The sequence below is a fragment of the Neofelis nebulosa genome, chromosome 2 (genome assembly GCF_028018385.1).
Source record: "Neofelis nebulosa isolate mNeoNeb1 chromosome 2, mNeoNeb1.pri, whole genome shotgun sequence".
NCBI lineage: Eukaryota > Metazoa > Chordata > Mammalia > Carnivora > Felidae > Neofelis > Neofelis nebulosa.
Window position 1 is genome coordinate 197219305 of NC_080783.1, and position 141536 is coordinate 197360840.

At 49.1% G+C, this 141536-nt stretch overlaps 3 protein-coding genes and 2 long non-coding RNA genes across 10 annotated transcripts; 4 read left to right on the forward strand and 1 right to left on the reverse strand.

Moving 5' to 3' along the window:
• The first annotated feature begins 3714 nt into the window (after positions 1-3714).
• On the forward strand, positions 3715-34670 carry TRIM62 (tripartite motif containing 62). Of its 3 annotated transcripts, none has more exons than XM_058718173.1 (6): positions 3715-3823; positions 4353-4786; positions 16537-16632; positions 21494-21750; positions 22575-22690; positions 32366-34670. In XM_058718173.1, the coding sequence occupies exons 2-6, from the start codon at positions 4379-4381 to the stop codon at positions 32914-32916; spliced, it is 1428 nt and encodes a 475-aa protein (XP_058574156.1). In that variant the 5' UTR covers positions 3715-3823; positions 4353-4378; the 3' UTR covers positions 32917-34670. The 3 variants fall into 3 exon arrangements, with proteins under 3 accessions (XP_058574156.1, XP_058574157.1, XP_058574158.1); XM_058718174.1 differs by having other exon boundaries at positions 3759-3823; positions 4337-4786; XM_058718175.1 differs by lacking the exons at positions 3715-3823; positions 4353-4786 and adding an exon at positions 9304-9546.
• A 12341-nt stretch (positions 34671-47011) lies between these two features.
• LOC131505073 (uncharacterized) lies at positions 47012-51106 on the forward strand. Its single transcript, XR_009258266.1, has 2 exons — positions 47012-47287; positions 50473-51106. It is a non-coding gene; the product is annotated as an uncharacterized LOC131505073 (long non-coding RNA).
• Positions 51107-52896: 1790 nt separating this feature from the next.
• On the reverse strand, positions 52897-86993 carry AZIN2 (antizyme inhibitor 2). The gene is given in 12 exon segments (XM_058718176.1): positions 52897-53256; positions 55892-56106; positions 70138-70250; positions 71449-71611; positions 73434-73599; positions 74417-74545; positions 75553-75725; positions 79618-79758; positions 79760-79849; positions 84106-84279; positions 86043-86215; positions 86874-86993. Coding segments are annotated over 11 exon segments (1608 nt in total). The 5' UTR covers positions 86148-86215; positions 86874-86993; the 3' UTR covers positions 52897-53117.
• Positions 53223-56235, forward strand: LOC131505072 (uncharacterized). Its single transcript, XR_009258265.1, has 2 exons — positions 53223-55083; positions 55694-56235. It is a non-coding gene; the product is annotated as an uncharacterized LOC131505072 (long non-coding RNA).
• Positions 86994-118931: 31938 nt separating the features above from the next.
• Positions 118932-139397, forward strand: AK2 (adenylate kinase 2). Of its 4 annotated transcripts, none has more exons than XM_058718186.1 (7): positions 118935-119098; positions 126985-127110; positions 129330-129440; positions 129571-129665; positions 135029-135101; positions 136264-136459; positions 137236-138482. In XM_058718186.1, the coding sequence occupies exons 1-7, from the start codon at positions 119000-119002 to the stop codon at positions 137304-137306; spliced, it is 771 nt and encodes a 256-aa protein (XP_058574169.1). In that variant the 5' UTR covers positions 118935-118999; the 3' UTR covers positions 137307-138482. The 4 variants fall into 4 exon arrangements, with proteins under 4 accessions (XP_058574168.1, XP_058574169.1, XP_058574166.1 ...); XM_058718184.1 differs by lacking the exon at positions 137236-138482 and adding an exon at positions 138504-139397 and having other exon boundaries at positions 118938-119098; XM_058718183.1 differs by lacking the exon at positions 137236-138482 and having other exon boundaries at positions 118937-119098; positions 136264-136630.
• The last annotated feature ends 2139 nt before the right edge of the window (positions 139398-141536 follow it).

A 141536-nucleotide genomic window follows, 5' to 3' on the forward strand; every position in this document is an offset into this window, starting at 1 on the left:
CCGGCCACATTTTCATCAGCCAATCAGTGCGTAACCTTGTTTTATGTATGTTTCTGTTTAAAGACACCATATCTAATATGCACTGTTGATTCATTAATATTGAACTCGTGGCCAACAGCACCGTGACTGAGGCCGGAAGGAAGCTCATCTACCACATGCACGTGTTTTCTCCCTAAGGCTCAAAGCGGCCCTCCTGGGTTTAGGAACTGGCCAGCATTTCAGTGCGACCCTCAGGGGCCAGTTTAAACAGCAACATCACCAACAAAGCGCACAAAAATGATGAAAACACGGCACTGAATACACCATGACAAAGACACTTGTTTACGGTAGGAGGGCTGAAACAAGAAGGCAGAATATCCCCTGGTCACCTTGTTGGACCTCAGCTGAGAACACGAGTGTCAGACAACTCGCAAGGGTCAGTACTCTGAGCGTGCGTAGATCCTTAAATGACTGCAGAAGTTCCTCAAGTATTGATTTGGGGTTACGGATAAATTTACAAGCAGGTACATTTGCAAATAAGGAAATCATGAATAATGACATTGACATCTGACTGTGTACTTATTTTTTCTGATCACAAAATTAAATAGTAAATAGAGCTACGCATACTATGTAAAAGTTCAAGTCCCCTCCATTATCCTGTCCCATAGATAAACACCGCTGGAACTCCTGCAGAGTTTTACAGATTTCTCCTAGGCAGATAATGCCTGTGTGCATGCATGTGACTGTGTGTCTGTGTCTGAGTGTGTGTGTGTGTGTGTGTGTGTGTGTGTCTCTTGGATAGTTTTCAAAACAACTTTTTTTCCTGAAATTATTTTTCAGAGTATGGATGGAAACAGTTGGCATATGCCCTGCGGTCAGGACCTCCTAGTCTTAGTTCAGACCCCTTGACTGCATCAAGTTGGGGAAACAACTGTCCAGAAAGAGCAATGGCTTGCCAAACTTAACCATAACCAGCAGTCTGAGTGTGGTGTTCTGCATCTTAGTGGAGATGGTGTAAGGTCAGCAGAAGAACCACTGGAAGGGTAAAAAGACGAAGCAGGAAAGCACTGGGAAAGGCCAAGAAACTGACTTATAGCCAGAGAAGACCACATTCCCCACACTTGGGAAGGGGTCGCAGCTACAGAGCAAGAGGAACTTAGCTACTTGAAAAGATTCAGGCAGTAGCTAACATAGTATCAGAGCTTCTGAAAACAGCTAGGGGATAGCATGGGCTAGGCCAAGCTGCTGCAAGAAATAGACCCGAAATACAATGGCTTCTCCAAAGTGGACGTTTATTTGTCTTTCTCTAGTCCACGTTGGTGAGTGGTTCCACTCCGTGTCGTCATTCAGAACCCAGCCTCCTTCCTTATTTTTGCTTTGTCAACCCCTTTGAAGCATTATGGAAGCTGGGTCCCTGGCACATCTGTGTTCCACCTCGAGGGAAGAGGAAATGGAGCGTGGCAGAGCCAAAGCCCCAGTGCCTTAAGCACTGTTTCTATTTACGTTCTATTAGAAAGGACTTAGTCACAAAGCCACGCTCGGCAGCGATAGCAACTAGGAAGTGCGGTCTCCAGCAGACCAGCTATGTGGCCAGCTACTATATTGCTATAGAAGAAGGGGATAGATTACATGTGGAATAACTGAAGCCCATCCACCTGTCATCAAGGCTTTTTTCATTTCGCATCAAATGCTTCAATAATCTATACCTCGCCCTCCTTACAAAAAAATATTGGGGGGGGGGGCGCCTGGGTGGCGCAGTCGGTTAAGCGGCCGACTTCAGCCAGGTCACGATCTCGCGGTCCGTGAGTTCGAGCCCCGCGTCAGGCTCTGGGCTGATGGCTCGGAGCCTGGAGCCTGTTTCCGATTCTGTGTCTCCCTCTCTCTCTGCCCCTCCCCCGTTCATGCTCTGTCTCTCTCTGTCACAAAAAAAAAAAAAAAATATTGGGGGTGCGTATCAGTATATTATTTGGGATTCTTTTGTTTGCCAAGTGACAGCACACAATTATTAAACTTGCTTAAGCAATAAGGTGGGCCACCTCATATATCCAAAGGTCTAGGCTCTACTTCAGACCACCAGCCCTTCTTCCCTTGGACTCCCCCCACCTCAGTCATGCGTTGGCTGCATCCTCAGAGTGGGAGCAAGTAAACTGTGGCAACTCCGAGCATCACCACCAAACACATCCACAATCAGCAAAGGGGGCAGAGTGCTTTTGAAAGGGAAGAGACCCTCAGCAGAAGTCACCTCCCCACCATAGGCTTGCCCTCTGGTTTTTCAGGCCAGATCTACATGTCCGAGCCCAAAGTATCACTGGCAAGAGGAATGCAACCACCACAATGGAGTTGGACCAAAAGGGACTTAACTGCCAGACTGGGCCGGGGTCATCCTTCCCTTGGTCACTTGGGGAAGAGACCCACCTGAGCAAAATCAGACTCCGACTGCAAGAAAAAGTCTTCGCATTAAGGTACCAACTTGCTTCTGGCAATGATGGAGACACCAGACCGGGTAGGTGGTCGTGTGAGGGAGGGAACGTAATGTAAACAGCAGAGAAGTAAATTCAAACTGTTTCTTAAATTGTACCTCAACGAAGTTTAACTCCAGTGAAGACTTTCCTGGAGAAGGCAGAAAGTGGGGAGCCATGCTCCATTACTAAATTCCATAGTGTCTATACTCTCAATACCCTATAGTCTTCTCTCCTTCCCCAATGTCATGGCCCCAGTTCAGGTCTCCTGCAGGCACTATGACAACAGTGACCTAACTGGGGCCAGTCTCTCTTCCTGCAGTCGACAATCTTGCTGCTGTCATTCAGCTACACACCTTTACCGTGTACCAAGCACTGCGCATGTGCAGACAGATCAGAAAGAGTCCCTGCCTTCTTCACCTTGCTGCCGGCATCTCCTTGACTCCTTGACACCTACATCAGACCAAGTCATGCCCCTACTTGAAAGCTCAATGCCTTCAGGAAACCCTTTACCGTGACCCTCAACACCCTCCACTCGTTGCCTTCCCCTCCCCAACCCCAACACTGCAGAACTACTTGGACTTGCCTCAAAGTGCCTCTCTTTTCACGCCTCTGTGCTTTTGCATAGGCTGTCTTCTCTGTCTAGAAATCCCTTATCCCCTCTCCATCTGGCATACAAGATAAGGTCTCCTATTACTCTCTCCTTCTCTCCAGCTCCACCCTCTCCCCCACCCGCGGCGCGCGCGCGCGCGCGCGCGCGCGCACACACACACACACACACACACACACACACAAATATAGCACTCCGGAAATGTTTGCTGAATGGAGGCAACTCATTGGGTCAGACAGTAGCCAGCTCCTCCAAGCTCTCCTTAAGAAAGTGAAGAGGAAATGTTGAACTTGCTCTAAGCAAGCAGGGCATTTCTCTCGAGTGTATCTTTACGTTTTATGCAAAAGTTGTGTTCTATAGAGATTACACGACATATCCTTGTTTGTTTTAATAAAACGTAATTATTTTTCCCAAATCTTCAAGTTGATGATCCAGAAAGATGCTCCTTGTTTACTCGTTATCCTCTTAAATTAGCTGTCCTTACCCGCCGCAGGGACCCTAATGAGACGTGCCTCTTGTTCCGTGAGCGGATCCTGAAGGAACAGCTGGGTTTCGGTCCCCGGGGGAGTAGGGGAACAGTGGGGGCGGGGAAGGGGTCCGCAGGCTGGAGGCCTGGCCCCGCCTCTCCTCTCCCCCGCCCGCCGCAGGGGCGGAGTCGCCCGGGCCCGGCCCGCGGGGGCGGGGAGGGAGTCACTGCCGCCGGCAGCTCGCGCACGGCTGGTTCCGGGTTGAGAGGCTGCGCTCGGACCGGAGCAGTGGCCGCTGAGCCGGCAGGGTAAGGGGCAACGCCGGGCAGGGTCTTGGGGCCGGGATCGGGCAGCTGAGCGTGCTCGCACCCCTCCTCTCCTCTGCCACGCACAGCCGCGGCGCAGCTGGCTTCCCCCTTCCCCAGAATTCCCCATCCCAGCTTCTCCCCCTCCCCCCACTGCACCCATCCCGGGATTTCAGCCCCCCTAAGGCCTCCGCCCCCTCCTGGATCCTCTTCTCCCAGCGCCCACCCTTTCAGACTGTCCTTTCCTCTAGAACCTCCTTGCCAGAGCCCCTTCCCTCATACACCTACGACCCCCACCCTCCAGCACCCATCGCTCCGAGTCACCCACTACCTCGAGACCACCTTTCTGGACTCGCATGCCGGCTAGTGTCTACCCTGCACCTCTTCTTCGCGTGCCCGCCTCCCTCCCGGACAGGCCCCCTTCCTTCTCTTGTGGCTGTTACTCCTGCCTCTCGCCACCTGCTCCCGCACCCATCTCTCGGTGCTGCCCCCGACAGCGCCGCGCTCTCTCAGCAGCCCCCCTGCATCTCAGGGCCCCTCTCCGCCGCCCCCAGCGCCATGGCGTGCAGCCTCAAGGACGAGCTGCTCTGCTCCATCTGTCTGAGCATCTACCAGGACCCGGTGAGCCTGGGCTGCGAGCACTACTTCTGCCGCCGCTGCATCACCGAGCACTGGGTGAGGCAGGAGGCGCAGGGCGCCCGCGACTGCCCCGAGTGCCGGCGCACGTTCGCCGAGCCCGCGCTCGCGCCCAGCCTCAAGCTGGCCAACATCGTGGAGCGCTACAGCGCCTTCCCGCTGGACGCCATCCTCAACGCGCGCCGCGCCGCGCGACCCTGCCAGGCGCACGACAAGGTCAAGCTCTTCTGCCTCACGGACCGCGCGCTGCTCTGCTTCTTCTGCGACGAGCCCGCGCTGCACGAGCAGCACCAGGTCACCGGCATCGATGATGCCTTCGAGGAGTTGCAGGTGAGCAGCCCGGCTGGCCGGGGGCGGGGCGGGGGCGGGGCCAGGGCCGGGCCGGGGGCGGGGTTAGGGCTGGGCCGCGGGCTGGGCCAAGTCGGAATTGTCACGGGGCGGGGCCGCCGGCAGGGTCAGGGCCCTATCAGAATTAGGACGGGACGGGAACGGGGCGGGGCCGCGGCGAGAGGGCGGCCTGTTGGAGGCGGGGCCTAGGGCCCTCTGCACCCGGAGGGGTCTGAGACAGACTCTAAGTGGGGGTGGGTCCGTGGTTGGGGAGAGGTCACCCACAGGGTGTTACGGCTGGGACAAATGAGATCAGAGCTGGCCCAGGTACGGGCTCAGGGCAAGGTTGGGGACGGGGAAGGATCAGAGCTGGGCAAGAGCAGGGCCACTGTCAGGGCCCATGCGGCCTGGACCTGGAAGCAGGGACCACAAATGAATGCTTCGGGACAAACGGATGAGAGTGGGCTAGACAGGGGGCGGGACTGCCATCCGGGAATGCGTCAGGACTATTTGGAGTAGCTGAGGGACCGACTTGGGGCACAATGGGGCAAGACTCAATCAGGTGTGCACCAAGACCTTAGGGGACAGTACCAGGACTAAATTGTGCTGGGCAAGTCAGAGTTAAATCTGAGAGAGAGCCTAAGTTATGGTCATCCCCAAACTTCTGAGAGGATGAGTTTGGGTACCAAGAGGATGAGTTTGGCTAGGCCAAGGTGTCTGAGGGGTTAAAGATGGGATCAAGTCCAGATACTGTAAGAACTATTTTGGGTTTAAACCGGGGGCCAGGTTGACAGTGGGAACAGGACTTAAGACTCAAGATTTGCAGAATAAGACCCTAAGGTGAGGTGATTCAAGAAAAGGGAGGGGGATGGACCTCTAGGAGTCTCCAAGAGCTTTTGATGACCTCCTTGGCCTCATCAAGACCTTTGAAGACTAAATGAAACAGTATATGCAGGGGTAACCTGAGTTCAGTCAGCCTAAGACTATAACTGATCTCCCTCAAACCTTCCCATCGAAACAGACCAACTCCTATTCAACTCTCAAAGCCCTGCTCAAATGTCCTTTCTGTGTAAGCCTTCCCAAGCTCCCCCAGCCAAAAGAGGGGGAAAAAAATTGCATTAGAGCTACATTTCTGTAAATATCTTCTGTTAATAAGTATGATGTTTTAAAAAGTAGTGTTCCAAGATCAGGTATATTGGGAAAATATAGTATATTATCTCTACCTCCCTTGGAGGATTCTTCATGTACATTTTGCATATTAAAGGTTTTGGAGAAATCTTGTAGCAAACATACCCATTTTACTGTGTTTAATAAAATGGCACCCAAGCTTATTTCAGCCTGGAAGCCTAGAATCTTCTCAACCTAAACTGTTTCAATCCTGCAGTCCCATTTCTTTGGCCTTGACTAGTCTAGCACACAGTTCCCAAAGAGCAGGGGAAGTCTCTTATTCATCATATCTATGGCCCCAAATCCCGGCACATCAATACGTATCAGTAAAGTTTGAATAATAAATGGCTAATTCTGGCCTGAGCTGGCCCAGACTGTGGAGCCTTTAGAAGCAGAAGATTTTTCACTCAAACATTTTTTGAATATGCAGTGGGCTAACTTGGCGGAGACTGAGCTCCCTGACCCTTGAGATGCTTAAGCAGGAATTAAATAACTACTTTCCCCTATGTTGTAGGAAGCCCCCTCCCCCTATGCTTATACATAAGTCTCTGTAAGTCAACCTGCACTTAGTAGATACCCATGGATGACCCTTGGCCTAGGAGAAATGGTCCCATGTTTACCACCCTCCCCGCCCTGTTCCTTTCATCCCCAAACCATTACTGACTCCCTCCCAGTCTGGCTCTGTGAGGATGGAGAGCAAGAGTTGGGGGCTCTGGGAGCTTGCACAGGCTGGCATGGGCCCTCCACCTCCAGAGTCTTTTGTGCCAGGCCCTTGTAGCCCCACCTCTCCATCTGCGAGGTCCCATAAACGGAGGAGAGAACCTTTGACATAGCTTGGTGCAGGTTGTGGGGTTTGAAGGGAGTCTGTTTGAAACTATCTGTCCAACCTCATCCTTATAATAGATATGGAGACTGAGGTCCGGAGAGGTTAATGTAACTTCCCCAAAGCCACACTATCAGACAATGAGAGCCAGACTAGAAAGCTCAGCCTGCCCCAGGCCAGATCCCTCCTCCATCACTCAGCCTCTCCTCTCTCTGTCTGACTTTCTCGCTGGAGAGCCCTCTGCCTTCTGAGCCTGGGTTCCTCTGTTTGCAAACCAAGAAGTCAGAACTATTGTGTTTTGTTTTTTTGCAGTCCATTCCATGTCCTGGGGAATGCAGGAGAAATTAAAGATGTCTTTTCTCCAAATGTTAGTGAAGCACTTTTACTCCTGGGTGAAAAGAACAGGAGGGCCACTCACCTACCTTCTAGTATGTACTGTCCTGCGGTCAGATAGTCTTGGGTTCCAAACCTTCCTTCAGCACTGCCAGTGTGTGACTCGACAAGTCCCTTCATGTAAGCCTTGATGCTCTGGCCGGTACAATGGGGTCACAGTGATTCTTTCCTACCAGGATTTTAGGAGGCTGACCTGAGGTGGGCCTGCTGTTTGCAATGCTTGGCACAGGGCAGGGGCTGGGTCAGCATGCATTCCCATCCCTTCTCCTTCTACCTGAGAGAACTCATGTACCCAGCTGGGCAAATGTCCAGACCTGCCTTCCTTGCGAGAGAAGGAGGCCTTGCTTTGGTGCCTCCTTTGGGCTTGGCAAGAAGGTGGCAGAGAAACATCCCTGTCCACTGGAGAGGTAAGCTCCTGGGGGAGGTTCGGGCCACTCCCCACCCCACCTGCCTCTCTCTCCTTGTGGGGAAGTGGGGCTCATTAGTTCTTTGTGCGCTGGGAATGAAGCTGAGCCTATCCAGCACACCCTCTCCTCTCCCAGCTGCTGGTGGTTCTGTCCCACGGTTCCTAGAACCAGGGCTTGGGCCCCTCTCCTGGAAACTAACTGACTCAGAGCTGCCAGGGCCTTGGAGATCTTTTGGTGCAGCCCTCACTTGACAGATGGAGAAACGGCTGGCCGAGGAGGAGGGAGGGGACTTTGCCCAAGGCCAGAGGCCAGAGGAGGCTGTGCCTGGGCTCAGCTGGACTCTCCTCACATCCCACCTAGCGGTTGGCCTGGAGCTTTTATATTTATTATAAATCCTGGAGGTAGCAGAGCAGAAAGGTTAAGAATTCTGGCTTTGTACTTGGGCAGCTTCAATCCTGGTGCCACCATTTTCTGGCAGTGGAAACTCAGAAAAGTTATTTACCATCCCTCATTGACAGCAGTGGGGATGGATTAAATAAGATGACATTTGCAAGAACTTAGTACTGCATTCAGCACATAGTAAGCACTCAATAAATGACAGCTCTAGCATGTTAGGTCATACTCTGCACTATTGACATTTGGGGCCAGATAAGTCTTTGTGTGCAAGGCAATCTTGTGCACTGCAGGATGTGTAGGAGTATCTCGGCCTCTAACCACTGGATGCCAGTAGCACTCCCTCCCCCCATCCTCCCACCCCCTACCATGCTGTGACAACCAAAAATGTCTCCAGACTTTATCAAATGTCCCCTGGGGTCAAAATCATCCCTGGTTGAGAACCCTGACCTAGAGAAGCCCTAATCGGCTTTCGAGGCTCAGCTCAGAGATCACGTCCTCTGTGAAGCTTTCCCTGACCTGCCAAGCAGAATTGCTTTGAACTTGATTCCAATACTGGGGTCAGATCCTGGCATCATCATTGATGAGCTATGTGTCCTTGGTCAGGTCACTTCACTTCTCTAAGCCTCCACCTGCTCATCTATAACATGGGGATAATATGGCCTTCCTGGGAAGGGTGTTTTAAGGGTGAGGGATCAAAAGTGCCTGATACTGTGCCTGGCACAGAGTAGTACACAACCATTTTTAGATATCTTTATTGTATCTGATTGTAAAATTAACACAATAAAGAGAGTTATATAATGTAAAAGTTAAAGTCCCCCCATAGTCTCACCCTATGGAAAAGCATGATTAGGTTTGCTTTGTAATTCTTCAGAATTTTTATTGTGTGAATAGCATGTGAGTGTGTGTATACATGTGTACATGCGTTCCCCCCTTTTTTTCTTTTCACTGCTAAGCACTGGACCGCAGAGCAAAAGGGAGGGAGGGATCCCCATCTCAGAAGGGTTTGGGGCTTCTCAGCCAATACTCATTGGGCCCTAGCCCACTGCCTGGGACTATGCTAAGCGCTTTTGTTATATTACCTCATTTAATCTTCAAAACACCCCGTCAAGTGGGTGCTGTAATTTGCTGCTTTTACAGATAAAGAAACAGGTTCAGAGGAATTCAGGGCCTCGTTCAGTCACCCCGCTGGGAAATGGCAGAGGCAAGATTAGAAGCCAGTCTGACTGGGCCACTCATGGCCTCCAAGCTGCCTCTGAGGGCCAGGTAGTTATCCTCCCTGCCCCCCCCTCCCCCGACACTGCCTGTCTTTGTATCTCAAGTAGTCAACACAGGGTCAGGCTAAGGACACTGTGCCAGCTGATGCACCGAGGGCAGGCGGCTGGATGTCATCTTGGTCAGACGTGCATCCGGCTCTCTGGCCTGAGACCTCAGCTCCCATGCCTCCAGAGAAGGGATCGCATTCAGTCCCAGCCACCCCCTCCAGGCCTCATGTGACCACTGGAGCCTTTCCCAAGGCCTCTGTCATGCCAAAGGAGACGGTGCTGGATCAGCCTTGGATGGGAGCCCTGATAAGCTGGGCGTGGTGACCCAGAGATGCAGCCACAGGGGGACAAAGAGCAGGGTCAGGGGACTGGGTTCAAATCCTGACTCCAGCTTCTTCTAGCTGAACGGAAGGTACTGCCTTGTCTCATCCTTTCCCAATGTGGGAGAGTAAGACCCAGACCGTCCACTTGACGTGCAAAGAGGGAGAGAGAGCTGCTGTCTACCCAAGCAGGTAACAGATGCAAAGTCACTTTATTTTGTGCCGCGGACAGGGTGTTTGTGTCCTGGGGAAGCAGCCTCTGCCATTACTTTTCCCAGGAGAGGACAAGATTTATGTACAGACAGCAGCCTCCACGGGGGCGAGGCTGGCAGTGAGTCAAACCCAAGGCTTGCTGTTGGCATCTCTGCTTCCCTCCTCACAGGTGTCTGTGGGCCTCCAGGAATGCCGTGTTCATCCAGGACACCTTGGCTAGGCACAGGCCACAGTGTAGAAACTTGAATGGGGGGGGGGGGGGAAGGGCAGGACATTTATTTTACAGAAAGCAGAGGTTCTGGTAGGGAGTGACAACAATGGAAATAAGAACAACTCTAAAAAAACACTAGCCAAAGTTCGTCAGGCACTTGTTGTGTGCCAGGTGCTATTATGGACAGCAAATCCTTTTTCCTTTCCCTACTCCTTGTGTGGGACTGGGGCCAAGCACCGTTTCACAGATGAAGACATGGAAGCTGAGAGGGGCAGTGACTTGCCCAAGATGGAGTGGGTGTGGGAGGACGCGAGACGGACGTAAGTGGGAGCCACGAGCCGGGACTCAGGCTCCGGTCTGTCTGGCTCAGAGCTCACCCTCCTCACCAACATCCTAACTGCCTCAGGGAGCACCCGAGTGGGGAAGGGCCTCAGAAACCACCCAGCTCCATCCCCTCCCTGCCTTACAGAAGGGGACACTGACTGCTCCCCAGACTCAGTCCAGTATTTACACGGCATCATTTACCCTCTGGACTTGAGCTCCACTTGGACACTTGGGATGGGTGTGGAGGGTTTGAAGAGGGGTTCCATCTTGAATTCAGGGATTCATTCAATAATTCCTCCCGTCATTCCTCCTGCTGGGGGCAACTGAGGGCCAGGCCCCATGCCGGGCCCAGGAGAGAGCTGTCCCCTCGGTGGTTCTGGGAGACAGGCCTATAAGCTTCGAGGTCACGTCCCAGGCTCCTCTGGCTGTCACGGAGAGTTGTCCAGGCCTCTGTGAAGCTGACAGTTGAGCGGAGTCCTGAGATCAGAGAAGACATTACAGACAGAAGGAATAAACACACCCACGGCCACCATCGCCTGGGTGCAGAGTGCCAGGGGCAGGTTCAGTGCTTTGGCTGGCACAGTCACTTAATCAGAGCAACCCTGTGAGGTGGGTCTTAGTGCCCTGTGTTAACAAGTGAGGAAACCAAGGCTCAGAAACTGGGTCTACTGCCACATAACCAATAAGTGTGGCTGCAACTGGAACTCGGACTCAGGGTCTCAGACCAGGGACAGGCACGGAGGCGAGCAGGTGGTTAGCTGTGGTTGGAGGGAAGGGTGTATGGGGCGAGGCCAGAATGGGAAAGTGAGGTTTGCCCGGCTCAGAAAGGAGCGGGCCACCATCCCCCACTCCAAGGAGCTTGGATTTGTTCTCGAGATGCTAGGGAGCCAGGAACAGGTTTGAGCTGGCCGCTGGGGCCTGGTGAGGTCTGCATTATGGGCAGTGTGCAGTTGGAGGACTAGGAGAGCCTGGGGGCAGGAGGAGCAGGCCAGGAGGCCTTGAGAGAGACTGCGGTCGGTTGGGTTGGTTGGTTGGACCGGGAGGGCCGGGGCTCAAAGAGAGAGGACATACAAGAGTTCAGAGCTGTCAGGAGAACAAGAGCATCAGGAGTTCTAGGCATAGGGGAGGGATGGGGGAGAGGAAAAAGGAGAGGCAAGCTCAGTTTGCCATGTTAAGATTTCTGGCGTCCTTGGGTCACAGCAGGAGCTCAGAGGAGGGGAGGGGCCTGGGCACCTGCTTGTGCTGACACCACCCTGGCCCAGTGGCTCTGATCCCCATTTTACATATTAGGCTCTGAGAAGTGGGCCCTGAGAGCGGAAGAGGTGATCTGCCTAAGGTCACACAGCCGGGATTCAAACTTCAGGTTTTTCTGATGCCAGAGCTCATGCTGTCTCCACTGGGCAGCTCGGCTGGGTGACAGGGGTGAGAAGGTCCCTGAAGCCGACAGGAGACGGCTTCCGGCAGCAGCTTTGTTTTCTAGGCTGGGGTGACCCCACGGGAGGGGAGATCTGGCTTTGGGAGCATATGAGCCCTGGCTCTCTGTCCTCCCCACAGTTGCTGCCCCAGTCCTGGCCTCTCCAAACCTATGGGAGCCCAGAGCCTCTCAGCTGACATTTGCATAATTGTCCACCAGCCCTGACTCTGCTCCCTGTCCAGTGGAAGGGGTACAGAGATGTGGCTCTGCCCTCTGACGTTTGTCCCTCCTGACTCCCCCCTGCTCTGATGGGGCCTTCAGAGTCCACCTCCGCCAAGCTGACCTTCAAGGGCTCCTCCACCTCCTACTTGGGCCCCAGCGAGCCCCACTGGCCTTTCCAGCTCGTGACTCCACCCACCTGTCCATACCTAGCTCCCATCATCCCCAACTGCCCCCCCCCCCCCGACTTCCTGCACACCACCAGGTGTGCCCCTACCGGACTAGTCTCTCCACCTGGGATGCTCAGGCCCCACCCAGGAGATCTGAAGGAACCCTGCCCATCTGTCCATCTTCCCTGGGCTTTCCATCACAAATAAACCCTCTCCTGGCCGCTCTGCCAGTTCTGACTCCCTATTTCACATGTAATTGGGATGATTATGATGAGAGTGACAACAATGAAGAGTGACTGAGTACATCCTGTGCGTCCTGTCAGGTTATGAATTAAGTGACCTAATCCTCCCGACCATGGAGCCGGCACTGGTATTAAGCTGCACTTTACAGATTTGGAAATGGGGCCATGTGACCTTAGGCAGGCTGTCTGACCTCTGTGAGCCTCTATTTCCCCCTCCGGGAGACAGAGATGATAAAGGCACGAACCTCATGAGGTTTGTTGTGAGAATTAGGTGACCTGTGCCCCATGAGCCCAAACCTTGCCTCTGCCCTTCTCCAGAGCTATAGTCCTACCACTCAAGAGTTTATCAACAGCTTCCTGTTTTCTGTCTCACTTCTGCTGGCAGTCAGTTTTCTGGTTGGTTCTCCTCTGTCAAGCTGTGTGGCCGTGGGTCAGTCAGTCCTTTTCCTCGGACCTCAGTTTCCTGTTAAAGAAATCCGGAGGGTTTGGCCAGATGGTTCCTGGTGCTCCGCATCTGTGCTGAGACAGTAGCCACTGGTGACGTGTGGCTATTGAGCACTTGAAAATGGGCAACCCAATACCTCCGTGCAACTGAGGAACTGAGTTTCAGGTTTATGTAATTTCAAATCATTTTCATTTTAATAGCTACACGTGGCAAGTGGCTGCTGTATTGGACAGTGCAGGACAAGACTGAGAGATAAGGCTGGAGAAGAAGTTGGAGCCAGTGGTGAAGGCCTTGAGTGCCATGCTCGGGCTTTGTGCCCGTCTTCCCAGACAACATGGAAATCCTGCAGTGGGGTAGGAGGGAGAAGCATGGACAGATCTGTCCCGTATAGCAGTCACTCCAGGGGCACTTGGAGAATGCAGGGGCGGAGAAGAGCCTAGGGTCACAGTCCAGAAAAGCAGGGGTGAAAACCAAACCAGACGCAGTGGGTGTAGAGAGGAGAGAACAGATTGCAAGCCAAACCTGATGACTGATCGCATCGGTTGGTGGACAGTGGCAAGGATGACTCCTTGATTTCTTGCTTGGATGGCAGTGGGGGTGGGGGTGGCCCTCACTGAGATGGGCCCATGGGAAGAGCAGCAAGTTCGGTCTATTCCAGCATTCTCTGCCATGGTAACGTGTGTGTCCCTGTCTTCCCCCAACTCATGTGCACCCTCCTGAGGCATCATGGGTTGGGACTTGTCCCTCATCCCTCTGCCTGTTGCTGACACAGCACCATGTGGGCCCAAGGAGGCCTCCGCACGGGTTTGGAATGGGCAAAGGAGCGTTCCGTTGTCCTGGGGTCCAGGAGGAAGGGGCAGGCCTGTTCCCCTTGTTCCTCAGCCCTGGAAGCAGGGGTGATTTGTCCAAGTTCCTGGGGTGCCCTCAGCAATGTGAGCAACTCTGCCTCCAGAGCAGTTTTCTGAGACTCTGAGAAGCCACTTGGGGAGCTGAGTCTCATGTGGACCCGAGTCTTAAGTGAACCCATGAGGACACCAAGGCAGGGGATCAGCGTACCCGGCTCATCCCTCCGATTATCTGCGTGTTAGCCACATCCCAAGCCGGCCAGACCCGGGGCTGTCAGGAAGGGCCCAAGGAGCGATCATTCTTCGCACTTAGGTGAATGAGATTTGTCTGCTCCAATGACTCAGATGCGCATGGACCTGTTAGGAATGACTCTTGGCCATTCGTAACAGACACCTGACTAAGCAGCTGCAATTAGATGGTATGCTGCTTCTCTCTTGTGCTTCTCTCTCCCATAAAATTGTGCCTGGAGGAAAGGCCCCTGGGGCAGCGGTGTGCTGGAGCCAGCTTGCTCTAGTGCCTGTGAGTTGACTGTGCCTGGTGACCTCACATTGATCCCTTGAAATCGGCTTTGGTGGGAGTATTTACACCACAGAAATTGGCCAACACTGTAAATCAGGGCTTTTTTGGGGGGGGGGGGCAGCTTCCTAGCTCATCCCTGAGCAGTGCACCCCACAGTCATCAGGGACCCAGGCTCCTTCCTCCTCCTACCCCTCTGGTTTCAGCTTGCGACTTCCGTCTTTACCCGAGTGCCAGCCATTCTGTTCTATGTGAGCTTTCTGCCATCACAGCCCAGGCCGCTCCTGGCTTCCTGTCCAACTCCTGTTTCCGAGGCTGGCTCTTCCTCACCCTGTGGCTGTGTGTCATCTCAGGTGGCAGCTCAGAGGAGAAAAGCCTTCCCTGACCACCCTACCCCAACTCCCCCCTGCCCCCCACCGCCCCACCGTCCCACACTGCTTTATTTTCTCTAGAGCACAGACCATAATCCTTAATTACCTGGTGGTTTTGTTATTTCCCTTGCTAATTATCTCTCTCCCCCACTACACTGGAGGAGCCCTGTGGGCATGGACTGTCTGTCTTGTTCTCTGCTGTATCCCCCGTGCCTCAACAGTGCCTGGATATAGTAGTTGATCAAATATTTGTCACGTGAATAAGGGATAGGAAGCAAAGGTAATTTTGTTTTCTGCATTCTTCCTTTAGGGAGGCATCATGATCATCTTCCCATGTTGCTACCTAGTCTGTAAAGTTAGTCGGACTAGATGTTTTCTGAGGGCAATGAGCTGAGTGAGTGGGAGGGAGGTGAGGGTGAACAGGTAAGTCAGCTCCCTGGTATCGGTCACAGTGCAAGGTGACTGGGAAAACTGGGCCCTGCTCAGAGGCTTTCATCCACAAAGCAAACTTCCTTGACCCCATCTTAGTGTCGGGCTGTTGATGCACGCAGCGGGTAATAGAGCGGGGAATAGTAAAGGCCCCCTGTTGGACTTGGGCTAATATGGGGATGCACTAGGGACAGACAGGAGGACTAGTTACGATACAATGGGCTAAATGCCCAATAAATGCAGACAGCTGGACCTGTACTGGGGATGCGCACCTCAAACCACATTCATTCATTTGACAAATATGTATTGAGGCCCTACTGTGTGCTGAAAACTCTTCTAAACACCGGGGATACAACAAGCTGGACAAGACTCCTGCCCTCATGACAGTCACATTCTGTGGAGGAGACGAGCAGTAACACACTGTCGAATAAGTGAGCAAAAGCATCTTGGGCAGCAGAAAGTGCTAGGAAGACCACACAACAGGATGTGGGTGTAGGGGATGATGCTGTACGTGAGGTGACCAGGCAAGACCTCTCTGAGGAGGCGGCCTCTGAGCTGTTACGTTAATGACACAAAGGGACGGGCACCAGAAAATCTGAGTAGAGTGCACTGGCCAGAGGAGGCAGCAAGGGTGAAGTCAGGAGGTTGAGACCAGCCTACGATGGAGCAGCAGGAAGAAGGCCGCTTTGGCCGGATGGGAGTGAGGGGAGAAGGGCGGTGGAGACAGCCGTGGGACTAGCGTGAGGCGCGACATTGAAGCAGTCACCCCCAAACTCAGTGATCGAGATGGAGAAGACTTAATGCAATTTTTAAAAAAATCAACATGAAAGCAAAAAGCCCCATGATGAACAAAATATCAGCATTTTAAACAAAAAACCAGATCACTAGCAGTGTCGTGCTGAGCTATCCTGGAACCTGAGGCAAAGGAAAAGTCAGTACTGCTGATCCTGTCCTTATCTGAAGTTTCAAGATGTTGTGTTTTATGGATTTTTTATCGCTGTTTGTCACGGGCATCATCACTATGGAAGACGTGTCACCTCATCTCAAGATGATGGTCTCCAGAACCAGACTGCTTGAGTTCCAATTATGGCTTTACCCTTACCTGCTTAGCTGCATGCTTTCAGGCCAGTTTCTTGACTTCTCTGTACCGATTTTAACGTCAAAAAATGGGGCTAATAGTGCCTACCTCTGTGTCATTCCGAGGATTAAATGACCCAACGCAAGCAAAGGACTGAGGACAGCGCCTAGCCGGCGCTGGACGCGTTAGCCGTAACAGCGGGCAGTGGTACAGCCTTGGTACCCACGGAAGGATTCTAAGCGGGGAGTGTCTGCCGGCAAATCAGGCTGGGGCAGAATATATGTGGAGGCGGGTTGGAGACAGGAAGACCACAAGCTCCTAGGATGGCTAGGGAGGCGGCTGTTGCAAAACTCCAGATGAGCGATGGGAAGATGAAAGCAGCCTGGATATTGGGAGACTTGGGGGTTACTGAGCTGTGCGGGGAGGAGGATGTTGGGCCAGATCTGGGGAGCGCGACGGCGGTCGCCCCGGCTCTGGGTCACCCATCCCCGCCTCGTGTTGTTCCAGAGGGAGCTGAAGGAGCAGCTTCAGGCCCTTCAGGACAGCGAGCGGGAGCACACGGAGGCGCTGCAGCTGCTCAAGCGACAGTTGGCAGAAACGAAGGTGAGCCAGGCCTGGGCGCAGGGGCGGGTCCTGCGGGGTGGGCGGGGCGTGGGGGCGGGGCCGTCTAGGAAGAGGGGGCGGGGCGTAAAGGTGCCAAACGTATTCTGAGAGGGGCTGGGGTGGGGGTGTGGAACGGAGGCTGGGGCTCACCTGAATGTAAACGGGACAGGACCCATTCCCAGGACTGAGGGCAATGATTTGGGCTGGTGCCTGGCTTTAAGGGTGGGGCTCTTTCTCCCTTCCTGCCCTGGGTGGAAGGTGAGGTGGGACCAGGGACCCTCAGGAAAACTCCCAGTCCTGCAGGGCTGGGAGAATGTACCTGGTCTCTTTTTCCTCTCGCCTTATTAAACACGCCCACCCAGGGGCACCTGGGTGGCTCAGTCGGTTAAGCCTCCCGCTTGGGTTGAGGTCGTGATCTCATGGTGAGTGGGCTTGAGCCCCAAATGGGGCTTCGGATTCTGTGTCTCCATCTGTCTCTACCCCTCCCTCGCTTGTGATCAGTCTCTGTCTCTCTCTCTCTCTCTCTCTCTCTCTCTCTCAAGTAAATAAATAAACATTAAAAAAACAAAACCACTCTGGCCCATTGCCAGAGGAGCCAATCCTGAGTATGTGCCCTCGAAGCCCTCCTGATGATTTGTGACCCAGCCTTTGTATCAACCCCCTCTTAAACTCGGACAGTGGGCCAAACCCTCTAGTCTCTGGCTGCAGTGGTTTGAAAAGAAAGGCTTCTTCTTGACCTGAGAAGGAGGCCCTGGATTCTGATCCAGCCACTAACTCACTGTGTGACTTTGGCTAAACTGCATACTCTTCTGGGCCCCCAGTCTTCCCATCTGTAATGGAGACTCTGCCAAGGTCTTTGCAGCCCTGAAGTTCTAGATCCCGTGGGCTCCCTCTGAGTTCCCCCCACAGATGTCTCACCAACGGGACAAGGCTTGCTTTGATTTCTGCCCTTTCTGGGACCAAAAACTGGCGGCCAGGCCCAGCTGCTAACCTCTACAGTGATTTCAGCCTGGCCCCACTCACTAGCAGGGGTACAGCTGCCGGCAGCAGCTGGAGCAGAGCCTTAGGAATTTTCTGGGCCTCTGAGGGGTCAGCCTGGGGCCCGGAGAGGCCATTGGAGATCCAGATCTGTGCCTCGGCTTGGCCACCAACCCGTGTGGGGTCTTGGGAAGGTCATGACAAACATTTCTTCAGAGAACATTCTGGACTGCCTGCAGGCAGGACCCTCAGCAGGCAACAGATGAGAACAGTTAGAGGACTCTAGCCTATTTGCCTCCCACAGCCTCAGTTTCCCCATCTGTCCGGTGGTTCAGCACCTCTCAGGTGAAGAGAAGCTAATGGAAGCCTCTGTGTGAATGAGAGCGGAATATTATGGTCTGGTTTTCCCCCCAGCAATCTCTTCTCTCCACTCCCCATTGTTTTTCTCCACTGACCTTTTCCTCCCCTGCTTTCCTGTCCATCTGTCTACCTCTGGGGGGTCCTGTGGGGCCAGCTCCCCCTCCAGTTCCCCCAGCCCTGCTTCCTGTCTGGACTGGGGTGTTTATACAAGAAATGCCTATGGATGCTTTGGAGGTCATATTTCACCTGGTGCCTGACTCGGCTTTCCTGCAGAGCTTGCCCCTCCAGTGGCCCAGCCTGAGGGCCTGTCTGATCTCCCTCCCCAGGCCCAGTGTTTTCTTTGGTCGGTCCTGACCAAGTGACGCATTCTTGGCAGGGTATTTTTCTGAAGCAGCCCCAATTCCTCCAAGCCCCAGTGTATTCCCAGGGATGTGGTGGGCTGGGGTACGGGCTACTTTCCCAGCCACAGCACCAGAGGGACTGGGGGTGGGGTGGGGGTGGCTCTGCCCTAGAAAGAAACTAGAATAAACGGGGCACACCGGTTGAGTGGAACCTTTCTCTGTGCGGGTAATTGTGTTTCCCATTCATTGTTTCACTGAACCCCGCGGAATGTCATCTCTATGACAGCGGGACTCCCCAGAACCTAGCACAGTGCCTCCCACACACAATCAGTAGTTGTAGAACAAGTGAGTGTGTGCGGGGGGTTGGGGGGGAGGCAACTTTTGATGGAGGAATGTTATCTCCATTTTATTGGCAAGGAAACTGAGGCACAGAGAGGTTGAGGAACAAGCCTAAGGCATCACAGCTAGTAAGTGGCTAGTTGGCAGCTTACTGTCCAGTTTTGTCAGAACCTAGTTCTGGCGTATTCCAGGCATGTGCTGGGGTGTCCTCAGCAAGATCTATGGCTTTGTGGTCAATAGGACAGGTAGGCTGGGAGGGGGGAGGACCTCTCAGGGACAGCCTTGAATCACGTGTGGTGGCTGGCTGTCACTCCGATGTTGTTCTTTTGAGCTGACCTCTCCCTGCCTGTCTCCCTTTTCCTACCCATCTTCTTTCGTCCTGGAGACACTAGCCCGTACCCTAAAAAGAAGACAGAGTCTGCACTCACCTCTGCAGAGCAACTTTTGGCAAGACTCTTTCCCCCTTCACCTCTCAAGCAGGTTCTGACTGCCAGCCTGTGCCAGGCCCTGGGATGGGCACAGGAAGCGCAAGGCTGAAAAAGACGTCATTCCTACCCCCGGGGGGCTCATCCACTAGCTGGAGCCACATAAAATGTGAGACTGTGTATTAGGAATATTTACAAAATGCTCTGGAGACATTTAACTATTTAACTGCCTGAAAAAGTTAGGGAGGATGTCACCGAGGAGGTAGCTTTCAAGCTGGGTCTTGCAGGATGAGTAGGAGTTTGCCTGTTGAATAAAGAGTTTGTTGGGGGTGGGGCCCATTCTAGGCAGGTGTAATTACAATGCAGTGGCACTAGAGAGGTGAGCTGGGGTCAGATTGAGGACTCTGAATGCCAGGCTAAGGAATCGAGTGTTTTACTAGTTATCAAGGAGCCAAGAAATGTTCCTAAACACAACATTGGCTTCGACCCACTTTGCACATCAGAAGGGTCACTCTGGCAGTGAATTTGTTGCCAAAGACCCAGAGTTGACTTGCGGACTGAGAGAGTTGGATGGGCTGTGGGATCCCAGGAGTATGTGTAGTTGAGGCAGGTGGAAGGATGAATGTGGTGCTCAGGAGACACTCAAGACCATGGCTAAGGACACGGAGCCATCCTCAAAGCCATGGGGTCAAACAGGAAGGAGGCCATGTAGGTGAGAATGGAAGGAGCTGGCCCAGAGAGAGCAGCCATAGAGGTGGGAGGCAAACCAGAACCTGCCGCCGGTAGAGGGTGGCCAGTGCACCAAACACTGTCATAGAGGGGTTGAGAAGGAGCCGGAAGGGGTGGCCGTGGGATTTGGGGTCCTTGGAGGGCAGCAGCAGATGATGCAGGAAGGGCAGGCCCCGTCACCCCCGCCGTGACCCGCACAGAAGCCTCAGGGTGCAGGAAGGGGCGCAGGGAGGCCACAAGCAGCCTGGCTGTTCATCCCCAGCTTCTCCCCCGCCCCCTTTGTCTGCCTGGCGCTCTGGGTGGGCATGCGCGGGGAGGCTGGCCCACTGCCAGCACTTCTTCCTGCTGCCGCGACAGGAGGGAACTGGCCCTAATTGAGCCTTTGTTGAACCTCCCACAGAGCCCTGGGCACTGAACACAGCGGGGTCTCTGACTCTGTGAACTCCCAGCCAGAATCCCACAAAGTAAAATTGCAGAGGCAGGTCCCACACGCTGCTGCTGCCTGGCCACACTTCTGTACTCCGTGTTGTCCTGACTCCGGCTGCTCCCCACACCCCCGGTTGACATCCTGCCCCTCCTTCGGGCCCCAGCTCAGAAGCCATCTCTCAGTGAAGACTTTTAGGGTGTGCCTGTTAGAATGGATCCCCTTTAATAACCAGGCTCTTTTTCTGCACTTCAGACAATGGCGTGCATTTTGTGAACATGCCCTCGCTTAGTCTTCACCAGAACCCTGCGACGTGCTTGCGTTACCCCTTTCACAGAGAAGAAAACAGGCTCAGAGACATTAGGCAACCGAGGTTTCCACAGCTAGAGACCCAGAGCTGGGATTCTCACCCAGGCTGGTGGGTACCAAAGCCTGTGCCCTGCACCGCCCAGGCCCCTCCTGGGCCTGCCAGTGCCCGCGGGAACAGAGAAATGTGCAAGTCCAGTCTTGCCTCCTGTGATCGTGGCTTTTGCCTCCAGCTCTTGTTTTTCAGCCAGGGGGTCTCAAGGATGAGCGACCGCCAAGGTTTGCCCGGCACATTGCAGTTCATAAAGTTCTCTGCCATCCATGATCTCCTTGTCGTCTTTGCTTGAACCCCATGCGTGATTTTTTAAATTTTAATTTTATCGTTTGTTTGTTTTTAAGACTCCATGCCCAACACGGGGCTTGAACTCACAACCCTGAGATCAAGAGTCTTATGCTGTACTGACTAAGCCAACCAGGCACCCCTGAGTGATTTTTTTTTTTTTTTAAAGAAAGACCTCACTGTATCCTGGACTGAACTCAGCGTCTCTTCCTGCCCCCCTGTTCTCCCCCAGCTTCTCTGTCCCTCCTACCCCCAAGCCAGAAATCTGGGCATCATCCTCACACCTTTCTTTCCTGTACCCCTACAGCCAGCCTGCCAGTCACCAGGGCTAAAGAGACTGCCCCCAAATGTCTTTCAAGCCCACAGCCCCTCTAGTGCAAGCCTCAGTGTCTCACCCAAAGCACTTCATGAGTGTCCTGATGGGCACGTGGAAGTGTGTGCCATCCCGGCCATGCCAGCCTGACATGCCATTGCACTTTAACAGGTGCCGTTCCCACCACGGAGTGTGCCCTTCCCCACCCTTTCCTCTCGCCGCGCCAAGGCTCTCGGTTTCCTCCTCTCTCCCAGGGGTCACCCCATCTGCTCCCCCTGGCATAACCCCTGATGACTGTCCCCACAGTCTTCCACCAAAAGCTTGCGGACCACCATCGGTGAGGCCTTCGAGCGGCTGCACCGGCTACTGCGCGAGCGGCAGAAGGCCATGCTGGAGGAGCTGGAGGCGGACACGGCCCGCACGCTAACAGACATTGAGCAGAAAGTCCAGCGTTACAGCCAGCAGCTGCGCAAGGTGCAGGAGGGGGCCCAGATCCTGCAGGAGCGGCTGGCCGAAACCGACCGACACACCTTCCTGGCTGGGGTGGCCTCCCTGTCCGAGCGGTACGTGCCTGCCACCGGCTGCCTTCCCCAGACGGGCATCCCGTCCCCAGCCTGTGTGGGGAGATGGCCCTGGAGGCAGATGGGGTGGTTAGCAGAGAATTCATTCACTCACATCTTCATCAGACAGTTATGGGGCATTGGCTGTGTGCCAGAGCCTGGTCTAAGGCTTTATGTGTTTCTATCGTTCTATATGTAATAAGTAGAATCATAGAATATTACTTACAGTACAATGTTATTTATGTTATAGTACAAGTACATATTATAGTCTTTATAATAACATTGATATTATTGATAATAAATAATATTTATATTATTATAATCCTGTTAGCTCCCTTGCTGTCATCTCCATTTCACACGTGTAGAAACAGGCACAGAGAAGCCACATCAATTGGCCGAGGCCCCTCATCTAGTATATGACAGAGCCAGGATTCAACTCCAGGTCTCTCTTGTCCCATCGCCACCGTTAGAAATAATAACACTTAATTATCGGTCTGTTGATGATCAATACTGACAGCTAACATCACGTATTTGGTGTTGACCGTGAGCCAAGCACAGTGATAAGCATTGTACATACATGACGCCATGTAATCCTCACCACAAGCCTAGGAGGCAGGTGCTATCATAGCACCCATTTTAAAGATAAGGAAACTGAGGCTAGGAGAGGTAGGAAGTGGCGCAAGCAGGCACTTGAACCTGGGGCTGGCAGACTTTAAATACACGGCCTTGCTCCCTGTCAGCTGCCCTGAAGGTGGCTGTGGGTTCCCCCGTGTGTTGGGACAGAAATCCGGCCCCCAATGCAGCCTGCTCTCCTGCTTTCCTTCCAGGCTTAAAGGGAAAATCCATGAGACCAATCTGACTTACGAAGACTTCCCGACCTCCAAGTACACAGGCCCCCTGCAGTACACCATCTGGAAGTCCCTGTTCCAGGACATCCACCCAGGTAAGGCCCTTCCTGCCAGTTACCAACAGGGCCAACGAAGAGGCAAGGGTTATCCTGGGCAGGAGCTAAGGGTGGGGGGGGGGGGGGGTACATCCCAGCCCAGCTGCCTGCTCTAATCACAGCCTGGGGGCAGGGCAGAGGGATGAGAAGAGTTTCTTGCTGAGCACCTACTGTGTTCCAGGGCTCGTGCTGGGCACCTGCGTAATCACTCAGCTCAGTGAGTCCTCATACAACCATGAGGTCGGTTCCATTAGTGTATCCATTCTCCAGATGAAGAGACTGAGGCGTTGGACAGTTCATTCATCCATCCTGTACATTCAGCACATATCAAACCCCCTGCTTCACACCACGTGCTAGTCTAAGTGTTGGAGATGTAGCCGTGAGCAACACAGGCAAAAGGTCCCTGCCTTTGTGGATCTTACATCATAAGGAGAGAGAAAATAAAAAGTAAATAAGTAAATTCCATAGTTCATTAGATAAGGATAAAAGATAAGGAAGGGAGCGAGGGGATGTTGAGGTAGGATAGAGATTTTAGGTGGAGGACCCAGTTAGAAGACCTCACCGAGAAGGAAGCAAAGAAGTAAAGGCCTGGGGGCAGCTGGGAGGCTCACTCAGTTGGGCGTCTGACTCTTGATTTCAGCTCAGGTCGTGATCTCACAGTTTGTGGAGCTGAGTCCCACATTGAGCTCTGCACTGACAGTGCGGAGCCTGCTTGGGTTTCTCTCTCTCTCCCTCTCTCTCTCTGCTCATTCTTTCTCTCTCTCACTTCCCCGACTTTCTCTCAAAAATAAATAAATACTGAAGAAGAAAAAAAAAAGGAGTAAAGGCCTGAAGGAAGAAGGAGAGTGATCCATGCAGGTTTCTGAGGGAAGAGTGTTCCTGGCGGTGGGGATAGCAAGTACAAAGGCCCTGAGGCAGAGCAAGCCTGACATGTACAAGGAACAGTGAGGAGACTCATGTGGCTAGAGTAGAAGAGAGTAGAGGTGAGGAGGTCAGGGAGGCAGCAGTGGCCAGCCCGTGAGGGCCTACAGGCCAGCGTGAGAACTTCAGATTTCACGCTGAGTGAGATGGGAGCCGTTGGAGGGTTTGGGGACAGGCAGTGACGTAAGCTTAATTTCCTAGCGGCTCCCTCTTGCTGCTGGGTTGGGACCGGACTGAAGGGGATGGAGGGTGGAGGCTGGGAAACTGTGGTGGAGGCTACCACAATACTGCAGGCGAGGTGATGGTGGCTTGGAGCAGGGTGATGGCAGTGGAGGTAGAAAGGAGTGATCAGATTTAAGATATATTCTGAAGGGAGAGCCGACAGGATTTGCTAACGAAAGGGAGAGAACTGGGGTGAGAGAGAAAGAAGACAAGGAAACTACAGCGATTTGGGCTGAGGTGCCTGGAAGGACAGAGCTGTAAGCGTGTGAGGTCTGCAGTACCGATGAGATGTCCAAGTGCAGGTGTAGAGAAGGCAGTTGGGATGACACGTGCAGTACAGGACAAGGGTCAGGGCAGTGTCGGCATCGCGTGGACAGTATTTGATGAGCCTAGGTGAGATCACCTAGAAAGTGAGAGTGGAGAGAAGAGAGATGAAGTCACTCTAAACTTTGGAGCCCTGGGGCACTCCTAGAGGTTAGGGACAGGAGGGAGACCCAGCCAAGAGGACCAGGAAGGAGCAGCCAGAGAAGTGGGAGGGGAACCTGGGTGAGTCCTGGAAGCCAAGTAGAGAGTGGCTAATGGCAACAAAGGCCGCTAAGCCAAGTGAGAGGACCCGGAACTGACTGTTCTCTGGCAATATGGAGGTCTTCAGTGACAAGAGCTTTGGTGGAGCCACAGGGGCCTAAGCCGGATAGGAAGCTGTCCGAGAGAGAGAAAGGGACATGAGGCATCTGGGTGGCTCAGTCAGTTGATTTGATTTGGCTGAGCATCCAACTTGATTTCAGCTCAGATCATGATCCCAGGGCCGTGGGATCGAGCCCTGCATTGGGCTCCAGGCTGAGCGTGGAGCCTGCTTGGAATTCTCCCTCTCTCTCTCTCTCTCTTCACCACCCCCCCCCCCGCCTTCACTCATGCTTGCTTGCACACGCACTCCTCTCTAAAAATTAAAAAAAGAGAGAATGGGAGGGGAGCGAGTGGAGACAGTGCTTTCAAGGAGTTTTATTTAAGGGAAGGAGCGAGAAGGCAGCAGAGGCTGTTGAAGGTGGGAGAAGTAACAGCCTATCTGTGGGTGATGAGAAAGACCCAGTGGCAAAACCGAGGATGCAGGGCAGAGAGAGGTGCTGCAGCGACAGCCAGGAGTGGGGTCTGCTGCTGCCTCTTCTGACAGCTCATCTTCAGGAGCCCAGAGGAGACAGAATAAATGGGCAGCGGTGGGAGCTGGAGGGAACTCTCTGCCCATAGCCTCCCCTTTCCCAGCGAGGTAGGAAGCAAGGTCATCCGCTGAGATGATGATGGGCAAGAGGAGGTAATGGGAGGTTTGCTGGGAGAGAAGGTCTGAACAGGTTTCTAGTAGAGTGAGTAGACCCTGGGACCCGAAATCATACAACCTACAAAGGCACCACGTCCTTTAGAGGTAAGACAAGGATATAAAGGGGAATCCTCCCTCAGAGGTCGGCACTATTATAATCCTCATTTTTTCAGATGAGAAAGCAGGCACAGAGCTGTTAGGAACAGATGTCTGAACCGGGCGCTGAAGGCTTATGGCTTTGCCACTCGGGGAAGGCTGGGGCCTGGTGGTGCCTCCAGACTGTCCCCAGTGTGGGGAGCTACATGGGCAAAGGCAGTGGGGGAGGAGCATGAATGAACCCAGGATGCTCATGATCGGGCCTTCCAGGTAGGGATGGAGAGAGGCTGAAGGCACCACTGAGCATGTGAATGCTGGACAGAGATGGGCGGTTGGTTCCCTGTAGGTGGCTGAGGACCACACTTGATGTATCAATACTGATTTCCCAGGAGTGAAGGGACAGCTCCTGGTACTTTTTTTTTTATTAATTTTTAAAAAAAATATTTATTTAAAAAAAATTTTTTTAATGTTTATTTGTTTTTTGAGAGAGAGAGGGGCAGACTGCAAGCAGGGGAGGTGCAAAGAGAGAGAGACAGAGACAGACACAGAATCTGAAGCAGGCTCCAGGCCCCAAGCTGTCAGCACACAGCCCGACGTGGGGCTCAAACTCACAAACTGTGAGATCATGACCTGAGCCGAAGTCAGACACTTAACCAACTGAGCCACCCAGGCACCCCATTCCTGGTACTCTTAAATCTGGATCTGTGCCTAGTCTGGGGAAGGGCGCATTTTCCAGCAGACTGGGGGGACTCTGGGTTATCCTCTTGGGGTCCTTCTGGCCTCTATGTGCTCCTAGACGTGGAGGGACCTCCACACTGAGACCCAGCAGGATGAGGGCCACACATGGATGAAACTGCTTAACTCAAGGAGGCAAGAAGCGCGTCCCCCACCATTGACCCAGGGCAGCCCCTCGGGCGGCTGGTCTCAGGAGCTCTATCTGTCTCGGCTACCACCTGCTGCGTCCTTGTGATAGCTTAGAGAGGCAATCCAGGCACCTCGGCCTGACGATCCAGGCCCTATAAGACCTGCGCCCCGCCATTCTCTCACTCTCCCTTCCACATCATACTCAGCCACACCGAACCATCTTCTGGTCTTAAATGAGCCATATTCTCCCTCCTCCACTTTCACACATGCTGCTCTCTTGTGCCCTCTACACAAACCTCAGGCTTTGATGACAAACTCCTACTCCCCTTCATGTCTTAGTTCATAAACACCTCCTCTGGGAAGCCTTCCTGGGTTTCTTCAGGTAGCCCTGCACTTTTCTGATCTCATTCTTTTGTCAATGTGTGTGTAGCTGTCTGTGTCGCTAGACTTTTAGCTCAGGGTCAGGCCTGGGTCTAATTCATCACCGTAGATCCCTAGAGCAGCCAGCACGGTAAATGTTTGTGGAAAAGTAAATAAAGAAATGAATGAATCCGAGTCTCAGTTCTGCTACTAGAATAAAGTAGGTACTCAGTAAGTATTTTTGAATGGAACTTGCCACACATCCTGAACAAGTCACTTCTCCTCTGAGCCTCAGTTTCCTCCTCTGTAAAATAGGGATGTTAGCCCCTTCCCAACTCCCTCACAAGTGAGTAAATGGATGTGGGAACTTGCTGGTTGCCCCAGAGCAGGGTTTCTCAACATCAGCACTATTGACATTTGGAGCTGGATAATTCCTTATTTAGGGGGCTGTCCTGTGCATGATAGGATGTTCAGCAGCATTCCTGGTATCTACCCAACTAGATGCTCCCCTCCCCAGTTTTGACAACCAAAAATGTCTCCAGACATTGTCCAATGACCCCTGTGAGGCAAATTGCCCCAGTTGAGAACCACTGACCCAGAGAAAACTGCGTGGAAGAGGGGCTGAAGGAGCAGTAGTCTGTGCCCTGAACATCCTGCCAAGGATAGCGGTCCCTGGGGAGTTCAGAGACCAGTGACCTGGTTAGCCAGGCCCCTTCCTTTGTCTGTAGGGCCTGTGAAGTCACTATGGCTCCCCTGCCAGCACCAAGGCCCTTTATGTCCAGATGGGAGGGGCAGGCGCCCCCAGGGAACTAGCCCATGGATTCTAGCAGCTTCCTGCCTGCCCTGCTTCCAGTTTGGGCTTCCTATTGGGTCATCTGAGAACTCCATTTAGCACCTGTCACTCCCCTTGCTTTGGAACCTCCACTCTCTACCCACCACCCACCCCCTGTCCCACCCTTCAGCCGACATTGGAAACCCTCCAACTGCCTGGCCTGATTGGTGCTGCCCCCAAGCACAAACTTTCTCCCCAGCCAGACCAGGTGGCCTCTGCTCCCAGGACACCAGACACTGCCTGCCTTCTTTGCTTTTACCATCTGCCTCTTCTGGGCGGCTCGCCCCTCCCCCTGCTCACCTGAATGCAGTCATTTGTGGGTTCCAGCGTGCTCACCACCTAGCTGTGTAGCCCAGGGCAAATTACTGCCCTCTCTGGGCCAGTTTTCTCCTCTGTAAAACAGGGATGGAGAAGATGTGATTTATCTCCCAGCCTAGGGATAAGAATTAAATAAAATTATCTATTTGTGATAATAATCCTGGAACTTAGTAAGAACTTGATACTTGTTTATCATTATTATAATGACAAATCAGTTGGTTCCTCAGTCTTGCTGAGCAGGCTTTCTGGAGCCACACAGAGGAAAGAACACGGTGTGACAAGGCTTTAACTCAAGTTCCAACTGTACTTCCACCCCAAGTGGCAACCTGAGCAGGCTACTTAACTCAGAGAAGTCTCCTTGGAGCCTCAGTTTCCTCTTCTGGAAAATGGGATGGTAACTTGCACTCCTGGGGCTGCTGTGGTATTCCCATGAACCAGTGGGTGTGAACGTGTTTCTCAAATGCCAGTATGGCGCAGAGGGGGCCAAAGAGGTGGGAGAACTGGGGCAGCAGATTATGTAAGGGCCTGGCCAGAGGAAAGAGCTGGCAGCGTCTCCTGTCCTATCAGGCTTCTGAAGGGTCAAGCCACTGTCCTTGAGAACAAAGAGGAACCAGCCATCTGCTGCCAAGTGACAGTACTTGACTAGGGGGTTTCTCTGCTGCTTGGGCCTGTGATGTGTGGTTGAAGATGGCCAGAACACATTTTCCTGGGGCCTCCACAGTCCATGCCCGCCCTAAATGCCTTTGACCTCGAGGTCTCAGGCTTAAATGGGCTGCTTTAATACCTGCTTTTTGTTTTTATAAAACAGTGTGTCAGGACCTAGAAAAGATCTCTGATCTGTAGTATAGTGAACCCCAGGGGACTGGTTTGTTTTGCTGAGGTCTGGCACTTCTCCCAAGGATAAAGGATGGGTGGAGGGATTGCCAGTCTCCACCCCGGACTGACGTCTCAGAGCGGAGAAAAGGTGTTGCTAGGCCCCCTTCTAGGTCTGTCTGTGGTCTGAAGGCTGTTACTCCTGCCAGCCGTCGCCTCAGGGAGGGTGGGAAGGAGGGCTGGAAGACAGAACCTCTGTTTATGAGGAGATGGGAGACCCTGGAGGTGGACCCCAGCCTGTCCTTTGGAGTGTAAAAAGCTTCTGAGAGTCAGGCCACGCCCTATGCTAATAAGAATACCAGGCCCCGCCCCTAGCCCTGCCCCTGAGATGTGGAACCCAGCACCCAGTTATCAGGCCCCTCCCCCACCTAGTCCCGCCTCTACTGCCAGCACTGCCCAATGAACAGCAGGCCCCGCCCCTAGGCCCACCCAATGAGTGGCGGGCCCTGCCCTCACCCAGTCCCCTGGGCTTCCAAGCTGAGGCTCCACGCCCAAGGAGCTGGCACTCTACGCAGTCAGGATTTCCTCTGCACTGCAGGCTCATCTTTGTGGGCCCAATCTCAGAACCACTGAGAGCCCACTTGGCTGCCTCCTGGAGCGCCCTCCCCACTCGTCGGTGGCACTGGAAGTGGCCCACGTTGCCCCACATTAGGCTTGAGAGTCTGGGGCTGAGCCCTCCATCTGGTGTGCTAGTGTCTCCGCCCCTCCCCCGCCCCGTCGCACGGTCCTTCTGCCCGGAGCTGCAGTTCCTGCCTGTTGCTGACCTCCTAGATCATCCTGAGCACCACAGGCTCCCGCGTGGCACTCAGAACTGCCGCTGCCCACACCTTGGCTTTGTGCGTGCTCTAACCCTTCCTCTGTACACGCCTGAGTGTGACCCGCATTCCACAGCCGGGAGGAGTGGCCCATCTGTGTCTAATTAGATTTTTCTTTCCCTTACCTCCCTTCACACATAACTTCCTACACCTCCCTCCACCTCTCACCTCCTGACCCCACTGTGGGAATTCCTACATTCCATGTGGCAGGAGCCTCTGGTTCTGACAGGCTGCCCTGTGACCGCTCGGACCACAGGGTAAAACATATGTCCACTGATCCAGTGTCTTCCTTCCCCTGACTCCCCCTCTTCCACATCCCTGGATAGAGAATTGTGATTCCATTGACTGACCCCTCTATTCACAGGGCTAATTGTTTCCATGCATCCCTCTGAGTTCAAAGAACAGGAAAGGAGAATGTAAAATGCAAAACTAAATTTACTCCTAACGGAGCTCGTGGAAAGAGCTTGATGTAAGTCAACGGTCAGCTTTGTTAGTGGCCTTGTGAACGGGAGCACCAGTTCAGAAACTGGCTGTTACTCCCTGTTGGTGACAGTTGCCACCACTGAGGCGTTTTATTTCTGTGTGTGCGTGCAGCCAACAGAGGTGATAGAAGGAGGGGGTAAGGCTCCAGCCAAGTGTAGTCATGCTCCTGCTTCACCAGATAACGAAACCGCCAGAGAGCAGGATGAAGAAATTGTTCGCTCCTGGGTACTGGCAGCAGGATTCCTTTTCCTCACCCTTCCTCGCCTCTGTCTTGCTCTGGCCTGGAAATGGTCATCCAGGCTCAGGAAGGCCACTTCCAGGTTCTCCATCTTCTGGTTGGGCATCAGCTCCGTCACGGAGGAGAGAGTAAATAGAACCCTTGGCATGAGAGTGCATGAGACTCTGAGAGCCAGACCTGCTAAGCCAGTGTGGCCAGCCCGGAACAGGATGACCCAGCCTGTGCCACCTGTCCACGAGAACACAAGCAAGGGCCAGTTTAATTTGGTGAGCCTTTCTGGAAACGCTCACCATGCCTGTCTCTGTGCTGGGCACCGGGCGCACAAGGGACAGCCTATCTGCATGGTACACAGCCCTTACCCTCCTGGTGCAAATGGTGCAAAAAGATGTGGGCACAGAAGACAATACCCCTTATACAACCAGAACACAAAATTAAGGAATTTCAGAAGAAAGAGCAACCAGGGAGCAACCACCTTCCTGTGGGCAACCAGGAAGCCTTCTCACAAGATGGGCCCTGGAGTTGAGCCTCATGCAGAGGTGATTACAACAAGCAGGGAGGAGGCAGTGGAGGGGCAGTCCGGGTGAAGGTGTTGGGGCTGCGTGTGGTGGAAGTGACGTGTGACAGGTAGAGCTGGGGCTGGATTGCACATGACCTTGCTTAGTCCTCGCCCTGCCTTGGAGTGCTGGGTGACCTGAGATTAGTCACCTCTCCTCCCTGGGTCTCATTTTCCCCATCTGTCAAGTGGAAGAGTCGGCCTAGAATCCATGGTTTTCCGCTTTTTCAGACCTGTCACCTACATTTCATAACAAATAGTTTGCAATGTCTCAAAGGTAATAATAACCTTTCCACAACTGCACTATGTATATAAACTTGAGAAACGTATATATACAGGTATGTATATACATACTCTGATGACAATGTAAAGGAAAAATAGAAGGAAATGATTCATAATAAAATATTGTGTATGCCAATCTGTACATGCTCACTCACAGCCCCAGTGGAAAACATAATGAAGCAGTCAGGTGCTCACACCGTAGATGAAACACGACTGTGCCTCACATATGGTCCACAACAGGTAGGTTATATGAGTCAGTGGCATTTTTCTCAGACATATACTTTCCCGAAAAGTGAACAATTCTCAGCAAAGTTCCAAACAAACCAAGTTCAGTCTCCCCTCAGTTTACATGGTAGTAATACTCAGTCTGTTAAAACTGTACAAAATGATTTCCTTCCCGGAGCACTTGGGTGGCTCAGTCGGTTAAGCATCCAACTTCAGTTCGGGTCATGATCTCCTGGCTTGTGGGTTCAAGTCCCCCGGTAAGGCTCTGTGCTGACAGCTCAGAGCCTGTAGCCTGCTTCGGATTCTGGGTCTCTGTCTCTCTCTGCCCCTCCCCTGCTCACGTTCTCTCTCTCTCTTTCTCTCTCTCTTTCTCTATCAAAAATAAACATAAAAACTTTAAAAAAAGATTTCCTGTTTATACATAAAAGGGAGTTAAGTTGTAATTTGAGGTCATTATAAAAGTGATTTTTCATCCACATGATTGGCTGCTTGAGCATTTGAAAATTTATGGGTGGCAAAGGGGTCGTGGGACTTCCCTGTGCATTTCATTCAGGGCATTTACAAATTTTTTTAAATTTTTTTAATGTTTATTATTTTAATGTTTTTTTTTATTTTTAATTTTAATTTTTTTAATGTTTATTTTTGAGAGAGAGACAGAATGCAAGCTGGGGAGGGGCAGAGAGAGAGGGAGACAGAATCCAAAGCAGGCTCCAGGCTCGGAGCTGTCAGCACAGAGCCCGACCCGGGGCTCAAACTCACGAGCTGTGAGATCCTGACCTGAGCCAGAGTCGGATGCTTAACCAACTTGAGTCACCCAGGCGCCCCTCATTCAGGGCATTTAGATGCATGGATCCCACCTACTGAGAAAACCCACACCCCACCCCACAGGTTTCCTTATCCCCCAGTCCCAGGGTGATTACCAGCACCTGGGATAATCTTTAAGCTCTCTCAGTTCTGAAGTTCCCTAATTCTGGATTTCATTATGGTTTACTCAGCAAACTTTTGTGGGGTGCCCACTATGTCCTTGTCCCAGGCATTGGCAACGAACAAGCAGCCACAGCTTCTGCTCCCCTGCAGCCAGGCTTAAATCTGGAAGGACTTCAGCTATCGCCCTTCCATTTTACAGAGGAGGAAGCTGAGGACCAGAGAGGGCAGGCATCACATGTGTTCAGCATCACACAGCCTCCTGGGCACCAACCAGAACCTGGCCCTCGGGGAGACACCACAGAGTGGATCCCCAACCTTCTCTCCACTTATCTTTCCTCCCTCCTCCGCCCCCTGCAGTGCCCGCCGCCCTGACCCTGGACCCGGGCACTGCCCACCAGCGCCTGATCCTGTCCGACGACTGCACCATCGTGGCCTATGGCAACCTGCACCCACAGCCGCTGCAGGACTCGCCAAAGCGCTTCGACGTGGAGGTGTCGGTGCTGGGCTCCGAGGCCTTCAGCAGCGGCGTCCACTACTGGGAGGTGGTGGTGGCGGAGAAGACCCAGTGGGTGATCGGGCTGGCCCACGAGGCGGCCAGCCGCAAGGGCAGCATCCAGATCCAGCCCAGCCGCGGCTTCTACTGCATCGTCATGCATGATGGCAACCAGTACAGCGCCTGCACCGAGCCCTGGACGCGGCTCAACGTCCGCGACAAGCTCGACAAGGTGGGCGTGTTCCTGGACTACGACCAAGGCCTGCTCATCTTCTACAACGCCGACGACATGTCCTGGCTCTACACATTCCGCGAGAAGTTCCCGGGCAAGCTCTGCTCCTACTTCAGCCCGGGGCAGAGCCACGCCAACGGCAAGAACGTGCAGCCATTGAGGATCAACACGGTCCGCATCTAGGACGGCGCAGGGAGCCCACAGGGGCCACCTGGGCCACGGCCACCAGCAAGAGCTCTGCCCAGGGGACAGAGGCCAGGACTCCGGTCCAGTGTAGCCCCCACACCCCGTGAGGCCTCGGGCTGGGTGTTTACCCTTCAGCCTCCATTTCCCTTCTATATTGGTGGTCATGCTCCATGATTCTTAAATGCCATCAGCATTGGTGTCCTGTAGTTCTGACCTTGATGGGGAGGCAGCTTTGGTCCCAGGATGTGACATGGCTTCTCCTCAGGGCGGCCCCTGCCCAGCCCTCATCCCCATCCTCTGGGCGGCGGGGAGGGGGAGCTTCTCCCTGTCTCCCTCCTGCCCACATGCCCTGACCTCAGGATGTGTCAAGAGTGTTGCCAGCAGTTGGCAGCCTGAAAGATACATGAAACCCACTTATGCTTCCAGGTCTAAGACTTGCCCGGCACCCCACCGTGGGCCATTTGACCCTTGATCCCAGCCCACAGTGGACACAGGCTGTAGCTGGTCCTAGGGTTCCCAAGAACCACCTCTCCTTCTACCTCTGGACCAAGAGCTTTATGGTTCCTGTTTCTCCTACTGACCTGCAGGTAGAGATGATGCTGTGGCCTGTGGGAGGCACCCGGTCACTGAACCCACGTATTACGGTCACTGTGCCACCAACTTCCAGCCTGCGGGTCTAAAATCAGGATGATGGCACGCAAGGCTGATGCAGAGCCCGGTAGCCTAAAAGCAGCTGCAGGACACGCATCACTGGGTGATGGAGGTCTCCAGAGGCTTAAATAAGGGTCCAAACCGGCCTCTGTGACCAGGCTTAGGGTGCGGGGAGGCTGAGGGGAACAGTTGTCTCAGGCGAGCACTGGGACAGGCTGTTGGCTGGGACTTCCCATCAGGCTTGGCGTCTGTCTCAGTTAGGATCCTGTTGCAGAAAACAAGAGCTGCTTTAGTTAGTTTAATTTGACAGCATTTATTATCACATCCCTGATTTGCAAAATCATTGGAAGGGCTGGAGGAGCAGACTCCTTGCTGAATTTCCAGGAACAACTTGCGGCTCCCACCTGCAGGAAGCCACTGCATCAGGAAGCTGCTGACCGCAGAACTGTGTTCCCTCCACTACTGGCCAGGCCGGCAAATTGGTGTCCTGAGGCTTGCCTCTGTCCCACTCAGTTTAGTTCTCAAATCCAAATCTCTGTGAGGGATACTGTTGGGGAAATATAAATCAGATCCAGAACTTTGGCGGCAAGGGTGCCTGGGAAACGTAGTTTTCTTTCTTCTCACTGCAGCCATGCAAAAAGGCCCGGAAGGATGTTTAGGTGTTGAACAAGCCCATCCACAGTTTTTGTCACTGGAGTTCACCTCCAGGCCTTGGCTTTGAAGCAGCAGAGCCTCCACGTGTCCTGCTCCGTGGCCCTGTCCTTGCCCGAGGGCAAGAGCCCAAAAGGTGGATCTATCCGCAGCACTGGCCGAATGTCTCAAGCCTTCACTTCGCTCTCTAGTCCTGGAGCCTAGATTCTGAGCTTGTGGGGTCCCTGACCACGCTCATCCCAAAAGAGCCAGAGTAGCTGAACTTGGGGGGCTCCCACCTCACAACTGCTGCCCATTGGGGTCCCCCATGGGCAGGAGGAATCCTCATTCTCACCTCACCCCTTCATCTACCAGAAGCTGGGCCACCCCCCAGCAGTATTTTTATTTTAAATGTTTCCCATTTTGTGAGTTATGATGAATTTGTATTAAATTAAAGTTACAGAATGTCAGTGGTCAGTTCTATTCATTTTGACAAAGGCCTGCCTTTTCTGTCCCAGGTGGTATTCATGTATTAACATGGCTAATCCACAAAGCAAACCTACTGGGTATGTAATATTATGCCCACTTTGCAGAGGTGGAAAATGAGGTTCAGAGAGAAGACATGACTTGTCCACAGTCCCAAGTCCATGCTGGGAAGCAGTGGAACTTGGATTAGAACGGAGTTCTAGGGGCGCCTGGGTGGCTCAGTCGGTTAAGCATCCAACTTCGGCTCAGGTCACGATCTCACTGTCCGTGAGTTCGAGCCCCGCGTCGGGCTCTGTGCTGACAGCTCGGAGCCTGGAGCCTGCTTTACAGTCTGTGTCTCCCTCTCTCTCTGACCCTCCCCCGTTCATGCTCTGTCTCTCTCTGTCTCAAAAATAAATAAAAACGTTAAAAAAAATTAAAAAAAAAACAAACGGAGTTCTAAAGCCAGCACTCACATCACAACTTACTTGTCAGGGAAGACTGGCAGTCTGCCTGGAGGAGGGGGTCATGGCAGCCTTGAGAGCAGAGGGGAGCTCATGAGACAGTGCCATGGTCTCTTGAATTCTATAAGAGTGCCTGGCCTTGAATCCGAGCTCCAATGCTGTGTGACTTTAGAGAAATGGCTTAACCTCTCTAGGCCTCAGTTTTTCCACAGAGAAAATGAGGGTAATAACACCCATCTCATATGATTTATTGGTAAGCTGCTAAATGCAGTGCACTTAGGGAGGTCCTGCCTCCCACTCTACCTGTCTCCAGGAGTCAGTGCCCTAAGACACCTGACCTTAAGGAGTCTGTCTTCCTCCTTATGCCTTGTGTGGAGTGTGGGACTACCTAAGCCAGAAATGTCCCCAGGTCTGCTGTGTACAGGGAGGTCCATCCTACCTCTGACTCATGGGGAAGGAGTCTGACCAGGAGTCAGGCAGGGCCCTGCATATGGACAGATGAGCTGTGTACACTCTAAGTGGCAAAGCCCTGGGCCCCCCACAGCTGAGAAACAGGAGTCCTGAGCCTAGTCTTAGTTCTGTGCTGACTCATTTTGTACCCTGAAGGCCCTTTCCTCAGTCTCCTCCCCTGCAGATGAAGGGGGTTACACTGGATGCTCCCTGAGGCTCCAGATGGATCTTCGCCTATACCTGGAGCTGGAGAGAGAGGAGAAGGAACCACCCCAGTTGTTGAATTGCTTGGAGTTCTAGAAAAAGGGGCATGAACAAGGATTGGGGGGATTGGCAGGAGCAGAAGGAAAGGTCTCTGATCGGCTGATGGAGAGCACCCAGTTTGGGGGGAGGTGATTTTGAGACTAAAGTATCCCCAACCCGCCTGCCCCACTGGCTGCCCCAAAGCCATGTCCCTCCATCTTTGCTCAGTGCATCTGTCTTCTGGGGAGGCAGTACCCCCTCCACGGTCCTTCTTACCCTTCCCCTACTCAGCCTTGGCACAAGGTCCAAGAAGTGGTGGCCACTTCCCGGTATTTACTCTCCATTTCCTAGTGCCTGGGAGTAACGGTAGGGAGCTAATTTGCACACCTAACTTGGGACTCTGGGAAATCAGTGCATCTCCCTGGCTCCATACCATTGTGCACTTGTGCAATTGTGAGTCAAGCCTCAACTGCAAGACAAGGCTCATGTGTCTCTCAGGGTCCCAAGAATTCATGAATGAAGGAATCTGGAGTTGTCAGGCTGAATGATACCAGGAATCCCCCATTTAACACAGGCAAGCAAAGAGGGGAGGCAAAGGCATCTCAGCATTGGGGAGGGAGGAGGGATCAACAAAGGTCTTATCCAGAGCAGGAGAGAACTGATAGGAGGACAGTATCCCTATCTGGATCCCAGGCAAAGTGCTGGTACTTATCTAATATCAAGACAAGCCCATGAGGTTGGTATCATTATCTGAGTGTTTGGTGGAGAAACATTACCTCCCAGGGGATCCACAGCCAGTACTCAACAGAGCTGGAAACAGACCCAGGCCCATCCAAAGCTAAAGCCAAACTCTTCTCTGGACCTCCTGGGAAATGCTTCTCAACTTTGAGGACCACTTCAGTGACAGGCAGGGGACACCAAAACTGTGATCTCCCTTGGGGTTCAAAGCGGGACTTTAACCCTGGCTCCATTCCATTGTGCATTTGTGCAATTGTGAGTCAAGCCTCAACTTCAAACCAAGCCTCATGTGTCTCTCAGGGTCAGGGGTAGACTCAAGAAGGCACTATGTGACCCTAAGCAGGTCCTTCTCTCTCTCCTTGGGCCTCAGTTTCCCCATCTCTATTGGGGAGGGACTAGGAATCTAGTTAATTGATTGCCAAGGTTCTGGCTCTGATTGGCCAGGGTTCTGTAAGCCTAATGCAGGGTTTGTCCTAGTCAGAACCTAACAAGGCCATTCGCTCTGGGTCTTTCTCTCTGGGGTGCCAGCAGGAACAGAAAACAACAGAGATGACGTCTCTTGGCAGCACAGAGCTCAGCCAGAGAGGTCGTCCCCGGAGGCTGACAGCTCACACCTGGGCAGCATTCCCGGCTTCCTCTCATCCTGCCTGGGTCCTGGGGATGTTCACCATCCCCAAACACTTCACCAGGAGGTCAGCTGCAAAGGGCCATGTCACAGGCTTAAACGAAGGGGGCTTGGAGAGGAGTGGGGTTGGTTGGGGGGTGGGAGGGAGGGGAGTAGTGGGTGCTGGCCAAGGTGCTGAATCATCATTATTGCCCACCCGGGAGTGGTTATTTCTCCTTCCTCTGGGACACCCACGATTCTACTCTGTCTCCCTGGGAATCCTGACCCACCCTTGAAGAAAGGGTGATGGGAAACAGAGTAGAAACAGAGATAGAAAGAAAGAGAGATGCAGTAAGGAAGCATAGCCTCCAAAAAAAAAAAAATAGCAGGAAAGGATACTTTTATTTTGAAATGTGTTCATTTTCCTTTGTTTTTCCTTTTATCTGGATGAAATGACAGTATGTTTCTTTTTGTTTTACACTGGGTACAGAATAAAAGTCTTTTATCTTCTTTCACAAATTTGACAGTTCTATTATATTTCTGACTATTTCAGAATGCCCCCCACTCACCCCGGGAATTAGATGAAGTATGGGAAGGATTGCCACCTTGGACCAGAGGCCTAGGGGCTTCCTACTTTGATGTCATGACAAGGGGGACCTTTCAAGAGGCTGGATCCAGGGGCACAAAGCCCAATTCCTGTTGAGTTCCCCAAAACTGTGGTCCTGAGTGTGATCAAGTCTGAATGCCAGTGGGGCCTGGGGGATCCTGAGGCCCAGAGAGGGTTGATTCCTAGCTCAAAGGCATATAGCAAATGGCAGAGCCAAGACCTGATGTCCTGGTTCCCAATCAGTACACAGGAGAGGAAGAGCAGCCAGCTGAGAAGGCCCCGCCTAGGCAAGGAAAAGGAGCACAGAGGACCAGCTGGAAGGGGGCTGGAGCAGGGCTGAAGAGGGAGGCGCTCAGAGAAGGATCTCATGTCTAAGGTCAGCAGGGGTGGAGGGGTACCCTCAGTCAGCACCTGCACCCCTCAGAGAGGAGGAGAACACAAAGGGGTCACAGGGTTGGGAAGTCCTCTCTGCGACGGAGACAACCCAACTGAACATGTCAGTAAGCATCACAGGATGGCTGCTGAGAGACCACTGACATCAACTTTACAAAGAAGAAAACTATGACCCAAATGAGAAGACACCAGCCTGTGGGCCATAGCCAGGCCTGGCTCAGGCCTCCTGCCTCCCCGCCATGCGCTCTTTCCACATAACCTTCAATCTCCCTTCAGTGGATTCTGGTGCTTCCTCCCACCCCTGGGGAACCTGGGGCCTGAGCAGAAGGAAAAAGGGAGTGGCCATGGCCCCCACAGCCCTGGGCACCAGGAGCGGAGTGCCTTTCTCTGTCCTTTACCCCAAGAACAAGGGACAGTTAGCCTGGACCCTAATCCTCTTCTCCAGGGCAAAGCCAGTTGGTGCCTGCCTACACCTGGGACCTCCTTTGCTGGCAACACAGTCTGGAGCCAGAATCAGCCACAGTAGGAACAAAGTCACCTGGGCAGCTGCTGGACCCACAGGGAGTTCCAAGTAAGTGAGGACATCAGGGGCGATAGCCCAAGGGGGTCCCCTGATTCCATGGCACGAGAGTTAGCCCTGAGACTTCGGTGATTTAAAGGTTTTGGAATTTTTTTTCCTAGGGAAGGGGCTTTTGCCCCCTCACACCCTGTAGGCTGAGCCGCTGGGCCTGCTTCCTCTGTCTACCACAAACCCCAGGCAGAAGCCCCTCCCTCACCAAACTGCCAGATCTACAAACCAGGAATGAGGTCCTGGGGCCCAGCAGCAATGTTCTTGCCACTGGGAGAAGGGAGATGCAGATAAGGGCTCCAGGAGGTCCCAGAAAAGGCAGAGCTGGCTGGACATGGTGTGCATCTCACAGGTGTGGAATGCAGGGTCGAGACCTGGGAGAGCCTTGCTAAACCAGGAGTGGACTCTGGCTCCATCCCTGACTCTCCAGTGACCCTGGACAGTCCCCTTCATCTCCACCTTAAGAGTGTTCATTCTTCATTGGTTCCACAAAAGGGATGGGTAGCCCTGGGTGATGGGGCAAACTCGAGTTCTAAGGTTCTAGCTTGAGGCTGTCTCGGGGAAATTGCCCCACATTGCCCACCCCTTCACCCTCCCTCTTCCTCTGTCACACTCCTTCCTCCATCAAAACACACCCTCCTGTGCTTCTCAGGATAACTGGCTTATGGTTCGAGATGCTGCCCCCTTCCCATCCTCTGTGCATTCATAATAGAGCCACTCCTGAAAGAGTAGCCAGAGGTGGGATTTCAGGGACCACACCAAGCAGGTAGGCAAAAGTTTATAGGGACGGTAGAAAGAAAGAGGGGGCTTTTTGAAAATGACTCTATTCGGGCCGCACGAGAGCAGCTGTTACTGGATGGGCACAGAGCTGGCTAGCAGTGACAGTGGCCCCCGTGTACCTGGCCAGGGCAAGCGCTGCTTTTGGCCCAGGCTTCAGGCATCACTCCCTGTCCCCAACACCCCTACACAGGGTGCTGGCCATGACATGGCTTTTCCATTTCCAGGGGCTGCCTGTGGAAGAGAGAAAGACTGCATATAATGGTGGAAGGAGGGCACTCAGAACATTAGGGTCCCAAATGGAGCGCGTTAAGCCTGCTTTGGTCCTTAACACCTCTGCTTCTGTCATACTCATTCCCCTGCCTGGAATGCCCTTTCCCTCCTTTTTTCCTCCTGTGGAAATCGTATTCGTCCTTCATCCACCCAAGGTGCAGCTATGCCAGGCTTTCAGACCTAGAAGAACTCAATCTCCCGCCATCACGGACATCTTGAGGCAGGGATCACATACCCCAGCTCTGCCCACTGGGTGCAGAGACAGGCTCAAGAAATGCTTGCTGGCTGGAACTGGCTAGTGCCAAAGCTGGATCTTGAAGCCACCCCAGCTCCAAGTTGGGGGGCGATCTTAGAGACCAGAGAAATCTCCTCCCTAAAGATGCTTGGATGGAAACTGAGCCCACAGGGTGAGCCCACTGTCCTGTCCCCCGTCCCAGCCAGATTCCACACTGGGAGAACCAGAGAGAGCCAGCAAAGACCAGGAATGTTGTTTGATTGTTTGCCTTTTTAAAAAATTACAAAATAACTTACCCTCATGGTTTAACAATTCAAATAAATGAAAGACTATAAAGCAGAAAACTCCCTCATCTGGCTCCCAGAAATCAACAGCTGTTAACAGTTTGATTCAGGTCCTTCCAGGCATTTTTGCTTATGCATAAACAAAACTAGAGCTTTCTTTTACGAAAATATGATCATTCTTCATGTTTCTGTGTGTTCTGTGGAGTAAATTCCTACAAATGGAATTGTTGGTCAAAGGCTTGCTCGTTTAAAGTATGTCGCTTTCCTGAGTAAATTGTTTATTTTATTATTATTTTTTTAATGTTTATTTATTTCTTGAGGGGGGAGGGGCAGAATGAGAGGGAGACAGAGAATTCGAAGCAGGCTCCAGGCTCCGGGCTGTCAGCACAGAGCCCAATGCAGGCCTCAAACCCACAAACCACGAGATCATGATCTGAACCAAAGTCAGACGCTCAACCAACTGAGCCACCCAGGCACCCTGAGTAAATCTTTTTCTTATTACGTGCTCATTATAGAAAATTTAGAAAATACAGTCAAGACACAAAAAAGGAAAAATCATCCATCAGCCACTGTTCAGAGATAACCACTGGTGGTGCTTGGGTGATAACATTTGCAGTCTTTTTTCCCATGTGAGTATGTTTATATACAAGAATCAGAACACACTTTCTTATTGCTCCATAGCCTGTTTTCCCCACTTTATAATAGATCGTATTCATTTTTCCAGGTTGTCAAAAGTCTTCTATGCATCAGTTTAACACCAAGAGGGATGTCTGATCTCAGAGCCCCTGGAGGCCTGCTTTTCCTGCCCTCCTTTCTGAGTAGGGAGCCTGTTGCCACAGCTGCTCCAGGATCTAACCTTGGTCTTCCCCTCCTTTTTAGAAAGGGGAATGCCCTGAGCCCCTGCCTACCTCCACCCCTCCTGAGCTGAGGCCCCAACACCCCACTGATGGGCACAGAGCCCCCCTGCAACTGCTCCATGGATACCCTCCTGTGCAGTAAGTAGAAGCCCACTCCTTTCCTCTACCACTTTCTTGAACATTGGGCTCCTCCCATCATGGGGTGGGGAGGGCTCGGGTGGACTTTGAGGCAGAGGAAGGCCTCTAGACTCAAGTGGTGGCATGTGGGATTCAAGAAAAATATTACTTACCCTTGTACTTCAGCCAGCTCTTTAGCCAGCTTTCCCCCCATACTCAAGGGACGGGGCAAGGAACAGGGTCAGCCCATGCTAGGGGTGGTGGGGAGGGAGCTCAGCCACTTGAACATTTTCTGGTTTCTAAAGCAAATACCTAGCTTCCCAGCCCAGGCTCACCCTCTGCCCCAGGAATTTTCCAGCCAAATACTGTGGACTTGAGCGTGATCTTGGGCAAGACCCTTCTCTGCTCCAGGCAGGGGGAGGGTGGTGAGGGTGGGGGTGGATCTCAGTGACCTCACCAACATACCATGTGGTTCCTAAGGCATTTTCCCAACTCTGGAATTCTATAACCCAATTAGAAGCCATGTTTCCAAATGCTCTCTTTTCTCTCCAAGTCCCTGCACACCTTATGATTTATTGAATCTAATTGTGCACCAAGCCTTGTTTGAAGCATTATTAGTATAATAATTATTATTAGCTGTCATCTCAGTTAATCCTTATGACAAGCCTGAGAGGAGGTACTACTTTTATCCCCATTTTACAGATAAGAACACTAAGTCCAGAGAGTTAAGATGATTTTCCAATTAAGCAGTAGAGTTCAGATTTGAACCCAGGGCTGGGTGACTCCCAAACCCATGCTCCTTGTCGGCTTCCCATTCCCATACCATCCTGCGATATGTGTAGGGATCTGTTTCCTTGCTACAGTTGGGGAAACTGAGGTCAGAGAAGGAAGGTGAATTCCTCAAGGTGACACAGCAAGTTCATGGCAGAGCTTGGTAAGTCCAGCTTACCCCCACCTACTGCCCAGCACTGGCTAATTTCCAAGGAGGGAAGTTGATGAATCAGAAAGAGCCCTTGAACTGGAGTCAAGACACCCAGAACTGAATGGGGGTGGAGTGGCCAGGTGAGGAAGGTCATATTTGGTCAGCCCACACTGGGTCCACCCTCCCTGAGTTCAGTCCAAAGAAGTATTGCTTTGGGCAAGTTCTGAAGAAAGAAAAGGTGGCATTACGTGTGGGGTGGGGATGGTCCGGCCAGAGGACTCCCCTCCTTCTCTACTTTCCTCCAAAACAGCCCCACTGTGCTCTCCACTCTCTCCCTCTCTCTTTCAGTCATTCACCCAATAAACCCCTAGAGGGTGCCTACTAGGTGCTGTCACTGAGATAAGCAATGACAGGTGCATCCCAGGTCTCTATCAAAGAGTCACAGCACATGGGCAGAGGCAAGGCTAGAGAAGAGGCTGCTGGAGAAGCAGAGGTCTGCAGGATGAGGAAGAACTGCAGGATGGGAAAAGTGTACCAGGAAGAGGAAACAGCATGTGCAAGGTAGCCAGAAATGAGGCTATGTAGCTGAGGGTTGAATGTGACGCAGGGAGGCAGAGCGATGCCGCTGGAAAGGAAAGCAGGGCTGCGCCATGCCACTCTGTGAGACATCTGAGGACAATGTGGAGCCAGGACAAGGTTTTGCTTCATTTTTTTAATGTTTATTTATTTTTGAGAGAGAGAGAGCGAGAGAGAGAGAGAGAGAGAGCGCACGCGCAAGCATGAGTGGGGGAGGAGCAGAGAGAGGGGGAGACACAGAATCCAAAGCAGGATCCAGGCTCTCGAGCTGTCAGCACAGATCCTGATGGGGTTCCAACCCATGAACCGTGAGATCATGACCTGAGCCGAAGTCACGCTTAACTGACTGAGCCACCCAGGAGCCCCAGCAAGGTTTGAAGCAGGGGAGAAGTGGGGTCATATTTGCATGTGGTAGGGCAAAGCTGGAGGCAGGGAGTCCAAAAAGAAGGCTGAAAGGCTGGTAAGGCTGAAGCACAGGATAGAGAGAAAGACAGGAGTGAGAATTCTCCTGGGAGCACTGGGAGCTGTTTCAGAGCTGTATTGCTCAGCCCCACTCCTTTACTACAAGAGCCCCAGTGAGGACAGGTACAGCAAGCTGGCAGTTCCATGGAACAGGACCCAGAGCCCCCATGCTGTTCCTGGCACCGGCAGAACCCTTAGAGTGTGATTCTTGCAGTCTCGCAAACCGTGGCATCCCTGGGTATGTTTGTTGGCAGGGAGCTCATTAGTTCTGTCACAGGCCATCCCACTACTGGACAATAATAATCAGGAGGACTGTGACCCACTGGTCCTAGCTCCGTCTTCTGTGTCCCCCAGACAAGAATGGCCTCCTTTTCATAGGATGGCCTTTTAAAGACCCAAGGACACCTTCCCATTCTTCAGCTGAATAAACTAAGGCAGTAGTACTGGATTCCTCTGCTGCCTAAGCACCTTAATGGACACGAGAAAAGAGGAGTCAGCCCGGGTTTGAATCCTGGCCTTGCCACTTTCCAGCTGGGTGATCTGAGGCAAGACATTTCACCTCCCTAGCCTCAGTTTTCCTGTCTGAGAAATGGGAATGATACTATCTATCCTTACTCTGGGGGCCAAATGGGTCAATCTAATATTAATACATAGTGAGAGCTAGAATTTGTTGAGGGACTGTCGCGCGCCAGGTGTTGTCTTACTGGGCTGGCCCATTCTTGTTGGGAAACACGTCAACAGCATGAAGACCTGGCAGCATGCAGACCTGGGTTCAAATCCTGCCTCTGCCCCTTACTAACTCAGACAAGCCAACCTCAGCATCTCAGCTTCTCCACCTGGTAGCGGGCGGGGGGGGGGGGGGGAATATCACGGGCAGCTTGTCAGGTTGGATAAGACAAGGCATGTAAAGCACGTAGTGTTATTAACATCGCTTCTCTCCCCTAATAGTCCACAACCGTGTACCAAGTATCATGTCCTTCTAAGTGTAAACCTCTGGGGGAAAGGAACTATTGGCTCCTTGCCCAAGGCTACTCAGTCTTTGCCTCCAAGTCTGTTCTTGCCTCCTCCAGACCTGGGACCCCGATATTCTGTGGGCACAGCTACCGAGGGCAGGGGCACTGCCTGCCCCTGGGAGCAGTCTGCTACCCCTGCCCTGACTTCTCATTCCCTTTGGCCACACGTGGGTGGCTTGCAGCCTGCAGTGATCATTGTCCCAGCCCTGTTCTCCTCATCCACTCTGCTGATCTTCAGCTGCATGTTATGGAAGACATGCTCCCAGTGGTCTTGGGCCGCCCACCCCAGCCCACCGTCCCCATCAGGGTCCCAGGTAAGCCACTGAAGGGCCAAAAGACTGAGGAGTTTCCATTTCTGTTTTATTCTCAGTCTCCTTGTGCATAACACTCGGGAAAAGCCCTATCAAATCTGCATTGCCCAAAGGTGTGATATATGTGACCCTCAAGTCAAGAGAAGAAATCCTCTCATGAGAAGAAACCATGTTGTATGGCCTCATAGTCTCCTGTGCCCTTGTCCAGGTTCTGTTGGACATTACTCACAAACCCTCAGGTCAGGAAGCCCATTCTGCAGCCCCTGTAACTGTGGCTCTGGGTGACTATGAGACCAAGGCTGCCCTTGGCCACATGCTGCCCACTATCTCTCTGGGAACCCCCCTTCCCTGGCCTGGTGGGGTCTCCACAGGGAACCTCACCAAGGGCAGGAAGTCCTTCTCCAGGGACTGGATGAGAGCATACCTGGTTTCATCCCAACTGGGCACTGGCTTATCAGATTATCCAAGGCTTAGTGTACTTGGAATTTTCCACTTGTCATATCTTAAAACACCCACATCATCTTTGCTTTCCTGAGGTCATGGAGTTTCTGCTTATTACATGGTTCTTCTGGGGAACATGGCCTAAGCCCCTGACAGGCAAAGCCTGGATGGCATGGAAATTGCCAGGGCCCCGAACCCCTGTCCAACCTGGAGCCTCTCCTCTATCTTACCCACTGCCTGAGCTCTGGGATTCAGAGGAGCAACAAAAAGAGGGAGTGGGTCTCACACACCTAATACAAAAGCCCAGCATTCTCACCACTGCCCTAAGATCTCAAACATTGACTGTCCGCCAGCCACAGATTCACGGCTCCTTCCACCCATCCAATGATACCCAGGTGTGCTGGGTGCTGGGTTCTTAATGATAAATGAGATCCAGACTAGTAATCTAGTGCTTGGAACAGAACAATGACAATGAGAAGGCTTGGATGGGGTACAGGAGTTTGTGGAAGCATAGAGAAGAGGCCATTAATCAGACAGGGAAGGAGAGTTAAGGAAATTTCCAAGAAGTGGCATCTGAACCAAGAACTGAAGAATGACTAGCAGCTTGCTGGAAGAAAGGTGGAAGAGGATAGTATACGAGGCAAAAACGGAAAGTACAGTGTAGGAGTTGGCAAAATATGACCCACTACCTGGTTTTACAAATAAAGTTTTATTGAAACATAGTCATATATCCATTCACTTATGTATTGTCTCTGACTGCTTTTGCTGTACACGGCAGAGTGGAACAGTTGTAACAGAGATAGTATGGCTTGTAACACATAAGATATTTACTATCTGGCCCTTAACAGAAAAAGTTTGCTGACTCCTAGAGGTTACAGAACTCAGACTTCCCTTTAGGAATATAAAGGCTGGAGGGTAGAGGGAGGAAATGTACAGCAAGCAGCTCACAAAGAGTCCTTAATGGATTGACCCAGGAATAGACATACCTGATTTAAACTATCTATTCAGATTCTCTCTTCCTAGGAATTTGAACTGTGGAATGTAAGACCCAGAAATAGAGCTGAGTCACAATAACGTCTGCGAACCTCTGCTGCTGAGGCCCCAACCTGACTTCACTAGTTACTATCTGTGCTAGCCAAGCTACTTCCTATCTAAGCCTTGGTCTCCTAGCTTGTAAATGGAAATAACTTAAATGGTTGCTATGGTTAGCAAGTCAGGTGCAGTTCTAAGCGCTTTAAATGCTCATTAATTTAATCCTTAGAACAACGGTATGAGGTAAGGACAATTATGCCATTTCACAGATGCAGAAACTGTGGCACAAAATGTGAACCTGCCCCAGGAAACAGGCAATAACAGACAGAACCAGGACTACAACACAGGCAGCGAGGGGTCGGAACCTGTCAAAGTAACTTCACAGGCTTGCGCGGATGAAATGAAATAAAGCGAGCGAGGGGCAAGGGCGGGGCATGGCACACAGTAAGCACTCTATTCTTTCAAAATGTAAAATCACCTTGGCCTCCGGCTCAAGATTTCGTTCAAAGCCCGTTTCTCTGCGTGAACTCATCACGTGACCCTCTCGGGTACGAAACGGACAGACATAGAGGAAATTTGAAGACAAGCCTCCCGGCACCCTACAGATCCCGGGTCCTTTTACTCTAGGACCCTCCCACTTTGTAAAGCGAGGCGGAAGTAGCTCGTGGGTAACATGCCCACTTCCGGTGTTACTTTGAGCCTTTCTAGCCCGGCCGAGACCAGGTCGCCGCCTTCCCACGCCGCTTTCGTCCCGGCCTGACCCCTTTCCTGTGGGAGCCCCGCCCGCGGCAAAGGTTTGGTTTTTCATTGGTGGAGGCTGGTAGCAGCGTCCGTCTTTCAACCAATGGACTCCGCTCTCTCTTCCCTTTGGTGAAGTCAGCTTCTCCTCCGGGCCGGCAGAGGGCGCGATAGCACGGGGCTCGAAGCCTAGGAGGCTCTCTGGCACGGAAGTGACATCACGCCACCGGAAATCCGCGGACGCCGCGGTTGGAAGCCGTGCGTTCGGTGTTCCTTGAAGCCTTGGCGGAATCGTTTCCGCCCTCGACTGGTGCTAAGTGAGAAAACCGAGCTCCTGCAGGCAGGGCCTTGCACGTATTCACTCAGCGAGAAACTCCCCTGAGACCAGCGCGCTCCCACACGGCTCAGCGGAGGGACAGCCCCTATGGAAGCATTCCTCCGCCTGGGGGGCCGCCCGAGGCTGGTCTCCCAGAAATACCCCCTTTCACAGATGGGGAAAACGAAACCCAGAGAGAGGGTAAGGTTACCAGTTTTAGCAAATACAATGCAAGACGCCCAGTTAGAGCTGAATTTCAGATAAACAAGTGACGTTTTTCTGTAAGAGTATCTCAAATACTGCACGGGATGATCGTTTACTAAAACGTCCGTCGTTTGTCTGAATTCAGATTTATCTGGCAGTCCTAGGCCAAGGCCACCTAGCTAAGTGGAGGAGCAGAAAGAGCTCTTGTGGCACCGTGTGTGCCTTCCTTCCTAAGGACCCTCCCTCCGCAGGGTCCTGGCTGCTCTGGAGCTGAGCCGAAGGGGCCAGATGCCCACCCGCCCCGCCCTCCATGACTAGTTTATTCAAAAGACACTAAACACCTAGCCTACAGGCACAAATCCAGGCTCCAAGTGACGCTGGCAATTAAGAGATACTCCATATCTTTGTGGGGTTAACCGATTGGCAAGAAGAAAAAGTAGACAAAAATTACCTTGTGATCAACCGCTCTTTAGTATGATTAGATAGAGGATACTATGAATGCTTACAAAGCAATACCTAACCAAGGCACAGAGGAGGAGAAAAGGGAGAGGTGCCTACGCTGAGATCTGAAAGATTCCTTCTTTCAGTTATTTATGGAACAGCTATGTATAGGGCACAGTTCTAGGCACTGGGGACAGGGCAGTGAACAAAATAAATCTGTGCCTTTAAGAGCCTAATTCCAAATAGACAGTATAGTATGTCAGAAGGTGAGCTATGGGGCGGGGTGGGGGAAGGGGAAGGGTACCAAGAGATAACAAAATGCTGGGGTGGGAGTGTTAGTTTTTAAAGAGTGGTGGTGGGCAAGGCTTCACTGAGAAGGTAACATTTGAGCGAAGACCTGAAGGAGGGGGAGAAAGAGATCACGGAGCTATTTGGGGCTGTAAAGAAATGGTGCCTGGCATGTCAGAGGAACAGAAATAAAGGAAATGGTGTATTATCTCCAATAGGATAGCTTCCTAAGGATATTCAGGGACAATCCTGATGTGGTGGTGTTTTGTTTTTTGTTTTGGTTTTGTTTTGTTTACCTAAAATAATGCCTTTAGGATCTAATTCTTATAAAATGTGACCTCACCTAACATGGACAGGGGGCCATTTTGTAGAGGGTATTCAAAAAGGCCTTTCCAAGGTGGTGACATTTAAGGTGACCCTTTAAAATGAGAATGAGTCAGCCCAGGAGAAGCAGAAGGAACAGCAAGGGCAAAGGCCTGGAGGCAGGAAAGAACCCTGTAATTGTGAGGAACTAAAAAGAGGCCAGTGGGCCGGAGCATGGTGAAAGCAGAGTGGCAGATGAGATTGGTGAGGTAGGCAGAGATCTCAGCCAATTTTGCTTTTATTGGCATCACAGTGGGGATTGACTGAGGGATTTCAACAGAGGACTGACAAGATCAGATTCAGATTTCAGAAAGATACCTCTGACTGCTAGGAAGCTGCATCGAATCATTTTGCTGGTTGAATTTATACAGGTTTAGCTGCTCGTTCCAGAGGTGGCAGGAAGGGAATTTAAAATGGAGCAGAGTGTTGAGTGGGAACTCCCATCCTGTTTCCTTCCCTGTGGTCCCTTTGTAGCTGGAATGAGCTGGCCTGGGCAGGTCTGTTTCCAAGGGGAGGGATGACACCCAGAGAGCCACAGTTTCCCTCTAGGACAAGGGTAGACAGAGGTGACAACTGTGTCCCTTGGACCTCTGTAAGGCTCCCTGGCTGGGCCCTTAACCAGGCTGTCGGGGGAAGGAAGTGCATGCTACCACCAGCCCACCAGGTCTCTTTCCTCTGATCTTTTTGAATATACTTTCACTTATCTTTTCCAAGGTCCTGTCATGCTTCTGTTCCAGAATCATGTGGGGCTGGCTCCCTACGGCCTACAGAATTAAGATCAGACTCCTTACTCTCATTCAGGCTTCTCTATGACCACACTGCCCTGTGAGTTCCGTGAGGACTCCTCTGCATCCCCAGCATCTACTGCAGGGCATGGCCACAGTAAATACTCAAGGAATTTCCTTTCAACATCATTTACTGAGCACCTAATGATGTGCCAGGCCCTGAGCTGGGTGCTTTATACCATTTTCTTACTTAATCCTCACAGTAACCCTTTGAGGGCAATTTGGCAGCCGCATTTTACAAATGAGGAAACGTATTCAGACAGGTCAAGTTGCTATGTTTATTCACTTGTCCATTTGACATACACTTTTTGAGCACCTAGGTTGTTCTAAGTAATGAAGACCTAGCAGTGAAAAAAATAAAAGTTCTTGCCAAGCTCCCATTCCGGAGGAGCTGACAGATGATGCACAGACCAACATGTAAGGGAGTGTGTCGAGTGCTGATAGGTACCGTGAAGAATAAAACCAGTTAAGGGAGAAGAGAGAGCCTGGAAAGGGCCTTTTCTAAAGAGTCATCAGAGAAGCCCTTGCCTGGGGAAAACATTTGAGTAGAACCTGAATGGAGTGAGCCCCACAGATAACCCGGAAAGGTCATTTCAGAGAGAGGGGGCAGTAAATGCAGGCCCAGCATGGGTGCCGTGCGTGGAGTGTTTGAGGAATAGAGGGGCCAGTATGTCTGGGGAGTAGTGGATAAGGGAGGAAAGGGAGCCAGAGAAGAAGTTGGACAAGGACTTTAAATGTTATTCTTGATGAAATGGGAATCAGGGGTGACTGGATCCAGTGCTGAGTAGAGTGGACAGTGGAGGGGAAGGAGGGGGCCAGTCCCTGGGTGAGAGGTGACAGCTTGTTCCAGGAGTGGCAGTAGCGGGTCTATTAACCTCCCGGAGTAAGTAAGTGAGCTAGTAAGCCCACGGGAGGAGGCACAGATGGATTATGGGGAGGTGTTGAGAGGAGGGTGTCCCTTAGGTGAGGTCCCAGGGCAGGATGGGGTTGGGAGAGGCCACCAGGAAAGTGACCTCTGGGGCAGCCAGCATGGCATGCAGTTTCACTGCCAGTGGCTTGCTTAGGGAGGCACTCAAAGGAGGCAAATGCCCGTGCAGCCCAGGCTCCAGGAGACCCCGGTCAGATTCCCTTGTACAGGCCTGAAAGGCCCTCAACATTCTCCACGTGTTTAATACTTTCCACACACAAAAAAAGATGGAAATGACAAAAACAACTGAAAAGAAATGACTGTTTATTACCAAGTAAGTCACATCAACTTCTCTGTATAGCTTTCTCAGAAAAGTAAGTTTCACACATTTCTTGCAGCAAATGGAACATGAAACCTTTTGAAAGGCTCCAGTGAGAAATCTGTTCAAACTCCCTGCCAGCTGCTGTCACTTTAAAAGCCACAGACGCATCTCCCCAGTGAACCTGCCTCAGACAAGGTAATGAGTTAGGCCTAGATCTCACTGCAGCCAGCGGTCTTAGCAGGGCATCTGCTGCCTTTGGAAGCAGACCCCCGCTTCCAGCAGAAGAACCTATGTTTGCCCTCTCCTTCCCTTTCCTCCAAAAAAGCAGGAGTGGGTCCAGGTCTGCTTGGGCATCAAAACGGAAGTCTCAGAAATGGCCTCATAGACGAGGGCTGAGCCCGGCATGGTAATATGTAAAACCTGGTTGTGGGTGAATAACTAAGGGGCAGTAGAGTGGCCCTTTCTGATTGGTCCCTGAATCTCTTGGTGTCCTGTCAGCCTATTTAGTGTCAAAGTATCAAAAAGTAGGCCAAGCCTGGAAAAGATATCTCTGCTTTTGACAAGCACCCAGTTCACTCAGAACACACTGCCTCATTAGATGACCTCAGAGCCACACGCAGGACCCAGGACTGGCTGAGATGCTGAGACAGGATGACGAGATATGATATTATGACTTACAATAATAAATGTATATTTTGTTTTCACCCCCATTCCTGGCACAGAGATCCTAAAAATCTTTGGAATGTCCTAAGTGATGAGAGTGACAAAGGTGTCTTTTGTTATATCCTACCCTCAAACTCTGGGGAGGGGAGGAGGCTGGAGATTGAGTTCAATCACTGGTGGTCAATGATTTCATCAGTCCCGTGTAGGTAATGAAGCCTCCATAAAAGCCCAAAGGACAGGGTTTGGAGAGCCTCCAGGCTGGTGCAACATGGAGGTGCTGGGAGGGAGGTGCACGCTTTCTCCACACCTTGCCCTGTGCAGCTCTTCCTCTGGCCATTCCTGAGTTACATCCTTTCACAATAAACCAGGAATATAGGAAGTAAAGTGTTTCCCTGAGTTCTGTGACCCATCCTAGAAAATTAATTGAACCCAAGGAAGAGAGTCATTGGGACCTCCAATCTACAGCCTGTTGGTCCAAACACAAGGCACAGCCTGGACTTGGTGATTGGTATCTGAAGGGGGGGCGGGGGCGGGCAGTGAGGAAGTCTTCTAGGACTGAGCCCTCAACCTATGGGATCTGAAGTGATCTCTAAGCAGATAGTGTCAGAATTGAATTGAACTGTGGGATACCCAGCTGGTGTCAGAGAATTGCTTGGCGGTGTGGGGGAGGAAAACAACAACAACAACAACAACCCACATACCAGGCTTACCCAGAAAGAAGCTCAAGTGAAGGTATAAAAACATTATTAATATGTCTGGAACAGACAAATCCATGGGGATGGAAAGTAGATGAGTGACTGCCAGGGGCTGGGGAAGGGGAAAAAGAGGAGTGAATGCTGATGAGCACAGGGTTCCTTTTACATGTTCTGGGATCGGACAGTAGTGATGGTTGTACAAACTCCGTGAATTATACTAAAAACCACTGAATTCCGTGCTTTGAAAGGGTGGATTTTAAGGCACGTGAATTACATTTTAATGGTTTTTAATTGCAGAAGAAAAATCTTTTGAATCCCCTGTAGCAGCGAGGGGAACTCTAAATCTGAACTCTTTTGCTAAGCAACTCACGTACCCCAGGTGCATAGCCTGGGACCCTAGCAGTGTGAAGGAGGCTTTATCCTGATGATAGACTTCCAGTCGAGAAGACATCACTCTCAGGGCCCCTGGCACTGGATGTGGCAGTGCCCCGGGGCCACCCTGTTATGGCAGTTACTGCCTGAGTAAGTGACACCAACCTCCATGTATTTGTATTACTCCTACTGCCTTGCAGACCTGCAAGGAGAGTAAGGGTGCAAGTCTCCTCAAGACCTCTCAAACACCCATCTCTTTGCTCTTTATCTTTGGTATGTATTTCCAGAGCCGTGTCAGATATTCAGTTGCCCCTGTGTTGGGCCAAGCCTTAGGCTGGGTATTGGGTTCACACCGAGGCCCCTCACCAGTCAGGAGATGCAGCTCTAGGGCTGAAGGGTGGCAGGCAGCTCTGACCCCTACCTCAACCCTAACAGCTCACTCTTCCTCATGACACCAGGCATCGCGGCCTATGCAGAGGAAGGAGATGAGTCGGAGAAGCTGGGTGCCAGTGGGAGAGACTGCAGCCAGGTCAGGACTGAAGCAGAGGGCATGGGGTCATCAGTGTAGGGTGGACTAGGCCCTGGCCTAGCCCAGGCTGCTTTGTGAATTGAACTGCTAGATTCCACTGAAGTATTAAAAAAAAAAAAAAAACCTAAATATTTATTTGCTTCATATTTACAAAGTAGGAAGGAGACCAAGGGAGACCCCCAAGAACACCCCCACACCTGGCTGACCAGGCCCCTTGCGCTGCAGAGGAGGCAGACACAGCTGGAAGGGACAGGATTTATGTTGCATACTTGAACTACAGTGAGTGTAAGACTGGTCCTATTTACAGGGCAGAAACACTACAGGTGGGGCATGGGGGGCAGCAGAGTGAGCACCAGAGTCCTGGCCAGAGGGTGCCCCTGCTTGCTGCCTTCCCCAAGTCTCCCAGAGGCATCTCTGCGGCCCCGCTAGAGTTCTCCAGGGGTGGGGGGGAACGGGGTCCGCTCACATGATGCTCGCCGGCGTGAAGACAGGGCCCACGCACAAGGTGTCTGTGATCTCCCAGCCACAGGACAGAGGCTTGCACATGCCCTCGGTGTCCTCGTCCTGTTCTGCAGGCAGCAGCTGCCCTCGAAGGGCTTCCCTGCAGGCAAGAGAGGGGCACTGGAGGCAGCCAGCATGGGGCCCACAGGCCAGAGGCTCCTGAAGGCCCCTGCACCAGAAGACCCAGCCCCCTCAGTATAGGGTTCCCACATGGGCCCCAGAGCCCAGCCTAGGGCAGGAGTGGGGCAGGTCTGCTGAACTCTCCCCGCACCGCTCTATTCTCCCCTATGGTCCACTTCCACAGTAAGGGGAGAGGAACCCACATTTATCGAGCACTCACACTATACACCAGACGTTGTGCCAGGCACTTTACTTACAGTGTCTAATTGTATCCTCCCCCAAATCATAGAAGCGCAGCATTATTATCCCCATTTTACCGGTAAGGAAGTTGAGACCCAGAGAGAAGTGACCTGCGCAAGGTCACATCCTTAGAAGGTGGTAGAACTAGGATTCAACCCAACTGTTTCCATCGAAATCCCACAATCTTTATAGCCCAGGCTTAGGACTTTAAAAAATAAAATCATCTCCTGCCCCCTCTCAAAATCCCTACGAACCTACCTACCCAGGCTGATAAATGGCTGTACCATCTGACCAGCTGCTCAGACACAAGTTGGGAATCTTGTTCTCACACCCAGTCCATCCCTGCCAAACCCAGCTCCAGAATTCCCTCACAGGCACCCATCTCTCTCCATTCCCAGTGCTGCCACCATCTCTAGCCGGGGCCACACGGCCTCCCTGCTCTGCTCCTGCCACCACACGATTCAGGCCCAGGTTCGTCTTTCCAGGAGGCAAATTCCTGTCCTTGAGTCATCATCAGCTTCTGTTTGCTCTCAGACGCTGCTCAGCCCAGTCTCCCACCTGCAGGAGGGCCTCCCTCTTTGCTGATGTGTGCAGTTGGTGATCAGGCTGTTCCCTTCTGGCGGAAGGCTCCCCAGGCCAAGCACCCTCTGTCTGTCTCCTCATCGCTCAAAACGGATTGGTCCCGTTTCTTAAAAAGTTATCAGTGGCTCTCTACTGCCTTCAAGATCAAGTCCAACCTGGACCTGCAAGGCCCTCCTCCATCCAGTCTTCCGCACAGGCCACTCCAGTCAGGCACAACTACTTGCAGCTCTGTGAATGGACTGGACTCAAGCCCCCACATCTCTCGGCCCAGACTGCTCCCTTTCAGCTTTCCTGCGCCTGGCTGCCTCCTCCGTACCCATCAGCCCTGACCACCCCTCCCCAGTCTGCCGTCTCTCACTCCCCAGTACCTTTCTGCCCTCTGCGCCAGTGTCCACGTGTGCAGGTCACCGTGCTGTCTAAGGTGCTCTTTTCCCCCCAGGGCCCAGCACAGAGCCAGGCTTGAAAGCAGGATGTTTTGCCGGGACTTCTTTGATATGGGGAATTTTTCGGCACGGTCATTTTAATACATCAAAATTTTTTGTTTCTAGTAATGAATAAACTGACTCCCCACAACCTCCTCTGTTTGCTTAAGGTGGAGCTGGGATGGGATAAGGAGGCCTGTGGTAGATTTTTTAAGTTTGTTTCAGGCCTTGTCACAATATCCCTGAGGTCACAATGGCTGCATCAGTCCATCCTGTGCCCTTGCGGGGAGGAGGTACAACCAAGGACTGTTGACTGGATGAATGAAATGTGACTTTGATGCTGCGCCCCATCAAGCGGGGGTTGCTACATTGTTGGGGGGAGGGGGTCCCTCAAGCATCTAGTGTGTCCCCCAGGACACAGGCAGCACTCACTCCTGAGGCCCAACATGGAAGTCCCCCCAACTGCTCCTGCCTCCCCAGGCATCTCCCAGCCCCGAAAGGGGGCTCTTCACCACTGACCAAAACTCTCTGTGATAGCATGGATCCCGCAGAGTTGTGTGCAGGTGAGAGGAAATAATCATATGATTCCTGACCTAACGCCTGACAGGCTCAACAAATGTGACTTCTGTCTGCCTTGTGCCCCCCTTGCCACCCTGAATCCCAGCACTGGCCCGGTGAGGCAAGCAGGGCTAGTGTTGTGTGCATTTCCTGTGAGGCTCGGCCAGCAGGCAAGTCTTTCCTGGGCCACAGAGCAGCCACCCAACTGGTCTGCTCAGTCCACATCTGCCCTTGTCCTCCCTTATTCCCCCCCGAGTAGCCACCGTGGTCTTTCTAAAATCCAAACCTGACCACGTCACTCCCCTGCTTCAAATCAGTCCATGCTTTGCACTGCTCAAAGCCCTTCACTCGGCTTTCAAGGCCCTTCCCAGATCCAGCCCTGCTCCCTCTCCAGCCACAGCCAGCCTCAGTTTCTTGAAGGCAGCATGCTCACTCCCTGTTCCTTCTGCCTGGAGCCCCCTACTGCGTCCTGCTGGCTAGCTCCCATTCATCTACCACCTTCTTTCCTTTGGGGAAGTCGGTCTGGGCATCAGGGAGGGTTCTCAGGTTCCACAGCCCAGCCTCGCCCCCCGGTATTATGAGGAGTGCCTGTCTACCGGTCTGTGTCTCTCACAGGGTGCTGAGCTCCTCAGGGGAGGCTCCATCTCATTCATGGTCATGGCAAGGTGCCAAGTGCAGGCCTCACTTGGAATCAGCAGCCAAGAGCTACTTGTCAAGCTGGATTACATGCAAGCCAGTCTCAATTCTCAGATTTACCCCCTTTCCCTACCTGTTCCCTTCTCCTCCCCGACCCCCTTCTCAGGGCCCCCTTACCAGGCCACCCGGGACATGGCATACGTGACTCGGCATGTCTGGGCCCCCTCAAGGAGGGAACCCATGCCCACAGTGTAGGCGCCCATGTTCTCAAAGACCAGCCAGTCCCCTACGTGTAGTTGCGGCAGCCACAGGCCCTCAGCTATGCAGTCACAGCCATCGACCACGGGGCCCCACAGGCTGCTGCTGTACAGGGGCTGCTCCATGGATGATTTCTGCAGGAGACAGGGATAGTCACATTGAGCGCAGCCTTAGCATTCCTCCCTCAAAAGCTTTCCATGGCTCCCATAACCAGTTTAATAAAGACTGGATGGGCACGTAAGGCCCTCCAGCTTCTCTGCGCTCATTGCCTTATACATTCTGAAGCCACAATGCCTGGTCTTAAAGCCAGCCTCCAAGACTTACTAGCTGTGTGACCTTGGGCAAGGTACTTAATCCCTCTGTGCCTCAGTTTGCTCATTTGTAAAATGGGAATAATTGTAGTACCTATCTCCTAGGGTTACTGAAAGGATAAGTGAGCATATGTAGAGCATTCATAACAGTATCTGGCATATGACAAGGGCCCAGTAAGGTAGCGCTATCATTATTGTTATTGTTACCACCTCCTCGCTTTAGTCTTCACTGGCATATCTGCCGCTTTCCGAACCTCTGTAGCTCTTCCCCCTTCCTCAAATCCACCTTGACCTCTGGGCCCAGCCCTGGGGCTCCCTCTTCTATGAAGGCCTCCCAGTTACTCTCATTGCCATGCCAGGCCCCATTGGAGAAGCCAGAAGTACATAGGTGAGTAGACCCCACCCTCCCTTGGGCTCTGAGACGGGAGGAAGATGGACCTCCAACAGATAATCACAGGGTGGCCTGGCAGAGGTCACAGAGGACCCCATGGGGTAGACAGAAATTCCTCCCATTCAGGAAAACTGAGGCTCTGAGAGATTGAGTGGCTTGCCCAAAGACACAACCACCAATTACATAAAATGTTTTTTCTTAAATGACTGAAAAATCCAGGAAAGAACTCTGTAACACAGACCATTTGCTGACAACCAGTGCAATTTGTCACAGTGTGGGATCCTGCCAGGCAGGTCCTAGAGGAGAAGTCATGACCGAAAGATGGACGTGAGCAAACCCTGACTGCCTTTTAGTCCCCTTGTCCATCCCTGCTGTGCCATGTTCCAGTCACTCCAGTTGCCCTGGGCTCCCAGGGAAACCCTGTTTCCCTTCCCCCAGCCCCAGCACACCCCATGATGTTCCCTGAGGAATGCCACCAACTCCTAATTTTCCTTCAGATCTCAGCTACAATGGCTTCTTGAAAGTCTTTGCTAAAGCTCCATGCCCCACCCACAAACTTTGCCTTCATGGCCTTTGTCAAAATTTATAATTAGGTATTTGTGAAATGTATCTGCTCAGGCCTGTCTTCCCTGTCAGACTATAAGTTCCATGACCCCAGAGATCATGGATGACCTCCTTGTTCACCCCACCGTCTCCTCCATGCCTAGCAATCTGGCATATAGTAAGTGCTTTTATGAATAATATCTTTTAAATGAATGAATGAAGGGGTGCCTGGGTGGCTCGAGCCCCATGTCAGGCTCTGTGCTGACAGCTCAGATCCTGGTGCCTGTTTTGGATTCTGTGTCTCCCTCTCTCTGACCCTCCCCATTCATGCTCTGTCTCTCTCTGTCTCAAAAATAAATAAACATTAAGAAAGAAAAAAATTAAAATAAATAAAATGAATGAATGAATGAATGAATGAATAGCAAATATGAGTGGTGAGAAAGGGAAGGAAGGAAGGAGAGAGAAAGGGAGAGAAAGAAAGGAAGGGAGAGAGGAATAGAAGCCATCCAGAGTCTAGAAGGAGGTAGTAGAGAAGACCAATGAGGAAAAAGAAAAGGTGCTTCAATTCCTTAGCCAGCAGCAGGAATGCATAAAATTGAGAAAGAAAAGCCACAGATTCCATAGGCAGAAAAAATATTCATGTATATGAGAAGTTAGTAAGCCATTAGTTTCATTAATAAAGAAAAACATGCACATATTAAAAGTCAGAAATTCAAACTATCCTATATTCATTGATTCATTCAACAAATACTTATTGAGCACCTACTATGTGCCAGGCTCTGATCTAGGGGCTGAGAAGTTCATATTCTAAAAAAGGGAGACAAATATATCCTTGTTCATATAACTTAATGTTCTTGTTTATGAGCTTTTTGTTAATAAGTAAAATTGATCTCAATTGCTCTGAAGTATTTCCCTTAGCTCCACTTCTTAAAAAACATTAAGCTAATTTCTAAAGCTTTTGGGGGGAAATTCTATATATGGATCTATGAGGATCCTGAGAAAAGAGGTTCCAAAGGTTCTTTCACAATAAAGTAAAAAGAAAAGACACACTTGCATTATAATGAGTTCTCTTCTTTTTTTTTTTTTTTTTTTTTTTTTTTTTATTTTTTTTTATTTTTTTAATTTTTTTTTTTAAATTTTTTTTTTTTTTAACGTTTATTTATTTTTGAGACAGAGAGAGACACAGCATGAACGGGGGAGGGGCAGAGAGAGAGGGAAACACAGAATGGGAAGCAGGCTCCAGGCTCTGAGCCATCAGCCCAGAGCCCGACGCGGGGCTCGAACTCGCAGACCGCAAGATCGTGACCTGAGCCGAAGTCGGCCGCTTAACCGACTGAGCCACCCAGGCGCCCCTAATGAGTTCTCTTCTTATTAGTGGCATAAATAAAAAATCAGTGGGGAAAAAAAATTAACTTCGCAGGGAATAATGCAAAGCTATCCTTTTGCCATTTAAAGCCATTTTTTTAGGGGCACCTGGGTGGCTCAGTCAGGTGAGCGTCCAACTCTTGGCTTCAGCCCAGGTCATGATCTCATGGTTTGTGAGTTCAAGCTCCACGTCAGGCTCTGCACTATCAGTGTAGTCCAAGAGCCTGTTTGGAATTCTCTCTCCCTCTCTGACCCCACCCGACTTGTGCTCTCTCTCTCTCTCTCTCTCTCTCTCTTGCTCCCAAAATAACTTAAAAAAAATTTTAAGCCATTAAAAAAACAAAAACAAAAAAATTGTGCAAAATAAATATTCCAAAAGCATGTGGCAACACACTTGTTAAGTCCTGGCTCTTTTTATGAGTCTGGAAACTGAGTGGAAATGGACAAGCACCTGTAAAAATATCAGCTGCCCAATATGCTGCGAGGCCCCCCTCTGTGAGAGGGCAGAGCATGCCCACCACTACTTCACAGCTCATCTGAGAGGCAGCTGCAATTCCCATTTTACGGATAGGAAAGGCAGAGAGTGGAAGTGACCTGCTGCAGATTCTGGAGGACGTTAGTAGCAGAACTCCGAGTGGTCCTGGACAAGGGGCCTCCTAGCTGCACCAATGGGCTGCCTTCCTCAAAGAGGCCCAATAAGTAAGTGGATCCACAGAAGAAATAAGATCAAACACTTAAAATGTTCAGTGGCCCTGATAGAGTCCTCACATAATTCCCCAACTTTTAAAGAATGAATCAATAATCCCTATTCTACATAAAGTACACAAAAATATTTTAAAAGGAAAAAAATGGAATGAACAAGAGCAGCACACAAAAAGGCGAAAAAGCAGAACAAAAACATATGGTCACAATTTAACTTATGAACATACAGGAAAATCTGAAATGAAACCGTAACTAACCAAATCTGCCCTCCTAGTCAAAGAATCACCTTCAGTGATTTCCTTCAATATGGAACAATATAGACAATTTGCCTCTGTATGAAAGGCAGGGACAATATGAGCAAGGCGAACACTGACTTCATCATAATATGGAAAATACAGATCTACAATTGAAATCTAATTTTCCTAGTACATGTCAGTATGGCATTCAATAGCCTATACCGTCTATTCTTGATTAAAACTACAGACAAAGTCAAACCCCACAATGCAGAGAAACTATTTAAAATAAAGAGGCAACTCTAACTTAATGGAAATACATTAGAATGGCCTCATTTCAGAACCAGAAGCAACCTGAGTAATTAAGTTCAGCCCTTCATTTTTCAGACGAAGAAACCAGAGAAACAGGCTGAGATTAAGGTCAGTTACTTAGCCAGTATATGGTAAAGTCAGGACCCATGTCTTCTGACTCCAAGTCTGAAGCTTTCTGTCACCATTCCTATCTTATATATCATCTAATAGCCATTAGGAAAAAAATATTTTAAAAGGTATAGTATATAGAAAATGAAAAAAAATAAAATATCACATTGCAGATAACATGTTTGCTTACCTGGAAGATCCAAAGGGAAGGAGGTAATTTATTAGAGGAAATGAAGGAGTCTCGGCATGCAAGCCATTATCTCAGCTCAAAAACACAGGGAAATGTTTCCATTCACAATAGTAATGAAAGCATTACGTTATTAAATTCTTGGATGTACTTGGGCCACAATAACTTATTCAAAGAAAATAATAAAACCTTAATGAGAGAAATAAAATACAAGAGCTCTACACTCTCTTAACTGGAAAAACTTAGTAAAGCAAAAAAGAGAATTCTTCCCAATTTAATAGATTAAGTAGACTACTACTAATTAAAACCCCCAAGATATTTTTCTGAATGTTAGACATGGCATGATAAAAGAATAAATGTGAGCCTATCAAAGAATACTAATAAGCAATAATGATAGACTCAATTTTGTTAAATATTTAATTCCTACAAAAGAATATTTATACCATGTGTAAGATGTAAAGAAAAATAATAAAATGAATATCTGTGTATCCACCACCAGCTAAAGAAATATAAACTTTCTAATATCTTTGAAACTCCCGCGTGGCCCACCCAGTGACATGCCACTTCCCTAACCCCTCCGGAAGTAACCATTATCCTGAATTTTGTTTTCATTATTCTCTTGCTTTGTTTTCCACAAGCATCGTATTTAGTTTTGTACACTTCTGAAATTTATGTAAATGAAATTATAGAGTATATAATCTCTGCAACTTGCTTTTTTTGTTGTTGAAACTTACAGTCCTATATATATATATATTAGTTGGATGAATCTTGGGACTGTATATACACGTGTATATATATATATATATACACACACATACAGGTATATATATAGCCATAATTCACAATATGCTGCATAGAATTCATTATATGGAATACACGGTAATTTGTTTATCTGTTACCCTGCCAACAAACATTAATGTTGTTTGTTTCCAACATTATATATATATATATATATACACATTATATATATATATATATATATATATATATATATATATATACAGTGTATATATATATATATATATAATGTGTGTATATATATATATATACACATACAGGTATATATATAGCCATAATTCACAATATGCTGCATAGAATTCATTATATGGAATACATGGTAATTTGTTTATCTATTACCCTGCCAACAAACATTAATGTTGTTTCCAATGTTTTATATTATAAAAATTGCTCCTGTGAACATTCTTGTATTTTTCCCCAAATACATATGGGAGCTTGCTGGAAGATACGTTATACACACGTCTAACTTTACCTGAGTAATGCCAACTTGTTTCCCAAAGTAGAAATACCAACTCCTGTCAGTGTCTAAGAGATCCAACTACTCTATACCCTCACCAACTTTTGATATTGTCATGCTTTGTTTTTTTCTAATCTAGTCAGTAGAAAATGGTGTCTCCTCATTTGTATTTCCTTGATTACCAAGGAGGTAGAGCACTTTTTCATTTTCTATTTGGATTTCCTCTTCTGGGAAATGCCTGTTAAAGTCTTTTTGCCTTATTTCTGTTGCTTTCTATTTTGTATTGCTTTTCTTATTTTCTTAAGATTCTTACATAAGAATCCTCCATATATTCTGTCTACTAATCCCTTATCAGTTTATATATGTGTTTCCATATTTTCTTACAGTGTGTGATTCCCTCTTTCCTTTTGCTAACAGATGAACAGAAGCTCTTCATTTTAGTGTAAACAAACATCAGTTTCTTCCTTTTTGGTTTTTAAGAGATTTTTCACTGTTCTTCCTTGTTTCAAGGTCAGACAGATATTCTCCTATATTGATATCTGGGATTTATATTCACATGTGCTGTGAGATAGGGATTCAATTTCATTTTTTGCATGTGGACAATCAGGTGTCCCAGCATCATATATTAAACAATCCCCAGTGATCTTCTTTGCAAGCCCTATCAAAAATCAAGTTTCTAGATATATATGGGTCTTTCGTGTGCTCTCAACTATGGTTTTTTGCCTAATTTTTTTATGCTGGTGTCAAAACTAATCATTTTAATTATCATCAGTGTTGGTAATTACATTATATAGTTATCTAGATATTATATATTTCTATTATATACATTATCCATTATATTACCTATTTTTATTATTTTATGGTTACTCTAAACACTTACTTTTTAACATGCATGCCTAACTTAAAGTCTAAAGTCTAAAATTAATCAATATCTTCCTCTCAGTTAAAAACCCTAGAACACCAACTTGGTCACTTTACCTCCCTACTTACATTCTCATGTTGTCCAGTGTTCTATTTGATCTTATTTGTGGCAGAGGCTGCTAATTGCCTACCCCAGCAATTCCAACCCTCAGTTTTTGCTAGGAACATGACCACCTAGAATAAAGACCATATTTGCTAACTTTCCTTGCAGGTAGTTAGGGCCTTGGGACTAACATCTTAGCCCCATGGCTATGTACTTGTAAAACACAAGTGTTATGTGGCTACTTTTAGGAAGTTTCCTTAAAAGACAACTGGCACATCGGCTTTACTTCTTCTTCTTTCCTGTAAGGGCTGGCACTTCATTTTGTATCTACCAAGATGAGGACAACACCTAGAAATAGGTACAAGTAGGAGCAATATGGTTCCATATGACTCTAAAACCACTATACCAGTTCAGGATTGCCTGCGTCTAGACATCTACATGAGCAAAATAAGCCTCAGTATTTCATTCAAGTCATGTAAGTTGGGATCTACTCACAGCTGAACCTAATCACACCTGAAACCTATTTTTAACCCCACAAATTAACTGTTATTGTTGGAGTGGTGGTGACAGTCAATGATCCTTTGGATATACCCAAATATTTAGCTATCTTTGGTCACCATTCCTTCTTGCAACTCAGACCATCCATCTGGAATCATTTTCCTTATGCCTGAAGTATATTCTTTAGAACTTCTGTTTGTGAAGGTATGTCTCTCAGTATTTGCTTTGTCTGAAAATGCCTACATTCCATACTCATTCTTGAAAAGCAATTTTGCTGGATACAAAATTCTAGGTTGATACATTAAGGCTGCTACTCCAGGATCTCCTCCTTCCACTGTTATGGGAGAAAAATAAGCTGTAAGTCTGTCATTATTCTACAGGTAGTCTTCTATCTGTCTCAATTCTCTCACTAGTTTTAAGATCTTCTCTTTGTCCATAGTATTCAGTTTCACTAATGTTTGGGATTTGTTTGGATTTCCTAAATCTGAAGATAGGTCTTACTCTCTCCCAGTCTATTGACTCTCTGCCAGTTATTAACTTTTTATCTCTCAGCCTCCAATCCACCCTTCTTTGCCTTGCTTTGTGGTACTGGAGCTGAACGCTATAGACTTTCCTTATTTGCCAGGTAGCTCTAAGTTAGGCTTTGTCAACAGAGGTTGCTGGCAAGATCGGGAAGAAAAGACTTTTCCTCTTTTAGTATGCTGTTTTTCTTTGTGGCCCCCTATGGCTCAGCATATGAGGGTCTGGTAGTTCTTACCTCAGTGGCCTTCACAGTTCAACCTTGGCCCACACCCTCCAGCAAGTTTCCTCTCCACTCAGCAGCAGGCTGCCCCTATGAGTCAGTTGTGGTGGGCACCCTCTGACAAGTTTCTTTGTCACTGGCAGGCTGCATGTCTCTGTGACAGTCACAGCCTTTCTTCAAAGGTTTCAACCTCAGCTTTGGAAGGGGGAGCCCTCCTCTGAGTTGCTTCCTTCTTCACTCTATCTTACCAGTGGTAGTAACTGCTTTTGACCCTTTTAGTAATTAACCATATATAAATGTTGACAATTCTTTATATTAAAATTTCCCTGTTCAAATTACTGGTGTGGTTTCTGTGTCCTCATGCAATCTCTTCCTGAAACTATGATTATAGTTCAGACATTATGCCTTCTCACTCTATCTGCCACTTCCTGTGCCTTTCTTATTTTCTGTCTCCATGTCTTTGTGCTACATTGGCATAATTTCTTTAGCTCTGTCTTCCCATTCTCTAATCCTCTCTTCAACTGTCTCTAATAGCTTTGCTTACTCTGTGCACTATTACAATTTTCATACTTTTCATTTTTAGAAGTTCTATTTAATCCTTTTAAAATCTGTTAGATAATATTTTTATATTTGCTTATTCTTTGGTGTAATTTTCAGTTTCTTATTTCTTTAAACATTGTAAATATTTTGTTTTATCTTTAACATATGATAATTCTAATACATGAAATAATTGCAGGACTGATTCTGCTGTCTGTGACTTCTGCTGGCTTTCCTTCAGGGTAACCTATTTCTTTGTGTTTTGTGATTTTTTTAATGTGAGCTCATGTACTTTGGCACTTGTGAGAATTCTTAGAAGCCTAGGCTGAATATTTCTACTGCAGAGAGAAGTTGTGTTTGCTTCTGCAAGATAAAATAAATTCTAGCCTTGAGGTTTATCAGACAACACATCAGACAATATGAATTTGGGCAACAAAGCCAGGAAAAGGCTGGCTTATGGCTGTAAATTCTTAATTCTGTGCCCTCTTCCAACCACTACCAAGGTCAAAAAGACATGTTTTTGTTGTTGTTGTTGTTGTTGTTGTTGTTGTTGTTGTTGTTGTTTGCTGGCCTCCTCTGTGGGACACGTGTTTTCTGGTTTACCCTTACACTGATGATGATGTACTTTTGAGGGGTCCACAGCTTTATGTGAGGGATCCTATCAGATTCCCCATCCTGACTGAGTCCCTAGGAACCCATGCAGCTATCAAAACTGAAGATCAATACTACAAGGATTCAGCATACACTCCCAGAGAGAAACCAGTTTCAGAGTTAGGTTTTCTCTCTAGGTTAATTAACTCATTTGACTCATATTTGAATAGTCACTATTTTATGTGCTTGGGACACAATGGCAAACAAAATAGACAAAGTCCTTGTCCTATGGGGTTTACAGTCTAGCATGAGGGAGGCAAACAACAAAATAAAGAAGTAAATTATATAGTATATTGGGAGATAATAAATGATATGAAATAAAAGAAAGAACAGAGCGGGGGAGGGGCAGGTTGCAGTTTTATATAAAGCATAAGGTCTCACTGAGAAGATGACCTTTGGGCAAAGATGGAAAGGAGGTAAAAGAGTGAGCCCATGTGGTACTTAGAAGAAAGGTGATCCGGGCAGAAGAGCAGGTGCAAAGGTGCTAAGGCAGGAATGTGCCTGGGGGAGTTTGAGGAACTGCAAGGAGGCTGCGGTCACTGCAATGGGATGAGCAAGACCAGAGAGTGGTGAGGGAGGGGATCAGAGAAGAGACAGGGCAGGTCACAGAGGGCCTTAGAAGCCCCTGGAGGACTTTGGCTTTAATCTGAAGTGGCATGGGAGCCAGAGTAGGGTTTTAGGCAGTTTTAATAAAACCAGACATGATTTGACTTACGTTTTTTTTTTTTTTTTAATTTTTTTTCAACGTTTTTAATTTATTTTTGGGACAGAGAGAGACAGAGCATGAACGGGGAAGGGGCAGAGAGAGAGGGAGACACAGAATCGGAAACAGGCTCCAGGCTCCGAGCCATCAGCCCAGAGCCCGACGCGGGGCTCGAACTCACGGACCGCGAGATCGTGACCTGGCTGAAGTCGGACGCTTAACCGACTGCGCCACCCAGGCGCCCCATTGACTTACGTTTTTAAAGGATCTCTCTGGTTATTGGGTGGGGACTAGACTGGCTTTCACTCTAAGTGGAGATGCCTGCTTTGATTTAATTTTGACCTCTGAAGGATCCCCTGCTTTCTTGTAAGTCAGGATCCTGTTTTCTTTGTTGTCAGTGGGGCGGCTGTTGAGAGTATCTAGACTACCACGTTGCTGGAAATAGAAGGCACCCTACTGGTTTTCTAAACACAGTACAAAGCTATTGTCAAAACACTACGGAATAGGCTGAACAAGGAAAAAAATTATCAAAAGGTCAGGATAAAGACAAGACATAGTTGAAAAAAAAATAAAACTAGTGTATAGTATGGCAAAGAGTAATTTTAAAAAAGCATTAGGAATCATTACTTAAGGATTTTTAAGATAAAAACTAACCAGATCCACACTTGACAAATGCTATTGCAATACACTCAAGACAGAGTCCTGCTTTTTTAACCATAAAACACTAGAATAAAATACAATGGCAAGTAAGAAAGCCCAATCTTGTCAACAGAGAGACGGTCTTCAGGTAAAGTGGAGTGACTGAAGCTTGTACCCTGAATTCTGGTTCCCAAGATTCTTATAAAACTTCTGTGGTACTTACCTCATCTGGGCCCCTCTCCACACCCAACTATAGCTTACATTTATAAAGTGCCAATTCACATTTATTAAGTCGTATCTTTAACCCTAAATATATGTCATTTTAGACCACTCAATGAATGCTTAAAATGTTTATACATTAAAAGTCCACCTGGGGCACCTGGGTGGCTCAGTCATTTAAGGTCCGACCCTTGATTTTGGCTCAGGTCATGATTGCACAGTTTGTGAGACCAAGCCCCAAAATGGGCTCTGTGCTGACAGCTGGAGCCTGCCTGGGATTCTCTCTCTCCCTCTCTCTCTACCCCTACCCCGTTCTCTCTCTCTCTCTCTCTCTCTCTCTCCCTCTCTCTCAAAATAAATAAACTTAAAAAAAATAAAAATAGAACTATGGTGAGATCCAGCAATCCTACTTCTGGGTATTTATCCAAAAAAATTTAAATCAGGGTCTTTATGAGGTATTACCTCTCATGTTTACTGCAGCACTATTAACAACTGCCAAGACCTAAATGTCCGTTGACAGACGAATGAATTAAAAAATGCTGTATATACATATATCCAATGGAATATTATCGGCCTCATAAAAGAAGGAAATCCTGCAATATACAACAACGTGAATGAACGTTAAGGATGTTATGTCAACTGAAATAGTCACAGAAGGACAGATACTGCACGACTGCATTTATACGAGGTATCTAATAGTCAAACTCATGGAAACAAAGAATAGAAACATGGTTGCCAGGGGTGATGGGAGGGGAAATGGGAAGTTGGTAATCAATGGACATAAAATTTCAGCTCTGTAAAATGGACAAATTCTAGAGACCTGCTGTGCCTATAGATAATAAGACTGTATTATACACTTAAACGTCTGTTACAAGATGTTTATGTTAAGTGTTCTTACTACAATAGAAAAAAAACTACATTAAAAAAAAGAAAAACCTATATGAAAAAATGGTAACACATGAGTCAACACATGGGTACTTTGCATGAGAAGAGACAAAGGAATGAGGTGGCAAAATGTTAAGAATGCTTATTACACTAAAAAGAAAGTAATACACTTTGTATTATACTACAGAGACACGTTCTCCCGTGAAACATTTTTACCCCAAAACTGATTGGGAATCTAATGAAACCATTCAATCTAACGACCTAGTATCAAAGAAACAAAAGGCACAGTATAACGTATTCAATAGCAGTGAAGGGATCCAGAGAATTCACCAATCAGGAAAATCCAGAATGCAGGAAATTTTAGGACCAGTTTTAGTCAGTTTCATCAACAAATAAAGAATTAAAAAAAAATGTTGGTGAGACTAATAGGGTAGTAGAGAGACAATTCAACCAAATATAGTATGTGAACCTTTTTTGGCTGCTGATTTCAGCACATCAACTAGAAAACCCATCTATGAGGCAAGATGATAGGGGATACTATGGAATTGTTCATTTCTAATTTGATAATGATATTATGATTTTTCTAAAGTCTTTTCCTTTAAAAATAAAAAAAAAATTAATGTTTATTTATTTTTGAAAGGAAGAGACAGAGACAGAGTGCAAGCAGGAGAGGGGCAGAGAGAGAGGGAGGCACAGAATCCGCAGCAGGCTCCAGGCTCCCAGCTCCCAGCACAGAGCCCGACACAGGGCTTGAACCCACAAACCGTGAGATAATGACCTGAGCCGAAGTTGGACACTTAACTGACAAGCCACCCAGGGTGCCCCAAAAGTCTTTTCCTTTTAAAGATATATACTAAAATATTTTTTTAAAAAGTCCAATAATACTTGTTCTGTAGTTTTCTGTACTTTTCTCATGACACTGTTGTGGCCTAGGTACTAATCACACACACACACCCCTACCCAGCAGAATTGTATTTCCAAAGCATAGACCTTTTTTTCTCACCTACTATTCTGTGCAGGCCTCAGCATAGTGCTTTGCATACTGAGAGTACTCAAATATTTATTAAATTCTTAATTTTTTTTCATGTCTTTTATTTTGAGAGAAAGAGAAAGTGTGTTTGTGTGCGTGTGTGTGTGCGCATGCACCTTCAAGTTGGGGAGGAGCAGAGGGGGTGGGGAGGAGACAGAATCCCAAGCAGGCTCCACACCATCAACACAGAACCTGTTGTGGGGCTCGAACCTATGAACCATGACCTAATGCTGATCATGACCATGATCATGACCTGAGCTGAAATCAAGGGTAAGATGCTTAACAGACTAAGCCACCCAGGCGCCCCTTATTTAATTTTTAAAAAGAAAGCAAGCAAACAAAAAAGGGCCAAGTAGGCTCCAATGATGATAAGTATACTTTGAACCAAGATTTATGTTGAATATAACTTTCTGTACATGAGGTCCAAACACAAAGTCCTGGGGAACAAAGAGCAGGGATGCAAAGCTGCCATCCTGACTAGTGAAGGGGATCTTCCTTGGGGAAGAAGGTACAGAAACCCCAGCCAGCCTGGGTCCCTCTGACACACTCCCAACACAATTGTAGCTAACTTTATTATGTGTGCTGTCATCTGTCTCCACCACCAGACTGGGGCCCGACCCCGCATCTGGTCACGTGGCTGGACCTGGTAAGTGGTTGACAGCCCAAAGGAAGAAACTTCAACATCATCCAGAGGAGAAACAGGACAGACCACAAAGAGGGTCAGTAACATCGTGGGGCCTGAGACGGCAACACCAACTGGAGATTAATCAAAACAGAGACTCTGGATGGGGGGTGTGGTAGTCGGCTGGGCCCACTCGTTCATCTGAGGAGCTGAAGGGAACAGGGAGTGGATCAGGGACTGCATGGACCGGAAAGAGGTGCACTGGAAGGCGGAGGGGGTCTAAGGGAGACAGGAACTGAGAAGCAGCTGCCACCCTCCTGTATGACGTGGGGCATGGCTGGCCGAGGCCAGCCTGGTTCTTTCTCCGTGCAGAAGGATGTGGGAAACCACAAGAATGCAGGCAGGGCTAGTGCATCACAGTGGAAAAGTGAATTCCTGAGCACATCAGGGAGGCTTACTCAGACTAGCCGGAGGAAACCACATTTAACAACCCAGCTACAGAATGAGGATGCAATCAAGTTGTGGCCTGGGCACCTGGAGGTAGGAGGGCTCCTTCTGCCTGTGATAGACGCGGGGCAGGAAGAGCTACAAAGAGGAGCTGACACCTGAGTGGGTCTTGAAAAACTAGACAGGATGGAAAGAGAGAGCAAAACAAAAACACACTGAGCACTCATGATGGTCTAGGTGCTGGTTAGGCACTTGAGTTCCCTTCCAGAAAAGGGGCTACATAGACAAAAATACAACGGTGTGCCTGATTGTCTTCCCCCTCTTTGTCCATTCCTATTCCCTTGTTAACCTAGAAAAACCCATTAAAGACGAACTGTTTCTTTTTACTTCTAGAAATTCACTCCAGGGCTTGATCAGAGATGGATGTCAAGATATACTTGCGGTGCTCAAAAACAGGAAACCAAACCACTAGGGTTAGATGAGTTAAAATAATACGTAGTCTTCAAAAAGCATGTTGTCAATGATTAGCTAATGGTATGGAAAGAGCTATACCCCATATTGAGTGGGAAAAAAAGCAGTTACAAAACAATACAATCCAACTTTATTTTTTTAAATATAATACAGTTTTTAAAGACTGAAAAATCTAATGTTCAAAACGTCTATCTCTACGTGGTAGGATTATGGATGATAATCCCCTTCATCCCACTGTCTTCTATAATGAATGTTTCACTTTTTGAAAATTAAATAAAAACACCCCCAAAATGTTATTTAAACACACACACACACACAACTGAAAACAGGCCCACGTGGGGTAGGCTCACCTTCTGTAGGATGGGGGTAGGGCAGGTGTTGTCAAACAAGACTGAGTTGAAAATTCCATACACGCCCTCACCGAGGTGGTACACGATGGTCTTGGGGGTGGAACCGCTTTCCTCTGTGGGGAGGGGAGGGGTCAGGGGAAGTACAAGCAGCAGTGTGAAGGGGGCTGGGGCTGGGGAACTGGCACAATGGTAGGCTCAGCAAGGATGATAGGTAACTGAAGTAAAAAGGTTGCCCCTTCCTCAACTATGGGGTGGGTCCTGCCTCCTCCTATGACATGAGGTTCATGTTGTGCACACTCACGCTTGCAGCTGAGCAACCCTGCCCAGGACATACTTCCTGCCTGCATCTGAGCCCCTGGATGCCCAGCAAAGGCAAAAGAGCAGCCCAGCCAAACTCAATACCCCAAGATGTTAAGCCACTTGCCCCACACACGATGGGGCAAGTGCATGAGCTGAAATGAGAAACCAGGTCTCCTGGCTGGATTAGATACGGCAATCACCCAGATTTATAAAGGAAGCCAGAAGAATGTCGTCTCTACACACATACACACACAGGTACACGCACACACAGAAAACCTTTTACCTGGAGCCCACCACCCTGCCAAATGGATTCTCAGGGGAAGACACACAGACCTCAGCTCTCTTGCCTGGGGTCCTAGAGCAGAAGACAAAACCCCAAGATCAGAGTCCCTGACCCCACTCACTCAAGAGGCTGATGGGAGAATTGATCTATCTGAAAAGGCAAAGATGAGTGCTGATGTTGCAGTGTGGGCAGAGAACCATGAGTCAGTCCAGCCTGCACTTGAATCCAGGCACTGCCCCTTACCAGCTGTGTGACTTTGGGCTAGTGACTCGACCTCTCTATGCCTATGTTCTGTCATCTATAACTAGACTTAGACAAATATAAGTTGTTATTAATTATTTTCATTATGTTATGAGAATCAGTAGGATGAGTAAGAGTCTGTACTTTGGAGAGGAGACAGACATGAGGTCGAATGCAGGCTTTACTTTTTCCTATTAAGCAATTCACTTGTATTCTCTTTGGCTCTCAATTTTCTCATCTGTACAATGGGTTAGTAAAGTATCTATTCTCCCTGAGGTTGTTTTGATCTCAATCTTCACAAGATATAAACATGCATAGGAAGAAACAATAATAAGTATCTTGGAGGTAAGAAAGGACTTGGTTGTAAGTTCCCTAAAGCAAGGATCCATCCTTCAAATTCCCCATTCCCTAAAACCAGACCTTGCTCGGCCAGCCACTGTCCCTAGCTTGAGGAAAAAATGGGGCTGTGCTGCCCACCTGGCACCTACCCTCCCTGCCAGGCTGGTCCAAAAGAACCTCCTTCTTGGCGATGATGCTGACTGCCAAGGTGAAGGCCGAAGTCACGTAGTAGCGCCCCAGCTCCGCAAGGATGTCCACACCACATCCCTCTGGGAAGTACAGGTCCAAGGCTGAGTTGATCACAGAACAAATCTGGTGGTAGGGGGATGGGAGACAATTACATATTTGAAATGTGGGGTTTACATACTAAGGACTTGCTATAGCTCCAAGTGTATTTCTTTTTTTTTAACAACTTTTTCTCTTTTTTTTTTAAGTTTATTTATTTTGAGAGATAGAGAACGAGCAGAGGAGGGGCAGAGAGACACAGAGTGAAAATCCCAAGCAGGCTCCATGCTGTCAGTGCAGAGACCAACACAGGGCTCAATCCCACAAACCCTAAGATCATGATCTGAGACAAAATCAAGAGTCAGACACTTAACTGACTGAACCATCCAGGCACCCCTCCAAGTCTATTTCTTGAAAGCTTCTTTGATTTCAGAAAGAAGGACTTGGCAGCTGCTAAGTTCCCAGCTGGGGACTACAGACAATTGGCCAAGAAGGTAGGAGGCAGAGAGAGCTGGGTCAAGACTCTTATACTCATGTAAGTCAACTTCCTCAACGCCTACATTATGGGAGGAGGTAGTCTCAGATTCCAGAAGCCCTGATATGGAACTTTCTTTTATAAATGACCAATCTGTTAAAAGATATTTTTTTGTTTTTTTTTTCACAGAAAATAAAGAGAAGGAAAAAGATCAAAACCACCCTTAATTCTTTTTTTTTTTTTTCAACGTTTTTTATTTATTTTTGGGACAGAGAGAGACAAAGCATGAACGGGGGAGGGGCAGAGAGAGAGGGAGACACAGAATCGGAAACAGGCTCCAGGCTCCGAGCCATTAGCCCAGAGCCTGACGCGGGGCTCGAACTCACGGACCGCGAGATCGTGACCTGGCTGAAGTCGGAGGCTTAACCGACTGCGCCACCCAGGCGCCCCAAAACCACCCTTAATTCTATCATGCAGATTGTTAATCATTGTTAACTTTTTGGAGTAGTCCCTTTCTTTTTTTTCTCTTTGATACAAATGCCATTTTTATTATAAACATAATAGGGATAGATATATATATATATATATATATATATATATATATATATATATATATAATAACCTTTTACTCAACAGATTCTGTGAATGACCTCAGTGGGTAAGTCATACAAATGTTTCATAATTTAACCAATTCCCGAGTGTTAGATGGACCAGGAAAGTCCACTGGACTTTTGTTATGAACACCGCAACAATGCTCATCTTTGAAGCTCTTTGTGTCCATCAGGGGTTATTTTCTTAGGGTCAGTCCCTGCATGTGGATATTCCAGGACCAGGCTCTTACTAAGGAGAACGACCCCTAGTGGTTAGAGTGGGGATTGCGGCGACACATTTTTTCTTGATTTCATCTTGAGAGGAGTACACAGAAGGTGGGCTTTTCCTTTTCCCGCCCTCCCCTTTCATTTCTCATCAGGTCACCCAAGGGAGAACAGAGCGTACCAGGCCCTCAAAGAGTTTTAGGACTTAGCAAATAACACTGGTTAAGCTTCAAATTTGTGCATGGGCTAGAGACAGGCAGAGCTGGGACTCAGAAAGTGACATAACCTCCAAGAACCTCAGTTTGCTCAGCTGTAACACAGGGCTAATAATAAGATAGTTCAGGGGCTCCTAGGTGGCTCAGTAGGTTAAGCATCAGACTTTGCACTGACAGCGAAGAATCTGCTTAGGATTCTCTGTCTCCCTCTCTCTCTCTGACCCTTCCCCACTCACGTGCTTGCTCTTTCTCTCTCTCTCTCTCAATAAATAAACATTAAAAAAAAGATAATCCAGGTAAAGCACCAAGCACAGTATGCAGCACATAGGACCCACTCACAGTGCCCAGTACACACCCCCCACCCCCCACAGAGCCCAGTACCACACTTCTGACCCCAGGATTACCTCTTCGAATCTCACTTTGGCCCCCTCCAATCCAGGGAAGCCACCACCAAGGTCCAGGATGTGCATCCTGTGGCCCAGCTCACTGCCCATTTCAAACACAAGCCGGGCGTCTGCGATGGACTGAGTGTAGGCCTGAAGGTCAGGACAGCCAGTGCCAACGTGAAAACTGAGGAGGGAGGAAGAGACTTGGCTTACGTGCAGGGCCCCAGGTGCCACCAGCTCAGCCCCAGCCAGGAGCAACCTTGGACAGGCACATTGGACACTGTGCCCATTCTACAGATGTAGGGACTGAGGGTCTCAAAGGTTAAATGCATTTCCAAGGGTCTTGTGGAAGTAAGGAGTGGACAAGAGACCAGACCTAAGGTCCGCTGGTATTTGGTGTCCCTCCCATCCCTTTGTGCTGCCACTGGGGCTGAGCCTTCTGGGATGAGGACCAGGGCCCTACCGTCAGCCAGGTCTGTATTTACCTGTCAGCGGTGTAGCCTGCCTGTGCTTTAGTTTCCCCATCTATAAAGTGGGGATAAGATCCCACAGGGCTGTGGGATAATGTACCTGAAGCATTTAGCACAGTGCCTGGCATATCCTAAGCACAGGATCAATGAAAACTATACTGTTAGGCCTTTATTATGACTTCTTCCATATCCCTGCAAGAAAAGAGGCAGAGCAAAGATGTGGCTGCATAACCTTTGGCCTACAGGCTGGTCTAACTCCTGCAAAGACAGGTCTCTCCGGGAACCTCCAAGGACAAGACCTTGTGGGGACCATGGGGTTGAGTCAGCGGGACACTCCAAACCTTCTTTCCAAAGAGAGGAAAGTCTCCGATAGCAGGACTCTAGGCCTGTGGCCTGAGGACTCTGTGCCTCTGATGGCAGGACTCGATGGCCTCCTTTGGAGGCCCTGAGGGGGCTCTTGTACAGAGTTGATTAATTCCTGGGAAAGGGGCAGCAGGCCTGGCAGGGGTGGTGGGGCCTCCAGGTACTCACCTCACACCCACCACCTCCATGTGGCTCCTCTTGGCATTTTCAAGCAGGTGTCTGCAGGATTTCAGCAACGCCCCAAACTTGAAGCTCAGGCGGCTCGGGGAGTCCTCAGCAGCGATGTGTAGAACCATCCTGAGGAGACAGGTACCTCTGCCGGGTGGACCCCACCTCCCCCTACCCCAGCCACGTCCTCTCCGAGAAAAGGGGTGTAAACTCAGAGCTGCCCGCCCCGCAGGTCCCTGACCCCTTCATGTCCCTGCACTGCCGGTCAGCCTCCAGGGCCTGTCAAGTCCATTCTCTGAACGTCCCTGGGCCCATCCCTAGGCCCCTGCCCTGGTCCCGACCTCCTCAGTCCTCTCCAGAAGCTCCACCTCTTCAACCAGCCTCCACACCAGCCGGACTTTTCCAACTTTTCTTGCATGAGAGGCCCCACTTTTTAAACACATTCTTACTGAGAACCCCAATATCATTTAAAACAGACAAAATGAAAGCTGCTTTGGGTGAACCAGAGTGGTCCAGCCACCTGGCCTCCCCATCATCCCGAGGAGGCCCTCCCTGGAATCCCCAGGGTTTCAAGTGACCACGTGCAAGCCACAGCCCGAGCAGAATGTCCAGCCCTGACCCCTGCCAGAGCCCATTTGCACCAGGCCCCTGCCCTGTGACCGTGTTGACCAACATTCACTGTTGCCCTCGCCCCGCACACATGGTATGTTCCAGCCACACCAAATTCCTGCTCATGTCTCAAACGCCCCCTGCTGTTTCCGACCTCCATGCGTTCCTTTCTTCAGCAGTTCACTCTGATGCACTGTCTGTGCGCCCTCCTAGTTCTTTTCACCCCTCAGGCGCACCTCAAATGCCACCTCCTTGGCGCAGCTTTCCTGACCACCCCCTGTTGCTCTCGGCCCGCGACTTTGACCTCCATAATACCGTGGGCTTTGCTCTGCTCGGGCTGTAATGGTTATTCTTGCCTTTGTCCTCGTCAGGCCCTGGCATGCTGGGTCCAGTCCAGGAGTGCCCGCCCCAGCCTCCCGTGAGTGTGGCAGGGTCCAGGGCAGGGTCCTCTGCTCCACCACTACCCCGCCCATGCCCGCTGTCCTCACACTCGGCCCAGCCCCCCACGTGAGCGGTCCTCGGCTTACTTGGCACTGGGGTGGCTCTTTACCACCTTTGCCAGCTCCAGCTCGTTGTCAAAGCTCAGCAGCCGGACCCCACGCTTGGCAGCATACTTGATCTGTGCAATTTGCTTACAGGGGTTGGCGTAGATGATCTTACCGGCGGGGATGCCAATACGCTGGACCAATTCCATCTCTGCCTGTGGGGTCCCAAAGGTGAAGGTGAGGAGGCTCAGGGCCCACCGGGCCCACAGAAGCCGAGAAGCACAAACGAGGGGCAAAGTCATAGCTATGCATGGGGACGTCCATAAGAAGGGGGCCTCATTTTCACACAACAGAGACATGAAAATCGGGACTCACGCTGGTTCACCATTCTCGGACAGGCAAGGCTGCCACAGCCAGCCACGCAGGTAGCACACTGTGCAGTTGAGGGGGGGGACGTCCCATCCGCAGAGGATACATAAGGTAGATTTATATATTTGTTACAACTTCCCGGCAGTAAAGCCTCTCATCCTGACAAAATCAGTGTATTCATCACAACAACTGTCTTAAGGGATATATTTCCTAATTCACACAAAGACATGACATGGAGTCATAACGGCCCTGACAGTAGGCATGTGACACATTTTCCTGACAGATTTAACGTTTAAAGAATATCCCTTGATGTGGTGGAGAGTTCACCGAACCAAGTCATCCCACATCCAAAGTCCTGCTGTGCGCGTACCACTGTGCCGGGGGACCCTGGCAAGCCCCTGTCCCCGAGGGGCCTCGTCTTCCTCACCTTTACGGAACACCGTTCCACGAGATTGCTGCATTCATGGTACAGACAGTGATGATGATGAGAGCAGCCATCGTCACTGAGCGCCCACCACAAGCAGGCACCGAATGCGATGTTAGTAAACCTTTTCTGTAAAGGGCCAGTGAGCAAATGGTTTAGGCCGCGTGGGCCATGTAGGTTGTGTGACAACTACTCAAGCCGCGAGAGAGAGTGCATAAGTGAACGAGTGTGGATGTGACCCAGTCAAGCATCACAAGATCAGGCGGTGGCCTGGATGTGGTAACCATCCATGGTTTGCCAACCGTTGCTTTGGATTAACTATCTTATTTACCCCTTAGAATAACCCCATCATCAGAGGGGCACTGGATCCACTCTATAGAGAAAGAAACTAGTACTCAGAGAGGCTATGCAGCAACAAGGAGGCAGGGCCAGCTTTCAAACTCAAGTCTGACTCTCCATGATTAAGGGAAGGAAGTCAAGAGGAAGCCAGTTCTGAAATGCTATAGCAGGCACAGGGCCATTTTTAGCCACTCTGAGTTTTTGATAAGACTCAAAGGGCGCCTGGGTGGCTCAGTCGGCTAAGCGTCTGACTTCAGCTCAGGTCATGATCTCACAGTTCATGGGTTCAAGCCCCGCATTGGGCTCCATGCTGGCAGCTCAGAGCCTGGAGCCTGCTACAGATTCTGTGTCTCCCTCTCTCTCTCTGCCCCTTCCCTGCTCATTCTCTATCTCTCTCTGTCCCTCAAACATAAAAGTTAAAAAAAAAAAAATTTATAATAAGACTCTAATGTAAATTTAGCAACTTTTCAGCACGAGGTACTACTGTGAGTTATCCCATGTGATGCCAGTAACTGTCCTATGAAGTATTTATTGGCCACATTTTACAGAGGACAAAATCGAGTTCAGAGGACTCCACCTGCCTGCAGAAACACAGGTAGTAAGGAGCAAAGTGGGACAGGGCTGGCGTTGCAGCCGTCACAGCTTGCTTTCAAAGACCCTGAGTCTGAGTGGACATGAAAACGTGTTTTTGCTCCCAGCTTCACCACATGAGGTAAGAGAAGAAGCAATGGTAGCAATTTGGGACTTGGGATTTAGCTTCGATTATACTTAAACAGTATATACTTAGATATATATACTTATACTTAAACAGTAACTACTGTTACTCATTGAAGGATTACCATATGCCAGTCATTGCATTAAATATTTTATATACATGGGGCATCTGGGTGACTCAATCGGTTGAGCATCTGACTTCAGCTCAGGTCATGATCTTGTGGTTCATGAGTTCTAGCCCCGCTTTGGGCTCTATGCTGACAGCTCAGACCCTGGAGGCTGCTTTCGGATTCACTGTCTCCCTCTCTCTCTGTCCCTCCCCTCCTCATGTCCTGCCTCTCTCTCTCTCTCTCTCTCTCTCTCAAAAATAAATAAAAACATTAAAAAACATATTTTATATACATTTTCATTTAATCCTCATAGTAATCTTATGAGACAGGAAACAGAGGACAGAGGCTCAGAGAGGTTAAGTGACTTGTCCAAGGTCTCACAGCTTTCGAGTGGCAAAGCTGACAGGACTGCCAGACTTTAGCCTACACCAGTTCCTAGCCACAGTACTTGTAATGGAAAATTCAACCTCAATACTGAGTTGACAAGTGTTTCCTGACTATCTATTAACATGCCAGCCTCTATGACTGGTGCTAAAGAAAACAAGTGGTGAGTAAAATAAAGTCTCTGACCCTGTGAAGCTTTCAGGTTGGGGAAAGTGGGATGGTGAGACCCAGGTGTGAGGAGTGAAGGACAACTTTTCTGAGGGTCAGAAAATTAAGCTGAGCAACACAGGAGGTCATATCCAGGGGGAAAAGGAAGGAAAGAATGTTTCTGGTAGAGGAGACAGCCCGTGCAGATGTCCTGAGGCAGAATGTGCTCGGCCTAGTCAAGGAAGAGAGAGCGCTGGGGGGCCTGGGCAGGGGGAGCGCAGTGGGGGAAGATAAGGCTGCAGGGGGGTGGGCTGATGTGGATTTATATTTTACCCTGCGAGTCACGGGAATCCGTTTGAAGGGTTTCACGAGGGGAAACGACATGGTCAGATTTGCATTTTAAATGCAAGGTTTAAATGCGTATCACTCTGGCTACCATGTGAACTCAGGGCTCAGGAAGGGCCGAGAGGATTCTGGAGGGACCGGTCACCATTGCCCTGGGTGAGGTAACAGATGGGGGAGTTGTGCTCTGGAGGCAGGGCTGGCAAGCGTGGTGGTGGATTGCAATGTGGGCATGTCTGACTCCACGCCCTGCAGGCCGAGGGGCCCTTCTCGAAGGGGGAGATCATGAGCGCATTTGAACACCCGGGTTCCGGGCACCCTGTGGGATCAAGTCAGCTGCTGGATAGAAGGTCTGGGCTGGAGATCAAAATGCGGGAGGTGGTGGCACATTGATGGTATTTAGGGCCGTGGAAGGAGATGAAATTCCATAAGAGGAAGGAGAGTTTACAAGAGAAAGGGAGCCTGAGACAGAATCCAGAGGAATCTCCCATTTTGAGAGCAGGAAGTCAGCACCTGGGACCAATGGAGAGGGAAGGAGAAAGAATGCGTCCAGAAGAGGGGGAACGATACACAGATTATAACATCACTCCCATCACAGCAAACCTTGCCTCGCAATTCATGTCTGTACAGGAGAAGAGTGTCGGGTGTCAGAGGCGCCCCGTGCGAGGTGGGGCAGGTGCGGAGCTGTGTCCCCCATCAGTTGATTTGCTGCTGAAGGCTTTACAACTGGGAGCATAGGTGACTGTTGAGTTTTTTTTAAAAAGAATGTCACAAATGAGGAATTGTTATTTAGTGGGCATAAAGTTCCAGTCCTGCAAGATGAATTAAGTCCTAGAGATCTGTAGAACTCTGCCTATATAGTTAAGAATACTATATTGTACCCTTGAAGATTGGCTAAGAGGGTAGATCTCACATTAAGTGTTATTATCACAAAAACAAACAAACAGTCACTGTGCTGAATGCTGTTGACAATCAGGCTAATAAGAGGACCTGTGTCCCCGACAAGGTCTAAATGCATCAACATGGACAGATTTCCAACACCTGCTGAGTTTAAAGCTATTGAGACACAGTACCCACCACATAAATATCTTTTATATTTTGTATATTTTCTATGGATCATATTTGTAAGTATTTTTTAAGTACCACATACCCACCAAACTCAAACTCATAATGGTGATTATCTCTGGAGACATAAAGCCAATGGCCTACGTGTGTGTGTAAGTGAATCAACGGGTGATTTGAATAATTCAAAGTGAATGTTGAAAATAAAGTGCTTACTGGATCCTGGAGATCTCTGGGGATGTTGGTAAGAGGAGATTCCTCAGAGTAGTGACAGTGGCAGTGGGGAAGCAGTGGCTCAGATGCAGGTGCTGAAGCAAAGAGCCAGGTGCACGCAGACAGGCGAGTGTAGACAACTCTGTTTGGCCGTCAAGTGGGAGCATGGGACCGGGCAGGGGGGTGGTATGGAGTCCCGGGAAGGCTTTTTAAGATGGGAGGATGCTGATAGAGACTGCAAGAGAAGGCAGGATGGGGGCAGGGGAAGTGACAGAAGGTCCTTGAGAAGGTGGGTGGGTGGACCGTAGCCCCACGCGAGGCGTGGCCTGTGCCCTTGACCTGTCTGTTGCATAACTGTACACCCGGCCCTCGCTCACACCCGGCCCTCCGTCAACCCTCCGTCAACGTTGGCCAAAGCGTGGAGCTGTCAGGCGTAGCCACTAGTGATGTCCCACCAGAAGAGGGCAGCCTTGGCCTTTCAAGAAAAGCTGTGCATCCCAGAGCCACCTCTCAGTGAATGTACCCAGAGGCTAGTGATCTTCCCGCCTGCGGGGAGGGGCCTTGGCCTCTCCCAGCCCACTCGTTAGCTAAAGCAATGGTCACCAGCTGAGGCCCAGCTCTGCCACCCTCTCCCCAAGGACAATGGAAAGATGCAGTGAGAGAGCCGGAGACCACCCCCCTGCCACTGGCCCTACTCAAGCGGCCACTGGCCAGTGAGTCCCTCACCCTCTGTGCCTCCTTTCCCGTATGTTAAATGCTTCCTCACAGGGCTGTTGTCAGAATCAGGGTAATAATAATTACCTCACAGGGTTGTTGCGATAATAAAATGAGATCACCTACAGAAAACGCTCAGCAAAGTGCCTGGCCCGACAGAAGCACTCAGCAACGGTACATGCTTTTAATGTCCCTGTGGACTTCAGGATCCTTCTGAGCCCTAACACCCCACAACTCTGCTCTTTGTGGAGACCGGCCCTGAGCCAGAGGGCCAAGCACAGTGTACCACCTCTGGGTTTCCAGATGCACAGGAGGTCCTTGACCCTAGACTGAGAAGGCTGGAAAAGGATCCCCTTCCTCCTCTCTGGGAGCAGAGCCCCCAGCGTGCTGCGGGGGGGGGGGGGGGGGGGTCCTGGTCCTGCTACCGGCAAGCTGTGCATGGCTGGCCGATGGTTTCCTCAACTGTAAAATGGCTATCTCTCTCCCCATGCACCTCCCTTCATGTGACACACGCACGAAACTAGGTGTGCAAAGCAAGTGCTAACGCAAAGGGGCTTTGCAGTGACAATAGGGGTGGACTCAGCTTTCACTCACTAAGAGCATGAACATTCATCTTTGATAAAGGTTAACCTTCTCATTCTCACTGTTCCACCATGGTGCACACCTCTTTCCCACCCAGAATCTTCCTACCCCTGTCATCCTGCCCAGGCTAGCTCTCCTTCTTTCTCCTCCAGGGCCCCCTTCTAGAATCCTCCTCACTAACCAAGAGGTTAAAGAGGAAAATGAAAAGCACATGGAAGCCAATGAAAATGATAACACCACAGCCCAAAACCTCTGGGACGCAGCAAAGGCGGTCATAAGAGGGAAGTATATAGCAATCCAGGCCTTCCTAAAGAAGGAAGAAAGGTCTCAGATACACAACCTAAACTTACACCTTAAACAGCTGGAAAAAGAACAGCAAATAAAACCCCAAACCAGCAGAAGACACGAATTAATAAAGATTAGAGCAGAAATCAATGCCATAGAAATCAAAAACATGGTAGAACAGATCAATGAAACCAGGAGCTGGTTCTTTGAAAGAATTAACAAAATTGATAAACCACTAGCTAGTTTGATCACAATGAACAAGGAAAGGACCCAAATAAATAAAATCAAGAATGAAAGAGGAGAGATCACAACCAATACTGCAGAAATAACAAACAATAATAAGAGAATATTATGAGCAATTATATGCCAATATATTGGGCAATCTGGAAGAAATGGACAAATTTCTAGAAACATATAAACTACCCAAACTGAAACAGGAAGAAATAGAAAATTTGAACAGACAATAACCAGTAAAGAAATAGAATTAGTAACCAAAAATCTCCCAGGGGCGCCTGGGTGGCTCAGTCAGTTGAGCACCCGACTTCGGCTCAGGTCATGATCTCGTGGTTCATGGGTTCAAGCCCTGCGTTGGGCTCTGTGCTGGCAGCTCGGAGCCTGGAGCCTGCTTCGGATTCTGTGTCTCCCCCTCTCTCTGCCCCTCCCCCACTCACACTCTGTCTCTCAAAAATGAACAAATGTTAAAAAAATTTTTTTTTCATAAATTAAAAAAAAAATCTGCCAAGAAACAAGAGTCCAGGGCTGGATGGCTTTCCAGGGGAATTCTAACAAACATTTAAAGAAGGATTAGCACCTATTCTCTTGAAGCTATTCATAGAAATGGAAGGAAAACTTCTAAACTCATTCTATGAAGCCAGCATTACCTTGATTCCAAAACCAGACAGAGACCCCACTAAAAAGGAGAACTACAGACCAATTTCCCTGATGAACGTGGATGCAGAAATCCTCAACAAGACATTAGCCAACCGGATCTAACAATACATTAAAAAAATTATTCACCACGACCAGGTGGGATTTGGACCTGGGATGCAGGGCTGGTTCAATATCCACAAATCAATCAATGTGATACATCACATCAATAAAAGAAAGGCTAAGAACCAAATGATCCTCTCAATAGATGCAGAGAAAGCATTTGACAAAATAAGGCATCCTTTCTTCATAAAAAACCCTCAAGAAAGTACGGATAAGAAGGATCATACCTCGAGATCATAAAAGCCGTATAACAAAAGACCCATCGCTAATATCATCCTCCCTGGGGAAAAACTGAGAGCTTTCCCCCTAAGGTCAGGAACAAGACAGGGATGTCCACTCTCGCCACTGTTATTCAGCATAGTATTGGAAGTCTTAGCCTCAGCAATCAGACAACACAAAGAAATAAAAGGCATCCAAATCGGCCGGGAGGAGGTCAAACTTTCACTCTTCTCAGATGACATAACACTCTATATGGAAAACCCAAAAGATTCCACCAAAAAACTGCTAGAACTGATCCACGAATTCCCAGCCATATTGCTGGCAAGGGTTTAAAAGGAGTTCCCCTAAAAATAATCATTACTAACCATTAAAAAAATAGCAGTAATGGGGCACCTGGGTGGCTCAGTTGGTTAAGCGTCTGACTCTTGATTTCAGCTCAGGTCATGATCCTGCAGTTTGTGAGTTCGAGCCCTGCCTCAGGCTCCATGCAGAGCCTGCTTGGGATTCTCCACCCCCCTTCTGCCCTTCTCCCCCTCCCTCAAAATAAATAAATGAATATTTAAATAAAAATTTTTAAATAACAGTAATGACAACATCACAAAGCAACAACGCACCAGGTTTGCTCTCACCTCAGGGCCTTTGCACTTGCTGTCCCCTCTGCCTGGAATGTTCTTCCCCCAGTTCTCCACCTGGCTTGACCCTTTGCTTCCCTCAGGTCTGTATTCAAATGTCAGTGAAGCCTTCCCTGACCAAACTATATAAAAGTATAATCCTCCCTCCCAACATTTCCTACTTCCCTTCCCCACCTCAATTTTCCCCGTAGCATCGACCATCTTATAAAATAATATAGATTTTCATTGTTGAACTTGTTTTTTAAAAAGCAAGTTCCATGAAAGAGGGGCCTTTTTGTTTTGTTTGTTTCATTCACTCTCTAAATCCCCACCTGAAATAGGACTTGGCCCCATGATAGTTGCTCAAAAAAGGTTTGCTGAATGAATAAATATATCCATAGCTATGCTCTGAAGAAAATTTTATAGCTTAAAGGCTTTTATCAACTAAGAACAGGATGAAAATGATAAGCTAAGCGTTCTCAACTCTGGGACAAGGGAGCCTGGCTTGCTCAACACTGTGTTGCCATCCCAACTTACACACTGACCAGCACATCGTAGTTCAACGACTAGAGAATGATAGTAAATAAGCAAAATAAATCTAGAGACAGCGAGAGGCGATTAAGACAACAGCATTAATCGAATTAGAAGGGCAGCAAAATGGGCAACACAACAGAATTCTCAAAGGAATAGTTGAGAAAATGTACTGTCACACATTAATAAGACTATAAAACAAACAAACAAATAATGATAAAAGGTGTTTTCGTTTTGTTTCACTTTAATCGAACATTTTATACCATGTATAGCTCTAGGCCAAGAAGCTTGAAAATCTCCATTGAAAAGGTGACCCACCTACCCAGAGACACACAAGTTTCCAGTTTAGAACTTCCATGCCTGTTTTGCCCTCCCTCATCCCTTAACCGCCTCCCGAGTGGGTGGCCCTTCCCAGAGGGCAGGGGCCAACTGCAGGCCACCCCTGCTTCCCCGGGGCGGGGCGGGGCGGGGCGGGGGGGGGGGCACCCGCAGCAGCCCAGCCATGTGTGTGTTGAGTAGGCAGCGAGGGGCAGTGCACCAGTGGGGGGCATGGGCTCACCTTGTTGGCACAGCTGAAGCCCAGCCCCAGCTCGGCGAGGACCTTCAGCACACCTGGGCTGCTGTTGCACTTGACAGTGTAAAAGGGCCGGACCCGTGGCAGGCACTTCAGAAAGCAGAAGTGCTTCCTCACGACGGCACCCAGGTCGGCCACGAAGAAGGCAGCAACATCACCCTGCACGAGAAGGGTAAATGTGAGGCCCCGCTCAGCCCCCTCCTGCTGCGGGCCATCTATGGTCCTCCCAGGTACCTGTCCCGAGCCTGAGCCCGGCTCCGCCACAGCCACACTGCTCTAAAAGTCTCTGCACAGAAGGCAGACTCTTCAGCCTGCGTTCAGGGGTTCTGTGATCTGGCTCCAGCCCCTCCCCTCGCTACAGCTCAAGCTCCAGCTGCAAGCTGGAGTGTTTTCCCAACTCCAAGCTCTGGTTCCCACCGTGCCCTTCACGCAGAAGACCCTTTCTCCAAAAAGGCAATCCACCTTCAAGTTTCAGCTCAAATGCCACCTCCCCCAAACCAATAAAGCAATTCTGCCTTTAATGCTCTCACTGCATTTTGCACACGCTTCCAAAGTATCGGAACCGTGTACACATTCATCTGATAAATCCCTGTGGGCCAAAGCTATGGCCTGCAGCCCACTGTCTTCCACATATAGGTGGTCGCTGAAGCCTTGAGCTAATTCCACGGCACTGCAACCCATGCCTGTCAGCTGGGCAGCAGATCTGCTGAGGGCTGAACATGAATGAGACTGTGGGTGAGACAGCATCACTTCAACCCTCATTGGGACTCAGTTTCCTGTTTATGGAGACATTTTTTACTGAAGCCCATTTGGTGTCTGACATTATGCTAAGGGACAGAGATGACCAGACAGGGCTTGGGTCTTGAAGAGAACAAAAAACCCTTTAAGAAATTACAAGCCAAGGGGCGCCTGGGTGGCGCAGTCGGTTAAGCGTCCGACTTCAGCCAGGTCACGATCTCGCGGTCTGTGAGTTCGAGCCCCGCATCAGGCTCTGGGTTGATGGCTCGGAGCCTGGAGCCTGTTTCTGATTCTGTGTCTCCCTCTCTCTCTGCCCCTCCCCCGTTCATGCTCTGTCTCTCTCTGTCCCAAAAATAAATAAAAAACGTTGAAAAAAAAAAATTTAAAAAAAAAGAAATTACAAGCCCGTCCAATAAACTCGACTGGAGTTCCTACAGAAGGCAGTGGAAGCCACGGAGAAAGGGACATAAAAAATCCGCCTGGGAGAGTAGGAAAAAGTAACACTGATGAGTAATGAGGAAGGACAGAAACAGAGCGAGAGAGGCCGGCAGAAGGGCATTCCAGGCAGAGGGAAGAGCCCAGGAAAATGGGGCGAAAACAGAGCACATGGCATCGCTGGGGAAAATACCAGCAGTGGTTGGGCTCTGATGGAGCATGATAGATGGTGGGGAAAGCTGGGAGAGGGACGGTGAAGACAGAGAATTCTGGCTTGGCCCTGCTGGTCGCAGGGAACCGCCAAACAGTTCTGAGTTTGAGCGTGGCCGTGATAAAGTGGGAGCAGGCAGGATGAGGCAGGCAGGATGAGGCAGGGAGGAGGTTAGAGGGCCTCTAGAGAGATGAGGCCTGATCTACAAAGCCAGGGCCTCGGAAGACCACAGGTGGTGGTCAGAGCTTGGTGACGCGCCAATGAGAGGGGTGTGGGTGGGGGAAGCAGGAGTCCCAGGTTTCTGACCCAGAAGGCTGGGTAGGTGGTGGTGGTGGTTCATCAGGGCAGGGCAGGCAGGAAGGGCAAAGTTTGGGGACGAGGACAAGGAAATGGGGATACAATGAGCCCGTCTCCGGCCAACAGCAAGGACTGAACACCAAATAAGTGAGGGAAGATGAAGGCCTGAGAAGTCCTTTCGGAGAAGGCAGCTGGGCCTGCACAGGGAACAGGGGACCCACCCCCGCTCCCAGCGGCTCACCGTGGTGGCCTGTGAGGCCCCCAGAGTGAGCTCCTCCAACAGGTCTCGGGTGCTGAAGCCCTCCTCCACCATCACAAAGTCCGTTTCGCTCAAGTAGCCAGCCATGCCGAGAAGGAGGAGCCGATGGGCTGGATGGAGCCGCAGCCCCGCCGCCTCAGAAAGTATGCAACACACTGCAGGGAGGGGAGGTGTAGAGTGAGGGAGCTGCTGGAGGGGGTTGCCCTCCGCTGCCCTCTCTGACCTCCCCCAAGCCAGGGCTCTCAGTCCTGTCACACCCGCCGCCAGCACAAGCCTGGGGACCTTGAGTTCACTGGGAAGTGTGGGGACGATCAGGAACCCTGTACTGCGACAAGGCATTACATGCCTAGATGTCATTCACTGCCTCTCCGAGCCTCAGTTTCCCAATCTGTAAAATGAATGTATTATTTTGGAGGTCCTTTCCAGTTATGAAACTCGGGTTTTAGCAAAAAGGGAAAGAACGAGAGGGTACAGGAAAGCCAAGAAGCTCCAGTGGGGAAGTTTTCAGGGGACCCTCAGTCTTGACCACGCCCAACTAAGAGAGTGGCCCCACCAAGGAGTCTCAGCCCGAGAGCAAGAGCTTAGGTTCGAGTCTGCCCTCTGCTGCGTGACATAGGGTACTCCCTAGCCTCAGTTTCACCGTTTGGAAATGGAGGGCCAGGCTGGTCCTGACGTGCTAGGGTTCTAAGGGTGCATGGGGCCACATGGTGGGTGGGGGTCGCAGGCTCCCGGGAGGGAGCCAAAGGCTGAGGTTCTGTCCTGGTGAGCCCTCCCGAGTTCAGGGCCGAGGACCCGCCCCCCACACCGCCTTACCAAGCCCGGTCCTCCTTCGCGGGGGCCAGAGCCAGGCGCGCTGCTAGGGGGGGTCGCCGGTGACCTCGAAACTTGTGCAACACCCCGAGGAGGAGTGGCAGTTGCGGAGCCGAGGCCCCTGCTGAGAGGAGGCAAGGGGGCCGGGGACAGGTCAGCACTGGAGCCGAGGGCGCCCGCTCCCGGAGGCTCCCCGAGCCACTCCCCGCACTCGCCTTAAAACGCATTTACACGGCTTCGGCCCATAGGTCTCCCCAGCGAGTGAATCGGTTCCTCGGCGCCTCCGCTCGCCCTCTCCCCCCCGGCTCGGGCCGCGCGGCCTGCGCCCCGCCCGCCCAGCAGCCACCGACCCCACGCCCCTCCTTCAGCCTGCCGTCCGCTTATATAAGCCCCGCCCGGGCCCCGCCCCTGGGCCCAGGCCCCGCCCCTCTAGGCCCCCTCTGTAGCCCTGGCAACCGGGTGCCGCCATCCCATTGGTCGATTCCGACAAAAAGCATTGAGCTCTGCCACCCTGTTTCGCAAACCTGTGTAAGCGTCAGCCCTCCCAGCGGAGCTGGCTTCGCGGCTCCCCACACTGGGAAATGGGAACTGCAGGGCCGCCGCCTCAGAATCCCCAGCGCCTACGCGGTGGGACGCTTAGATCCTGGATCTTGGATGTTAGCGAGGGGCAGGAAGCCAGGAGGTTTCCTATTTGCTCCGGGAAATCTTTTCTGTGACGACCTCCACTCTCCTCTCCCCTGGTGATCTGCTCACTCAACCCTCAACGCCCAGGTCAAATGTCATCTCCTTGTCATCTCCTTTTCTAATAAAATCCTTTTTATTTAATTAACCTCTTCCAGCATCTTCTCTGATTCCTCCAACTCAAAACCCAGCTAACATGTCTTCAGAGAGCCTCCTTGTGACCTTCCCAGCTCAGGGCAATCCCTTCCTTCATGCCACCCTCTGAATGGGGCAAATGCCTACTCACCTCTCAAATGAAATGTCTCCTCCAGGAAGCATTCTCTGAATTCCTCAACTCAAAACATTTCTTCTCTTCTATACCTGACAAACTCCTGTTCACCTATCAAAGTACACTCACTATAATGTCACCTTCCCTGTTGAGCCTCCCATGACCTTCCTAGCCTGCAGGGACAATGGAACTCACAGCAGTTATATCTGTGTGTCCCCCTCACTCATTTGGCTCTTGTTACCCAGAGCATGAGATTCCTGTTGTTTTACACTTGTTGTTTGGTTACACTTCTCAGCTGTTTTGTGAGCTCCCAAGGGCAGGAATTGAGTGCCTGACTTCTCAGAGTGCCCAGTGACTGGTATAAACAAAAGTGCTGAAGAAGATTCAGTATCAGTGTTACTCAAAAGCGATTTCAAAAGTTCATATGAGGAGCACCTGGCTGACTCAGTCGGTAGAGCACGTGACTCTTAATCTCAGGGTCGTGAGTTCAAGCCTTATGTTGGGCATGGAGCCTACTTAAAAAAAAAAAAAAAGGAGAAGAAGAAGTTAAAAGTTTATCTGAAGCAGTGATTGTATAAGAACAGCCAAGACATTCTTGGAGGAAAAAAAAAAAAAAGAGGACTTCCTCTACCAGGTATCAAAATATGTTATAAAGCTGTGGACTTTAAAACATCATGGTGCTCTGCAGGAAGAGACAGCTGTAGAACAGTCTTCTGCGTATTGGATAATTTGATACATAATGAGGGCAGCATTTCAAATCAGTGCGGCCAAAGGGCTTTTGGTCTAATGTATGTGTTTGTCCTGCCTCAGTATCTCCCTAGGGCATTCTGCACAACCTAATCAGAAAGTGCTTAGCGCACATATGGTGTACACCATGGAGTATGGAAAAGCCGTTTTCTGCTCCCTGCTCAGCCTGGCTGCATGACTCCTTGGTTGGGTCATCCTGCTTAGACCAAGTTACTTGTGCCTGGTTTGATTACCCCACTGTGAACTGAGAGGGTTCAGACTGAATGAATTCTCTAGGTCCTTCTGCCTGGAACCTCCTTGCTTTCTATACATAGGAACAGTCTTTCAGGGGCAGCCAGCTTTACAGGATGGGTCGTTTGCAGGTCCATGCTTTGAGAGATTTGTAGTCATTTGCACCATAGTATGAATTAGTGACATCTATTTTGAATTGAACATCTACTGATGGGGAGGGGGTAGACCAGCATAGCCATGGCAGAAACCTCGAAGGGAGACCTCAAGAAAAGATGACAGTAAGAGAAGAGGAGGGGCACTCAAACAAATTTGGCTGTACTTTTTTTTTTTTTTTTTTAGTTGTTCTTTGAGAACAGCTGACTGTACCTGGATACTATGGTCTAAGTCCACCTCACTAGCTCTTTTCATCACCTGGTACATAGTAAGCACATAATGGGCACATTCAATATTCTTGCTGAATGAATCAATAAAGATAAGAAGAAACAAGCTAGAATCCACTCTGTCCATTTGTAATTTGTCAAGGGTTAGTAGTCACAGCAGGAAAATCTATAACCTGGACAGGATACAGACACACTGTGGATTTATCTTTTTCCCTACTGGATATGTGATGTCACTGAATCTCCCTGACAACCTTACATCATAGGGGCTATAATTGTTCCCATTTTACAGATGAGGAATCTGAAACTCAGAGAAATTCGGTAACCTGCCCAGGGTTACAAAGCAAGTGAAGGTGGAGCCTGTATTAAACCTATCCATCCTGATGCAACCTTTATGCTTACCTGCCAACCAGTGCCTGAGTATTTTGGCCCCAGCTCAACAAAAGTCACCCAGTCATCCTGCTGGCATCCAACCCAAAAGCTGGTGGCTCCTCTCCTGCCAGGCTCACCTACCACTCTTATCTGCGCACGGCCCTCAAAGACATGTTGTTGAAGCAGAACAAAGAGCCTCTGATCTCTGGCCAGGATCATGTCAGTCTATTTCAATCCATTCTTCCTAAACCAATCATAATTCTAGTCACAAACACCACCATAATAAAAATGCCTTACGTGTGCATAGAACTGGAGAGTTTACAAAACACTTTCTGGTTCATCATTTCATTCCGGCTTCCCGATCCCTCGTGGGATTGGACATCAGGTAAGTTTAGGTTTGGCTGAAGAAAATAAAAAGCCACAGCCCACAAAGCCATAAACAAACACGGGTTTATTCTGCCATGTTCACAATATAACACTGGAGGTGGGCAGCCCAAGTCTGGTGTGGCGTCCCCACAAAGTCATCAGGAACCAAGGCTCCTCCCCTCTTTCAACTCCGCTGTCCTCAGCTCCTCCCTGGCTTCTAGCCTCATGGCCCAAAATGGCTGCTGGAGCATTCCCAGGACTAACATGTAACCAATATGACCAGACAAGTTGTTCATGCCCGGTATCCTCTCTGATTAGCGCCCATCTCCATACTGATTGTTAACTACGTTAAACACCAGCACTGTATATCGTAGGCATCAGGAAGGCTCACTTCAGGCAGCCGTCACCAAATCGCACATTTGTTAATTTCCTAGGGCTCCTGTACCAAAGTACCAAAACCCAGGTGGCTTCAAACAACAGATATTTATTGTCTCACAGGTCTGGAGGTAACGAGCCCCACATCAGGGTGTGAGCTGTGCCATGCTCCTCTGATGGCTCTAGGGGAGAGTCTTCTCCTGCTCACAAGGCTGTCTTCTCACTGTGTGCCTTCACAGCATCTCCCCTGTGTATGTGTCTGATTCTGTGTCCAAACTTCCCCTTTGAGTAAGGACTCCGGTCGTATTGGGCCCACCCAAATGACCTTTTAACCTGATGAACTATGTAAAGACTCTGTCTTCAAATAAGATCACATTCTGTGGTGCTGGGGCTTAGAACTTTAACACAATTGGGGGGGGGGGGAAGGGTGGAGACACAATCTGACCCATCCCACCACCCCAACGCTTCCTTTCACATCATTGGCTAAAACATAGATACTCAGGGCCACGTAGCTGCAAGGAAGGGATGGGGAAGGCGTAGTCGTTAGTTGAGACACATTGTTGCTTCTTCCCACCCCAATAAAGTCAAAATACAGTAAAACTTTGGATTGCGAGTAAGTTGTTCTACAAGTGTTCCTCAAGACGAGCAAACATTTCTAATAAACTTTAACTTGATAAACAAGCGATGTCTTGCAATATGAGTTGTACGTGATGCCAAACGTCCCATGATCACAACTGAGCCAACGATTCTTCTCTCTCTCTCTGTCTCTCTCAGGGGTTGTGGGTTATTGTCTCCCGTGTTCGGATGTTCGGTCTCAGGCCATGGTGTTTGGCAGAAATCAGTGACTTTTCAGAACATTGGAAGGTGCTCACAATTGGCACTACTGTATTTTTTGTCACTTCAAAGCACCTATGGACAACAGTCCTCTGCTTTTCCATACAAGAGTAAGCTTAGGAATGCTCTGCTTCATTCTAGGTCAGGCTGCCTGGCGATATAGACCCTCTCCTCTGCTGCCTTATTGTCAGTTACATTAAACACAGTCGATGACAAGAGTTTATTAATACCGTACTGTAGTCAGCATCCGTGTGAGCATATACAATGGCCCCCATGCAGAAGAAGGGTGAAAAGAAAGGCGGTGAGTAGAAGATGATTACGGTGGAAGCGAAGAGGGAAATCACCGAGAAGTAGGCGTGAGGTATGCAAGGGGCCGAAATTGCAAGATTTCATAAGACGGCTACGTTGGCCATCGGCACAATATTAAAGAAGAAAGAAGAAATGAGGGGGCTGGACGCAGCAAAAGAAGTCACGAGAATATCAAAGCAACGACCACGTGTGCTGGTTTGAATACACAAGGAGCAACTAGCAGGCGATAGTGTGACTAAGAACTTTATCTGCGAGAAGGCAAAAGCCTTGTACGCCGACTTTGTAAGCAAACCACCACGTACGTCAACAGAAAAGGAAGAAGGCTTCAAGGCAAGCAGGGGGTGGTCTGATAACTTTAAGAGGAAAAGTGGCATCCACAGTGTCGTGAGGCAGGGAGAGGCTACGAGTTCTGACGCTGAGGCAGCTGAGGTGCTCGCTACGGAATTCAAGAAGCTCATGGTTTCCAAGTGTTACCTGCCAGAGCAAGTCTTTAACTGTAATGAGATGGGACTTTTTTGGAAAAAGATGCCAGAGAGGACCTACATTACAGAAGAAGAGAATGCAATGCCTGGCCACAAGCCCATGAAAGACCATCTCACCCTCTTGTTTTGTGCTAATGCAAGCAGGGATTTCAAAGTCAAGTCCCTGCTCGTGTATCATCCTGAGAATCCATGAGCCTTCAAGAAACACAAGGTGCAGAAGGGCCAGTTAAACGTTATGTAGAGGTCCAACAGCAAGGCTTGGGCCACTCATATCTTGTCCATTGAGAGGACCAACGAGGTCTTTGGTCCTAAAAGAATCTGCCATGGGGGCACCTGGGTGGCTCAGTCGGTTAAGCGTCCAACTTCAGCTCAGGTCATGATCTCACGGCTTGTGAGTTCGAGCCCCGCGTCAGGCTCTGTGCTGACACCTCGGAGCCTGGAGCCTGCTTCGGATTCTGTGTCTCCCTCTCTCTCTGCCCCTCTCCAGCTTGCACTCTGTCTCTCTCTCTCTCTGTCTCTCAAAAATAAATAAGTGTAAAAAAAATTTTTTTTTTCCTAAAAGAATCTGCCACTCAAAGCCTTGCTGGTTATGGATAACGCTCCTGCTCATCCTCCAGGCTTTGAGGACGACTTACTGGAGGAATTCGAGTTCATTAAGGTCACGTTCCTTCTTCCCAACGCCACTCCAATCTTCTAGCCCTTGGATCAGCAGGTCATTTCGAACTTTAGAAAGCCTCACACCAAAGCACTATTTCAGCGATGCTTCGAGGTGACCGAAGGAACAAAACTTACCTTCTGAGAGTTTTGGAAAAATCATTTCCACATTGTGAACTGCCTCAAGATCATCGATAAAGCCTGGGATGGGGCCAGCAAGAGAACCCTCAATTCTGCTTGGAGGAAACTGTGGCCTCGTTGACTCGGAGGGGCTTGCTCATGAACAGGAGCTGCCAGCTGTCGATGAAATTGCGTCCTTGGGGAGGACTATGGGACTGGAGGTGAATGAGGACGACATTCAAGCGCTGGTGGAGGAACATGGCCAGGAGATGAGCACCCACGAACTGATGGATCTGCATCGCCGGCAACAGCAAGAGGTTATGGGGGACATCTCCTCTGCAGAGGAGGAGGGGGGAAAGGTGGAGGAATCCCTCACTTCAAATGAGATTAGGGAGACGTGTGAAACGTGGGAAACTGTGCAAAATTTTGTAGAAAACACCACCCAAATAAGGCTGTCACAGTGCGAGGGAGGAATCTGTTTAACAACAAAGCAACATCACATTTCTGTGAAATCCTCAAAAGGAGGCAAAAGCAAGTGTCACTAGATAGGTTCCTTGTTAACATTGCGTGAAAAGAAAAAGATTCCATTGAGCCAACAGATAGCAGTGATTCCCGTCAGTGATAGTGAAAGTCGTCCTCCACCATAACCCTCCTCTCTCTTTTCTCCCTCATCCCAGTCACAAAGGTTTTCAGAGGTAAGTGCAGGTGAATTTAGTTTTCTTTATATTTTGTATTTTCTTTATTATTTTGTATTTATATTACAGTATCGTAATCACTTTTGCATGAATATTTTTGGGTTGTGGAATGAATTGTCTGCGTTTCCGTTATTTCTTACGGGGAAATTCACTTTGAGGTACAAGTGCTTTGGATTACAAGCATGTTTCTGGAACGAATGTTGCTCTCAAATCAAGGTTTTACTGTACTAAAGAAGAGGGCACCTGGGTGGCTCAGTCGGTTAAGCATCTGACTCTTGAGTTTGGCTCAGGTCATGGTCTCACAGTTCATGAGATTCGGCTCTGCACTGACAGCCTGGAGTCTGCTTGGGATTCTCTCTCCCTCTCTTTCTGCCCCTTCCATTCGCTCGCTCTCTCTCACTCTCTCTCTCTCTCTCTCTCTCTCTCTCCCCCTCAAAATAAATAAATAAACTTAAAAAAAATACTAAAGGGGCACCTGGGTGGCTCAGTCAATTGAGCGGTCAACTTCAGCTCAGGTCACGATCTCACAGTTCATGAGTTCAAGTCCCGCATCAGGCTCTCTGCTGTCAACGCAAAGCCCACTTCAGATCCTCTGTCCTCCTGTGTTTGCCCTCCCCCACTCACTCTCTCTCTCTCTCTCTCTCTCAAAAATAAATAAACATTGGGGCGCCTGGGTGCCTCAGTCGGTTGAGCGGCCGACTTCAGCTCAGGTCACGATCTCGCGGTCCGTGAGTTCGAGCCCCGCGTCGGGCTCTGTGCTGACCGCTCAGAGCCTGGAGCCTGTTTCAGCTTCTGTGTCTCCCTCTCTCTCTGCCCCTCCCCTGTTCATGCTCTGTCTCTCTCTCTCAAAAATAAATAAACGTTAAAAAAAAATTTAAAAAGAAATAAACAAACATTAAAAATGTTTTCAAAAATTTTTAAAATATTTTTAAAGTTTATTTATTTTTGAGAGACAGAGAGAACAGAGGAGGGGCAGAGGGAGAAGAGAGAGAATGTCATGCTGTCAGTGCAGAGCCCGGTGCAGGGCTCAAACTCATGAACTGTGAGATCGTGACCTGAGCCAAAACCAAGAGTCGGACGCTTCACCGACCGAGCCACCCAGGCACCCCTAAATTTTTTTTTAAAAAAAGAAGAAAGAAAAACTAGATATCACATGGAGGCTGGAAACATTACTTCCCCCTTTTACAGACCGGTATACCCGTTCAGAGTGGTTCTGGGATTTGAACCACACAGAGAAGCAGACAGAGAAGTAAATAAACATTGTGGAGCACCTGTTGTGTGACAGGCACCAACCATGCTGAGTATTTACAATGATTGCATTTACTCCTTGGACAGACCTGCAACATACACATTAATAGTCCCATTTTACAGATGAGAAAATTGAGGCTAAAGCGTTTGTCTGAGGCTACATGGCTAGTGAGTAACAGAGCTGGGACTTAACTCTGGTCTGGCAAATTTTAGGCCTATGACTGGGGTCCTGGGAATGAGGCGTGAAGCCAGAACGAAGAATTCTAAGACCAGGCCAAGAACAAATGACAGGAGACCCCGAGAGAGGCTGAAACGCAGCGTCAGACGCAAGATGAACTGGCAGAAATTGCAAACTCCAGGAAGGCATCAGTGGGATGGAGACCCCGAAGCCACCAGAAGTCAGAAGGGGAAGCAGCCTCAGGCATCGTAAGGTCAGCGCTGTCTGCAGGTTAAGGATGGAAACTAGGGGCGCCTGGGTGGCTCAGTAGGTTGAGTGTCCAACTTCGGCTCAGGTCACGATCTCATGGTTTGTGGGTTTGAGCCCCATATCTGGCTCTGCGCTGACAGCTGAAAGCCTGGAGCCTGCTTTGGATTCTGTGTCTCCCTCTCTCTCTGCCCCTCCTCCACTCATGCTCTGTCTCACTGTCTCTCAAAAATAAATAAATGGGGGCGCCTGGGTGGCGCAGTCGGTTAAGCGTCCGACTTCAGCCAGGTCACGATCTCGCGGTCCGTGAGTTCGAGCCCCGCGTCAGGCTCTGGGCTGATGGCTCGGAGCCTGGAGCCTGTTTCCGATTCTGTGTCTCCCTCTCTCTCTGCCCCTCCCCCGTTCATGCTCTGTCTCTCTCTGTCCCAAAAATAAATAAAAAATGTTAAAAAATAAAAAAATAAAAAAAAAAAATAAATAAATGTAAAACAAAAAAAAAAAAATTTTTTAAACGGAAACTAACAATAACACTAGCCACCATTTACTGAGCATCTTCTAGATTCTAGTTACTGTATTATGTGCTTAATAATAATAATAGCTGGGGTGCCTGGGTGGCTCAGTCGGTTGAGCGTCCCACTTCAGCTCAGGTCACGATCTCACGGTTCACGAGTTCGAGCTCCGTGTCAGGCTCTGTGCTGACAGTCGGAGCCTGGAGACTGCTTCGGATTCTGTGTCTCCCTCTCTCTCTGCCCCTCCCCTGCTTGTGCTCTGTGTCTCTCTTTCTCTCTCAAAAATAAATAAACATCAAAAAATTGTTTTAATAATAATAATGGCTAACATTGCAGAATACACGACCTTGTAAGATGGATATAACCTTTAATTTTTTTTTTCAACGTTTTTTATTTATTTTTGGGACAGAGAGAGACAGAGCATGAACGGGGGAGGGGCAGAGAGAGAGGGAGACACAGAATCGGAAACAGGCTCCAGGCTCCGAGGCATCAGCCCAGAGCCTGACGCGGGGCTCAAACCCACGGACTGTGAGATCGTGACCTGGCTGAAGTCGGACGCTTAACCGACTGCACCACCCAGGTGCCCCGGATATAACCTTTAACCTCACGGCCTATGAGGTATATGCTGTGGGGATTACAGGGGAGAAAACAAGCAGAAGAGGTTAACCTGCTCAAGGTCACCCGGCAAATGTGTGGCACCACTATGCTACCTACATTTCCTCCGTCCTCGCAACAAGCCTGCGAGGTGAGAATTATTACTCTCATTTCACGATGGATGAACCTGAGGCCCAGAGAGGCCAAGTGATTTTCCCAAGAGGACACAGCTGGCACATGGCACAGCCTGGACTCACCCTCAAGGCTGTACATGGTCAGGAACTTGAAATGGTGGAGCAGACCGTGGACCCAAACCCTGGAACCCGGAATTCTAGGTATTAGTGTGGTGTCTGTGTCCCCTGACACAGAGGCAGGCAGGACAGAGGTCCAGGATGAGGCACTGAGGAGGCAAAATTCAAGTGCGCTGACTGCACATGGGATTATAGTCACACCCCTTCCCTAGACAGACAAAGATGTTAAGATGCTGAATTTCGCAGTTTGGATCTCTTTATTTTCACTCTCTTCTAGGCTGAACACAAATGTGAAAAAAATCGTAATAGTGGCAACAATTAAGGAATTCACACACTCTCTCGCGCCAGACCTGAGTTGTTTCTGACAAAATGTGACAAGAAAACAATGGCAACCAAATAAAAAATACGCAGCCGAAAATTCTCCCTTTCTCCAGCTGCCAGCCCCAGGCAGCGGAACAGAAAAGGCTGTCGTCTCTCCTGAATTCTCCAGTGGTTCTCAGACGGGCATGCATTAAAATCACCTGGAGGCCTTGTTAACACCGACTTCCTTCTAGGCCTCACCCCAGAGGTTGGGATTCCGTAAGTCTGAGGCGGGCTCCAGAATATGCCTTTCTGACAAGTTCCCAGGTGATGCTGAGGCTGCTGGCCCAGGAATCACACTTTGAGAACCCTTGCCTAAATGAACTTGAAACACCGCAGGCCAAGAGGTCAAAGCTATATACTCTTGAGAGAGTCCCCAAGAGGCAGGATGGGACAAAAACCAACCTGGGCTGAATGGCTGTACTGTCTCCAGGTAGCAAGAGAACACATTTCAGGGGTATGTAAGCCTCAGCCCATCTCCTGGCTGGGTGACCTCGGCAAACTTACTTGTCCTGTGTGAACCCCGCTGTATTCATCTGTCAAATGGGCATGAGAATGCCTACTTCCTAGAATTGGGGTCAGGAATTCACGAGTATATATAAGCTTTGCCAAGTGCCCGGCACATACATTAGCAAATGCATTCTAAGTAGTAGTCATTAGTGTGATTACCCTGAGCTAAGGATGCAGGAGACCAGAGGAGAAAATCCAAAAATGTGTCCGAAGGATATTGCTGGGGCAGGGTGGGAGAAGCAGCCCCCCCAGGGTGGTTTGTTTGGGGACCCGAGCTGAGGAACACCCAGCAGGGGGGCAGGGGCTCAGGGAGAGTCAGCCCCGAGTAAGGGGGTGGGTGGTAGAATTCTGTCCCATTCCATTCCATTCCCAGAGAAACTGGGACTGAGGCCCGAGTGCTGAGCACTGAGTCATGCAAGCCTCACCCAAGCTTAAATTCTAAGTCACTGTAGTAGTCGTGTTCTCGTCTGGAAAACTGCTCACTCACCCCCAGGAAGAGCGGAGCCAGGCAGCCCTGTCTGTACCCCCGGGGGCTCTCTGCTCCCCTCCCCCACTGCTGACTAAACAGCCCCGAATCCTTAGGCCTCCAGTTAACGCACAAATCAGAGACACAGAGACCGTGCTCAGGTGATAGGTCAGAGGCAGGGTCAGTGGAACCCACTCCAGAGGGAGCCAAAGAGTGCTTTCTTCTTTGAGGCTTCCGGCCACACCTAGCGTCCAGGGAGAGAGTCTGGGTCCTTTGGGAAGGCCCCTTCACAGAGGCCACATGGCAGAGTCCTCAATAACATGGACACCAGACCTCCTGCCCTTGAAAGGCACAGTGTCATTTCCTCTACATTCCATTGGTTAAAGTGGGTTATGGAGCTGTCCCAGATTCAATTGGTTCATTGGGGGCCATCTTGGGAGACTGGCTGCCACAAAAGCCATCCAGTCTCTGTAGTTCCCACTGCCCCAACTCTGTCTGAGTCGTCCTCGTCATCTCTAGTCTGGAGGTCTGCAATAATTTTCTAAGTAATCCCCTTGCATTACTCTTACCTCCAGTGAATCTAGTCCCCACACAGCCCCCAGAGTGTTATTAGAATGCAAATAATGTCAAAATGCAAATTAAGTCAATCCCTCTTTCAAAGGCTGCAAGACTTTCCTTTGCTCTTGGGATAATGTCCCAGATCCTGCCTGTGAGGCCCTCCATCAGGGACCCAGCTCTGGCCTCCTCTCTGCCCAGCTCCTCACCCTCCCTTCCACTACCAGGCCCCCATCCTCTAGCTCCTCCAACCCTCCACGGCCTTTCCTTCCCTGGAGCCCTTTGCCTGCAGCATTTTCCCCACCTCCTCACCTGCCCCACTGGGCATCTTCCAGGTCTCTGCTTAAGCATCCTTTCCTCAGAGATGCTGTTCCAGACGTTTTGGATCAGTCAACACATTTTTTTGTTGTTGTGAGTAAGAAACTCCCAACACTCACACTGGCTCAAGCAAAAAGAGAATTTATTTTTGCCACATGTAACGAAGCCACTGAAGGGTTCAAGTTCAGACACAGACTTTGCTTCGGGTCTGAGCTCTGCCTTCCTCTGGATCGGTTTCCTCCTCAGGCAGGCTCTCACCCCACTAAAGCTCTGGACCCCGGGACTGTCCTGTTGGCCCTGTTCTTTGAGGTGCACGTCTTTGATTGGCCAAGGCTGGGTCAAGAGCTACCCGCTCCCCCAGATGAGAGATGGGATCAATATGGAAGGAGAGTGGGGAAGGGGTGGTTCCCCAAAAGAAAAATAGGCTGTTGTTTCCTAAAACACCAGTATATTCCCTTTCTCTCTTTGCTAGCACCGAGTATTCCCTTCGCACACTCTGGCTCTCTCTCACTCTCTCTCTTTATTTTGAAGATTTTATTTTTAAGTAATCTCTATACCCAACATGGGACTAGAACCTACAACCCTGAGATCAAGAGCACGCTCTACTGACTGAGCCAGCCAGGTGCCCCTCAGGCACTCTTTTGAATTACAGTTCGCACAGGCTGCTCCTTCTGCTACAGTGCCTTTCCTCTTCTATTTTTAATAACATAAATTCTTTTGGGGCACCCTGGGGCCTCAGTTGGTTGAGCATCCAACTCTTGATTTCAGCTCAGGTCATGATCTCATGGTTCATGAGTTCAAGCCCTGTATCGGGCTCTGTGCTGACAGCGTGGAGCCTGCCTGGGATTCTCTCTTCCTCTCTCCCTGCCCATCCTCCACTCACGGACATTCTCTCTCTCTCTCTCTCTCTCTCTCTCTCAAAATAAAGAAACTTAAATAATATAAATTCTTTTTAAAATATTTTTATTTTGAAAATTCATACAGAAAATTTCTATAATTAACATTTTTTATTGTTTATTTATTTTGAGAGAGAGAGAGAGACAGCGTGAATGGGAGGGGGCAGGGAGAGGGAGAGAGAGAATCCCAAGCAGGCTTCATGCTGCTGGTGCAGAGTCCAACTCGGGGCTTGAACCCATGAAGCCGTGAGATCATGACCTGAGCCGAAACCGAGTCAGACTCTTAACAGACTGAGCCACCCAGGGGTCCCTACAGAAAATTTCTAAAAATAGTACATACCCTTCACCCAAGTTCCCCAAATAGTAACACTTTAAGACTATTTGTATCATTCTTTTTCTCTGTGTACGTGTATATTTATATACGTGTGTATACACATACATATTGTATGTCCATGTGTATCTCTGTGCCCATATAATTTTTTTTCTGAACTGTTTGAGAGTAAGTGGCAGACATAATTTCCCTTTACCCTTAATATATCAGTGTGTATTTTGCCAGGTACGTATTTCCTCCGATGTCCACGTGGCTCACTTGGATATGGCATACTTTATTTACCGCCTTCAAGTCTTTGATCAAAAGAAATCTTCTCAAGGAGGCTGACCCAGTCACCCTTGTAAAGATGTCAATTCACCCCCTCCGTATGCACTGTCGTCACTCTTGGGTCTTACCTCCCCCCCCCCCCACCTTTACTTTTTCTTCTCTCCTTTTTTTTAAGCTGATTTATTTACTTTGAGAAAGAGACAGAGATCGAGCAGGGGAGGGGCAGAGAGAAAGGGAGAGAGAGAGAATCCCAAGCAGGCTCTGCGCTGTTAGCTCAAAGCCTGAAGTGGGGCTTGAACTCACCAACCTGTGAGATCATGACCTGAGCTGAAACCAAGAGTCAGACGCTTAACCAACTGAGCCACCCAGGTGCCCCTACTGTTTCTTCTTTTACTCCTTTCACTTTCTAGGGTACTTTGGAATTTATATATTACCTCTACGTATTTTAAGCTTCATAAGGGCAAGGATTTTGTGTTCACTGAAATATCCCATGCTCCTAAAACAGTACTTAGCAGATAGCAGATGGTCAATAAATACTTATTGAATGAATGAATGAATGAATGAGTGAGTGAATAGGGCAACCCAAGGTTACAGCAAATGAGTAACGCAGTGCTTGTTAGCAGATCCTGCGCAAGCCAGGCACCGTTCTGGAGCTGTTCTGTGATGTCCTCTGGGGCTGCCTAGGCTCTTGATGGGACCATCTGTGATGCTGGTTTATATAGCCCCTAGCCATTGTCAATTTCACCATTGTTACTTGTGAATTCCCTCTCTCTCATTCCCCTACCCCAAAGCCATCCTTTACCCTATTATGCTTCTCCCACATGGCAATCATTCCCCTCTTATGTGACAGAGACAGGGCAGTATGGTCCAAAGATCCCTGGGCAGGAGTCCTTGGAAAAGTCACCTCCCTCTCTGATCTCAGTTCCTGCCTCTGTGACTCTGTGACTCCCATGGTCTCTGAGACTTTTGGTGCTGAGGTACCATTGGCCAGTCTCTTTATACCATCGCTCTGTGGAATCTGGGTTGAGAGTGTGGCCTTGTCTCTGATGGAAGAATGCGTGGGTTTTTTTCTCACAGGGAATAGATAAGAAAAGTATTTTCAGGTCTGGGGTTGCTGCTTCCTTGCCTCTCAGTTTGGGAACTAGACAAATTTGGATTTAAGTCTAAAGCAGGGGTGCCTGGGTACCTCAGTCGGTTAAGCATCCGACTTTGGCTCAGGTCGTGATCTCACGGTTCGTGGGTTCGAGCCCTGCGTCAGGCTCTGTGCTGACAGTGCGGAACCTGGAGCCTGCTTCAGATTCTGTGTCTCCCTCTCTCTCTGCCCCTCCCCCACTCTCTCTCTCTCTCTCAAAAATAAATAAACATTAAAAATAAATACATAAATAAAGCTGCCACACCCTAATAGCTCTGTGACCCTGGCAGTTGGCTTCAATGTGCCGTCTCTGTTTTCTCCACTGTAAAATAGGGTTCGTAATTTCCAGGAGTACTGGGAAGAGTAAATTAAAAGACTTTGCAAATCACCTGACACGTAGAAAGTGTTCCAAAAATAGTAGCTGTTATTAGCTCCGGAGCCCTGCATGGATTCCTGCAGGTTCGCATGGGCATGAGGCAGAGAGGAAGGAGGAGCATTTCTAGAGTCCTCTCTCCACAGCAGGTGTGGGCTGGCCACTGTGTGCAGCTGTTTCTGGGCTGGTGCCGTGGGTAGGAGCCGTGGCCACGTTGGAGACACCAGTTCCCAATGTCTAGACAGAGCTCCAGGACCCTCACCTCTGGGTTCCAGAGACTGAGCCCAGAAGTCTGAGTCACAGAAAGCACTTGAAAGTCCCTGGAAAAGCCAGCTGGGCCGAGAGCACTTAGAAGCTCTTTTCCCCCACACGTTTGGTTTGTTGAAATATTGTATTCATCGTTTATAGTGACTCCCCAAACTTAATGGCTTAAAGCAATAAACATCCATTAACCCACACAACTTCTGAGAGTCAAAAATCAGGAGGCAACTTAGCTGGGTGGTCTGGTTCAGGGCCTCTTGTGAGTTTGTGGTCAAGCAGTGAGCCAAGGAGGCTGATACCTGAAAGCTTTAACGGGGACTGAAGAATCCACTTACTGTAAGCTCACTCACCCAGCTGTTGGCAGGAGGCTTCAGATCCTGGCCACAGGCACTTCTCCACGGGGATGCTCGGCACATGGTCTCTTCCAGAACAAGCCATGAAAGAGGGAGGACTAAGATGAACAGCAGCGTCTTTTATAACCGAGTCTCAGCACTGACTCACCATCACTTCTGCCATATTCTACGGGCCACAGAGACCGACCTGATACAAGTCAGGGGGCAAGGTGTGCACAAGGGCGTGCACACCAGGAGGGGGGGGAGGGGTCACGGGGGGCTATTTTGAATACTGCCCATCACAGGTGTAATTTACATGAAATTCACAGAGCTTATGTGTACAGATGAGCTTTAACAAGTAACTATTTCCTCATGACCCACACTCCTATCAAGGTTTAGAACATATTCACCGCCTAGAATATTCCTCCTCCTCAGCACACTCCGCAGAACATCCATCACCTCCTGCCTCTTCCCAGCCAACCCCACTCATCCCAGGCAGCTATTGATCTTATTTCTATCTGTGTATCATCCATAGTTTCACCTGGCCTGGAACTTCACAAAAATGGAATCATACAGTCTGTACTCTTGTTCTGCATGATGATTCTAAGATTCATCCATGTTGTCGTGTATTCCAATGGCTCATTCCTTTTTAGTGCTGAGTTAGCCACTCTCTCCTTTGTGTGATTCTTACCCTATTCAACATGCCCTTAACTTGACATCGGGCAGATAATGCCTCATGTTTCTCCTCCCACTAGATTGTGACCAGTGTCTCACTTATTTCTGGGTCCCTAACATGAGCTCTGTGCCTGGCAGGCCATAGGTGCTAGGAATTGTCCCTTCCTGGGATCTAGGGGTGTGGCATGATGGGAAGTAGGGGTTGCAGGGAGGGGAGGGGCGGGGCGCGGCAGGATGGACACTGGACAGAGACCTGTTCGCTTGGTCACGAAATCACCCCAAGACCCAACATCCACAGGTCCCAGGAGCTCAGAGGGCTGTCCAACCAGAGGTTCCAGGACAGAGAGGGGGTTTCAGTCCAACAAGTGAAGAGGGGCAGTGAGTCTAGGCCTGTCATTCTGGAGGTCACCCTTTGGCCACTGAAAAACTCACTGACCGGGGAGAGGCCTGAAAAGAAAAGTTGAAATGGATTCTTCCTTTCTCGTTTCTCCTGCCCTTTCACCCAAACAGCATGCCTGACAATTAGCCCCCACCATCAGGCAGAGAGCCCCTCCTTCCCACACTGCTCACACTGGCCTCACTTACAGCAGGGCCCTGATGAGACCAGGGCTAAGGCTCCAACACCCAGTAGGCTTTCTCGAATCCCAGGGTCCTAGAGCATGGACTTAGAGGTCATGTTGCTGAGTCCCTGCATACCGCTTCCGCCTATGTGACCTTGGTCAGATGACTTCCTGCTCTGCAAAATGGGGTCATAATTCCTAGCTAGTTGGTGAGCACAGGACTGACTGAGGTAAAGTCGTAAGCACTGTGACTGGGAGGGAAAAGGAAGTGGGCCTCTGTGGGACAAGGTGCCAGGGGGGACCTACCTTGTTTATCCAGAAATGAGCACCAGAATCCAGAGCTGAGAAGAAAACACAGGAAGTACTCTACCTTCCAAGCTCAGAGGATGGCTGGCTCCTCTCAGGGTTTGATAGGAATTGCCATTTCAGCAGAATCAACACGAACCCCAGGGCTGGAGGTGTGTTGCCGGTAAAAAGCCATGTATCCCTTTCTTCTTGAGGGCCAGACCAATGGATTGGTTTCTCCCCCTGAAGCAGGGCTCCAGCTGTATTTTGCAAAGGTGGCCACTCCATCTCCCATCCCACTTGCTCTTCTGCAATGTGACCTTATCATTCCTCCATCAAGAGAACCAGTCAAATCTCTTCCCCTGGAATCTGGACTAGCTGTGGTGACTCACTTGTAACAACAGAATGAGGTGGAAATTACCCTGCTTGACTTCTGAGGCAAGGCCAAAAGTTCTCTTGGAAAGCTTACTCTACAGATGCTCCTCAGGGCCCAGCTACTATGCTGTGAGAAGCCAAGCCACGTGGACACGCCACATGAAGGCTTTCCAGGTGACAAGGCCAACAGAGCCTTCAAGTCATCCCAGCTTCAAGCAACAAACAGGTATCAGCTGACAGTTTCTGACAGTCGGGAATCCGAGAGCAGCATATCTGGGTGGCTGTGCCTCAGTATCTCACAAAGTTATCGTCTAGCTGTCGGCCAAGGGTTACACTCATCTTAGACTTTCTCTGGGGCCAGAGGATACACTTCCAAGCTCACTCACGTGGCCGTTGGCAGGAGGCGTCAGTTCCTCTCCAGATGGGCCTCTCCATGTATGAGTGCCTAACAACATGGCCGCTGGCTTCCTCCAGAGTGATCCAAAAGACAGAGAGGCAGAAACCACGATATCTTTAATAACCTAAACTCAAAAGTGACATACTATCACTTCTGCCATATTCTATTGGTCCCCCCAGACCCACCTTGATACAAAGTGGGAGTAGACTGACACACAAGGGCACAAATACTGGGAGGCAGGGATCATTGGGAAGCATCTTGGAGGCTGCCTACCACAACTGGAGTCCAACCACCCCCCTGTGCCCTGTCAAATTCCTGACCCACAGAATCCATGAGGATGATAAAATGATGGTTGTTTATGCCATGAAATTTGGGGTGGTCTATTACACAGCACTAGATAACTGGAGCAGAGCCAAGAGAATTATTTGTTAGGTTTGGGGTGCCACCAAAGGGACTGACTTCTTATTCCCATGGATGTCAGCCAAGCCATGGTACTTCTGACCTGCTCTGGTGTTAACTGAAATAGGGGAAAGGGCACTGGAGAGAGAAGGCCAAGGGTGTGACTGAGTGGCCAGTGGGCAAGAAGAAGAAAGACAGATTCAGCCCATGTCTATAGGTCCCGGGGTTGGGCCTGCAAAAGGTAGATGTGATGGGGGCAGCAGTCTTGCTGGAGGCAAAGAGGTGAGCCTGAGGCCACCAGCAGAGGAGAGCTCTTTGGCATGGAGTCCTTCTACAGGATGGTCTGTGTGGTCCCCAGCTCCATGCTAGGGGACCATAGACAATGAGCTGAGCAGCTATGATGACTGGAACTCAGCCACCTTATAAGCAGTGAAGAAGAGACCAGCCAAGGGCCAGTAGGGGACACCTAAGGAAGCAGGTCCTGTTTTCCTTTTTGTCCCTTCCCTCCAGAGGGCAGGGAGGAGAGGGCAGACCATGTCCACCTCCTTTCCCACCACAAGCCCTGCCTGCTGGGCTTTGGAGTCCAATACAAGATTATCATTCAAAAATAGAAAGACAGTGGCGCCTGTGTGGCTCAGTTGATTAAGTGTCTGACTCTTGGTTTTGGCTCAGGTCACAATCTCATGGTTCATGAGATCAAGCCCTGCATTGGGCTCTGTGCTGGCAGTGCAGAGCCTGGAGCCTGCTTCAGATTCTGTGTCCCCCTCTATCTCCGCCCCACCCCTGCTTGTGCTCTCTGTCTTTCAAAAATGAATAAACATTAAAAAAAAAAAAAAAGAAGAAGAAGAAGAAGAAGAAGAAGAAGAAGAAGAAGAAGAAGAAGAAGAAGAAGAAGTCTGGTCAGTTGGTCACCATGTCCTGATCTGTTCAACTTCCAACTCTCTCTAAGCCTCTGTCCACTTCCTCCACCCCAGATGTCTCTGCCTGGGTTCAGGCCTCAGTAACCCTCATTTGGATTATTTCCTTGTCTCTGATCTCTTACCATCCAGTCCTTCCTCCACCCACTCTAAGAGAGATCTTTCCAAAAGGCAAATAGGATTGTCACTCCCTGTTGGAGATGGATCGTCGTTTCCCAGCCTCCATCCTTCGTTAATAATAGAGCTTCCTTCCGCCTTTTAGCTAAGCACATGTCTGCCCAGAAGAGAAACTACATTTCCCAGCACCCTGGCTCCCAGCAGTGGCCATACGACTGGATTCTGGGTGGTGTAATATAAATGAAAGTGGCATGTGCAAGTTCTGGTTTATGCCTGTAAAGGGAAGGAGTATATATTCCCCCATCCCTTTTACTTCTCCCTGCTGGCTGAAATGCAGAAGTGAGGGTAGGAGCCAGAGCTGGCTTCTTGGACCACGGGACGGAAGCCTTTTGTTGAAGATGTCAAAGGAACAAACCAGAAGGAACCACGGTCCCTCATCATTGTGGAATGAACCAGAAGTTTCAGTGGGAAATGATGATGCAAAACAGAGGGCACTGGGTTAGAAGTGCTCCTAGAACAACATTTACTAAGCACCCATTATGCCTGGGAGTCAGAACTCTGTGGCCCCTCGGTCACACCCACTCTGGCTTGCCTATCTGGGTTTTCACATAAGCAGGAAGTAAACTTCTATCTTGTTTAAGCCATTGTTAGTTTAGCGTCTTTGTTATAGCAGCTGAGTCTATTTCCTAACTAATATAATAAATACTCCAGCTCAAACTCTTCCATCGGCTCCCACCGTCTTCAGGTTAAGCTCAAGCACCGAGACCCAGCAGCCAGATGTGGCCCCCGTCAGCCTAGTCGCTCACTGGATCTGTTGTTCCTTTTTAGTCTAAACTCTGGGCTTTAGTCATACCCAGCTGCTTGCACTTAGGAGATGTGCGGAGCTGATTCATGCTTCTAAGCCTTTGCTTCAACTGTTCCCTCTGCCTGGAATGCCCTTCCCCCTTCTTTGCTGCCTCCTTCCTGCTCATCCTTCAGGAATCTCTTCTGGAGTCACGTCCTTCAGAAAGTTATCCTAGAACCACACCCGCACCCCAGATTAGGTGATTTGCCTCTGCTAAAGAGGCCGATTAGGTTAATAGCACTCTGTGTCTATTTCTCTCAGGGCTGTTAGACTATAAACGTCAGGAGAGCAAAGACAGTCCCTGTCTCGTTTACACTTAATACCCAGTTCCCTAGCATATCAGGAGAGTTCAATATATATGCATTCGATGAAAATGACTAAATTAGGCAGCCAGCCTCACTTATCACTCTGTATCATCACCCTTTGCCCACACTTGTCTGTCTCATCTGAATCCCTGACACAGGGACCACAGAGTCCTGACTGTCAGGCAGAGTGAGTGCGTACGCAATACATGTTGTTCTAGGAGCACTTCCAACCCGGTGCCCTCTGTTTTGCACCATCATTTTCCAATGAAACTTCTGGTTCATTCCACAAGGGTTTCCTCACGGGGAGTGTCCAGGGTGCAGCATTTCCAAACAACGTGTGCAGTTGTCACGGTTAACATCTTCTTGGAATACTGGTAGCTTTCATGGAAATCAGCGTTTGGCCACAATGACCTCAAAACAGTAGCCGAAAGGCTCTTCTCATTCAGGTGGCTTGGACTTCGCCAGTTCTGTAGAAAACCACATCTCGGTGTTGTGGTTTGAGTGGCAAAAGAGCAGGAAGCGTGTTACGAACATCGGGAAGCGGGTGCCAGTTCCGGTGGGACAGTGAAGCCTGATAAGGGCACAGAGGAAGGGGTGCACTCTGACAGGTGGGAAGGGATTGGTCTGTGTAGGTGACTGGAACTCCAAGCTTATAGTAAGTGGGTCTTGGCCCATAGAGCAAGAGTCTCCTGTCCCGCCTCTTTATTCTGACCCCAAATAAGGGTGAGATTGGTTAAGATGGGCTGGGTTTTGGGGTGCCTGGGTGGCTCAGTCGGATAAGTGTCTGACTCCGGCTCAGGTCATGATCTCACAGTTTGTGGGTTCGAGCCCCACATCAGGCTCTGTGCTGCCAACTCAGAGCCTGGAGCCTTCTTCGGATTCTACGTGCTCCTCTCTCTTTCTGCCCCTACCCCACTCATGCTCTCTCTCTCTCTCTCAAAATAAATAAATAAACATTGAAAATAATTAAAAAAAAAAAAAAAGATTGGCTAGGTTTTGACACAGGAAGAACAACCAGGAACATCTCAGTAGCTTAAAACAACAAAGTAAGTCCCTTGCCTATAACATAGGCTCATTTGAATCAACTAAGGGTCTCTGCTCAAGGCAGGTGGTCAAAGAACTAGGAAAATGGAGGCTCCCTCTCAACACAGGCTTCCATAACTGCCGAGGCAGGGAAAGAGAGTGTATGAAGCCCACACTGGTTCTCAAAAGCTTCCACTCTGACATGGCACACATGTTACTTCTGTTCATATCTCGTTGGCCAAAGCAAGTCGTATGGTCTGGCCTAAGGACAAGACAGCAAGGATATCAATAGGGAGGGACATCAGATACCTGTGGAAAACAGTAAAAATCCATCACAAAAGAAAACGCTAGGTGATAGGAGCTCTCACTAACTGGATGATTTTAAGCAAAAGCCAACTAACCAGGTTGGGACTCAGTTTTCCCAACCACGAAATAGAGATAATAATAGTTCTCATGTCGCAAGAGCATCGTAATGACCCAGTGAGAGCGCATACAGAGAGCTGAACATAGGGCCTGGTATAAATGCTTGCTCGATAAAATTAAATTATGGAGAATCTTGATCACCACAGGCAAGAGTAAAATTAAAGCCTTATGGCAGCTAGAACAATAAGAAGCCTGGAGCTGCCATTTCTCTGTTTTTTCTCTTGTACATGAGACCGCTGGGATCAGGAGCTGCTTCTCAGGCCAGGGACCCTGTTTGGTTTTTGTGGGCACAAAGAGAGCTGGCTTCTTGGCCTGCTTTGGTTCTTTTTTATTTTTATTTTTTCATGTTTTATTTATTTTGGAGGAGAGACAGAGGTACGAGTGGGCATAGACAGAGGGAGACACTAAATCTGAAGTAGGCTTGAGGCTCTGAGCTGTCAGCACAGAGCCCAACGTGGGGCTTGAACCCACGAACCGTAAGATCATGGCCTGAGCCAAAGTCAGATGCTTAACTGACTGAGCCACCCAGGCGCCCCAGCCTGCTTTGATTCTTGACAGCCAGGGCCAATGTAGCCCATGACACAGGGCCATGAATGTGAGTAATCACACTCTCTGGGGGTCAGCATTGGATTTGGGAGTTGCAGGGAGAACCCTCAAGCAAACTGAAGCCCCAACTGACTCTGGGATATGTGTTTTACACAAATCACTTGTATCCGGTAAGCAGGCAGGCACATACTCGTCTCCTGCCTGAGCAGTCAGGAGGGGCCAGGATGGAACCAGACTCCTGAGAGTCGGGGGTGGGGGGCTGGGAGCTTCTTATACCCAGCAGAGCCCTCCTCCTGCAGAAAAGCAGCAGCAGCTTACATCTCAGTGTGGAACTTTGCAAGCCACCTGTACCTCCATCTGGGAGTGTGCAATTGTTTCTTGCTTAATGGACTCCAAAAGAGAAGTTTCCACACCCAGGGCCATTAAAGAACGTTGACATTCTTCAGATCTGCTGGTATTTCTCAGTTAATCACATCCTTACCCTGACGGGACACCCCGGCCAGGCCAAGTTTGCATTCCAGAGCAACTTCTCTGTGGGCAGTATGGAGCAGAACTGGAGGCTGCAGGCGGCCAGCCAGGAGGTGGCTGCCATAACCCTGGTGAGAGGGGAAGGTGACCTGCGCCAGGATGCAGGAGGAGAGATGGAAGGAAGGAGACGGACGTGAGAGGTGTTAAGGAGATAGGATGGGTGGTATTTGCTGACCCCTTGGATCTGGAGGAGCGCAAGGAGGCAAAGGAAGGAGTCAGGCTGACTCCCAGGACGGAACAAGGAAAGATCTTTTAAATTTGGCATCAAAAGTAACTTGACAGCAGAATTCGACCTGAAATACATTCTGATTTAAACAATAGGAGATTCTAGAATCTTTATGTACCCCATACATTTTGCTGCAGAAATACTGCGGTATTTCATTACATGGGGCTGCCCGCGGACCGTACTAAACAGTGTTACATAGCGCGCTGTGTGCACCCGAATCGCCTTTGTCTAACGTCCACAAGGATTCCAAATTCTGAATCAGCTCTGGTTTTGGGGGACTATGGGCTTGTTCTAGTAGTAGCAGCAGGGGCAGCAGCTAACCACCGCACCAGGCTCCTCCCAAGAGGGCACACAGCGCGTTCTTGTTCCAGTTTGTTTTCCAGTCATCGTTCCACTGAGGTCCCTGCTGCAAGCTCCCTATACCCCCATCAAGGCCTCTTCTAGTCCACCTGTCACCAGTTCCCACCACCCGCCAACCCACAATGGGCAGCAACACATTCTGCTGCCCCTGCAGCACACGGGATCATGTGGGAACTCTCACGGGGTGTCTCAAGTCCTTGGCCTTGCCCTGCATGGTGGGGTGGGGGTGGGGCTCTGAGGTCCTGTGCTTTCTTTCTTGGGCCCTTCCTACCACCAGAAAAGTGACAGATGCTCTTTTGCTCCAGGATTTGCCCACTCCTGTCTGGGAATCCTATCATTGCCAGTCCGCAAGCCACTCAGGGCAAGGAGGGGCAAGCCACAGTGACCCTCTTCTCAGTGACCCATGATAGTTCAACAAATACCTTTTCTTCCTAGAGAGACTGTTGTTAAGCACTTATCGGCACAGCATTGGAAAAGAACAATCATGGTGGTTAGCCCTTAAAGCTTCTGCCCAGCAATGGCACAGTTCAGCTGGCTTTCTCTCAGACTCTCTTCTCCCCTCTGGGCAGAGGTGTCTAGTTTTCAGCAGTGTGGCACAGACTCTGTTTCTTTTATATATATGTATGTGTATATATATGTATATGTATATATTTCCTCCCATTTAGGCCAGGACCTCAGCTTTTTAGAAGCCTCAAAATGAGACTCTTTCTCTTTCCTCCTTTGCCTCCCCTAGTGTCATCCGTAGCATGAAGGTGGAAGAAACATACTTGCAGAAAGAGATCGGTTAATTCTAAAAATGACTGTCAGGCCCACTGATAAATAGGCTGCCTGTTTCTGGAAGGCACCGTGCCTTCCAAATGGCCACTCCCTCGGTTACCAACTCACCCATCCCTCGTTTTCCCCTGGACATCCTCACGAATGAGGGATCTCATCCCCTCCATCCAACCCCCACCCTGGCCTCCAACTGAACCTACTCCCTTGTTAAAGGTCACGGACAAACTCCTCAAGGCCAATTCCAAGAGGCTTTTTTTCAGTCTTCATCTTGGACTCCTTCAGAGAGGCAGACTACATTATTCATTGTTCACAAATAATTCACTGCCCCTCCTCCTGGGCCGGTCCCGGTGGGAAAAGTATATTCCTGGTTCCATCGATGGCAGCTTGGCCACGAGACTCGCTTTGGCAAGTAAAATGGGAGTATGTGTGACCTGTGGTGCTTCCATGACCTGTGTCATTTCTGGGCAGAAGCTTTAATGACTACCATCATTGTTCTTTTCTAGTGCTGGGCTGGTAAATATTTAACAACAGGCCCTCTAGGGGGCAAACAAGAATTTGCTGCTTTCCACAGTATAAATACTCCCACCATGACTGATTTCAACCTGCCAGTGTGATCACTGAGCATGGAGTCAGAAAGAGATGCGTATTATCAGCCTTCCTTAGTACGAGCCCACTCCAGCATACCTTCTATCTTTTCTCTTTCCCCTCAGAGCAGCAATGTTCTAGATCAGGCCTTTTCCTGATCAGCCAGCATCTCTGATATATGGCAGAACCATAGCTGACCTGCAGCTGACCTGGGACTTGTTCTGTAAACTGAAATTTTGGGTGCTATTTGTCAGTGCAGCAACACTTACCTAAAGCTGACTAATGCATTCCTGAAACTCTTTCCTTGGTTTTGGTAACACTCCTTCCATCATTTCAATCAACAAACACTTATTTTTCAGTGTTCACTAGAGATGGGACGACTTGTCGTAGCAGGTAACAATGCAGGCTACAGAGACAGACCAATTGAGTTTAAATAACTTCTCACTACTTACAGTTCTTCAACCTTATAAAGTTGGCATGAGATTTAAATGATTTACCATATGTAAAGCACTTAGCACAGCGCCTGGTACAGGATAACCCATCACGAAACATTAACTTTTATTATGACCACCAGCTGTCAGGCCCCATGCTACGTTGGGCTGGAAGATGCAGTCAGGGCACCTCTGCTCTTAGGGAAATTCATTGACAGTTTGGGGCAGGAGACAGATATAAAGGCAGAAAATCAAAACAAATCATGGTAAGTGCAAGAAAAGAAGGGTATGCCGTGGGAGCCAGAGCATCAGGACAACTAACTCAGAGTGTGAGACTGCGGGTTGAGTGCACAGGAAGGTTTCATAGAAAAGGGGATATTTAAACTGGACCTTGAGGGATGAGTAGGAGTCTTCCAGATGAAAAAGAGTGTGATGTGTAGAATGAAACTTCAGGTTTTCTTCTTAGCTCTTTAATCATTCTCTGACTCCCTTGCAGGCCACCTCTTTCCCCTCAGATGTTGGTTCCCCAGATTTAGTCCTTATTTTATTTCTCTACCCTCTTCTAGGACAAACCCATCTGTCCCATGGTTTTGACAGCAGGCTGTCATAGTGAACATTTACTGAGCGCTTACTATAAGCAAGGCACTATGCTAAATACTTTACAATCATTATCTAATTCGATATTCGCTCTGATCCTGAGGCAGGTATCATCCTCCACACTTTACAAAGAGAAACTGGGGACGATTTAGATGATTTGTAGTGCACATGAGGTCCTTTCAGCAGCAGGAACCAGGACACCCAAATAAACGTGGCCCCCACCACAAAAAGTCCAGAGGCAGGTGATATCAGGTTGTTTCCTTTAGCGGCACAGTGAGGTTCGACTCTGGGTCAGCTTCCCTCTGAGCCTCTCAGCTCGTCCCTCGCAACCCCAGGATGGCTGTTAGATTAAGCACTGTGTCCTCCTTCAGCATCCAAAGGCGGGCAGGAAAGGAGCTTTTCCTCTGGGCCATCTCTCTTTTTACCAGAAGGGAAATCCCTGCCTCCCACCCTCTTATTTCTTCCCCTGCCCTCTTGAGTTGTAACTCCAGCAGGCTGACCCCCCCTCTCAGCTCTCTCCCATCTCTTTGGTGGCTAACCTAACGAGTGAACGGCTGTGTTGAATAACGTGTAGTTCCAGACATGGATGGGAACCCAAAGCATTTGGGCTAAGAACATGGACAAAGACACAGTGCAGGAAAAGCCTGGTTGGACAGACACTACTGGCCATCGGCCCCCGCTGCTGCAAGACTCCCAGGTCTTCTCCAAGAACAGCCCTGCCCTGCCGGTTGCCTCTCTCCCTCAAAGGTCAAAGTCCTGGGCAGGGACATCCCACTGGGCAGGCCCAGTCATGTGCTCACTCCCCTGTTGCCAGAAGGGCAGGTAACATTCTGCCCTTTCAGCTTCTGTAGGAGGAGACATGGCTGTTCCCCCCAACCCCCACCCCAAGCCCTTTGCAATATAGGATTTCAATCATGAGAGGCGTTCCTCCACTGAGGACCACGGTTCTCCTCAACTTGCCACGGTCTCCTTTGCCTCCAGACCTTGGCACACACTTTGTCCCCTCCCTCTTCTCCAGTCAAACTCTCCTCATCCTGAGGGTTTCACGTCTCTTAGATGTCACTTCCCCTCAAATCTGAGCTAGGTGCCCCTCCATTGTGTTCCCACTGTAGCCTGTACCTTCCCCAGCATAGCCCCCATCCCTGTACTGAAATTGCTACCTTCCTTGTCTTTTGTCCTCCCCTTGACTGCAAGTTTTATGACAGGGGATACCCTGCCCTCCTTGCTTAACACCAGATCCCTAGCACCAAGCACAGTGCTGGGCACATAATATACGCTCACTAAATATATGTCAGATGAATCAATTAAAGAATTAATGAGATGAGTATTAATGGCATCACCCTCCTCCCAGTCACCTGGCCCCAAGGCTCGGACATTTTCATCCCCATCTGGTCTGGTGTCAGTTCCCATTAATTCTACCTCCGTAGGCCAGTCCCTCATTACCTTTCCCCTGGACTTTTGCAATACTCCCTACTGGGGACATCTGTCATTTCTGCACGCCCTCTGGCTCTGCCCTCTTATTTCAGAAACTGTCATCATTTGGGGGAACTACTTCTCCCATCGCTGCAGTCCCGAGGGAACTATTAATCAAGGTACTCTCCACCTTTGTCAAGGGATGAACGTGAGATCCAAGCCAAGTCGGGACTGTGAATCTGAAGTAGAAGGACACAGATATAGAAAACAGTCAAGGTGAGTCATCCTCATCACAGCATCATGAGAAACCATTTGTTGGGTTTGGGAGCAGCCTCGCCCAGGTTGGGAACACATGATAGGTAGCTACAGAAGCAGAAGAGAGGGAGGTCAAAATATTACCTTTATTACTGACAAAGCTGTTGGGGATGCACCTTTAGGTCTGACAGACAAGTGAAATGACTAATACTGAATTCCGAAGACAGACGACAACAACAACAACAACAACAACAACAACAACAACAACAACAATCTTCTCCACCCAGTGTCGGGCGGTACTGAAAATCACAGTCTTCCCTGTACGGGTCAGACCCTGGGAAATTTAGAGCATGGAGGAAGAGGAAAAAAAAACCAAAAACAAAAAACATGGCTCTTGTAGGCAGGCAGATCTACAAGAGAAAGAGGGGGGAGAGCTGAACTGAGCTTCATTCATTCTCCCTAAACTCAGCAATCAGGAAAGTCACTCCTCCTTCTCCTCCCAGGGAGGCAAGAAGCAAGAGCATTACCCTAAAAGGGGTCCCTCCACATGGGAAAAGCCAGAGGAGGGAATAAATATCCCCCTCAGCATTGTCCATTAATTCCTGATATCTAGATTACCCAAAGCCCTCTGGCTCTTGTTGTTCCTGAGGCTGCCTGTCCTACAGCTGTATCTTGCCATTGGATTCCTTCCTTACTTAATGTAGCCAGAGTCTGTTTCTGTTGCTTGCATCCAAAGAACATGCATTTATTTCTTATTGCTGCTGCAATAATTTACTGTGGGGGCACCTGGGCGGCTCAGTCGGTTAAGCGTCCAACTTCGGCTCAGGTCATGATCTCGCAGTTCTTGAGTTCGAGCCCCGCATCGGGCTCTGTGCTGACAGCTCAGAGCCTGGAGCCTGCTTCGGATTCTGTGTCTCCTTCTCTCTCTGCCCCTCCGCCACTTGTGCTCTGTCTCTCTCTGTCTCTCAAAAATAAACATTAAAATTTTAAATAAATAAATAAGTAAATTACTACAAATTTGGTGGCTTAGAAAAACACAGATTTATTATCCTACAGTTCAGGAGGTCAGAAGTCCAAAATGGGTCTTATGGGGCTAAAATGAAGGTGTCAGCGGAAGGTGTGTGCCCTCTGGAGGTTTAGGGGAGAATCTGTTTCCTTGCCTTTCCAGCTTCAGAGGCTGGCATCGTTCCTTGACTTGTGGTCCCCGGTCAGCAGTCACACCACTGTGACCTCTGCTTGGTCTCCTTCTCCAGCTTTCCTGCCTCCCTCTTATCCTTGTGGGGACCTTTGTGATTATATTGGTTTCATCCAGATCATCCAGGATAATCTCTCTCCATCTCAAAATCCTTGACTTAATCACATCTGCAAAGTCCCTTTTGCCGCGTAAGGTAACAGGGTCACAAGTTTTAGGGATTAGGACGTGAACATCTTGGGGGCGGGGGCTTGCTCTGCCTACCACAAAACACGAACAGAAATATTTCTCAGCTTGTCTTACGTTCGTTTCTTTCCCTACTCTCCAGTCTGTCCTGCAAGTGATCTTTATAAAATGTGACTCTGATCACGATTTTCTACCTAAGAAATTTTCCAATCCCCCAAAGTCCACTGGAGAAAATCTACAGCACACCTCATTCCCTCTCACCTCTGATGGTTTGCTCTGAGTGTTCTCTCGGCCTGAAACGTCCTCCACCCGGAAGGCAGATCATCTGTATCTTTCAAGCTCTGTCTCTTTCACCTCTAGCTGGAGAAACCTCCAGGATCCCTCTAGCTGGAACCCAGATGCACTGTGAGTCTACAGAAACTGCCCGTCTTGTTATGGCACTGCCGAACAGCAGCCAGTCAGACAGGCCTGGGCTCAGATCTGCGCAGCCACAGGCTCACCTTTCTGTGCCTTAAGTTCCTCCATTAAAAAAAAAAAAAAAAATGCAGGGGGGCGCCTGGGGGGCGCAGTCGGTTAAGCGTCCGACTTCAGCCAGGTCACGATCTCGTGGTCCGTGAGTTCGAGCCCCGCGTCAGGCTCTGGGCCGATGGCTCGGAGCCTGGAGCCTGCTTCCGATTCTGTGTCTCCCTCTCTCTCTGCCCCTCCCCCGTTCATGCTCTGTCTCTCTGTCCCAAAAATAAATAAAAAATGTTGAAAAAAAATTTTTTTTTAAAAATGCAGATAATAAAGTAAATACATATATACTTTGTTGTATGAATTGAATGAGGTAATGCATGTAAAGTGTTTAGTACAGGGCTGTTATGCAGTACCCAATAATAGGTAGATGGTAGCAGTTACTATTTAAAATCAAACTGAGTGAATAAATGAATGAGGTAGTCCTTCCTTCCCTTGGGATGTCAATATCCCCCTTATGATCTTCAATAAGCCTCCAAAGACTAGGACATTATTAAAAACTGAGTGAATAAACCTTACACTGTGTGTATTTATGTGTAGTCTTAATTGCCTTTCCTCCTGAGGGATCCATGCCTGGTAGAAATCACTGTAAGGATTGGTGGTAGGGAAGACTGCTCCTATGACCTTTGCCTGATGCCCTGGGCACAGCAAATCACGATAAACTCTGGCTTTCTTGGAGTGAAGTGAATTTTCGCTACATAGAGAAAAGTCTCTCTCTCTCTCTCTCTCTCTCTCTGGTAGAGACTTCCACCAGAAAAAAAAAAAAAATGTGCTTATTCCCCACCCTCACCCTTATCCCCACAAACCCTGTGCTCTCTGGAGTACCAGCTCATCAGCTCATCTTTTTTCTTTTTCTTTTTTTTAACTTTTAAAATGTTTATTTATTTATTTTGAGAGAGAGAAAGAGCATGAGCAGGGAGGGGCAGACAGAGAGGGAGACACAGAATCTGAAGCAGGCTCCAGGCCCTGAACTGTCAGCACAGAGCCGGTCATGGGGCTTGAACCCATGAACCACGAGATCATGACCTGAGTCGAAGTTGGACACTTGGCTGACTGAGCCACCCAGGCGCCTTAAATCAGCCTCACTCTTAATTGTGACTCTGCCACTGTGTGGCTTTGGGTTAACCACTGTAACCATATTTTCCTGAAAAATGGGTTTAAGAAGCTCTGCCTCCTTCAAGGTCAGGCACCTTGTAGAAGGCCAGTGTGCAGATGTGGAATGAATGTTAATCTGTTTTGTGACGTGAAAGAGAAGAAAGAGACCATGCTGAAGGGAGAGCAGATTCACTACCAGGATATAGGAAATGAGTTGCTAGGGTCCTGTGTCAAGAGTGTTTCATAATCAACACTCTTGACGAAAGGTCCAAAGGGGCCCTTCGAGGCTGTTCTTGCCAGGGTGTCAGGGATTGCTTCATAGGGGGTGTGGATGAAACTTTCACACACCAAAAAGCTGTAGAAATTCTTTTCCTCTCCAAGAGAAGGTCGTTTCTTTTGAGAAAAAGTACCTTTTCCTGACTTAAAAAGGCTATTTTCTTACTGTAAAAGTAGTATCTGTTTGTTGTAGAATTAATTATAGAGCTTTTTGAAAATGTAAAAATGCACAAAGGGGTGCCTGGGTGGCTCAGACGGTTAAGCGTCTGACTTCTGCTCAGGTCTCACGGCTCTTGAGTTTGAGCCCCGCGTCGTGCTCTGTGCTGACAGCTCAGAGCCTGCAGCCTGCTTCGGATTCTGTGTCTCCCTCTCTCTCTGCCCCTGCCCAGCTTATACTCTGTCTCTCTATCAAAAATAAACATTAAAGGGGCGCCTGGGTGGCGCAGTCGGTTAAGCGTCCGACTTCAGCCAGGTCACGATCTCGCGGTCTGTGAGTTCGAGCCCCGCGTCAGGCTCTGGGCTGATGGCTCGGAGCCTGGAGCCTGTTTCCGATTCTATGTCTCCCTCTCTCTCTGCCCCTCCCCTGTTCATGCTCTGTCTCTCTCTGTCCCAAAAATAAATAAAAAACGTTGAAAAAAAAAATAAAAATAAACATTTAAAAAAAATTTTTTTTAACGCACAAAGCAGGGGAGAGGCTCCTGTAATCACAGTGTGCAGAGATCCTCACTTGTAACTCAAAATTGGGATTTTGTTGTAACTGCAATTTTGTATCCTGTTTGGTGAACATTTTCCCACGTGATTAAATATTTTATACAATGGGGGGATTCAGTGTACAAATTTGTTGCAATTTATTTAACCTATCTCTCACTGAGCATTTGGGATATTGCTTTTGTTTTTGTTTTGTTTTGTTCTTTGGTTTGCTTATTTGGGCCTTTTTGGCTGTTACAAGTGCTACAATTAATATCTTTGTTACACAAATCTTGACGCATATCTTTATGTCTTTTGAATTCCTGGAAGTGTAGTTGCTGGGCCAAAGGATATTGGATACATATTATCAACTTGTCTTCTAAGACTGATTTCGCCCATTTGCACTCTTACAGGCAATTTCATAGGACTTCACCGGGGTTGCCGGTATCAGTAACTGTCAAAGCCAACCTGGAACTTCCAGCCTGGCCTCTGGTCTTGTTTCACTTTTTCCCGCCCACTCCGCACACCCGCTGGGCGCCCCAACCCCCCTCTGTCCAAGATGGCCCACCCCTTCCTTACTCTCACTGATTTTGTCCAATTAAAAGCAGCCTTCCCCAGTATCGCCACACGGTTGGTGAGTTGAAGTGTCCGTCGCGCTCCGGGGCGGGCGGAGCGACTTGACGGACGTGGAGACGGACCAGTGTTAGCGCGAGCGGACCGTGCGTGGCGTGCGCGGCGCGCTAGGCTGGAAGCGCTGGACCTGCGAGGTGTGTGCTGGCGGGTTGAACGGTGAGAGGCTCGGCGGCCATGGCTCCCAACGTTCCCGCGGCCGAACCGGCCCCAGAGTGCCCTAAAGGCATACGGGCCGTGCTGCTGGGACCGCCCGGAGCCGGCAAGGGTACCCAGGTGAGCTGCAGGGCCGGGCTTGGCAATGGAGCCGGTGGAACTCCAAGGTCAGGACGGCCGAGGTCCGGATCGCCCTGGAGCGGGACCGTGGCTTTAGGCCTGGGGAGGGGGTGGGGGTGTTGGTAAGGCCTTTGGGAGAGGGTGCAATTGGAGGTCGGGGAAGTCTGAGTTAGAATTAGAGTTCTGGAGGCACCTAGGCTTGAGGTGTCATGTTGGGGGATCAAAGGACTGATTTAGATCCTTTATAGGGTTAGAAGCTGAGAGGCTTTGAGCGGTAGGGTGAGCCTTGAGTTGAGGCATCGTGATTACATCTGAGCGGAGTCAGGGACCCCAGATTCCCTGCGATGTGGGGAGTGGATTGTCCAGGGTTATGTTCCAGGCACCCCGGGTAGGGGAACCTTGCTTGTAATGATTAATGACTAGGCGGAGGAGCATCTCCAGCACGTGGGGCAGAGTGGGAGCTGGCCTGTGCTGATCAGGAGCACTGAGAGAAGTGAGGTATGACCTGCCTGAGCCAGTTAAGTTGGGGGAATGGGAGAAGGTACTTCAATGTACAGGTAAGAAAACAAGCCCAGAGAGGTCAGGTCGCTTTCTGAAAATAGCAAAATTGACTTCCTGCAGTCTCGAACCTCAGGCACCATGGGGCTCTAGGATAGATTGGAGTCTAAAGTTACCTGCTGCCTTAGCAGACTGTGGGTCCTCACTTGGTATTTGGGCTCTAATGGATCCATAGATCAGGGTTGGGATTTATCTCGTTTAAGATTTGGAAGCCCATAGGTTGGATTACCAATGTCCCCTTCCTGCCCAAGGTCCCTGGCATTGCCCCCCAGGCCACAAGTTCTTGCTTGTTCTTAGATTCTAAAGAGGGAATTCCTGAAAGTCTGAGCGCCTAAGTGAATGGTGTTCTGGGGACAGCTCTGTGCCCACTTTTCCTAGCGCTTGAAAAGATCTCGTTTTACTCATTCTTGGGACCCCTCTGGCACCCAGAACATAATTTGGCACTTGATGGTGTTGGAAATGGATGAAGGACATAGATTAATGTGGGTGATGAGAAAGGAAGTCTGGAAGATTCAGCTCATTCCTGATAAATGCTTTTTGACTCTGGGCACTAGGTCAAGAACAACCACTTTTCCTTTTCTCTCTATAGCTGGGCCTGATTGATCCTTGGAACTTACTGTTCCCTAATCCTCTTGTCCTCAGTAACTTTGAAGTCTCCTCTTTCCTGTTGCCACCACCATTCATTATTAGGGAAACTGCTGCCTAGACTCTGAGTCTGCAAGTCCAGACTCTGCAGACTTTTGCTGTGAGTGACTGAGTATAAACAGGGTAGCTCAAATGCACCAATTCTTTTTTCTTAGTTCATATGGAAGTTAATAATTTCAGTAGTTGCGTAATGAGCAACCCATCCCAGTGCTGAGACGAGGGTTTTATAGTCTAGCAAGCTTGGTAACTTGTGAGCCTAAATGTTCTCACCTGAAAAATGGTGATATCTATCTAACTTAAACATTTCATGAACACCAAACATTGAAGGTGGAACAGTGAACAAGACTGATAGGGTCCTTACTCACGTAGACCAAAAAGTTGACAAGGATGTTGGAAGATCATATTATTAATATACATGTGTAAAGCACCCCCAGGTGCCTAGATGATCACCTGGCACATCGTAGGTGTTAATAATTATTGACTCCCTCATCTTTTTTTTTTTTTTTAATGTTTATTTTTGAGAGAGAGAGAGCAAGGGAGACAGAATCTGAAGCAGGCTCCAGGCTCTGAGCTGTCAGCACAGACCCCGACATGGGCTCGAACTCACAAACCGTGACATCGTGACCTAAGCTGAAGTCAGACACTTAACCGACTCAGCCACCCAGGTGCCCCTCCTTCGTCTTAATACCACGTTTCCCTTCCCCCCAACTCGGATGTATTTCAGTGTAAAGGGTAACGTATTCAGGAAGTCTTGAAGAATTTTATACTTATGAGCTGATTTATAAGGGTGTGCGTATGTTGGGGCGTTGGTCAGAGAAGGCTTTGTGCAAGTAGAGGAGAGGTATTTGGGACTTGAGGAAACACAAGTTCTTTAACATCTGTACACCTTTCTTTTCATGGGTGGAAGTATAGGAATACTGGTGGTGGTAGCTTTATGGAGTTGAAAAAAACAACAGTGTTCACAAATCAGAGGTTGTGCAAAGTGGCAGCAGCATTTAGCCTACAGATACATCCTAACTTTTTTTTAATGAAGAGTTTGAATACCCAAAAGAAGAGGTGGCATAGTGGGTCCCCATGTATCCATTATCCAGCCCCAGCAACCATCAACTGGTGGCCATTCCTTCTCCATCCACTTCTCTGCACAAAGTATTTTATTATTAAAAAAAAATGTTTTTTTAACGTTTATTTATTTTTGAGAGAGAGAGACAAAGAGCACAAGAGGGGGAGAGGCAGAGAGAGAGGGAGACGCAGAATCCGAAGCAGGCTCCAGGCTCCGAGCTGCCAGCACAGAGCTGCTCGAACCCGCGAACCGTGAGATCATGACCTGAGCCGAAGTCAGACGCTTAACTGACTGAACCACCCAGGCGCCCCGTCTTCACAAAGTATTTTAAAGCAGCTCCCAGATCTCATAACCAGGGTGTGTTTCCTGTTTTCTCTGCCTGCCCCTGTGCACAGTTTTTTTCCATGTGTCCAACTTATACCTGTTCTTCATGGCCAGGCACGTGCAAGCAGTCAGCTGCCATTGTGCAGGTCAGGCTCCGTCAGCTGTGTCCGTGCAGTGACACAACACCTCTCTAGGACCCACGCTCTTGTTCCCTTTTTACGGTTAGAGAACCGGAAGTTCCAAGAGACAGTCCTCTAGTTTACCTAGGAAGTAATTGGCAGGTCCTGCGTCCAAATGGCTCCAAAGCTCCTGCTCTTTCTGTTGCTGTCTCCTGCCCTGGGTTCGATTTTTCTCCTACCCTGTGCATGTGGTGTTTGATGGTTTTGGTGCTGGAGATGCAGAGAGCAGCCCTTGCCCCAAGAGGATACAATATACTAAAATAGTCCCCCTTTGCCTAGTTCTCTGACAGGCCCCGAGTCAAAGAAGTTATGTGTGTTATCTGATTTAATCCTACAACCCTAGGAGGTAGGTCCTGTTGTTATCCATGCCTTTTACTGATAAACTGAGGCCCATAAGCTGTATCTTACTCCCAGGATATCTATAAAGAAGTAGCAAAGGCAGCATTTGAACTCATGACGGATTCTTGAGCAGAGTCACCATCTTTCACTGTTGCTGTGAATCTAGGTGTTGAGGCAGAGATAAACACACATGCAAACAATGCATACTAGTACAAAGTACCACGTGGGAAGTATCGGGTGAGTGACCCTGACAAACGCTAGGGTAGTTCAGGGTCACAAACGCTAGGGTAGTTCAAGAACCATAATTTGTTGAGAATATTCCATTCTTCCTCTTACCCACTTAGTGACATTGGTAATACTATCCCCAGTTTATAGATGAGGAAATAGTCTCGGAGAATCACCGGCCTGAGGTTACATGGTAAGTTAAGAAGCAGAGCTGAGATTCAAACACAGGTGTCTGTGCTTTTCAAAAAACTTTTTATTGAAGTATAATATACATGGAGAAAGGTACAAATACTACAAGTGAGCAGCTTGCTGAATTTTCAGTGTGAATTTTCACAATTACATTTGTGTAGCCTACATCCATATCAGGAAACATAATGGTGAAGTCCTTGTGCTCCCTTCCAGACACACACACACACACACACACACACACACACACTTTCCCCCAGGACAGCCACTAAGGCTCTGTGGGTTGTTACTGTTATTTTCTAATAAGGCCACATAGTGTCATGGGTAAGAGCTGGGGCTTGCCTGCTCTGCTGTGGTGGTGGGCAGTTTAGCCTCTGAATTTCATTTATAAAATGCAGATAAAAATAGTTTCTTCCTCATGGGTTTGTTGTGTATTACACATACTAAATACAGTAGAACAACGCATGGAAAAATCGCTTGGCGTGTTGCAAACACTCAGAGTTAGCTAATGTTGATGAGTCCTCATCAGAGGAAGAAGGGATAGTTGGGAGTACTTTTGGTGGCAGAAATATGCTCAGAATTTGCCTGCAGGAAAGGGTAGAGCTTAGACCACTGGAGGAAAGAGAGAGGGCGTTCCTGCATGGAGAAGAGCCAAGGTCCTCAGAGCTGCTTGTGTTATGTATTCGGGTGTCACACATAGAGCTGCTGTTTACAGTGGTGCTGGACATACAGACAGGGGACTGTAGAGGTAAATTTGAAGAGCTTGGGAGGATTAGGACGTTTATTGTGGAGGACACTGAGTGCTAGGCTAAAATATTTGTAGTTTTTCCGCTGTGGCACTGAGGAGACATGGAAGGCATCTGAATGTGTGTGTGTGTTGGGGGTCTGGGGGCCATGCCCAGTAGTATTTTAAGAGATGGTTACAACGGCTTATTCAGGAGCACTAGACCTGGGAGTGGGAAAGACTGCAGCAGAAAGATAATTTCAAGGTGAGAAAACATGTGGGTGTGAGATTAAATCAGATCTCAGCAACTGATAGTTTCCCCTTTATTTCACTAAGTATCAAGCACTATGCTGAATGCTTTTGTGTACATCATTTTTATTAAATCCCCATAACAGCTCTGAAAGTGGATACTATTTGCACTCTAGTGATGAAGAAACTGAGGCCTTAAGAAGGCTGCATAACTTGTTCAAGGGGATACAATGAGGAGATTGTAGATCCTAGTTTCCAGCCCACATCTGTACCACCAAAAACCCCATCTTGTGCCACTGCCCCAGGGCTTCTCAAAGGGTGCGTGGGAATCCCAGGGTTGTGCCTGAGAACCAGTCAGCCGTTAACTTTAAGGGTGGGCCTGCCTTGGTAATTTTAGCGTGTGCCCCAGATGACTGTGATAATACACTGGAAACAGAGAACATTAAACCGCCATGCTGTCTCCCTAGTGGTTTTAGCCCTTCTTATCCATGCACCCTGGAAGCCTACCCCCTCCCCAGCGGGGTTCTCTCAGAGGTGATGAGCCTATTTCTTGGTCCATGGCCAGTGAGACACAAGTGTCTCAGGGCTTCAGCAGCAAATGTGGTCCAGGGGCCAACAGCACAGCCAGGCCTGCAAGCTTCTTAAAAATGCAGATGCAGGGCGCCTGGGTGGCTCAGTCGCTTAAGCGTCCGACTTCAGCTCAGGTCACGATCTCGCGGTCCGTGAGTTCGAGCCCTGCGTCGGGCTCTGTGCTGACCGCTCAGAGCCTGGAGCCTGTTTCCGATTCTGTGTCTCCCTCTCTCTCTGCCCCTCCCCCGTTCATGCTCTGTCTCTCTCTGTCCCAAAAATAAATAAAAAACGTTGAAAAAAAAAAAAAAAGAATCCCGCAGTTGGGGGGGGGGGGGATAAAAATAGAACAGGTTCTGTGATTACAGCTCTTTGGTGTTTTCATCAGCCTTTCGCCTTGAACAAGCCCGATCTCCAAAATGTTCCCCCAAGTTAATTTCAACAACCACGGAAAAGATTGGCAGAAAAGCTCAGTTCTCTGGGTCTGCGGCCACCACGCCAGCCTGGAGGACCAGGTTTTCCACTGCCAGAGGGTCCTGACCCTCATTGGTTTTCTGAAGGGTAGTTTTTAATGCCTTCTTCAGCTGGACTCCATTTTGCTATGAAGTTGTTTCTTTGCTTGAACTGAATCAGTCCATGAATCACAAGAAAACTCCCAGTGAACTGGTTTGAATAAGAATCCAGCCATACTTATTTTATAAAAGAGTTGAACCAAAAAGCTAAGTGTTAAGCTTCTCGAACTGATTCTATTCCTTGTAAGTTCTGCGGGGGGGGGGGGGGGGGGGGGGGTGCCACTACAACCAATGTTGGACTGTCCAGAGTTGCTTCCGGTTCTCGTCTTTATTCTGACGTATTGTCCACCCAGCCAGGAGCTCATAGAAGACAGGGTCCGTATCTCTTGTTTTCCTGGCTGCCAGCAGGGTTCTTGGAAGAGGCATCAGTGTTTTCTTTTTGTATGAACGAACATGGAATTTGGGCAGGGGTTATAGTACCAGCTTGTTGAGTACTTACTATGTGCATATGCCATCTGATCCCATCAACCCAGTGATGGAGGTACAACTACTGTTTCCATTTAACTTAGAGGAAATTTGAAACTTAGCAAGGTAATACCATTTTTCTCGAGTTACATGCCATTGGTGCCTGAAACCCAGGTATGTTGACTCTGAATCCCAAGCCTTTTTGTTTTTAACGTTTATTCATTTTTGAGAGACAGAGAGAGACCGTGTGAGCGGGGGAGGGGCAGAGGGAGAGTGAGACACAGAATCTGAAGCAGGCTCCAAGCTGTGAGCTGTCAGCACAGAGCTAATGCAGGGCTTGAACCCGCGAACCGCAAGATCATGACCTGAGCCAAAGTTGGACGCTTCACTGACTGAGCCACCCAGGCGCCCCTGAATCCCAAGCTCTTAACCAAAAGGCTATCCTGGGGGCGCCTGGGTGGCTCAGTCGGTTAAGCGTCCAACTTCAGCTCAGGTCACGATCTCACGGTCCGTGAGTTCGAGCCCCGCGTCGGGCTCTGGGCTGATGGCTCGGAGCCTGGAGCCTGCTTCCGATTCTGTGTCTCCCTCTCTCTCTGCCCCTCCCCCGTTCATGCTCTGTCTCTCTCTGTCTCAAAAATAAATAAACGTTAAAAAAAACAACAACAACAACAACAAAAGGCTATCCTGTCTCCTAAAACTACTATGTAAGTGTGTACTGTTTGCCAAATGCTCTTCTTATGCATCCTGTCTGATCCTCAGAGCTACTTTCTGAAATGGGGCCTTTTTGCCTGCATTTTAAACAGATGAGGAAACTGAGCCCCTGGGAGGTTAGTAACAGGAAAGGAGAAAAGCCAGATCTGCCTGGGGGAGACCTGCACTCCACCCTGCCCCAGCTGCCTCCCAGGCCCGTGGCCACAGTACTTGACATTCACACATTCATTCCTTTGGCAAATACTCATTCAACACATTATATGCCAGGCATTGTGCTGAGTGCTTTACATACATGAACTCCTTTAAACTTCACAGCAGCCGGGGTGCCTGGCTGGCTCAATTGGTAGAGTGTGCAATTCTCTGCAATTGGATGTAGAGATTACTTACAAATAAAATCTTTGAAAAATAAAATAAAAATTGGGGCACCTGGGTGGCTCGCTCAGTTAAGCATCTGACTTCAGCTGAGGTCATGATCTCATGGTTCATGGGTTTGAGCCCCGCGTCAGGCCCTGTGCTGATCGCTCAGAGCCTGGAGCCCACTTCACATTCTGGGTCTCCCTCTCCCTCTGCCCCTCTCCCACTTACACTCTGTGTGTGTGACTCTCTCTCTCTCTCTCAAAAATAAAACATTAAAAAAATTTTTTCGTTTAATAAATAAACATTAAAGGAAATTTAAAAAATAAGTAAAAATAAACTTCGCGTGTCCTGAAGGACTGGTACTGCTGTTTTTATTCTTCCCATTTATGAACTGAGGCCTTTGTGTCAGTAGTGTGTGTCTAGTGGAATTAGTGGCAGTAGCTAATATTTATGACAGCTTCTTGTGTGCCAGTTGCAATTCTAAGTGCTATAATATATATAATTCCTATATATATTCTATATAATATATATAGTGCTATAATATATATAATTCCTATATATATATATAATATATATGATTCCTATAAGTCATATAATTCCTATAACCCTCTAATCGTATGTTACATATAGTATAAGGTGCTCTTATCCCCATTGTAAGTAAGGAAGTCAGCATTTGCTGGAGTTCACACACCCAATGAGTGACAGGGCCAGGTTCACACCCAGGCAGTCTGATGCCACGGCCTGCAGTGTTAACCCTGTCTTGGGCTTTGTCTTCCCCTCTACAGGCACCCAAATTGGCTGAAAACTTCTGTGTCTGCCATTTGGCTACTGGGGACATGCTGAGGGCCATGGTGGCTTCTGGCTCAGAACTGGGAAAAAAGCTGAAGGCAACTATGGATGCCGGGAAACTGGTAGGTTCGGTGGTCCCAGTGAAGGTTGATATTCCCGAGTCTAGCTCTGCGCTGCCTAATTTGGTGGCCCCCGGCCACATGTGACCGTGGAGATTAATTTAGGCTTAATTTACCTGAAAATTCAGTTTCTCGGTCTCACTCTCCACACTTCAGACGTTCGTTAGCCAGCACAGGTGTAGAACGTTTCCATCACTGTAGAACGTTCTATCGGACAGCCCTGTGCTGTGGGGTGTTTTAACAAACCGGCACACTGTATGAATGTTTAGAGGAGCGAGTTTCTTGGTTCATTCTGAATTTGTGGCATGCATTTTATTCACCATATTCTTGAGGTTCCTTTGTGCTGACGCATTTTATAATACCCCCAAGTTTTAGAGCCAGAAATTAAACTGCCATCCTTAGGCCAGAGCTCAAGCATGTATCCAAGAGAGGACACGGGAAACCACAGAGTGTTTTAACTCTATTTTTGCAGCTCTGTGTTCCTGTGTCTCTAACAGAGGAGTTGCTTGGCGATTAACAGAAGTAATTTTTCCTACTTGAAGGATATAATAGCATTTTCTTAGGTTTTTAGTCCAGTTGATCTAATTGGACAATTACAAACTATTATCTACTAAATCTTCTTTGATTAGTGCCATAGATTAGTTGGAACTGAGTTATTCTGGGACCTGGCCTCTGGGAATCACCTTCAGAAGTCATTTTGTGGAGCACCTGGGTGACGTTGGTTAAGCGTCTGACTCGATTTTGGCTCAGGTCACGATCTCACAGTTTGTGAGATCGAGCCCCCACGTCCGGCTCTTCGCTGACAGCGTGGAGCCTGCTTGAGATATACCACCCCACCACCCCTGCACATGTGCTCTCTCTCTCTCCCTCTATCAAAACAAATAAATAGACATTTTTTTTAAAAAGTCATTTCATCCTTGGCCCTCTGGTCTTTTCATATCTTAGAATGTTCGTTAGGGAAGGCGCTGGGTTTTGCCTTTATCCCTGAGATACCTCCTGGTAGGCTTTGAGATTCGGTAGCCGTATCCGGTGGTGCCCTGCCTGCCCACCTGCCCCTTTATTTCTAGCTCTTTCCCTTCGTGTTTGTGAAACCTTGAGTTAAGCTAGAAAGCCGAATATGTTGGACTTTGGGTCTTGGCAGAAGATCTTGTACTGAGAAAAAATTGGGATATCGCCATGAGATTACTTATCTCCAGCCTTTACTTAGTCACACAGCTTGTACTTTGTCCCCAAGTTCACAGCTGGTCCCGGGAGATAAGAGCATTAGCTACCAAGATGGGCAGCCTTCACTGTATACTGGTAGAGAACTTCTCTTTCTATGAAAGCTCAGAAGGAAAACCAGTTTTCAAAAGCTGGGAGGGGTCCTCATTGGGGCTTTTAGAGAGGCTTACAAGTCTGTTGGGCTGGAGCCTCACTTCCTTGGTTCTGACCCGGTCTTGCCAGTTCAGTGACCTTCTTTGATACCTCATGTCCAGGATGGCCTGGCCCACTTAACTGTTAGCCTAATGAGAACTGTGAAATGGAAGGTTGGTGCCTTTCTGCATTTTGGTCAACACCCTCCTCAGGTGAGCACTCAGCCATAAGCCCTCACCTTTTTTGTGCTTTGAGGACAACTGCTTGCTGATGAGCTATTATCTGATGGAAAGGATTCTTTTTCCTTTTTTTTAAGTTTATTTATTTTGAGAGAGAGAGAGAGAGAGAGAGAGAGAGAGAGAGAGAGAGAATATGTGAGTGGGGGAGGGGCAGAGAGAAAACCCCAAGCAGGCTCTGCGCTGTCAGCTCAGAGCCCACAGCAGGGCTCGAACTCATGAACTGTGAGCTCATGGCCTGAGCCGAAGGCAAGAGTCAGACGTTTATCCAACTTAGCCACCCGGGTGCCCCAGATAGAAAGGATTCTGATTAATGTCTGGAGAGGGCCTCAGGGCCTAACACATGGAGTGCTTCTGTTCAGGTGACAGCGAGTGGGATCCTCTTCTTCACCCAAATTATACAGGAAAATCTCAAGGGAAGAGAATGTGTATATGGCAGCCACAAAAATCACGAAACTGAATTTTCCAAATGGAGCCATTCCACATTTGCTCAGATTTTTGCTTCTCTGGGGCCACAAGAATATGCTGTTTAGTAATCAGGTTGTATAGACACAAACTAGTGGGCCTGGAGATGGGCTCATGTCATGTAATTAACAGATTTCAACCCATGGCTGTCTTGTTCTTGACTTCCAGGTGAGCGACGAAATGGTAGTGGAACTCATTGAGAAGAATTTGGAGACCCCTCAGTGCAAAAATGGTTTTCTTCTAGATGGCTTCCCTCGGACTGTGAGGCAGGCAGAAATGGTGGGTGCCTTGCATTTTGTGTCACCGTTGCATGAAGATGAAGGCTTGGCCCTTTATCTGTTAATTCCTTTGAGGGAAATGGCTCCAATCAAGCTCTGGTAGCTTAGGTGGGCCACATACTCTCTTACAGCTTGACAGCCTCATGGAGAAGAGGAAAGAGAAGCTTGACTCGGTGGTTGAATTCAGCATCCCAGACTCTCTGCTCATCCGAAGAATCACAGGAAGGTATTTGTCCTCTGAAGGTCCCTTCTGGTCCTGCCTCCTCAGAGCTTCGTCAGACCACCAGAGCTGCTCTTACCGGACCCCAGCCATGCAGCTTAATGCCATTTTAACATGCATTGGTCTTGTTTGGTGACATCCACTGATGTGGTGGCGTGGGATGGGGATATGTGGAAAGAAGAGCAAGGTATTTGAAATCAGACAGTGTCTCAGTCCTGTCACCTTTTCACTCCGGCCCTAGGCAAGTTTCCTACCCTCTCCATGGCTGGTTCCTCCTACATAGAGTGGGGTTAACACCACCTGCTGCGAGGAACCGTGGTGCATTTTGCATACCACGAGGTGCACAGTTCAGAGCCTTGCTTACAGTAGGTGCTTCCAAAATACTACACTCCTTACATGGTTACTTCCATTTCAGGGCTCTTTGAAATCTGCTTTCTATTGGAAGTTGCCATACCTGGCTGTAGGCTTTGTATTAATTGTGAAAATAATACGACCACCTATGCAAAGTTTAGGAAATGGAGGAACATTTTGCTCCTGGTACAGCCGTCTCAGCCAAAGGCACTATTTCTTTGTTACATGTTTTGTTTTAACGTTTTTAATTTATTTTTGGGACAGAGAGAGACAGAGCATGAACGGGGGAGGGGCAGAGAGAGAGGGAGACACAGAATCGGAAACAGGCTCCAGGCTCCGAGCCATCAGCCCAGAGCCTGACGCGGGGCTCGAACTCACGGACCGCGAGATCGTGACCTGGCTGAAGTCGGACGCTTAACCGACTGCGCCACCCAGGCGCCCCACATGTTTTGTTTTAAAGTACTTGTTTCTTGGGGCACCTGGCTGGCTCAGTTGGTAGAGCATGCAGTTCTTGGTTCGAGCCCCACATTGGGTGCAGAGTTTACTTAAAAAGGAAAAAAAAAAGAATAAATAAAATCTTTAAAGTACTCGTTCTCAATATTGAACAGAGAAATGTTTCTGTTTCTGTTTCTGAACACATTTGCTCTGAAAGGTCGCCACTGCTTTAGGCTACAGTTTCCTCTACCCTATTTCACTGTCCGCTCTGCCACCTGCTTCTCGCCTTCTGGAAATATGTGGGAAGCTCTCAGCCACTAATAGACCTCCCATTCTCATCTTTATTGTGGGCTATGGCTTTTATATCCCTTGTCATTTTATCGGAGTCTCAGGAAGATGGTCAGCCTACCAACTTGAACCAGACATCCGTAACCATTATTTTTAACTGCTGCACGGTATTTCACAGTAGATGAGCCATCATTTACTTAATTGTCTCCTTATTGTTGTACAGTTGTGGTTTTTCTAGATGTCTACTATTAAATTGATGCTGTGACCATCATAGTACATGTAAATGTTGGGGTTTAATTCGAGGGAAAATGCTTTCTTGTAAATTTTATGGCTTTGATTTCCTAATGAGGTTGGACATTCTTTCCATGCGTCTGCAGTCTGTATCTTCATGGAGAGAGGCAGACATGTAAACAGACAGCAGAGTGAGTGTTACAGGTGTTTTCCTGAGAGGCTTTATTAGATATGGTGGGATCCACCTTATATTAATTTTCTATCCAAATGTCTAGGTTTCACGTTTCTAGCTATTCCATAGGCGCCTTCAGTGCAGGAACTTTTGGGTTTTTGCATCCCCACTGGCACAGAGTAGACAAAGTTGATGCAGGCCTACAAGTGGTAAGGTTGATAGGAAGACACATTACCAGGGCTGGGGGCCCTCATGTACAAAGCAGATGTTAGCAGTTGACCGTGGGGTCCTTTGCTTCAATCGGCCCAGCTTCCTGAGTGCCTGCTCTGTGTGCGGCACAGTACTAGACTCAGGGGCAGGGGACCAGGCAAGGGTACAGAAGAACAATATGCCCATCCCTGACCTCAGAGAGTCTATAAGCCATACATGGAACCCGAGCTGTTTAGCACAGTGGGTAGTCCTAAGGAGCGAGCCTGGGAGCAGGGAGGAAGGGCTTCATAGTGTCAACTTGACCTTCCTGGGTAGAGAGGATTTCAGTGGGGCTTTCTGGGAAGGGAGTAGAGGCAGGAATGAGTATAGGTTGCGGGAGAACGGGGCTAGTGGCAGAATGTCTGTCCAGAGTTGGAGGAATGATCTGGCGGGCTGAGTCGTAGAGTGAGCGCTATTAGAAAGGCAGGATAGGGCTTGACTGGGGAAGGTTTGCCAAAGTGAAGAAGAGGTAGATGCATCAGGAGTCTTGGGATGTTGGTTGGGTTTTTTTGTTGTTGTGTTTGTTTTTATTTGTTTGAGAGAGAGCGAGTGCAAGTGGAAGAGAGGCAGAGAGGGAGACAGGATCTGAAGCAGGCTCTGCGCTGACAGCAATGAGCCCAGTGTAGGGCTCGAACTCTCAAACCACGAGATCATGACCTGAGCCAAATTCAGATGCTCAACCGACTGAGCAACCCAGACGCCCCCGTGAGCTGTTCTTAAGCTGTGAGGTGTGGCAGAAACAGCATTGTAAGAACATTAGTTTGGCCCTCGCATACAGGCTAAATTGGGGGAAAGGAGAAATGGACAAGACCCACCTAGGAACCTGATTCTGATCCACACGTGAAGTTACAGAAACTTTCAACTGGGGTTGGCCTGTGGGGAACAGAGATTCTGAATAAACTACAGGATTGTTGTAGAGGATGAAGAAGACTCAGTCTCTCGGTTTGGGGGTGAATGTTGTGATGTGACCCACTCCCTCACAGAGGAGGGGACAGGCCAGGCCAGAATGTAAAGGCGTTTTCTTTTAAGTTCACTCTGGATCAGTGGCAGAACTAGCACTAAAAGCCTGCTTTCTGCCTCCTAGTCTGCTACACTGATGGTTGGAAGGAAAAAAAGTCAGGATCTAGTCTGTTAAATACAGCCCTTATTTAAATGTGACATAAGGGGGGCGCCTGGGTGGCGCAGTCGGTTAAGCGTCCGACTTCAGCCAGGTCACGATCTCGCGGTCCGTGAGTTCGAGCCCCGCGTCAGGCCCTGGGCTGATGGCTCGGAGCCTGGAGCCTGTTTCCGATTCTGTGTCTCCCTCTCTCTCTGCCCCTCCCCCGTTCATGCTCTGTCTCTCTCTGTCCCAAAAATAAATAAAAAACGTTGAAAAAAAATTAAAAAAAAAAATAAAATAAAAATAAATGTGACATAAGGACCCCACTGTAAATATCTTTTTGATTAGCTCTGACCTCACTTCTGACAATTTTATGAATCAATACTTTATTTCTTGAATATGTATGGTTGGTGGATTTGGTTTTAACTTATTCAGTGTTGGCTCTCTAGTATCCTGATTATTCTACCAGTTGGCTCTCCTGATGTCTCAAGCCATCCCCATTTTGTGGATGAGAAAACAGGCATCTGAAGTGTCACACTCAAGGCAGCAGTGGCTCTAGAATCCCAGCCTTGATCCCCTCCACAGTGCCACCCCCACCTCTAGGTCAGGCTCAGTGGCTCTTAGAGCTGTTTTGGTTGGTCCTGAGACCAACCCCACTTTGAGAACTTGGACTTTTTTTTTTTTTTTTTTTTTTTTTTTTTTTTTTTTTTTTTTTTAATACTTATTTTGGAGACAGAGAGAGACAGAGCATGAACGGGGGAGGGTCAGAGAGAGTGGGAGACACAGAGTCTGAAACAGGCTCCAGGCTCTGAGCAGTCAGCACAGAGCCCAACGCAGGGCTTGAACTCACGGACCGTGAGATCGTGACCTGAGCCAAAGTCGGATGCTCAACCGTCTGAGCCACCCAGGCTCCTCCAGAACTTGGACTTTCTTTCATTTCCCCTCTGGGGAGTAAGCCATGCATTCCCCTTAAAGTGAAGTCCATGTGCAGGGAAGGAACAGAGTGTTGTATGTAACTGGAGGGCTGGGGGAGTCCAAGTAAGAATAGAGATGTAGGCACGTGGGGAGGAAAAGAGTCGTGTGTGCTGCAGCCTGGCTGCTGTGTGCCTTGTGCTTTCCAGAAGGTGAAGAATCGCGGTCCACGTCTCATGCCTGCAGCCCTTCCCAAAGGGAAAGCTGTAGCTGATACCAGTGGCCTCTCCCTGGGTCTCCCAATGGATGCCATTCCCCAGTGGAGGCAGCAGGGAACCTCTCCAGCGACTCCAGTGAAAGAGGGCCGGACCTCCTGTCACATGATAGCACATCCAGGCCACTCAGTAGACCTTCTTCACTCAGCCTCACCTTGCCCCCACCAATGTTGTGGGGGCAACTTGGCCCTTCAAAAGTGTGCTGTCATTAAAATTCACTATTACATTTTACAAAGGTGTCTGCCCAGGTTTTGATAGTCTGACTCAGACTTACCTTCCCAACTCAGCTGATGTGGTGAGATATCAATCCCCTCAGCCATCAGAGTGGCTGGGCAGGCCTGGATTCTTCCGGAGGGGCAGGCACCCAAGTACTGTATATTTTTTTCTGCACTTGCCAAGAGGTGAAAAACGTTGGGAAGTTCTGGTTTAGCAGGCCTTCACAAGGAGAGCAGCCATCAGTTAAATAAGGAAGTCTTGGTTGGCACAAAATTGGGGAACCAGATAGGTGCTGGCTGCCAAGCAGTGTTTGGCCTGCCTTCTTCCCTTCTGAGGTTCTTGGGCTCCTGTGGCGTAGCCACTCCTGGTCAGGAACATGGTACAGATGGAGTGACCAGCTTGATTTTCAGTGCCAAATAAATGCTTATTCTTGGGCACCCCGTGACTGGTCGAGTCAGTGTGTCTCCTGGTGCCAGTATTCGTACTGCGCTCTGATGCTTGGGTTGCCTTTTATCTACATGATGCTGGAGGTGTGCTGCACCGACTAGTGGTGTTTGCACCTACAGGACACGTTGTTCCTGTTGCACCTACCTGCTTTTTATAACCAACTACGATAGAAAATACGGTTAGGTTCTCTGTCCTCTGTCCTCCCATAGCACTTTGCACAAATCTCGATTAAAGGATTATCGTATATACTTTAGTTTTTTTCCCCATTGTCTCTCCCACTAAAGTAAGCACTGCTTGTGGTCAGGGATCTTGACTCGCTGCTCTGTAGCCCTGGATTCAGCGTGAGGCCTAAACCAGACTAAGCACTTAGTAAATAAATGTTTGTTGGGCGAATAGAATGAATGGCTGTGTGAGACCAGCACCGAGTTCCTGATGAGTTAGGCACTTAGGCCATCCTCGGCAGCCAGACACTCAGTGACCATGTTAGGTCAGAGTAGAAAACGTAACTCCTTACGGTGTAAGCTCTCCTGGAAGCCCCGTTACCTTCCCAAGCAAGCGATGCCTACAGCTGGGTTCTGTGCTGGGCACAAGTCCTCACATCTGGCTTCTCTGTCACTGCTTGTCAACTTGGAGACCTCTGGGGTGCGGGGATACTTTCAGGCAACCTGACTCATGTTCATCTGCTGTCTTTCAGGCTGATTCACCCCCTGAGTGGCCGTTCCTACCACGAGGAATTCAACCCCCCAAAGGAACCCATGAAAGATGATGTATGTAAACTCAGGGCAGGAAATTGCCTTTTCTTTCCTTCCTCTCTCTTCCTTTCTTTCTGTTGTTGTTCTTTGTTCTTTCCATCATCCCTTTACTCCTACCAATATTAATAACTTAACCATGCAAAGTATCACTACTACGTAAATCACATGGGCTGTGGCTCATCTATCTAGACAGCGCCTCTCCAGATGGTTTATTGTTTGAGGTAGATACCAGCACCGGCTACTTCACAGTGCCCAGTTTATACCTGTCTTTTGTCCAGAGCAGCCCCTCTCTGGCATCTTGGTGGCCTAAATGGTCGACTAATCTCAGGAGAAGGCTGCTTGGAAGCCTAGAAGTAGAGCCAAGCTGGGAGAACAGAACTGAAGAGAAATGTGTTGACTGGTCCTACTTCAGAAGAATGTCTTCTTCTGGTGACTCTGTTGTATCCTACAGAATCAGACTATTTTGGCTGGATTAACGTTGCTGAGTTCTTATGACAGTCTTTAGTTGCTTAAAGATGTAAAAGGGAGGGTCTCGTCTATGTTCACAGTAACATTTGCCATAAATAGTCCATTTTGTCTGTTTTAGAACATGCAGTAGGAAGAATTTTCTGGGTTTGCCTTTGTCACTTGAGACAAGTTTGTCAGGTCATACAGGTTTCAAAGCCATAACGTCAGCTTAGTCACATTTCACAGGGTTGGGAATTCTGCCATTCAGAGCTCTTTCTCGCTTCACCTGCCACTCTCAGAATGGTGATGGCCAACACCCTAGTAAAAACGCCAACCACTTTGGTGACTGAAGTTACAATTGCGTATTCTCCTGGTCCCAGGGGCCTCTGACTTGCCACTTCTGATCCTGGAAGCATTTTTCTTGAGGGTGAACAGCCTAAGCAGAAGCTGTGAGAGATAGGCCTTGCCCGTCTTGCTCTCTCAAAGCCCTTTCCTCATGCTTGCTGTCTCAGGCTCCCCAACTTCTCTGGACGGGTTGGTCTGTTCCTGGAACCGGCTTGCCAGGAGTAGCAAAGTTCTTTATAGTTCTCTAGTGGGGGGGAATCTAGATTGTCTGTCTTTCTCTCTGATGGACTCGGGGATCAGACAGCATCGCAAATCGGCATCCGGCATCAGAGAAGGAAACCTTGCTAACAGTCCCAGACTTTCATTGCCCTCTTCCTGTTCTCAGATCACTGGGGAACCCTTGGTCCGCCGATCAGATGATAATGAGAAGGCCTTGAAAATTCGCCTGGAGGCCTACCACACTCAGACCACCCCACTGGTGGCGTATTACAGTAAACGAGGGATCCACTCTACCATCGACGCCACCCAGACCCCCGATGTCGTGTTCGCCAGCATCCTAGCGGCCTTCTCCAAAGCCACATGTAAAGACTTGGTTATGTTTATCTAACGTTGGGTCCAAAAAAGGAGTTTCTGTCTTCTTCCTATCCCTGTTGGGGGTGTGGTGGGGGTTGCAGAGCAGGCAGAGGGAAGCTTCCTCAGGCCAGAAAGAATACCATCTGATGTATTGATTAAAAAAGCACTTGCCTGATGTATCTGTAGTGTGTGTGCAACTCTCATCTCATCTGTCTGTGTGTGTGTGTGTGTGTGTGTGTGTGTGTGTGTGTGTGTGTTGGTTTTAAGTACGTGGACACTCTTCTTTCTAAGATACAGTCAAAGTTGCTTTATCAGCTGTTTGCTGCTTTAACCATACTCTTGATTTTTTTTTTTTTAACCAAAGTAACTTAAGTCGGGTCTCTACCAGACACCCCAGTTCTAAAACGTCATCGTATTTATTCCATCTCCAGTAACTGAGTGGAAGTCTGGGATCACGTAAAGTACTGCAGGGCCAAAGTTCCTGATGGCAGATTGTTGGTGGACACTTCCACTTGCTTTCTAGCCCCACAGTGGAAAGCCACCTGAGTCAGTGTGTGGCTGTGGATCGTTAATTTTGTCCCTAAATGGGAGGCAAAAGGCATTTACGTTACAGATTCCAGAAATTACTGGGAAAGGATATCACCATAGAAAGGTCCAAGCCAAGTCGGAATATTTTTGTGATCTGCATCACAGTGCTGTAAAGTAGGGATCATTTGGGACCTGTGTTTGAAAAGTGAATTGTTGCCAAAGAATGAAACCAAGCAGATGGTCCTTTTGAATTCAGACTGTCTTCTGAACATCCAGGCTGGGCATCTGAGAACAGCCAGTTCACTTCCCAAAGAGAGACCAGGGTAGGTTTGTTTGTTTTCATTTTTAATGTTCGCCTCGGTTTCCAAGTATGAACAAAACAGTAATTTGGAGGTGATCTATTCTTGGCCTCGTTTTTATTAGAATTTACTCAAACCTAGTCTCTCCAGGATATGAAACCCAAATCAGATGTGTCCCTTTTAAACTCAAACTCTCTCCCGTCCAGATCTAATCCTTCACCCCTGACTTCATGATGGTGGTAGCCACCAACTCCCCAAGAAAAGATCACCCAAAAATAAGACCACCTATGACAGTAACCGACTTGTATTCCTAACTTCAGCTTCTCAGCTATCAAGCATTTCCTGAGGTCCATGCTGTGCCTCTTGAGCTCTGGTTTGATTTGTGGCAGACAGATGAAATAGACTGTTAGGGGTCACAAAACAGTGGCCTCTGGAAAAGCCATTGGAAAACCAGGGGCAGGTCCAGTATATAATGCCACCTGCCCCAGCATAATCTGCCGACTTGGTGCATTGGGCTCTAGAGTCCCCGTCCCCATCTGACCTGAGTCTCCTGCTGTCTGTGGAACTGTCAGAGGGCTTGTCCCCTGTCCATCTGGAAGCTGGCATGGGTATGTGGCCATCTTGCTTCCCTTTTGTCTGGTTCAAGTGAGTGCCTGCTAGCTGTGCTCTGCCTTGTTTCCCTGGCTGTCACCTAACCCCACCCATTCAGAACAGAAACCTAGTCTGTCACGGGGCATTTCTGGGAAGCATATGACTTCAAGGAAGAGGAGTGAAACCAAAACTATGAGCTGTGTCTGCAGGGGCCTGGAGTCCTCTGGGTGAGGGTGGCCTCATAGGCCTTGGAGTCGATTCCCCTTTCACTGGGGACAGTTGCAGGCACTCGGCCTCAAAGTTGAGGTCTTTGAATGTTTGCTAATTGGATGTGCATGATCCTTGCTCAAATATTTGTCACCCATCCGTATACATTCACAGGTGCATATTTGGGCTGCTGATGAAACTAGATCCTGTGGGACACATATGCCCTTTTGGGGGTGGTTAGGATTTAGAGTTTTGCTTCCTTTAATTACAGAGCCTTAACCTCGGCAGGCATGAGAGCTTTCTCCTGACAGAGAAATGTCCAGTGTTTGATGCATTTGGTTGCTGTGGCATGCATGCCAGCCTTCCCTGATATTTACTTGGTTTTTAAAAACCCATTTTGTTCTCTCTTGTTTCCTCTCTGTTTCAGCCTAGTAACAGAAGGCCAGGCGAGACTGCACCACTGCTCATCACCCCGCGGCGTGATCCCTGCTCTTAGGTGCTGGGCAGAGGGGAGGGGTGGTCAGGGTGAGGATGGAGAGGGAAGAGTGGTGAGGGCCCAAAAGGAGTAACAAAGCGGCAATGTGGTAGTGAGGCCGTCTCCTTGACACATAATAGAGGAGTCTGGAAGAGTACAGAGGAAGGGGGAGATTAAACTGATTAGAGTGTGTAAGTAGAAATAGGGAAGTGCAGTATTGTTTCTAAGAAATTGAAGTTTGATTTACTGTGGATTCGTGACAATATTTTTTAAAGCCAATGCCCTAAGACCTCAACTTTTATCTCAGAACCTCATGGGCTGCCAGCCTAAGAGTGCAGGAAATCAAACTGTTCTGTCTCTCCTAAAGCTTGGAACAGACAGGGTTTGACTGTTGACCCTGACCCTGGTTCCCCACACCATGAGATCAAAAGATCATCTCCACATGGGAAAGAGATGGGGGGGGGGGGGGTATGGGGTTCATGGGGGCGGTGTGCTCAGCCAATCAAGTTTACTGCAGTTGTGGGGAAGGCAGGGCTGGTCTCCCTCCTTGAGAGTGCACCACTGTTTACCAGGCCACCCGTTCTCACGGGTCAGCTCTCGGCAGCCACCCAGCATCCCTACACTCTTGCCATCTTCCATCCACAACGTGTGAAGGGACTCTTGTTAATAAATGAACAAGTGTCCTAAGCAACATCATCCAAAGACTGTCCTTACCATCCTCAAATCCTCTGACTGGGATCACTCGTCAGCACTGTGATGTATTATTTTCAATGAGGTGCCTTTCTTAACTGACCAAATGCTGCCTTGTTTGGCCACTAAATCAATAAAGTATGTTAAAAATTTGTATCCCATGTTGTGGCATTTTTTGAGAGGATCTGGGCTAGAAAGATGGCATTGAATTCTGAATCTGGCTTGGAAGCACCTTCTTGTCACTAGAAGTCACAAAACAGGGAGGTCCAAGTGTGTGCTCTTAGGATGAGCCGCACCCTCTTGAGCCTCAGTTCAGATGCAGGCTTTTCTTGCACCGGAGGACAGGGCAGCTTGGCTTAGTGGAGACGGCGCTGTGCCTGGAGCTCAGAGGATGTGCAGTGAATCCCGGCCAATCATTTACTCTGCTCCTGTTTCCTTGTCTGAAAAAAGAGAGGCGTGATGCCACCTTCTCAGACTTGTTGGCATTAAGTGAAGTTTATAAAAAGAAGCTTTGTGCTTGGTGGCTGGCACACAGCATACTCTTGATAAATGTTAGTTGGATCCGAATAGATACAAAAATATCTGCTTCGTGCCGGGCTAGATAATTGTTGAGTGGACAGTTGTCCACAGCCTAGAAAGCCAGTGCTTCTCATTCCTAGCCAGATTTTTGGCTCCCTCTTCGGCTGCCTCTTTAACACTCCTGGTTGCTTCTTTGTAAATCCATTTCTTCCTCAGCAAAAGTGCCAAAATGAAGCTTTCATGCTCTTTGGAAGGGCTGCCTTTGCCAGTGAGGTTTCTTTCTTTTCTTTCTTCTTTCTTTTTTTTTCTTCTTTCTTTCTTTTTTTCTTTCTTTCTTTCTCTCTTTTTTTTCTCTCTTTCTTCCTTTCTTTCTCTCTTTCTTTTCTTTCTTTCTCTCTTTCTCTTTCTTTCTTTCATTCTTTCGAAGTTTATTTGTTTTTGAGAAAGAGAGAGCATGAGCTGGGAGGGGCAGAGAGAAAGGATCCCAAGCAGGCTGCACTGTGGTGTCAGCACAGAGTCCAACACAGGGCTCGAGCTCACGAACTGCAAGATTGTGACCTGAGCCAAAATCAAGAGTCGGAAGCTTAACCAGCCCACACATCCTTGCTAGTGAGGTTTCTGAGAAGTGACTGCTGTTCCCCAAATCAGAGGAAGCTGTGCTGGAAACACCGCCATTCTTCAGGCTTTCTTGTTCCAGAGAGATCCAGAGTGGTCACAGGCATACTAAATCCTGCTTCCTGAGCCAGCTCCTCCCTCCACTTCACCACATCCCCACCTGTACAGTCATTTCAGGTGCCAACACGACTCATTTGCTCTGATGTTTTCATTCCCTGAGCTGTTTAAATGTCCTGTGAAAGTATTCTTCCTTTCTTTGATCATCATGTAACAAACTGGGGGAAATATTTGTGAAACAGCCGGGAGACCACGTGGTATGGTTGAGAAGAATGGCCTGAGAGAAGACCACATCTTTAGACTTCGTTTCCTCCTCCGGAAACCGATTGGACAAGGGAACCACTCCCCTGCCTGGAGCACCGGTGTCAGGCCAGGTACTGTGCACAGGCTGCAATAGCCACGACCTCGCTCAGTCCTCCCAGAGCATCTGGGGCAGTCGGAACTGTTGTCCTCCTATTTCAAGGTAAGGAAACCAAGACTCGGAGCAGCGAGGTCACACGGAAGAGGCCAAGTCGGCACTCGAAAAGCAGTCTCTGACGCCACAGTCTGTCCCCTTGACCTTGTTGCTGAAGCGATTTAGTGACCCGTGCAGCGCTCTGCAACAAGACGGGCCCCTCCAGGTGGGTTCTTGTTCACAGACGCTCACTGCCAGTCAGAGGACCCAGGGAATGTGTCTTAGGCTCTCTCGTGGGCACGGAGCATTGCAGACAGAACAGAACGGAATGAAGAGCAACCTTGGCCCTCAGGAAGCCTCACCAGTCTGTCTCAGACCGCTAAATGAAGACAGATTCTGGCCGCCCCTCCTCCGCCACGAGGCCTCGGGTGAGTTATCTCCTCATCAGTAGAACAGAAATGACCCTTGCCCCTCAGGTGTGCTGGCGACACTGGTGACCCGGATTCCCTGTGCACAGCACATGCCCAGGACATGACGATGGAGTTCAGAGAGAAAATGCAAGCATTGGCGACAGCTGTCATCTTCCTGACTTTCAGGAACCAGGCCAAGGACTCTTAAGCTAGGATCCACTAGAAGTCCATGGACCCGTAAAACTGCCTGCAGAATTCTGTATTTTCGTATTCTCATGATTACTCACGGGTTAACGTCTA

What these genes read in the sequence shown, in the direction of transcription:
- TRIM62 (XM_058718173.1), top strand. Translation starts at nt 4,379, where the DNA reads ATGGCGTGCAGCCTCAAGGACGAGCTGCTCTGCTCCATCTGTCTGAGC. An exon ending in GTGGCCTCCCTGTCCGAGCG is followed by an intron (nt 21,751 to 22,574) that starts GTACGTGCCTGC and finishes CTTTCCTTCCAG; the next exon opens with GCTTAAAGGGAAAATCCATG. An exon ending in GTTCCAGGACATCCACCCAG is followed by an intron (nt 22,691 to 32,365) that starts GTAAGGCCCTTC and finishes CGCCCCCTGCAG; the next exon opens with TGCCCGCCGCCCTGACCCTG.
- AK2 (XM_058718186.1), top strand. Translation starts at nt 119,000, where the DNA reads ATGGCTCCCAACGTTCCCGCGGCCGAACCGGCCCCAGAGTGCCCTAAA. An exon ending in CTATGGATGCCGGGAAACTG is followed by an intron (nt 127,111 to 129,329) that starts GTAGGTTCGGTG and finishes CTTGACTTCCAG; the next exon opens with GTGAGCGACGAAATGGTAGT. An exon ending in AGGAACCCATGAAAGATGAT is followed by an intron (nt 135,102 to 136,263) that starts GTATGTAAACTC and finishes TCCTGTTCTCAG; the next exon opens with ATCACTGGGGAACCCTTGGT.